This window comes from Talpa europaea (assembly GCF_964194135.1).
Source record: "Talpa europaea genome assembly, chromosome: 9".
In the NCBI taxonomy this organism is placed as follows: domain Eukaryota; kingdom Metazoa; phylum Chordata; class Mammalia; order Eulipotyphla; family Talpidae; genus Talpa; species Talpa europaea.
The window spans coordinates 95,026,249-95,170,427 of NC_140076.1; the positions used below are offsets into that span (position 1 = coordinate 95,026,249).

The following is a 144,179-nucleotide window of genomic DNA, read 5'->3' on the forward strand; positions in this document are numbered from 1 at the left end:
GAAACCATTTAAATATTAATGGATCATGTAAATATTTTGATTTTCATATATTAACTCACCTTCTGATAAAGTGGTGCTGTACTTCTCAGATTTGTCCCAGAACTGCCTTCTTGAAGGCTCAAGACCTTTCCCTCTTATTTTTTTTATTTTTTAAAAGATTTATTTATCTATATATACATAGAAGAACTGGAGTGTAGGCAAGAGGTAGGGGGGTGAGAGGATTCATCAGAGATAGAGTGGGGAGCAGAACAGGCAGATCAACTGAACTATACTGCTGAGGGGAGTAGCAGGCCAGACAGGAGAGGTCTGCTGCACCATGTGGGTAGCTCCCTGGCCGGGGATCAAACTCATGCTGCAGTGGCTGTGTCTAGCTTCATAAGTTGTGTCTTAACCCCTTGCACCACCAGGGAGGCACTGAACTGTCTTTTTAAACGCACTTTAAAAAGCCAGCTGGATGTGAAATGTTAAGTTGGTTTCTATAGGGTGTTAACCCCACATCTTCCAGATTGCACACAATTGCAAGACCACTCAGGCTCAGGAAACAACAATAATGGGGATTATTAAACAAACAGGGGAAGCAACTCAGGCCATTGTGGTTATAGTGCTGAGACTTAACCCCTAAGCCACCAGGGAGACCCCCTTCCCTCCTATTTGTAATAAGATGGGCTATATCTAAAGAACAAGACTCTATCCTTTATAGAGTTCATACTGATTAGTTTTTTTTTTTTTTTTTTTTTTTAAGGATAGGTTTATTAGGAAAAGGAGAAGGAAAAAAGAAAGGTACCTGCATAGACACAGATGGGCAGTCTTAGGAGGAGAGCTGCCCGTGATGATCAGTCTTTATTTCTGGAAGTATATAATGGTTCTGTTAGGGGGAAAAGGATGTCCCAAAGCAAATTCCATATAGGCTTTGTGGACTCCACCCCCACCCCAGGTCAAAGCCAAAGACACTGGGAACTCCAAATCCCATCACCACCAAAGGGAAGGTGGCTGGGACCTGAGGGTGGGGTTAAGCAGCCAGGTGGATACAAAAGGCAGACACGTGGGCTTTGAGGATCCCCCATTTTTGGCTCTCTGCCAGCTCGCAGCTTCCGGCCAGCTCAGAGAGTGACTTTGGGTTTCCAGGTCGTCGGATCGGGTAGGACGCATTAAAGACTTTATTTCCCTATTTTCTCCCTGAGTTGTACATTTTCCTTATTTCTTTTTCTCTTGTAAATAAACCTTTTATTAACCCTTTTGTGTGTGTCTGTAGTAGAGTATTCATAAGTCCCTTTAAAGCGCGCGGGTGAGGACCCACAGCCAGGAACCCGTTTAATATCGGGGTTGCTCTATAACAGTTCCAGTTTCATCCGATGAGTAAAACAAGTTTTCTAGCTTCAGTTTCACCTTAATTTGCAACTAAAGTTAATTGTAGTTAGCTTAAACCAAGGAGTGTTGACCTTTTAGTCAAACAAAAATATCATGGGTTGTATGTTCTAAAGTCAAATATATACACACTTATGAATTTTCCCAGTGTGAGTTTCCTCTTAGCAGTTTCAAGTCAGGCTCAGATCCTCATTTACACTGATATTGCCACCTGTGCTCTACTGTGAAGGCTATGACATTCATTTCTTCATCTGTAAAATGAAGATAATAATGCTATTTACTCAGGTAGTTTTGAGATTAAATGAAGTAACATAATAAATGCTTAACATAGGTTCTGGCAAATAGTTCCATTTTGGCAGGTTTGCTGTTCCTAAGTTTTGAGACTCCGGGAGCCCCCTGTGTAACAGTGTTATCTGCATAGAAAGGGGCGATTCCAAGTTCCCTGCCCCACCTAATGAAGGGTGGAGCTGAGTCAGGAGGGGAAGCTACAAAGGGCTGGGAAGAGACCACTTGGGGGAGGAACGTGGAGCAGAGAGATAAGTGAAGAAGAGGTTGTGCTTGCTTCTCTGTCTTGGACCTGGGGACATGGAAGTGCAACAGGGTGGTCCCCAGGAAAGGGGGAGGTTCCCTGCCCCACCCAAGGGAGGGTGGAGCTGAGCAGGAAGAGGAGAAGCTGAAGAGACTGAGGTAGGAAGCAGGATGGAGCCAGGAGACCTGGAGGAGGCACATGGAGCCTAGAGACACGTGAAGAAACTGCGCTTGTCTTTTGGTTGCAGACTGGGTGACACAGATGTGGGTGAGACCCATGGGGAGGTGACAATGGCAGCTTTTATCTTGATGTTGATTTTGCTCTTTTCCTTCCGGGCTTTTCTGGTTGTTTGTGACCCTTTTCTGTGGGTCCCCACTGGAGGATGCTTTGGACTTGTGGCAGGCCTTGGGGCCTTGCTCTGGGCCAATCCCATTTGGATGGACTTTTGCCCACGAGGGGATGGGTAACTTTGGGTGCTTGATTTAGAAACTAGATTCTTTGCCTTACCTGTATTGTTTCCTAGTTTTATTAAAGTTCCTTTTCATTAAAGTCTCCTATGTTTTGTGTTGATGCGGCGGATGGCAGAACCCATTTAGAATAGGCAGGTTTGCGGGGTTTTGGGCTGCCCCTCTCCCTGTCCTATAACAGAAGGAAACACTTGGAAGAGATGTGGGTGAGACACCCAATGGGAGGTTGACGATGGCAGCCTTTATCTTTACTTTACTTTGATTTTGCTCTTTCCTTCCAGATTAGCCTGGCCTCTTCTGCCCCTTTCCCATGGTTCCAATCAGAAGGTGCTTTAGACTCGAGCAGTGGCCCTGTTTTGGGCCAACCCAGTTTGGCTGGGCATTTACCCACAAGGAGATAATCTTTTTTTATTGAAGTTCTTATGCACTAAGAGTATATTTTGTCTTTATGCAATGGATGGCAGAACCCATTTGGTTTGTGGGTCCCAAAATGCCCTGCTGTCTGCTGCTCACACCTTCTTTTCCCTATAGGTCACTCCCCAAGTCAGGTCTAAGTTGCTGAGATGAGCCCAGTGAGCAATAGGTAGGGGCTCAGACATTTTAGGTCCTGTGGTTTTTGGTGGGTGTGAAGTTTCTACGATGTAGCTCCCTTTGACACAGGCAAAAGGGGCCCTTGTTGGGGACTATTGATCTGATCCTGCACTTTATAAAACCCTGTATCACAAAAGCACATAAAAAAATTATTAGTGAATGCATGATTATGTCTGCCTCTGTCGATTTTGGACTTGGCATTCAGCTCTGACCAGAAATCCTATGCATCTGCCCTCGTAATCAACACCTTCCAGGCCCCAGGGAAATGCTATTCACTTTTCTTGTGCGGTATCCTCAGAACAAAAGGCAATTGTATGTGAATGTCAGAAAGGTTTTGGGTTTGTGCTGCTATTGGCATTTGAAATGGTCACTGTGTTTTAGTACAGAACATTTGAGAAATGGAAATTCTTTTAGGTGAGAGGGAAAAATTACTTGTTAAATCACTTCTTGAAGAATACAGGTTTATGTCTGAGTAGAACCAACCATACTTTCTTGTTTATCTTCAAGTTCCAGCCCCTAGTTTCAGAGGTATTCATTATATTAAAAGTTAGATCTGATTTCAACAAGACATGAGCTGATGTAGAAAAGGTGCACAATAGAAGGTGCTCAAATAAAGAGCAAATCAAGGACCTCCCTGGTGGTGCAGGGGTTAAAGTCTCAGTGGTCTCAGCGCTATCAAACTATCTCTAGCCACATCTGCAGGTAGATACCAGGGCAGGGAGCTAACCCACAGGGAGAAGCAGAATTCTCCTTTCTCTCTCAGCAGTATATTTCAGTAGTTCTGCCTGTTCTGCTCCCCAGTCTGTCTCTGATGAATCCTCTCATTCCCCCCACACACACCTCTGGCCTACACCCCAGTTCTGGTATACATAAATAAATAAAATAAATTTTTTTAAGAGCAAATCAGAGGTTTTGGCAGAAAAAAAAAGAATTTTGAATTTGTGCTAAGTATTTTATATATAATATTGTTTGCTTTTAATGTCAGTGTGTTCAAAATCCAATCAGATCTACACTTTAAAAAGATTAAAATTTTAGGGCCTCCCCGGTGACGCAGCGGTTGAGCGCTGGGTTGCGAAGCTGCCCGCGGCCTCTGCGGCGCCGGTTCGATCCCCCGCTGCTCCCCGGCCACCAGAGGAGGATCCCACATGGCGCGCAGACCTCTCCTGCCGCCCGCTGCTCCCCTCAGCAGTGTACTTCGGTCCTTCTGCCTGCTCTGCTCCCCGCTCTGGCTCTGTGAATTCTCTCACCCTCCCGCGCTTCTGACTGTACCCAGTGCATGTATAAACAAAACAAACAAATAAATAAATAAAACATGCCTCTATAAAAAAAAAAAGATTAAAATTTTATACAAATTTCTTTTTCTATATTGAATGTAACTGTATGAGAAATATTCCACAAAATATGACATTCTAATTAAATATAAGGAAATTAGAACTAGAAAACAAAAGCATTTACATGAATGTGAGAAAGAAAATACAAATAAACCTAAAACTAATTTACATAGATATTATTTTCTGACTCTGATTGATCAGTGCATAATGTAATTGAAAAGACATCTGACCCAATTAAACAACACACTGCTATTTATTTTCATGCCCCAGCATTGAAATATTGGAAGAAGAATAACAAAATCTGTGTGGTTGTGGATACTATTATGAGATGGTGAACATCTCAAAAATGATAATGATTTGGGCCTCCCCGGTGGTGCAGTTGTTGAACGCTGGGTTGCGAAGCTGCCCGCAGCCTCTGCAGTGCCAGTTCGATCCCCGGCTGCTCCCGGGCCACAGGAGGAGGGTCCCACATGGCACGCAGACCTCTCCTGTCGCCCACTGCTCCCCTCAGCAGTGTACTTCGGTCCTTCTGCCTGTTCTGCTCCGCGCTCTGGCTCTGGTGAATTCTCTCACCCTCCCGTGCTTCTGACTGTACCCAGTGCTTGTATAAATAAATAAATAAATAAATCTTTAAAAAAAAAGTTAAAAAAAAGATAATAATTTATATGTCAATATCAAAACATCTACTAATAGTTTCTATGAAAACAATAATTTATCATCTATGATACCATTACTTAGTTTGAATGTGATATGTAAAAATTATGGTTCTTTTTCAAATCTGTTTTGCTTTATGAATTTTTTTCAAAATTTGTCTTTCTTGCTTCAGTAGAGCAAAATTTCTAATTGAAATTAATACAAATTGTTTAAGAACTACAGTGAGGGGTCTTCCTGGGGGCACAAGGGGTTAAGTCCCAGCACTATGAAACTATCCACAGCCACTGCAGCATGAGTTAGATTCCCCCACCAGGGAGCTATCCACATGGCACATGTAGCTTTTACTTGAGTATGTGGGTATACACTGAAGGGTAACAAAGGGTACTGAACTACTTTATGGTTGATTCTCTTCATTGACATTTGTCCATTGGAAACATTTTATTTTTATTTTTTTTAAAGATTTATTTATTTATTTATACATGCACTGGGTACAGTCAGAAGCGCGGGAGGGTGAGAGAATTCACCAGAGCCAGGGCGGGGAGCAGAGCAGGCAGAAGGACCGAAGTACACTGCTGAGGGGAGCAGCGGGCGGCAGGAGAGGTCTGCGTGCCATGTGGGACCCTCCTCTGGTGGCCGGGGAGCAGCCGGGGATCGAACCGGCGCTGCAGAGGCTGCGGGCAGCTTCGCAACCCAGCGCTCAACCGCTGCACCACTGGGGAGGCCCCATTGGAAACATTTTAAACTTTTACTATTCTTCCCTAGGAAAAAATAATTAGCATTCAGTGAAAGATAAACTTTGTTTCTTAAGAAGAGATATAAAAATCTATGGTTTTTATCGAACTGAAAGTTAGCAAAATATTAAGGACAACCAATTATGACTGTATTGTTATCATCACAATTATGACTGTATTGTTATCAATTATGACTATTGATATCATACCATTTATGTTCTACAGATAGTAATAACCAACTTGCATAAACTTCTTTGGCTCACTGTAGTTCTTTTTTTTTTTTTTTTAAGATTTATTTATTTATGCATAGAACTGGGGTATAGGCCAGAGGTGGGGGGAAAGGTGAGAGGATTCACCAGAGACAGAGTGGGGAGCAGAGCAGGCAGATCTACTGAAATACACTGCTGAAAGGAGCAGCAAGTGAGTCAGGAAAGGTCTGCTGTGCCATGTGGGTAGCTCCCTGGTGGGGCTTGAACTCATGCTGCCATGGCTGGCAATAGCTTGATAGTGCTGAGACTTCAACCCCTGTGCCACCAGGGAGGCCCTCTAATAATTTTTAAAGTAAATATTTTTCATTCTAACAGGAATTTTTTAAATTTTGAAATAATTTCAAAATCACACATTAGTTTTTAAGATCAGTACAAAGGATTTACTAACATTTTAACATATTTGTCTTACCATTTTCTCTCTCTTTACACACATATGTGTATGTATATGCACACATATTTTCTTCTTTCCCTAGTGATCAGTAAATTCCATTATTGGGCAAAATAGTAATTGTTTTCTACTCTCCTGAGCCCTAAGATTGAGGTCAAATTTGAAATAAGGTTCCCAATCTCCAAGCCAGTGAGTTTGCTTTAGTAGAGGTGGGGCATATCTGCATTTTAACTAGTACCCAAATAATTCCCATAGGACAACCTAAAGCCCACCTTTTAAATACTGTATCAGGGAATTCTTCCTCTTGAGGTGTTTTTGTTTGGTTGAGTGGTTCCTCTCAGTCTCCCTGTAAGAACAGGAAAAAGGAACAGCTCATTTTTCAGTTACAGTTTGTTTTAAAAGAATGACATAAAAAGGACTCACAGAAAGAAAGTAAACTGACTGAATCAGAGAAATGGAGGGAGGAAAAAGGAACGAGACGTTCAGGGATCAGGGAAGACGATGGAGACAAAAGGGGAGTAGGTAAAAGCAAGCAGTTAAATTGTTCTTTTACCATTTAACAAATAGCGAGCACTGTGCAGGTGCTGGAGATTGAAAGATGAATTTGACAGCAGGGCTTGCCACAGGGAATCTACAATCTAATGAGCTGATGAAGCAGGTACAAAAATGGGGTGGGGGGGCTCCCTGATGGCCTAGGGGTTAAGTGTCAGAGCTATCATTGCTAAGGCCTGAGTCCCATCCCTGTCCAGGGAGCTACCACATGGCGCAGCAGCCCTCTCCTGTCTCACCTCCTGCTCCCTCAGCAGTGTATCTCAGTAGATCAGCCTGTTCTGTTCCCCACTCTGTCTCTCTGGGGGATCCTCTCAAATACACCCCCTAACCCCCACACCTCTTGCCTACACCCTAGTTCTTCTACACAAAACAACACAAAGATGCTGTGGGAAGGCAGAAGAGGGGCTTCCAACCCAAGTTTGGAGATCCAAGGTAAGACTTCCTGGGGCGACTCCAGTTGTTAAGTCTTGGAAGGGACAGAAGGGTTCCAGAGCAAATTTATGCTTACAAAAATAATGTGTTAATTATGAAGCAAATATAATCTTCCCTGCTACTGACCATCCACTCCTATGGAATATTTATTTATTTTCATGTATATTTTTAAAGATTTATTTATTTACACACACAAGACCTGGGGTACAGGCCAGAGATGCGGGGGGTGGGTTGAGGTGGGGTGGGTGAGAGGATTCACCAGAGACAGAGCGGGGAGCAGAACAGGCAGACTGGCCAAAATACACCGCTGAGGGGACCAGGAGGCGAGTCAGGAGAGGTCTGCTGCACCATGTGGGTCGCTCCCTGGCTGGCCGGGGATCGAACTCGTGGTGCAGAGGTTGCGAATTGCTTCATAGTGCGTTGTTTAACCCCTGCGCCACCACCTACGGAATCTTTAGCCAGGAGTGTTGAGTCCCCGCCGCACCGGGGTTTGTGGTGGCCAGGCTTACGCCCGCATCGGTCCTCCCGCCAGTAGGGGGCGACAAGCCACACGCAGCGCTGCCGCGCGCTCCCTCTTGCACACGTCGCGCGCGTGCTTGTCGCTGCTACATACTGCGCGTGCGCTCGAGCTGCGGCCTTTTCCCCCCCTGCCGAAGCGCTGCCGGGCCTTCGCTGCTTTGGTAAATCGCGGACAACTGGTGTCTGCGCCGCAAAATGGTGAGTGATTGTCTGGAGTTCGGGGTTACGGACCCACGGGGGCTCCCTTTCTTTGCCCGAACGCCCGTCTGGGGCCCGTCTCGCGCGGCGCAGGGGTCGGATGGCATTAGATTGCAGCCCCTGCCATGATCGGGCTGCCGCTCCCAGCGTGGCCTTAATGGCTGCCGCCCGGCGCCTAGCCTTGAGGGGGAGGGGCTGAGAAGGAGCAAGAGTTGGGGTGGCGGATTGGGAAGAGGGGCGAGGCTAGTGGACACGTTAAGGGGATGGAGTCGTTTTGAGGGGGCACCGTCTTGAGGGCGCACGGGCAGAGGAGGGTGCATGCAGCCGATCACAGACAGAAGGGCTGCGGCTCCTGGGCCTCAGCTCCATTGCTTCCAGGGTTTTCTCGGAGTCCCGGTGCCGGCGAGATTTTTAGAAAACGTGTTGTTGGGGCGAAAGTTGCTTATAAGTCAAAAGAGCTCGTAGGCCTAGGAAAGTGGTGTTTCTGGGCGCCGAGAGCAAACTCCTGCATGCAGTTTGGCACGCGCCTCCTCTGTCTTTCAAGGCTGTGGTTGGTACCAGTTTCTGATGATTATGGGGGTGGCGTGTGCTTTGGTTGGTGGGGGACAGCACTTTTTATTTTTAAATCTGGAGGAATTGCTGACTGTGCCTTTGACCAGTTGAGATTCGTGGCACATTATTTAGGCTTTGGAAACACGCGCGTGGAAAATGAGGGAAATAAGTGGTTAGTTTCTTAAGTACATTGTGAACAGACTGACAAGATCGCTGTCGTAGGCCGGCGGTGCTTTGGCAAACCGGTTCGAAAGGGGGAATGTGCAGAGGGTAGTGATCGAGCAAAAAGTTGAAAGCAGTGTGCTTTTTCATCTGGTGAATGTAAATGCCCAGCATTTTGTTTTTAGCTTCTTAAAAAAACAGGGATTCGCTGTTGTGTTTTGTAAAATCTCAGTCGTGACAGATGGAAAGTAGAAAAACATGATTCAGACGGTTTGAAAAACCCTGGACTACAAAAAGTGACAGTTGTCTGCATTAAGTGTTATTACACCTCAAATGTCCAAAGTGTCACAAATGAAATTCCAGTAACGTTTTTTTTTTTCTTAAAGGGGTTTGTAAAAGTTGTCAAGAATAAGGCCTACTTCAAGAGATACCAAGTGAAATTTAGAAGAAGGCGAGGTATGATCAGTTTTTCATTTTGACAGTATTAAAGGCATCGGGCATTTCAGTGGAATAGGCTTTTCTTTAAAAAAAACTTTTTTTATCTCCCCCACAGAGGGCAAAACTGATTACTATGCTCGAAAACGCTTGGTAATCCAGGATAAAAATAAGTACAACACACCCAAATACAGGATGATAGTTCGGGTAACCAACAGAGATATCATTTGTCAGGTAAGTGGTATCCTTGGGAAAAGCAAACCCCAGCCCCTTAATGTACTGTGCTAGGGAAGTTGTTCTTGGGAGACAAAAAAAAAAAGTGTGCATTAGAAAGTCCATCCAGTCTGATGCCTGGCATTCCATAAACTTTGAAATAGTTCTTTTCCTTTTAGTAGGTCTGAATTTGGAGCCTGGGAAAATGGTACTTTAAAAAGTATTTGGCAGGCCGATCCAGTTTCATCCCATACATTTCTGGTTGGGGTAAGGGTTGGGGTAGATCTGGAAATTAGATTTTTAGATTTTCATAACTAGGGAAAATTTTCAGAGTCTGGAGATTTGCTGAACTTTATAGAAGGCAGGCATACCTGTTTGCTTTACAAAGTAGATATTTATGAAGGAAAAAATCTTCATTACGTGTAGATACCTAAATATTGGGTATATGAAGCAATGTTGGATTTGGTGCATAATGCTTAGATCAAAAGATGTTTTTGGCTTTTCAGAGAACCTTTTTAATTCACCAGCTGACTCAACTAAGAGTCTTCAGTATTTAGAGGGCGCTATAGTATAATTTTTTCCAAAGGTGTTTTAATACTCCCTGACTGATGATTTTTAACCTTATGACATTAGTCAGACATTTATAAACAAAGAATAAACCTACCTGCTATAGTTGACTGAGCCATAAACTGTAGTTGAGTGGGTTTACAAAGACAAAATTTAAATGATGGAGAATCTATATCTAACTTTAAAGTTCTTTGGAAAAGAAGGCTCTTATGACACAAAACCTAAACCGTGAAAGCACACTTTGCTAAACTTTTTTTTTCTTTCTTTCTTAGATTGCTTATGCCCGTATAGAAGGAGATATGATAGTTTGTGCAGCTTATGCTCATGAACTCCCCAAGTATGGTGTGAAGGTTGGCCTGACAAATTATGCTGCAGCATATTGTACTGGCCTGCTGCTGGCCCGCAGGGTATGTACCCCTTACTAGGGCATCATCAGGGGAGGTGGTTTTTAAATACAAAGTTTGATTGAAGTGGCAGTGCATTTTCTTATAATAGGGAGAGGTAGTGATTTTCCTATTTTTTCTGCTCTGTTTGTTGGTTATATCTAGACCAGTAGAATTTTCTGCAGTGGTGAATACCTGTTAATCGGTACTATTTGATATGGTAGCCGCTTACGACTTTAGAGCACTTAAATGTGGCTAGTGCTTCTAATGAGCTTGAACTTGAAATTTGAATAGCTACATTATTGGGCAGCAAAGACTGGCAACTAAGAAATGTAGATCTTTTGACTGTTGAGCAACATACATTAAAAATGCAGAATGTCAGAGTCTCAGAATATATTTTAATAAGATACCTGATTTATAGTGTACATTAAATTTCAGAAAGTTTTAAATTAGTGGGGAGGCAGGCATTCATGTTTGCCTCTGGGTGGCAGCTTTTATAGTATGCCGAAAGATGAAAATAATTTTGCCATATTTTTGTTTTCTCAGTTACTGACATTGTTTTGCAATGTAATTTTTTTTTAAAGGATTTATTTATTTATACAACACTGGGTACAGTCAGAAGCACGGGAAGGTGAGAGAATTCACTAGAGCCAGAGCAGGGAACAGAACAGGCAGACTGACGCAATACTCTGCTGAGGGGAGCAGCGGGCATGGCAGGAGAGGTCTGTCGCGCCATGTGGGACCCTCGCTGGTGGCCAGGGATCGAACTGAACCAGCGCTGCAGAGGCTGCAGGTAGCTTCGCAGCCTGGCGCTGAACCGCTGCGCCACCAGGGGAGGCCCTGCAATGTAATTTTTTTTTTTTTTAAGATTTATTTATGCATACAAGAACTGGGGTACAGGCCAGAGGTACGGGGTGGGGCGGGTGAGAGGACTCACCAGAGACAGAGTGGTGAACAGAACAGGCAGACTGATTGCAATACTCTGCTGAGGGGAGCAGCGGGCGAGTCAGGAGAGGTCTGCTGTGCCATGTGGGTAGCTCCCTGGCCAGCCAGGGATCGTACTATTGCTACAGAGGCCACGGACAGCTTCACAATGTTGTGTTCAACCCTTTGCGCCACCAGGGAGACCCTGCACTGTAATTGTTAAGCGTGCATTTGAGTATGTGTGGGAGACAATATATTGCTATTGCATATGAACAACTAATTAGTGCAGTGGCACCACCACTAGATAATGTGTATTGGCTGAGGAGTGATCCATACTAACACAATGTTTTTGGAGAGTGAAGTCACAGAAGATGTTCTCCTCAGCCTAGCCTAGGATGCTATTCCTATGATTTTACTCAAACAGAACTACATGTGATAACAGTTAATATCAGTTTAATTATTGAAGCCAAATATGACTGAAGATATGTGGAGATTATCTCCCTTGACTAAATATAAGAATCAGATCTAAGTATTATGTATCTTAATTGATTGCTACATCAGTTATGGACATGTAACAAAGATTCTGAAGCTATAAAAGTTGTTACAGCTGTAGGTGGAGTGTCTGAAGTTGCTTTTTGTAGCATTTAAAAATGTAGATTAGGGCCTCCTTGGCTACCGGCAGCCCCAGGGAGCAACCCACATGACGAAGCAGACCTCTCCTGTCTAGCCCGCTGCTCCCCTCAGCAGTGTGTTTCAGTCAATGCACTGTTCTGTTCCCCACTCTGTCTCTGGTGGATCCTCTCACCCCCCACACCTCTGGCCTGTACCCCAGTTCTTGTATGCATAAATAAATAAATCTTTAATAAAAATAAAAAGTAAAAATGTGGATTAAAAGTGATTTGGGAAAAAACAATAAATGAATTGGAAGAAAAATTTTCCCATGTCAGATCATTGAAGTCAGGACTTGAGATAGTGTTAAGAGTTGCTTGAATATATTCAGATAGGTATTTAGACTGACTTCTTTATTGATAGCTTCTCAATAGGTTCGGCATGGACAAGATCTATGAAGGCCAAGTAGAGGTGACTGGAGATGAATACAATGTGGAAAGCATTGATGGTCAGCCAGGTGCCTTTACTTGCTATTTGGATGCTGGACTTGCCAGAACTACTACAGGGAATAAAGTTTTTGGGGCCCTGAAGGGAGCTGTGGATGGAGGCTTGTCTATTCCTCACAGGTAATATAGTATCCAAGGGGTCATTGCCTGGATTCCAATACTTCTGCTATTAACTGGTTTGATTGTGAAAGTTATTGAATCAGTTAATGAACTGTCACTGTGTACCTGTTATATGCTAGGTACTGTGCAAAAGGAACCTGGCAGGCCAGTGTTATAAAACACATTGATACATGAAGAGACCAGAGTTCAAAGATATATGATTTATCTAAGGTGTTTTCGTTCAGAAAGAGCATTGCTTTAGGTTTGAGAAAAAGACATGATAGATTTCTCAACTTTGACTGGAAATGAGATTAAAGGCTTTTAGAAGCTAAGTAAGTCTTTTAATTTGGTTATTCCTTTTAATACTTTTTTTGTAACTAAGATACACATTAAAGTAACTTTCTGACCATAGGGAATTTTCATGTTTTTGCTTTTTAAAATGGTAAACCTATAGAGTTGTAACCTAACTGGAACTTACTTTTGTAGGTGGTGGCGGGGGTATTTTTTTTTTGAGGACCTGAAGCTCTCTTGCAAGGCATCTATTATAGTTTCCAATAAGTCACTTGTCCCCTTGAACCCTAAGGCATCATTGAGAAAGTCTAGGAATTTGGGAGCAGTTTTGAAACTTTTGCTTAAGAAGTAACTTTACAGTAGTTGGAAAGCCTTGGTTCATTTACTGGTTTTTTGTTTTTTTTTTTAAGAGGCATGTTTTATTTATTTGTTTGTTTGTTTTGTTTATACATGCACTGGGTACAGTCAGAAGCGCGGGAGGGTGAGAGAATTCGCCAGAGCAGGGAGCAGAGCAGGCAGAAGGGCCGAAGTACACTGCTGAGGGGAGCAGCGGGCGGCAGGAGAGGTCTGCGCGCCATGTGGGACCCTCCTCTGGTGACCGGGGAGCAGCTGGGGATCGAGCCGGCGCCAGCGCTCAACCCCTGCGCCACCGGGGAGGCCCTCATTTACTGGTTTTTAAAGATGCTTGTGGCATGATTTTCTTTTCTATCCTGGAATTCAGAGATTAGCTGCTAGATGATGATGTCCTACTAACTGAGCATTCAGTAGTTGGTCCTTTGGTTGCATATGATGCAATTAATTGTTTCAAGACGGGACTGATAGCAGCTACTAAAAGAATTCCTAATGAACTAATTTCAGTCAGCACATACTAAAACATTAACAATTTTATTTTAGTACCAAACGATTCCCTGGTTATGATTCAGAAAGCAAGGAATTCCATGCTGAAGTACATCGGAAGCACATCATGGGGCAGAATGTTGCAGATTACATGCGTTACTTAATGGAGGAAGATGAAGATGCTTATAAGAAACAGTTCTCTCAGTACATAAAGAACAACATAACGCCAGACATGGTAAAAATTTTAACTAAAAATGTCGATAAGTTACAGAATCAGATTTACTACTTATTTTTGGCGGGTACATTATTATATCATTTTATTGCAGGCTAGCAATTAAAAGTTGACTATGGGCATATTCAAAGGTATAGACAGATTAAAATTAAGTTGTCCTTGTTTTAAAATGAAATTGGGGTGTTGGACCCAGCCAGAGTAGGATAAATAAAGGTCAGATAAAGTAGTGTCTGGAGTTTGAATTTTCAGGCTAGGAAAAGGGTGTTTTTATATTAGTAATGGGATGTATGTTCATTTTCATACTAGAATATTCCTTTATATTACTACTGACAAACATCCTGGTTCTCCCTGGCAAAAACAAAAAAAACTTTGTTTTCAGATTTCAGATGTGTTTCTTAATGTTCTCCTTCACACAGACTATACTTGAGCTGAACCACTCACTCATTGGCAGACTACTTGTCTAATTAGCTCATTTAGTCAACTGCTGTGGAGACCTTATTCTTTATGCATGCCTACCAAATCCCTATAGATAACTGATGTGTTTGCAATAGAAAGTGGTCTTAAACTCTAGTATTATATACATACATAGTTGTATTGCCTACTTTATGACTTTGTGGAAGGAATGAGCTGTGTTGCTTAGATCTCTTTTAGATCTTTTAAATGACTAGTTAAAGTCTTCAAATGGATTTGTTAAAGACAGAGTATTAAAAGAAGTAGAAACTATCAAAGGGGATTTAGGATATTTGAAACAAGTGTGTTGAAAATTTTGCATTGTTTTTGTTTGCTAAAAATCTTGATATAAATGCATGTAGTAATCATAATTTTTCTAGCTTGAATGAGTAGTTTTATGACCTTTTGAACAAGAGTTCTCATCAGCATACCTAACTGGTTAACTTTTCACCATTATCTAGAGAAATTTAGACTTATTTCTGGTTCCCACAAAGGCCCAGTACTGCTGCCAGATACTAATGACTCGGTAGTAGATAACAGAGATCTTTGGTATGCAGTACTGGAAGTAGCTGTGAAGACTTAGCACCCATGGAAAATGTGAATCCCATGAATGCTTATAGGCCTTGTATTCTCTTCATCTTAATATCCTTGAATGCTTTGTTTTGGCATGTATTACTGAGATGAAAGACAGTATTTTAAGTGAGCATAAAGTGTGTTTCTTACAGAAATCAATTTTTTCTAAACTTGAGTGACATATAGTTGAATTCCTTAGAAATACATGTAAATTTAAAAGTTTTGTGAAATGTCAATTTACATTGCTTGAGAGAAAAAAATTAGAATTTTGTGCAAATGATTATTTACATTTAGCAATTTAAGCAGATAACCAATATTGACCTAGTTAGTTCCTTTTGACAGTCTGGCTTATAAGCACAAAATAGAGCAAGTAGTAGAATATGGTATGTTTTACTATTGTTTAGGGCATATGAAATGAAACCAAGTACTGTTTGCTTTGCTTTGTTTCAGATGGAGGAGATGTATAAGAAAGCTCATGCTGCTATACGAGAGAATCCAGTCTATGAAAAGAAGCCCAAGAAAGAAGTTAAGAAGAAGAGGTATGTGTTTCATGGTTGTCTTTTTAAGAGAAAGAGGTTGGGAGGGTTCCCTGCCTTATTTCATTTTATTCAATCTCTGAAGAGTTGTGCAAACTCGATCACTAACTCTGCATGATGTTGCAGAAGTGAGGGGAACCAGGTTTGCTAAAGTAATTGTGGTGATAGAAATGTACTGGCCTCAGAAACTACTGAGGTGTTCCATTCTATCCTAGTACAATGTAATTACCACTTACTGAACTTTAAATAGCTTAAAGAAGAGAATTCATATTTTAATCATTGAATGGAGTAGAATTTGTCAAGTTACATCCTGTGTCTCTTTGTTTTGTAGGTGGAACCGTCCCAAGATGTCTCTTGCCCAGAAGAAAGACCGGGTAGCTCAGAAGAAGGCAAGCTTCCTCAGAGCTCAGGAGCGGGCTGCTGAGAGCTAATAAGCCAAACCATTTTTTAATGGAGATTTTTAAAGACATACAATAATAAAATTATTGATCCAGCAATGATTTCTGTGTAAAGCTTTTTGTTAATGAAACTGTAGAAAATAATCCTGAAATTTAAAAAAACAAGAGTTGACTGTTTTTTTCCTCGAAGAAACAAGTGAAGTCTTTTCCAGAAAGATTGTCTTACATATTGATTAAATTCACACCTGCTTCTTGGGCTTCTGGTCTCCCTGGAAGAAGTTAACCTTCAAGTTTTATGATGGTAACTCTCCCCAAAGTTTGGCAAGCAACAGACCAACCATCCACTAGGAAATATTTCTTCCATTTATTTATTGTAACTAGATGATTAGTGGGAAGAAAGAGTACCTTCAAAGTACACAATTGTAAAGTAAGCAAAGCGTGCTAACCCATGGCTTTAATTTTTAGAGAGCTGTCCGGTGAAGGTTAGGTAACAAACATAATTCACCTTAGGAAAAACTTTTGAGCAAAAAATATATTTTTTTTTCTCCAAAAGAGGCGTTTCATTTTACGGAGATGTTGAAAGGTACATGCCAAATCTGAATTAACATGAAAGGAGCAAATACTAACCCCTATATATCAAGTTTACAGGAGGAAAATGGGTGAATACATTTACATGCTTTTTACAGAATAGCCCTTTGGCCAATAGGAAATACTATTCAAAAATGAAGTTATTACTAAAAAATTGCATGGTCCCACTTCCCCATGTCTCCCATTTCAGATAAATGGATCTGGATGGAGTCTGGCCTTAGCATATCAATTTCAATGAACCCTTTGAATTGGGTGATCCTTTGAAGTCCATCTAGTTACAACCTCTTAAACACTGGCAATGAGTAAATTGAACACTTGGTGGATTTTGAATTTCTGAAGCCACATGACATTTGATGTCTAAATGAGTTAGAATGTATTTGTAATGCAAACCATGCTATTAACCCATCTTTTTATAGAGGAATAATTTTAATTTACCTGCTTCGCAGTCTTAATTTCTGTTAATGTGCAAACTTTACCATGCTAAGACATTAGTAAGTAGGTATAAATTTAAACAGCAGCTTCAATGCAAACACAATGTTTCCAGCAATGGTATTTTGGCTAACAAAGCTACAAAATACTCGATGTTTATGGAATGAGGCTTTTCACAGCATTATTTTAAGTCAAAACAGTTACACAGTGAAATGTACTGGGAAATGTACCAGGGCTTCTAGAAGTGCAGGAATGAAATCAAACTTTGAATTTGTTGATCTATACCTCCTGCATTCAGTCAACATTTTAAGATGATGGTTTCTTAGGTCCATGGGAAAAGGATTTGAATCAGAAGCCATTGTTTTAAACGTTCAAAACTTCTTAAGTGGTAAGTTTCCTACAATGGTCACAATGTTCAAATGAACTAAGAGTCATTAGTGTAGGAAATTTTCTTCCATAGCAATGTTTTTAGGTTATTGAGGATCAAAGAATGTTCCATTTCCATTTGATTGGCTGTAACCTTGAGAGCAATGCAAGAATAAAGCTGCTTTTCTAATTCTTCACGAATTTCACTTGGAGCACCACCCAGTAGGTAGTCTTTGAGTAACTGACAGGCTTTTGCCAAGTTTGGTTGAATCACTTCTGCAGTACACTTCATTGTACTCTGATCACAGCTAGTTCTACAATCCGTGCCATAGACACAGTCCAAGTCAGACTCACAGTGACGATCCTTTATAAGTTCTTTTAGATTTGTCTCTGGCACAATTTTTCTCATGTCCACCATTTTCAAATCATACTTATCATTATATCCTAGGTTTTTGGCACTGGTATCACACATGAGGAAGTTTCCATAGGGACCATGGAAAACATCTTCCACAAATTCTAGAAGTCCTATGGCTATTTTAGCCTTTCTGGGCCATGATGGTGTGAACAACTGATCCATGCTTCGTCTAAAGCCAGATGGAATAAAAAGCTCAATGACCCATGGAAGACTGATTCCATAAAGAGAGGTATATTCAACACTTTCCATCACATAGAGATCACCACAGAACCCCATCAATTTGGGGGTATGTTCTTTATCTTGAAGTATCACCATAAGAAGAAATTCATTTAATTGAAGAAGTGCCCATGCAGACTTTGCTTCTCCCAAGGAAACTTGACCATCTTTATCTCCATCAGCCACTGTCAAGATGAGATTAACCAGTTCAGAGAGGTTTCCTTGGTCACCCAATTTTGCCTATAAAGATAAGAATTTGGCTAATTACACAGAATGAAAATTATTTCACATGTAACATACTAATTTCCTTTATGGGGATTATTACCATGCTAAGTAATAATCCTGCTACTAAATGCCATAAAGAACTTAATATCGCTAAATATTTATAATGCTTACTAAGTGAATCAGCACTGTAATGTCCTCTAATTGCAGCAACATACTTTAAGTATATCTGGTAATAGGAAAAGTCACGCTAACTTCTGTAGTTCGCTTAGATCTGTAGACAGTTAAGACCTAAACATTTTTTACTTGCACAACTGCAGTGTAATGTACTCATTCAGAGTTATAAGGCTCAACTGAGAATTTCCCCCCATTTTGTAGTTATCACATTAACAAAATACTCTGTTCAAGTTGTATTATTCCAATTAGGAATATTAAAACCATTTCCCTGAGAAGTTGTTCTCAATAAAACAGACTGAAATGTAAACTGTCCAAAGAAAGGAAAGATTTTCAGTGAAAATATAAACAGTAAGGGCCTCCCTGGTGGCTCCAGGGTTAAAGTGTCAGCACTATCAAGCTATCGCCAGCTACTGCCATGAGTTCGATCCCTGGCCAGGAGGTTAACCCACATGGCACAGCAGACCTCTCCTGTCTCGCCCACTGCTCCCCTCAGCAGTGTATTTCAGTGGATCTGCCTGTTGTGCTCTCCATTTTTTTTTTCTGGTGAATCTTCTCACCACCTGCACCTCTGGCCTATACCCCAGTTCTTGTATGCATAAATAAATAAAAATAAATCTTTAAAAAAAAGAACATAATAGGGGCCTCCCAGGTGGTGCAAGGGATTAAGATACAACCTATGAAGCTATCTGCAGCCACTGCAGCATGAGTTCAATCCCTGGCCAGGGAGCTACCCATATGGCACAGCAGACCTCTCCTGTCTCGCCCGCTGCTCACCTCAGCAGTATATATCAGTCAATCTGCCCGTTCTATTCTCCACTCTGTCTCTGGTGAATCCTCTCACCCTCCTCTGACCTGTCCCCCAGTTCTTGTATGCATAAATAAATATTAAAAAAAGAAAATAGAACAGTAATAAAACAAGAAAGATGCTTTCTAAAATTGTAACTTCATCTTTAAACGTCTAATTAATCTTTGAGTATTTCAATTTTTTTTTTAAAGTTCATTTTTAAAAATTTTATTTACTTATTTATATAAGCACTGGGTACAGTCAGATGGGAGGGTGAGAGAATTCACCAGAGCCAGAGCGGGGAACAGAATAGGCAGAAAGACGAAGTACACTGCTGAGGGGAGCAGCGGGCAGGTGCCTTGCCTGGCAGCTGGGGATCGAACTGCAGAGGCTGCAGGCAGCTTCGCAACCCAGCACTCAACCACTGCGCTACCAGGGAGGCCCTATTTCAATTTTTTAGAAATATTTATTTATTTATGCATACAAGAACTGGGGTACAGGCCAGAGGTGTGTGTGTGGGGGGGGTGAGAGGATTCACAGGAGACAGAGTGGGGAACATAACAGACAGGTTGACTGAATTACACTGCTGAGGGGAGCAGTGGGTGAGACAGGAGAGGTCTGCTGCATCATGTGGGTAGCTCCCTGGCCAGGGATTGTACTCGTGCTGCAGTGGCTACGGATAGCTTCATAGGTTGTGGCTTAACCCCTTGCGCCACCAGGGAGGCCCTATTTCAATTTTTAAAAAATACTTTGCACTCAGAGTCTACTATTTTATTTTATTTATTTTTTAATAAACTTTTTAAAAGATTTATTTTATTTATTTATGCATAGAAGAACTGGGTGTAGGTCATAGGTATGGGGGATGAGAGGATTCACCAGAGACAGAGTGGGGAGCAGAACAGGCGGATCTACTGAAATACACTGCTGAGGGGAGCAGTGGGTGAGACAGGAGAGGTCTGCTGTGCCATGTGGGTAGCTCCCTGGCCAGGGATGGAACTCATGAGGCAATGGCTGGAGAGAGCTTGACAGTGCTGTGTCTTTACCCACTGTGCCACCAGGGAGGCCCTGTATTAATTTTAGGTCACTTAAAAAAAAAAAAGTATCAGTTATAATGCCAAACTTCAGTTGGTTCTCTGTATTTGTAGATTCCACACTTGTGGATTCAATCAACTAGGAATCGAAAATACATGTTATATAGTTAGGCCTATAATGGTTGTGTCTGTACTGACCATGTACAGACTTTTTTCCCTTATCATTATTCCCTAAGCATACAGTATGACAACTATTCATTGAGCATTTATACTGTATAAGGCATTACAAATAATCTAGGGATGATTTAAAGATGTGTGTAGGTGATATGCAAATAAACCATTTTATATAAGGCACTTGAACATCCATGGACTTTTGGTATCTGCAAGGGTTCCTCTGCTGAAAGGATGATGGTACATAGCAGCACATCTATTTAATGAATTTCCCTCTCACATCTGGACATTTTTAGCTAGTGTCAAGAATACTTAAGTAAACATCCTTTATATATTTTTGTCTTTGAATTACTCAAGATGTAGTTCCTGATAAAGGCCAAAGAATAGCAACATTTTTATGGTTTAGGATAAGAGCGTTCCAACTCTTACAGAAGAATGTGCAGCTTCACACTAGTAACGTGTGCATGGATATACTTACTTTAAAGAGGCTGTAGACCATTTCTTTGAATTTCTGTACAGTAGTTCCCCTAGTTGGCTTATCAAAGAGCACTATTTCCTTTCTTGGTTCCAGTTCAGTTCCAAAATCAAGATGAAGTGCTTGCTCCATTTGACATTTCACAACACCTGGTAGATTATCCCAAATCCCTAAATACATCTATGAGAAAAAGAACAAGTTATGTGTTAGGCAGAGGAGAAGAAAAACCTACCACTATATTTTTAGTGCTCTCCTCTAAAAAACACACAAACAACCAGCAAAACATAGAGATTAAGCTGTGAATTTTATTCTGAATTGCAAATTTCATACTTCCAGACATTTTCCCTTATCTTTTAAAATTACAAAAGAAATACATGCCTAAATACACATTTTTGACCATGATCACCAATTTTAGTGTTTCCCCAATGTTTTACTGTGGTAAAATATAAAAAACATACAATTTAAATTTACCATTTAAATCATTTTTAGTGTATACCTGAGTGGTATCACCTTTATAATGTGCCTCCATCACTGGAAACCATCTCCAGAACTCCTACTTTGTAAAACCCAAACTCTCTACCCATTACACAGTAACTCTCCATTCCTCAAAGTCTCTTGCCCATTTTTTGATTCCAGTTATTTGACTTCTGTTGTTGAGTTTTAGTTCTTCTTTATATATTCTGGATATTAAACCCTTACTTTATTATATGATATGTAAATATTTTCTCCCATTCTATAGGTGACCTTTTTACTCTACTGATATAGTATTTTTTTTAAGATTTATTTTTATTTATGCATACAAGAACTAGGGTATAGGCCATAGGAGAGGTGAGAGGATTCACCAGAGACAGAGTGGGGAGAAGAAGCTGATCTACTGAAAAACACTGCTGACAGGAGCAGCGGGTGAGACAGGAGAGGTCTGCTGCACCAGGTGGGTTAGCTCCCTGGCTGGGGATCAAACTCATGCTGCAGTGGCTAGCAATAGCTTGACAGCGCTGAGACTTCAACACCTGTGCCAGCAGGGAGGCCCTGATATGGGCTTTTGATGTACAAAATTTTAAATATCCATGAAGTACAATTAGTTTATTTTTACTTTTGTTGTCTGTGTCTTTGATGTCATATCCAAGAAATCATTTGTCAAATCCAATGTCATGAAACTTTTGCCCTACATTTTAAGTTTTATAATTTTAGTTCTTACATTTTTTTTAAGATTTATTTATTTATGCATACAAGAACTGGGGTACAGGCCATATGTGCGGGGGGTGAGATAATTCACCAGAGACAAAGTGGGGAACAGAACAGGCAGATTGACTGAAATACACTGCTGAGGGGAGCAGCAGGCGAGACAGGAGAGGTCTGCTGCACCAGGTGGGTTAGCGCCCTGGCTGGGGATTGAACTCATGCTGCCGATAGCTTCATAGTGGCTGAGACTTAAGCCCTTGCAACACCAGGGAGGCCCGAATGCTTACATTTATGTCTTTGGTTCATTTTAACTTAATTTTGAATATGGGGTTAGGGAAGAGCCAAATTCATTACATGTGGATATTCAATTTTTCTAGCACCATGTTGAAAAGACAAGTCTCTTCCCTATTGAATGATTTTAGCATCCTTGTGAAAAATCATTTGGTTATAAAAGTGATAGTTTATTTCTGGGCTCTATTCCATTTCATTGGTCTATGTGTCTGTCTTTATTCTAGCACCACTCTGCTTTGATTACTGCAACTTTGTAGTAAGTTTTGAAATAAGGAAGTGTGAGTCCTCCAGTTTTGTGGTTCTTTTTCTTTTCAAATGAAATACTAAATATGCATTTCTCTCATAGTTTTTACAAAGTGAACATTCTGTAATTCAGTCAGCTTTTACTTCCAGGTAACTTCTTCAGTAGATCTTAATTCTCTTTTAAATAACAGATTCTTACTCAGGAAGGCAGTTTGCTTTTTCATCATTCTGTGAGATAATATCCAAAGGCAAATCCCCCAGGGACAAGTATATGTACCCAAGAGTCTCATACAATCTGAGTAAGTTCATCATCAATGCTGCCATCTCTGTGCCAACAATGGCCCCACGACCAAGGGCAGCAGCGAGCCCAGCTACCAGCACCAGCAGAATGGAAGAGTTCTTTTTTGAGATCATTTCGGTTATTTGGGATCTTTTGAGATTCTGTATGATTTTAGGATGTGTTTGTCTATTTCTGCAAAAAATGTCATTGGACTTTTGTTTTGAGATTGTATTTAATCTGTAGATCACTATATTAAGTCTTCCAATTAATGGCATGGGAAGTGTTTCCATTGGCTTATTTATGTCTTTCATTTCTTTCAGCAGTATTTTGAAGTTTTCATTGTACAAGTCTCTTGCCACCTTGGTGAAGTTAATTCCTAAGGACTTTATTCTTTTAATGCTATGTAAGTGAAGCTGTTTCCTGCGGCAGGCTGCACCTCCCATGCTGTCTCTTGACAAGGTCCGGGCATTGGGGGAGACTCCCGAGAAGCGGGGAGTTCCTGTGCTCCCCCAAAGAGGGAAAGTTGTACTTCCCAGAAGAAGGAAGTTCTTACACTTCCCAAAGAAGATCTGAACTAGGGAGTCTCCATGGCAACGCCTGCTAATGCTCTCCTCTTTGTTTTTGGTCAATGCTGAAGTAAGTTAGTTATTAACTGGCATGTGAAAACCTAATTCGGACCCAGGTGACAATTGGCTTACTGTTCTTACGCGTGAACTATCACAAAAGAAGTAAAAAAATTATTTTAGGTATAGTTAGGAAAGAAATGTTTTGGCCTTGAGAACTATGGAGAACAAGCTGCCCTGAACCAGCTATGCTTGGAAACCATAGCCTAACATGGGAGGTACCTGTTTGCGGCAACAATACATTTCCTGGTGTATGAGGTCAATAATTCGCAGGCCGTGTGGAGGTTTGGAATTTCTAGTTTAGAGTTAGACTTCAGCAGAACTTACGTAGATCTGATGAATTGTTTTAAACCACTTTGAGGTAATAAAAATATTAACCAAGTTAATCTAGTGCTAGGAAATAGATTGATTTCAGTAATTGGATATAGAATAGGAACTTTACACCCATGTTTGGGAAAGTTTAAATGTTGCCAAATGTTATACTGTTTATCATGCTAGTAAATGAGCTGCACCTAGGCAACTAATTGTTCTTAGATTACCAAAAAATGGCCTACAGGTGTAAGGCCAAGGGAGTCTTTACATGATCATGAGAACATATGTATTGTCTTTGCTCTGCTTTAATGCTTATGCTGATGTAATCCCACCGCTTGCCTTAAGGTATAAAGACCCACTGAGACCCTCAGTAGGAGATACTTGCACGAACTAAGGTGTCTGTGTCTACCTCACTCCTACCTTGCTCCACTTCCCTTCAGTCCTCTGAGAGAAAACTTGGCCGACGCTGTCCTCTCCTCTCTGAGACCCCTGATACAACTTCTAGCTGGGGCTGGTCTCCAGCAGTTTCCTTCATTTCCTTTTTGGATTGTTCATTGTTAGTGTACATAAATACAACTGATTTTTTTGTGTTGACTTTGTTTCTACTTCTTTGCTGAATTCATTTATTAGCTCTAACAATTTTCTTGTGGAATCTTTTGGTTTTCCTACATATAAGATCTTTGTCATCTGCGAGGAGAGATAATTTTACGTTTTCCTTTTCCAATTTGGATGCTTTTTATTTCCTCTTCTTTTCTAAGTGATCTGGCTAAAACTTCCCTGTGTTGAGCAGAAGTAGTGAAACTGAGCATCTTTAACATGTTGTATTGTTTTCTTACAATAAAGCTAGAAAAAATGTTATTAATAAAATCATCAGTGGACTGTCACCATAAAGGTCTTCATCCTTACAGTCTTCACACGAATTAGTCTGGGGAGGAGGAAGAAGAGGAGCAGTTGAAAAAAAATCTAAGTAGACTCAAGCAGCTCAAACTCATGTTGTTCAAGGTTCAACTTATATAAAAGACCCTAAAAGAGCTGGTTCAAAAATTCTTTTAGGAATGCTTTAGTTTAAGGTAAAAATTAGTGTACACTATCAATTGGGAATGTTGATTCATAATGTCCATACCTGGTTGTTCGGTTTCGTGGATAAGCATTTTCCAAAGTAAAGAGTTTCTGTAACACAAAGACTATTACACACAGGCCCATCAATAACTCCAGTCTTGTATTTGTCACACTAAAAATCAGAAAATAAGAAAGCAGTTAAAAAAAATGTTCATGAAAAGAAACATAAGATACCATAAAGAAATGTCTGTATTCTTTAAAAGAAAGCTCTACAATTAAAAAAAAAAAAAACTCAGATAAAAAAAAAACTCAGACTTGGTGGATTCGGACAGATTTGAATTCAAGCTGTCTCTTACTAGCTAGATGACAATGAGAAATATTGTTACAACTAGGGTAAGTACAGGATTTTCAAACTGTTTTTCCCATTTAACATGGTCTGATGTGATATGTTACCATTTTCTCTAAGATTAGAGTCAATGAATTTTTAAAAATAGCTCTGGTTTTAAAATACATTAAAAAGCAAAGTTGAAAATATCAAAATATTTTAAAGTACTAAGACAAAGTTACTTCTTTATCACCCAAAAGACAAAAAAGAAAATAAGGAAAAGAAATATAAATTCCATCTTTAATAAAATATGATACCAGTGTAACCTGAAGGTACAATAAATGAGGATGGCCTGCCAAATTCAGTGCATTTTATACCAGAATCCAGATTACCTGCCCCTATCACTTCTGCAAATAGCTGACTGAGAAAGAACTCATTTAATTTAGGACTGAGTAATAACTGAGAGGAAAGAACATGTGAGCTGTATAACAAATCTACAAGAGGAAAGAAACAGAAAAAAGCAAATGTTAGATAAAGAAATTATCCAGAAAAACATTGCCATGAAGCAGACCAAGTATATTGCTATGAATCCAAAAGCCTTAATACAACAGTGTAAAATAAGACCGCCCAGCTGAAGAAACAATGATGAGATTACAGGAAATGTAACAAAATCTAGCAGAACTCAGAAAGGAAGAAGATAAAAACCCTACAAATTAAAGACACATTATAAATGGGAGGGTGGGGAAGAGAAAGAGGCAAAGACAACAACACAGTAAGACATCTGCGGTTGAGAAAAGTGAGGGAAATAATAGGGAAATTTAAAATGAATTCAAAAGAATATGAGATAAAATCATAGATATAAAAATTAAAGGATATCCAGCACATCCATATGGGAGAGAATAGAAAAAATTAGAAAAGAAAAAATATTCAAGGTAGAAAGCAAAGGAATTTCATATAAGTGAAAGCACTTTACAGATTGAAAGGACAACTTCCCAAGAAAACATATGTATCAATAGGATGACCCCTGTGAAACAGCCCATTGAATCTTGCATTGTTTTTTTCTTTTTGAAAATGAAATAGTTCATTCCCCGGCAGCTCCCCGCCACCGGAGGAGGGTCCTACACGGCACGCAGACCTCTCCTGCCGCCTGCTGCTCCCCTCAGCAGTGTACTTCGGTCCTTCTGCCTGCTCTGCTCCCCGCTCTGGCTCTGGTAAATTCTCTCACCCTCCCACACTTCTGACTGTACCCAGTGCTTGTATAAATAAATAAACAAATAAATCTTTTTTTTAAAAAAAGAATATATAAAAATGATTTAAAAAAAATGAAACAAATACAGCAAAAAGTTAAGATTTGTTGCAGAGATGGTAGGCACAAGTAAGTGTTTGACACATTATTTTCTATATGTCAACACTGTTCTTGAGTTTTTTGTGTATATTTCTTCAGTGCTCACAATCTCCCTACGAAACAGGTATTACCTTTACCTTTACCTTATTGATAAAGAAATGGAGGCAAGAGACGTTAAGAAACTTATAGAGGGCCTCCCTGGTGGCACGGTGGGTTGAGCACAGCACTGTGAAGCTGTCCACAGCCTCTGCAGCGCAGGGTCGATTCCTGGCCTGCCAGGGAGATACCCACATGGCAAAGCAGACCTCTCCTGTCGTGCCTGCTGCTCCCCACAACAGTGTATTTCAGTCATCTGCCCGTTCTGTCTCTGGTGAATCCTCTCACCCTCCCACACTTCTGGTCTGAACCCCAGTTCTTGTATGCATAAATAAATAAATATTAAAAAAAAGAAAGAAAGAAACTTACAGAGCAGGGGCCTCCCTGGTGGCCCAAGGGTAAAGTGTCAGTGCTATCAAGCTATCGCCAGCCACTGCAGCATGAGTTTGATCCTTGACCAGGAAGCTGACCCACATATAGCACAGCAGACCTCTCCTGTCTTGCCCGCTGCTCCCCACAGCAGTGTATTTCAATAGACCCACCTGTTCTGCTCCCCACTCTGTCTCTGGTGAATCCTCATGTACTCACCCCCACCTCTGGCCTATACTCAAGAACTTGTAAGCATAAATAAATTTTTTTAAATCTTAAAAATAAAATTACAGAGCAGATGAGTGTTGCTGCTGGAATCTGAACCTCAACAGTCAGCTTTCCCTCAACTGGAATCACTTGAAGAAGAAATGCAGAGCGGGTTTAAAGACAACACTGTTAGGTGCCTATCTCCAGTGTTCCAACTAGTGGGCTCTGATCACGCTCATTTCTGTGCTGGAGCAACTCAAAGCAGGATCAGCTTTGTTCCTGGGATTTTTACACAAACCTAGACAGATTACCGAGTGTATAAAAAAGCACTAACTGAATGGATAAATGAAGTTAATCCTGGGGTTTTATCCAGAAAAAGGGCAATTCTATTGATGAATATCTTCTGGGATAAGAGTTAGAATTACCCTTTCAATTGTTCTGACCTTTGGTTCCTGAATCCTTCCTCCTTCCCTCATTCCTCCCTTCCACTCTCTCTTCTTTCCTCTCTTTCTCTCTCTCTCCCCCTTCCTCCCCTCCATTTCATTTTTTCCCCAAAGGTTACATTTTAAAAGGACAGGTTTATTAGGAAAAAAGAAGAAAATAGAGGCCTGAATAGAGCTCATCAACTTAGGGCTTCCATCACAAACTAAAAGCAAATTCCCCACGTTTGTAAGTAAAGGATGGTTGGACATACACAATTTTATTTTTCAGACATGTCCACACGCACAAAATGGCAGTAAAATGATCTCATAATTAAAAAGACAAAAAACTATAAAGAATGTTTAACTTTATAATAGTTCTTGTATTAGCCCCAAACATCAAAGGTTTCTCTGGTTCTAAGATTTTATAACTAAGATTCCACTGAACAGTGGAAACTCCATCTGTTTGCACATACTCCTTAGTACCAGAAGATGGCACTCTTTAGCTAAATTTTACAAAACTCTCGCCAGGCAGGGCAAAAACCATAACAGGTGTATATAGTCTTAAATACTTTTCTAACACCCATGTTCTAAAATGTATTTCAGATGAACATCAATTTCTCTTCAATTAGGAAAAATAATAGAGTTGGGTTTTTAACCATGCCCGAAAACCATCCTTATCTTTAGTCAGTGCCCTTGTCCAGTCCCTGTTAGCTGTTCTAAATCTTCACCGTTTTCTGAACACTCACTGTATCTTCAACCTTTCAATATTTCTCTCCTGACTTCTTTTTCTTGGTCATTAACTGTGTTCCTCTCTCTTTCCTTCTGAACATGTACGTATGCACACACAGATCATCTCCACCTTTTCCTTCCCTTCTGGTAAAAACCCTGTAATTTATTTTAAAACTCTTCAGCACCAACAGTATAAGTTAACAGTGCAGGTGTCTCTATTATCTCAATCAGGAATGCACAGGTGCTCAGCTAGCGTTCTAAGGAAATAAGGAACCCCAGAGGCAATTATTCATGTCTTGATCAAGATCGATCATTTCTGAGACTGTATTAAGTAGCAAAGTAGGATTTTTAGGGGTGAAATTAGTTTGTTAAATAGCATAGTAAATTTTAGAAATGGACTATCATTGGTGAAGTTAAAAGTATTTAAGATATGTGGATTGGGGCCTCCCCTGGTGGCTCAGGCGGTTGAGCACTGCGCTGTGTGAAGCTGTCCGCAGCCTCTGCAGCACCGGTTTGATCCTGGCTGGCCGGTGAAGGTCCCAAATGGTGTGGCAGACCTCTCCTGTCTTGCCCGCTGCTCCCCTCAGCAGTATATTTCGTCAGTCTGCCTATTCTGTTCCCCGCTCTTTCTCTGGTGAATCCTCTCACCCTCCCGCAAATCTGGCCTGTATCCCAGTTCTTGTATAAATAAAAAATAAATAAATAAATCTTAAAAAAAAGATCTGTGGATTGGCTAAAATATGAAGAGAGTAAGAACCAGATGAATTTATGATCTTTATCTTTAGGAAGGCACCAGAGGCTAATTATTTTACAGTAGAGATTCTTAAACTTTAGGGAGATTTAAATCTCCAGGAAGTCTCACTAAAACACAGACTGCTAGACCTCACTCTCAGAGGTTTTCTGGCTCAGCAGGTTTTGTAGGTGCTGAAAATTTGCATTTGTAGCAAGTTTCAAGGTGAAACAGATGCTGCTGGCCTCAGAGACTACATTTTGAGTATCTCTGGTTCAGAATGTCTAGTTGCCTGGTGCTAATTACAAAGGTAACAGGACCCACCTTTGAAGTATCATTGCTTCTGCTTTGAATACATCTTTCATGCAAATTGGCGGTGCATCTAAAATGGCAGGGTTAGAACTTCAAGAATTTCCTGACTATATGAAATATTTTGTGGCTGCTTGTGAGTAAACACCCATACATACAGCTCTCATTTTCAGCAGAGCCCAGTAAACAAGGATGTATGGGAGTAGTTAATTCTCACTGATATCAAACATTTTCAGAGGCTACAATATCTTTCAAAATAGACTTTAAGGTACCTCCTTGGTGGCATAAGGGGTTAAGTCTCAACACTATCAAGCTACAGCCAGCCACTGCAACATGAGTTAAATCCCCAAGCCAGGGAGCTGGTCCACATAGCTCAGCAGACCTCTCCTATCTCGCCAGCTGCTACCCTCAGCAGTGTATTTCAGTAGATCTACATTCTGCTCCCCACTCTGTCTCTGGTGAATCCTCTCACCCCATCCCCCTCCACCTCTGGCCTACATCCCAGATCTTGTATGCATAAATAAATAAAAATAAATCTTAAAAAAAAATTGACTTTACGGAGCATGCAGGACCAAACTGGATCAGTTAATTTAAAACAACTTACCAGTCAGAAGGTGGAAGCAACTACCTTCTAACCACCTTAGAAAGCAGAAATTCTGAAATATGCTACTAAGTAAGTGAACCTTGAAGACATTACGATAAGTGAAATAAGCCATTCACAAAAAATACAAATAGCATATGACTCTACTTATATGCGGTACCTGAAGTGGACAAACTCAAGAAACTGAAAGCAGAATGGTGGGTGCCAGGGGTTGGAGTGGAGGGGAAGCAGGAAGCTGTTGTTGAGTGGGTATAGAGTTTCAGTTTTGCAAGATGAAAATGTTACAGAGACTGGTTGCACAATTATGTGAATATACTTAACACTGTTGAAGTGTACACTTAAATATGGTTAAGAGGCACTATGGAAAAGGGTGAGGAGATGCCTAAAAATATTAAAACAGAACTACCCAATGAATCAGCAATCTCACTTCTGGGTACATATCCAAGAGAAACAAAATCATCTCAAAGAGAGATCTGTACTTCCCCATTCACTGCACATCATCAACAGCAGCTGGTGTAGGCAAACAACCTAGGTGCCCAGTGACAGAAGAATGAAGAAAATGATACATGCAGGAGTATTATTCAGCCTTCAAAAGCAGATGATCCTTTCGGATCCTTGCTTCCAAGGGGACAAAGAAAGGTGAATGGTTGTGGGCCTCCCCGGTGGCGCAGCGGTTGAGCGCTGGGTTGCGAAACTGCGCGCGGCCTCTGCGGCGCCGGTTCGATCCCCGGCTGCTCCCCGGCCACCAGAGGAGGGTCCCACATGGCGTGCAGACCTCTCCTGCCGCCCGCTGCTCCCCTCAGCAGTGTACTTCGGTCCTTCTGCCTGCTCTGCTCCCCGCTCTGGCTCTGGTGAATTCTCTCACCCTCCCGCACTTCTGACTGCACCCAGTGCATGTATAAACAAAACAAACAAACAAAACCAGCAAAACAAATAAATAAAGCATGCCTCTATAAAAAAAAAAGAAAAAAAAAAAAAAAGAAAGGTGAATGGTTGTGACAAAAAAGGGCCTTAGCCACGGGCAGCCTATTCACTGTACCAACTGTGCCTGGTGAGTGCCAAGGACAAGACTGTTGGAAGTTCATCCTTACTGGTCCAGCCACTATGGAAAGCTCTGTGGAGGGTCCTCAAAACACTATAAATTGATCTGTCATATGATCTAGTGATTTCACTCCTAAGAATCTACCCAAAGAACACAAAAACACTAAATTAAAAAGGAAACCTGCACTCATATGTTTACTGCAGCACTATTTACAATAGCCAAGATATGGAAACAACCTAAGTGCCCCTGAAACAGATGCATGGATCAAGAAGATGTAGTATATACATCATGGAATACTCGGCAATTAAAAAAAGATAAACTCTTGCCACTTGTGGCAACATGGATAGAACTGGAAGGGATGCTGCTAAGCAAGATAAGTCAGAAGGAGAAAGATAAAAATCGCAGGATTTTTATGCAGGATACAGAAAAACCAAACAAAGGGTCATAACAAAGACAAATCTTACAAACTGACTGTAGATCTGAGGCTTCTGAGCAGGGGAAGAAGGAGAGGGGTCAAAAAGGGGAGTGAAGAGTCAAGGGACTGTGGTGATGTATCATGGGTGCTATCCTATGGTGGCGGGAGAAACCAAATGCTGCTCAAAAATGAACGAAGATGTAAGAAAATAAATTTAAATTAAAAGAAAAAAAGGGGGGTACCTCCCTGGTGGTGCAAGGGGTTAAGTCGCACCACTATGAAGCTATCTGCAGCCACTGCAGCAGGAGTTGGATTCCCAGCCACAGAGGTGACCCACATGGTGCAGCAGAGCTCTCCTGTCTCTCCCACTGCTCCCCTCAGCAGTGTATTTCAGTCAACCCACCTGTTCTGTTCCCTACTCTGTCTCTGGTGAATCCTCTCATCCCCTGCACCTCTGGACTGTGCCCTAGTTCTTGTATATATAAATAAGTAAATCTTAAAAAAAGGAAAAATAAGAATTTCATCCTTAGAAACCTAGTAGAGGCTGCAGCTGTCAGGGACACATGAGAAGGGAGTCTTTGGCCTGCGTGCTTCCTAAGTTATTTGTGTAACTGCAAGAATGGGAGTGCATACTGGTCCAACCACTATGGAGAACTGTGTGGAGATTTCTGGACCTACTAAACATAGAGCTTCCATATGATCCAGCAATTCCACTCCTAGGTATTTACCCAAAGGACACAGAAACATCAATTCCAAAGAGCACCTGCACCCCTATGTTTATAGCAGCACTGTTTACAATAGCTAAGCTTTGGAAACAACCCAAATGCTCCAAAATAGATGACTGGATCAAGAAGATGTGGTACATATACACCATGGAATATTATTCAGCATTCAAAAAAGATAAACACATGCAATTTGCAGCAACATGGATGGCGCTGGAAGGGATCATGCTCAGCGAAATAAGCCAGAAAGAAAAAGAAAAATACCGGATGGTCTCACTCATAGCAGGAATCTAGAAAACTTAAATAAGGGACCAGGAAAATGAATAACTATAAGAAAGTGAAAATCAAAATCAACAAAAAACTATGAACCAGAGACACTCTATGGGGGGGGTGTGGGAGGGGAGGGATTGGGGTCAAAATAAGGGGGTTGCAATTGTATGGGGAATATAAAAATAAAATTTATTTAAAAAAAATAGAGAGAAATTCTGAGATGAAATCAAATATAAAAGAACTAATGAAGAGTAAAATGTTCCTAATGTCATTTTATTGTTATATTGCAAATAAACCTGAGTTCTGAAAGAAAAAAAAAAGAATTTCTGAAGTTGTGTCACTGACAGCAAGGCAGCCAGGACCCAAATTTGTGAATTTGTGAAGGACAGAACATTCCTCACCATTCAGACCTGTGGGTGCTACCCCCACCTCCTCCCAAGACCCTGTAAAGGAGCTAAGTTTTTAAGGACTGAAGAAAAACTTACTTGTCCTGTGGGGGGAAGGGGATGGAAATCATTTAAAAAAAAAAAAAAAGAAGAAAGAAGAAAACAACCATATCATTTGCAGTAACACAGATGAAACTGGAGGGCATTATATAAAGCAAAATAAGCCAGACAGGGAAAGACAAATACTGCATTGTTCTATATACCTCTTTGTTATATAAGTTATACCACTTATTGGGATACCTTAAAAAAAAAAAAAAAAAAAAAGGAGAACTCATAGAAGCAGAACAGAAAAGTGTCTGGGGGATATCTTGTGAGGAAAGAGGGAGAGGTGGTAAAATGGTACAAACTTTCAGTTATACATTGAATAAAGTCTGAGCAGCCAATGTTTAACATAGTGGCTACAGCTGATTAAACTGTATCATTTAACTGAGATTTGCTAAGAGAATAGAATTTCTATGTTCTCACACACACATACAATGTATTAAGCACTGGGAGTGTTAACTTGATGAGGGCTCCCCTTCTACAATATTTCTCTATATTAAATCATTGTACACTTCAAAATATTTTACAGTTTTGTCCCATATGCTTAAATAAAGTTGAGAAAATGTAACAGTAAATCAAAAACGTTTAAGGTGGTAAATGTAATGGCATGTATATTTTATCACAAATAAAAAAATATTAAAACAAAACCAAATCAACTGATTTCCCAGCACAATTTCTAGAAAAAATAGCCTACACTCTCTGTGAACATTTATTTCCTCCCATCCAAGCTTATCCCAACTCATTTTGACTTTTGCCCTTAATACATTTTGCATATACTCATAACACTTAAACAATGAACTTTGAGGGGCTCCCCTGGTGGTGCAGGTGGTTGAGCACCACACTGTGAAACTGTCCATACCTCTGCAGCGCGGGTTCAATCCCGGCCAGCTGGGGAGAATCCCACGTGGTGCGGCAGACCTCTCCTGTCTCGCCTGCTGCTCCCCTGTCTCGCCCGCTGCTCCCCTCAGCAGTGCTCTCTCTGTCCTCCTGCCCGTTCTGTTCCCCACTCTGTGGTGAATCCTCTCACCCTCCTGCACATCTGGCCTGTACCCCGTTTTTTGTATACATGAATAAATAAATCTTAAAAAAACACAAAAAATACAATGAATTTTGAATTGCAAATTTCAGTTCTTATATAATTTTTTAAAAGATTTATTTATTTATGCATACAAGAACTGGGGTACAGGCCAGAGGTGCGGGAGGTGTGTGAGAGGATTCACCAGAGACAGAGTGGGGAGCAGAACAGGCAGACTGACTGAAATACATTGTTGAGGGGAACAGCGGGCAAGACAGGAGAGGTCTGCTGTGCCATGGGGGTAGCTCCCTGGCCAGCCAGGGGATCAAACTCATGCTGCAGTGGCTGCGGATAGCTTCAGAGTGCTGTGACTTAACCCCTTGCACCACCAGATAGACCCCCAGTCCTTGTATAATTTAACCTCTCTGCAAGATCAGTCATTGTTGACCACATTGCTTTAAAAAAATCTTTTCTAATGGTTCCTCTCCTCATGTTTCTCCCTACTTTTCTAGCTATTCCATATGAATCTTCTTAGTGGAGTTCTCTTTCTTTCTTACAGTCATAAATACTATTGTTTTCAAGAGTTCTGTTCTATTTCTTTGAATTCTGTGTATACTGTCATGGATGACATTCAATCCTATGGCTCTCACAAAACTTTATCACTATCCAGGTTGTTCTCCTGAGGTAAGTATCAAAGAATTTCCTGGACATCTTTTGTCTCCCTGGATAATCTATAAGTAGTCAGAGTCTCAACCTATCCTAACAGAACTCATCATTCTCCCACCTTCCTTTCCACAAGGATCATCCTCTTTTATTCCCTACCTCATTGAAAAGTATCATCTTTCATGCCTCCCTGGTGGCACAAGGGGCTGACACACAACCTATGAAGTGGTCCGCATCCACTGCAGCACAAGTTCGATCCCCGGCAAGGGAGATACCCACATGGTGCAGCAGACCTCTTCTGTCTCTCCCCATTGCAGTGTATTTCAGTTGATCTACTTGTTCTGCTCCCTACTCTGCCTCTGGTGAATCCTCTCACCCTTCACACCTCTGGCCTATACCTCAGTTGTTGTATGCATAAATAAATAAATCTTAAAAAAAAAAAAGCATCATCTTCTACTCAGGCACTTGAGAGTAAACAGTCATTTGTCCTAAAGTTTTTTCCTTTCTCATCCCTCCCACCGCCAAACAATTGGTCGCCAATACTAGTGATCAAATTATCTTAATATTTCTTGAAGCTACTTCTTCCCCTCCATCACTGTCCATGCCATGCTATAAGCCCTCACTGCTTTATGCCTAGATTAACATGACAGCCATTAAAGTAGTCTCCCTGCTTTGGTGTCTCCTATCCAATCTATCCTCTATGCTATAACTGGTGACTTTCTTCTGAAACATAAATCCCATTACTCAGTTCCCTGCTTAAAAACTCCTATTGACTCTACATTGTCCTGCAGATAAAAGACAAATCCATTAACAAGACATACATGGTCTTTTAGGATTTTCATTCTGTCCACTTGAACTCTGCAGAAAGTTCCTAATACTCCTTTGCTTTGCCATGCCGGTCTGGAAATGTAGCCTTATTCCATGTCTTTACAGCCTTGTACATGCCTCCTGCTGCCTACAGTGCTCAAGTCTTCAAAATGCAGCTCAGATATAACCTCTTCCAGAAAGCCTTCTGGGCCTTTCTCAGTTACAACTGCTCAGTAAAATATTGCACAGGACATACTCGTAATAAAAGATTATTATTTTTTGGCAATATATGGGACATACTTTGCTCACCACAAAAACCCTCACTGTCTATTTTATGTTCAAATTTAACTGGATATCCTGTTTTGTTTTGTTTTGGTTTTTTGCTAATTCTAACAATCCCACAGACAGTCTCAATTATGTGCTTCTTGTTTATTTTTCTACATCCTCCACTAGTCTATAAGCATCTATAGGGCGGGGCTTATCTTATCTCTCGATTAGCACATAACTAAAATAACATGGGGTTTTATTTCTGCCTTGTGTCTTCTAAGCTGGCATTAACCCTTATTCTCTTTATTCTCCCCAAGAATTATGTTACTGATAACAATAATAACACCAATCTGGGCTCCTTGCTTCCTAGAAAGCTTAAACAAGTTTAGACTCCCATTTATCTTATAACATATTTTAACACAAATTATCCATGGATTAGAGGAAGCATCTCAGAGAAATAACAATAATATTCTACAGTGATTTCCAATGTTGAAACTGTAAGACATATATTTAATTACTGAATTAGACTAACTCACATACAGTATATAATTTATATGAAACATATTTCTTCAAAAATTTGTTTAAAAAATTTACTACAAAAGTATGGAAGAAGAAAATACATTAATACACTAATTTACAGGAACTCAAAAAGGTCCAATGACTGAGGTTGTGGTTCAGTGGCTATTAATGCATGGTTCTGGGAGTTCTCAAATCTAAAGGTAATCAGCATCTTGTTCTTTGGGATGAAAGTGCTAAGGGTAACAGCAACAACAAATGTTGGTGAGGATCTGGAGAAAAAGGAACTCTACTACACTGCTGGTGGAAATGCAAACTTGTCCAACCACGATGGAAAGCTGTTTGCAGGTTCCACAAATTACTAAAAATGGAGCTTCCATACGATCTAGCAATTCCACTCCTAGGAATCTACCCAAGGAGCACAAAAACATTAATTCCAAAGGACACCTGCATCCCTGTTTATTGCAGCAATTTTTACAATAGGTAAGCTATGGAAACAACCAAAATGCCCAAAAATAGATGACTGGATCAAGAAGATGTGGTACATATACACAATGGAATACTACTCAGCAATCAAAAAAGAGAAGCTGACGACATTTACAGCAACATGGATGAAGCTGGAAGGGATTATGCTCAGTGAAATAAGTCAAAAGGAAAAAGAAAAATATTGGATGCTTTCATTTATAGGAGGAATGTAGAGGAAACAAGGGATCAGGGGAAAAGTTATTGTAATAAATTAAAAATCAAAATCAAAAGGCAACTATCAGGGATATTCTGCAGGAGCGGTAGAGGGAGAAGGATCAAAACGGGTGGGAAGAACACAAGGGACTATGGTGATGGGACATGGGTGAATTGGTGGTGGGAATTTCACAGGGATGACATCTGAGAAGAGAAAGCATACATGGTACAAAAATGAAGAATGATGTAAAGTATATATAAAATAAAATAAATAAAAAATAAATAAAAATTTCTTACAACTAAAAAAAAAGTGCTAAGGGAAAGTTTGGTTTGTAATTAGAGAATGATGCTTCCTCAGTGTCTTTTCAAATTCTTTCTATTCCACAAGGCCCTGCAGAGGTTCTATCTCCTCTAAGTAACCTTTCTCTATTAAAGATTCATTTCTTATTTAGTAATGCATACAAGAACTGGAATGTAGGCCAGAGGTGTAGGGGGTGAGAGGACTCACCAGAGATAAAGTGGGGAGCAGAACAGGTGAGACTGCTGAGGGGACTAGTGGGCAAGACAGGAGAGGTCTGCTGAGCCATGTGGGTCAGCTCCCTGGCCGGGGATTGAACTCATGCTGCAGTGACTGGCATGGAGACTTTAACCCCTGCGCCACCAGGGAGGCCCCGCTTTCAGTCTTTTGATAGCATATGGTAATTCTATATTTAACTTTTGAGGAAATGCCACATGGTCCTCCTGATTTTTTTTAATGCATTTCAATTCTCCTTTAAATTATGCAATACTTTATTTTTTCTTGTTTACTTGAGTATGAATAGTTATTTTTAAATCCTTTCATCTGTGGATCTGCTTCTAGTGTCCATGTTTATCTCTTGTTTTTTGGTAATGTCATCTTGTCTTTTGGCATGCCCTGTAATTTCTCACATACCTCTACAGAGGGTTTTCCTTCCCTTTAATAGATATAATAGTAGCTTATAATTAACCCAATCACCTTAGCCCAATCAGCGCCTGTGCTAAGTGGAGGCTAGGTTGCAAGCTCTGATAAAGCTCCAAGACTACAAGACATGGAAAGCTATTTCTGGCTCATCTCCATTCCAAGAGCACAGCCCTCTAGGGTTTTTAACTGAGAATCTGGGAATTCATGTTTTTTCTCCCTGGCAGATTCATAACTCTAGTCTGTATCCTGTGAGACTGCCAAAGTATCTGTTTTGCTTTCAAAGGTTTTCCAATGAAATTTTTAGCCTCTCATTCTGTAAAACCCCAGGATTTGGCAAATATCCCAATAGGATAACCAGCCATATGCTTGAGACTCCTTCAGTTGTCTACAAAAGTTTACTGGTTTTCTGTCTCAGGTAGCAGTCCTCTGTCAGTATACAGTTCTGGGTCTCAGACCGCTGCTCATACCAATTATAACAAATGCCATGAGGCAAAGAGGTTATAAAAGTTAGCTCACCTCCCTGAAGTTCTTTTCCTCTACCTTTACTCTTAGGGTTCAATGTCAATTCAACTCCATGATTTTCTGTTAATATGTTCTGCTATAAATTATATTACAGTATTTCACCTTGGAATTAGATTTTTGATATTAGTGATTGATGGAAACCCAATCTCTATAAATTATTAAAGATTCTATAATTACTGAGTGGTTACTCTAGCCAGGACAGTGTTGTTAAGAATTTGCATATCACAGGAAACAAGATATCTTGACCTTATGAACCTACAACTGAAAGGGAAGATAATGAATAATTACAGTATGATAAACATTATGACAGCAAGTGTTATGAAACACAGCACAGGGAGACCTGAAGCTTTACAGAATTCTAAGAAAAACAGAAATAAATTTAATCTGTGCTAAGTCAGGATTAAAAAAACAACAAACCAACATTATTCCTTAGGATTGTTACAGTCTATTCATTGGGCAGGGGAGGAATTTCTAATAAAAGAAGCAAGGGAATGAATTAGCAAAGAAGAATCCTATTCAAGGTTCAAAAATGTTAATCTTATGCCCATTCCAATTGGTTATTCTAGATCCTTGTGGAATTTTAAGACAGGAGTTGTCTCTGGGGCCAGGCAATGTCCTTATTACTTTACATGGTCATTAATCCTTAAAGTACTATTTTGAAAGCCCCCAAGCCCATTTTACAAATAAAGAAACATGACTAAGAAAGAGAAGAATTTGTTGATGATGGTGGAGACATAATTTGATGCTAATTTTGTCTCTATATAAAACTTATTGCTATTATCCTATGTTTCAGAAAACTGACAAAGAAGTTTTAACTTAATAAAGCTAACAAAACTCATCTGTTCACCTTCAATGAAGAAGGAAAAAGTGAGAGTTATATCATCAATTATAATAACATGTAAATAAATAAAACTATCTAAAATGTTTATTTTGCTTTTTCTAAGCTACCTTTCTCAACTATATGCCCTGGGGCGCATTAACAGGTATTCTATGGAATAAAGATTTCCATGGTCAGATGTATTTGAAAATAAAAAGTTAAAGATAAACAGCCAACTTTACAGGACTTTTTAGGGTCTTTAATATGCTAATGTGCCTTGTTCATCTTCAGAGAAAGCAAATATACCTGATTATAAAAAAACCCACCCCCACCATAACCCTCCTAGGAAGGTTATGGACGGTTATGGATGTTAGCAGGAAGATCTGTTAACATCAGCTGGTGATGTTAGAAATACTGTTTTTAAGAGATTAAGCCAAAATAAAATAGATAGCCTTCTAAATATCTCCTGCCTAATTAATATCTTGTAGCAATCCTAGGGAATAATGTTGGTTTTCTTTTTCATCCTGACTGATAGAACACATAGAATTAAATTGATTTCTATTTTTCTTAGAACTCTGTAAAGCTTCAGGTCTCCCTGTGCAGTGTTTCATAATACTTGCTAGCACAATGTTTATCATACGTTACTGTAATTACTTATTATCTTCCCTTTTGGTTATAAGTTCATAAGGTCAGGATATCTTGTTTCTTGTGATATACTCAAACACTCTTGTCATCACTATCCTCGCTAGAGTAATTATAGAATCTTTAATGATTACAGAAACTTTTTTAAAAAAAGATTTACTTATTTATGCATATAAGAACTGGGGTACATGCCAGAGTTGCAGGGAGTGAGAGGATTCACCAGAGACAGAGTGGGGAACAGAACAGGCAGACTGACTGAAATACACTGCTGAGGGGAGCAGTGGGCGAGGCAGGAGAGGTCTGCTGTGCCATGTGGGTTGCTCCCTGGCCGGCCAGGGATCCAACTCATGCCGCAGTGGCTGCGGACTGCTTCATAGTGCTGTGCTCAACTCCTTGCGCCACCAGGGAGGCCCACGATTACAGAAACTTAAATAAGTTATAGTGACTGGGTTCCCATCAATCACTATTGTCAAAAATATAAGTCTGAGGTGAAATGCTCTAATATGATTTACACAGACGATATTAGCAGGAAAAAAGGAGTTAATTTTATTTATCCTCAAGCATTTAAAACACAAATGCTATGGAACCAATATTTACTACTGGAAATCTTAGACTGATTAAGAATGATTTTCCAGAGACATACCCAACTTGTCAGGGTAGAAATTAAACAGTAAATATATTTACACACTTTTTAGATAGTTTTTGCCATTTGAGAATGACCCCATTTATTCACAAGGTATGTTCCAGAAAGGTCACCTGCAAATAATACTTACATTTTAAACATATAAAAATCCATCTGACTAAAATAAACTTCAAGTAGATATGAAAAACAAAACCCCCTCTTTCATAAAAATCTCTCTTATATTAGTCTGTATTATAGATTTAGATTTCTGAATACTGGGTTTCTCAAAGTGAGGGGCATTCCCACTAACTTAGTGATATAAAAATGCTAACAAGTTTAGTTCAAGCCAAAGGTGAATTTAACTTTTTGAAAATAACAGTACAGAAGCAGTAAATAGAATGTGTTGCTAGTAATACGGGTTTTTCTATATGTAAGAAATATAAAGTACTTACTATTATTTTCTTACAGTCCTTTCCTCTGCAGAGTTCTGTATAGGTAGAGTACTGCACATATATAATCCAGCTTCCAACAAATACTGCCAACCAGGAAAAGAAAAGATATTTCATCCGCACATAAGAGAAGCGAGCCTGTGGATAAGAGAGCACGTAACAATCATTCATTCAGCACCAAGTCAGCATTCATTGTCCTAGAACATGAGTTTTCAACCCCTTTCTTGGAAGAACTCAATATATATTCTAGGCTTTCATATGGCAATTCTCCTAGAACAAAGTGTACTTTCACTCAGTCCAAACAGCACTGGTCTTAGAAAAGGAAGCTCCTAGGTCCTGCCAAGGGAAGAGGGAACAAAATACCCTTTAAAATGTATAACCTTTCAAATACCACCAGCATCGAAAGCTAATTATTAAGCACAAGCATGTGCACCATGCTACCCGGGGCACTCTGCAAAATCAGGTAAATTCCTTCTTACCAGGAATTTACAGAGGACTGTTTCAGATAAGAATCTTAAAGTCCTTCATGGATAATCATGATAAAAGTAATTGTGTTTAAAAAAAATTGAGAACAGAGACTCTGGCATTTGTCTAGCATCTCACTCATAGTGAAGTGCAACCAGAATAATTATTAAACTTCACATTTATTCTATTACCCTATTGTATTCACCAAGGCGTTATGTTCCTTTTATTCAAGCAACCAAATACTTGACATCTAATTGATATTCTGGAAACTTGAGGAGACTGTTACAAATATTAAAGAAAAAAATTACTGGTAAAGAAGGGTTAAGATATATAAAGAATAAATTATCCCTACATGTCAGCCTGTGAAGCTGCACAATAGGCTCCTCTTTGAATTGTTCTGCTCCCAGTCCTCTGATATCTAACTGCAACTTGGGCCAATTGGTGCTTTTTTTTTTTTTACATCAACCACATACAAATAATTTAATCCCCAAAAGTGTCAGTTGGTCAAGATCTTTAATTTTTTGAGTCTGGAGGTCTTGGCCTGGTTTTGTAAGCTGTGGAATTTAGGACTATGAAGAGAATTGAGCAGAATAAATTAAAGATATGTAAACAAACAATGAAAAGCTAGTTCTGCTTTTACAATCACGAGCCAGTTTCTCACACTGGGCAACAGGAGGACACTGTGAGCGCTGTGAGCATGCAAAGAAAGCAGAAAGATGAAAGGGACGCAGAGCACCTGCAGGAGACAATGAGAGCAAAGCAAAAAGAGACCCAGGAAATACTGCATTCTCTTGGCCCTGTTTGCAGTTTAGATATCTGTTTTTGTGAGGTTAACAGATGGTGACTCTCAGTACCAAAAGGCTTCAGTATGATTAATTTGCAGCTAAATGATAGGTCTTTGAGCTTCATTATTAATATATTTTTTAAAAATGCCTCTAAGCAAGGAATCTTTTTCTACAGCTTTAAATGAATGCAGTCAAGAGAAAATTCAGACAGCATTCCAAATTAAATCCTATAAATGACAACTGGGTATATACTAAGGGGTTTGTCTGAAAGACATTTCAGATGACTTGGCCCTAATAAGAGATCTGGTTATGAGACAGAAACTGATATGTACGAGTATTATGAGTTTTATATACGATTAAATGACAATGCCTACTTAAATACAGTTGCTAGGCATACAGAAAATACTCAACAAATGTTACTGAAATTAATTTACAAGGCACTGAGCAAAAAGTCAACACTGCTGTCATTATGATGTGGTCATCACCTACTTTTTGGACTTGCCAAAAAGAGATATGAATCTGAATCTGATCAAGTCTTTAGCTCCCATCACCAGTTTACAGGAAATACCCGAGACACAGGAACATAAGTGATACTCAAGTAAGTGACACTATTAGGATACAATCATCAAACTGTGGAAACAGTGCAAAACAAAACAAAACATTTCTTCAAAAAATAAATTACAAGGGGGAAATAAAAGAAAATGGGGAAACATAACGATTCAAGATATTTAAGAAACATAAAATAATAGCAATATGTGGACCTCTTTTGATTCCTGACTTACAAGAAAAATATGTAAAAAAAAAGATATTTTTGAGACAATTGAAGACAATTTAAAGAGTGACAGAGTATCTGATGGCATTCAGGAATTATTTCATTTTTTTAGGTATGATAAAGGTCTGTGTTAATGTTTACAGATGAGTCCTAGTATTTTAGAGCTAGGCATTGAAATACCTACGGATAAAATGTATTGCTAGAGTTTGCTCCAAAATAATATGGGAAGGGAAAAGTGATGGGGTTTTAGTTGAAACAATATTGCCATGAATTAATAACTGAAATTCAATTTGGGTGTTGTGTACAAGCCTTCTTTTCTATATGTTTTTCTCTACTAACTTGAAAGTTTTTTTTTTTTTTTTTTTTTTTTTTTTTTTTTATTTTTTTTTTTTTTTTTTTATAGAGGCATGCTTTATTTATTTGTTTGCTGGTTTGTTTGTTTGTTTTTTGTTTTATACATGCACTGGGTACAGTCAGAAGCGCGGGAGGGTGAGAGAATTCACCAGAGCCAGAGCAGGGAGCAGAGCAGGCAGAAGGACTGAAGTACACTGCTGAGGGGAGCAGCGGGCGGCAGGAGAGGTCTGCACGCCATGTGGGACCCTCCTCCGGTGGCCGGGGAGCAGCCGGGAATCGAACCAGCGCCGCAGAGGCCGCGGGCAGCTTCGCAACCCAGCGCTCAACCGCTGCGCCACCGGGGAGGCCCACTAACTTGAAAGTTTTATATTGGCTATATTGTATATATTGCAATGCCAAGACATGCCCTTCCCACACATTCACTCAGCATCTATTCATTGCCTACTATGTGCCAGGTACTGCTTGGAGGAACTTGTAGCACATTTCCAGGTACAGGGACAAATTATATCTACAATAGAAAACAGCTAAAAGGATCACATAAGGACCATAGCATGCCATGATTTTACCATTGACATTCCATCATATATTAACATTTCATACTATTTTTTTTGAGACAAGTTTTATATTAGATATACTGTATATATTGCAATGCCAAGACATGCCCTCACATATTCATTCGGCAACTATTCATCGCCTACTATGTGCCAGGTACTGCCGGAGGAACTTGCAGCACATTTCCAGTTACAGGGACAAACAAATTATATCTACAATAGAAAACAGCTAAAAGGGTCACATAAGGACCATAGCATGCCATGATTTTACCATTGACGTTCCATCATATATTAACATTTCACACTATTTTTTTTTTTTTTGAAACAGGGTTTTAAAGAAAGACATCTCAATTCACTTAGTAAAAGCATCAGGGAAAAATGTACTCTATTTTCTTCTTCCTGACTTGCTCTGCAGCAGGTATAAGACACAGAATAAAGGAAAATAACGCAGATCTAGTGAGTAAGGTTTTTTCCCACCATACTGGATTTGGTCCAGTCTTACCTGTTTCTCGACACCCACTTTTAGCAGTCTAAAGCTGTTGTCTGCCCTTGAATGCGCCATCAATAATCTCTATTCAGATTTTTGTACAACTGTTCAACCCAGGTGCCATGGAGGTTCTCAAATCCATATTAAATTTAGATGTTGGCAGATAAGACATGTATATGTTTTTCCCACCCACATGCCTAATTTAATGAAATTTGAAATCATTTTGCTTTTCTTTCTCTCTCAAATAACTACATTTTTTATTTCCTCTGACATATGTTTAAACAAAAAAACACCCTTTGAACTGGCTTGCCTGCTGAGTGCTTGCCATGATACAGAATGTCAAGAATTTTGGAGAGGAAGCCAGATTAACCACATTCCCAGCAGGGCCCTGGGCATCACCTGTTGTAGACATAATGACAAAGGAGTACAACACATTTTTATTTCAGCATGCCATGGAAAATTACTGTGATTTGGGGGTAGCAACAATAGGAAAAGGACCTTCGTGTGTCCTTTAGTATCTGCAGCTCCTGCTGCTTCACATTTTAAAACAATGATTGAAGAAAAACAGCTATAAATGACATCTGTAGCTATTAACTAATTTTATTTCCCTATGTGGCACTCACTAAAATGTTTTCAGTGGTCTGTTCTGTACCAATTACCTAGATAACCTAGTCTTTGATTAAGAAATGTAGTTATTGTTTTTAATCTTTATTTATGGTGAATGATCCAAAAGACCTCCTAGCAGCTTTTTTATTTTGTAGACTTTGTGACGACCCCACACTGCTTTATTTCAAATTATGCTCCTTAAAAGCATGATAAAAATTTTAGTAAATACACTATGGCAGTGATTCTCCGTTGGAGGCAATTTTGCCCATTAGGGGACATTTGGCGATATTTAGGGACTTGTTCGTTTGTTTGTCTCATGGCTGGGGAGTGTACCCAGAATATTGTGGATAAAGGTCAGAAATGCTGCTAAACATCTTACAATGCACAGGAAAGCCCAGCATAACAAAGAATTATCTGGCTCCAAATGTCAAGAGTGCTAAGGTTGAAAAATTTTGCTTTACAGTCACATAATAAATGAAAAATTTAAAGGGGCTGAAAGCATCAAATTTGTATGATACTATCATTTTATTTTTAATTACTCTTTACGGCATAAACTAGTTTCTAATTAAAGAAATATAAGAACACCTGGGCCTCCCCAGTGGCGCAGCGGTTGAGCGCTGGGTTGCGAAGCTACCCGCAGCCTCTGCAGCGCCAGTTCGATCCCCGGCTGCTCCCCGGCCACCAGAGGAGGGTCCCACATGGCGCTCAGACCTCCCCTGCTGCCCGCTGCTCCCCTTAGCAGTGCACTTAGGTTCTTCTGCCTGCTCTGCTCCGCGCTCTGGGTCTGGTGAATTCTCTCACCCTCCTGCGCTTCTGACTGTACCCAGTGCTTAAATAAATAAATACATAGATAAATAAACAAACAAACAAATAAAAAAAAAAAAGAACACCTGCTTGCAAATAACAGAAGCAGTTCTTTGACTAAAGTAAATGACTAGCAACATCTTATTAAAAATAAAGATAAAAATAAAGAAAAATCATTAGAGAGGAAAAATATTAAAATGATGAAACAAACTTTCTATACTAATCCCACTCTAAAAAACAGTGGTTTTACAGATATAGTTTGATATACTGTTTGATCCAGTTTGATCTCACTGAAAATTTTTGTCTTAAAAAAATCTGAAAATCTTTAATCTTATTTAAATTATGTCATATTACTTTTTTTATATTAAAAATCAGGGAATCCAAACACAGGGAGCTAATCTTAAGACCAGATACCTCGCCCATGGAGCCAGAGCACACTAGCCCACTGCAGGGACAGCCCAGGCTCCAAAGCGGGGAGGGGGGGGGAGGTATGGGGTGGCGAACTCTTCTCTCCCCATCTTGTTCTGGTTGAGAAGGACCAACGATTATCTCCTACAACTTTACAATCAGCCAGGTTGGCCTAGGAGTCCCATGTCTGCTCATTGGTTTCTGTTACCTCTACTGCCCTGACAGTCAAGCTTCTAAGGGGTGCACATCAATTGCTCCCACACACCAACTACAAAACACAACATTCCTGTTAGGATGCTCTTCCAACCCCTCCCTACTCAAGTTTTACCAGATAATAGACTCGTAAAGGTTCTTTCCATCTCCACTGGCACATACATGGGTTGCCTTTAAATTCACTTAACTATTATATCCTCATTTCTACTGAAATTTGAGGTTTTTTATTACAATTTTTCTTCTTTTAAAAATAGGCATAGTTTTTTCATGATAGGTTTGCCATAGGAACACAGGTGTGGTAAAAATCACAGCTACGTCTAAGCCAAAACGGGAAAGGAAAAGATTCACATCAATGTCGTTGTCATTGGACATGGGGATTAGGGCAAGTCCACTCCACCACCAGTGGTCACCTGACCTACACAAGTGGTGGGATCGAAAGAAAAAAAAAACATTGAAAACTCGAAGGAGGAAGCTGCTGAGATATGGAAGGACTCCCACAAGTCTGCCTGGGTCTTGGATAAACTGAGACGTGAACATGAGCGTGGTATCACCATCGATACCTCCCTGTGGGAATTTGAGGCCAGCAAATATTTAATGTGACTGTCGCTGATGCTCCAAGACACAGAGACTTTATTAAAAACATGACTAGGGCCTCCCCGGTGGCGCAGCAGTTGAGCACTGGGCTGCGAAGCTGCCCGCAGCCTCTGCAGCGCCAGTTCGATATCCGGCCACTGGCGAGGGTCCCACATGGCGCGCAGACCTCTCCTGCCGCCCCCGCTGCTCCCCTCAGCAGTGATTTTCATCAGTCTGCCTGTTCTGTTTCCCATTCTGGCTCTGGTGAATTCTCTCACCCTCCAGCGCTTCTGACTGTACCCAGTGCTTGTATAAATAAATAAATTAAATCTTAAAAAATAAAAATAAAAACATGACTAGAGGCACATCTCAGGCTGACTGTGCTGACTGGATTGTGGCTGCTGGTGTTGGTGAATTTGAAGCTGGTATCTCCAAGAATGGGCAGTCCTGTGAGCAGACCCTTCTGACTTGTACACTGGGTGTGAAGCAACTAATTGCTGGCTCTCCGAGAATGGAATCCACCAAGCCACCATACAGTCAGAAGAGATATCAGGAAATGGTTAAAGAAGTCAGCACTGACATTAAGTAAATCGGATACAACCCTGACTGAGAAGCATTTGTGCCCATTTCTGGTTGGAATGGTAACAACATGATGGAGCCAAGCGCTAACATTAACATGCCTTGGTTCCAGGGATGGAAAGTCACCTATAAAGATGGCAAGATGGGGCCTCCCCGGTGGCGCAGCGGTTGAGCGCTGGGTTGTGAAGCTGCCCGCAGCCTCGGCGGCGCTGGTTCGATCCCTGGCTGCTCCCCAGCCACCAGAGGAGGGTCCCACATGGCGCGCAGACCTCTCTTGCCGCCCGCTGCTCCCCTCAGCAGTGTACTTCGGTCCTTCTGCCTGCTCTGCTCCCCGCTCTGGCTCTGGTGAATTCTCTCACCCTCCCGCGCTTCTGACTGTACCCAGTGCATGTATAAACAAAACAAACAAACAAATAAATAAATAAAACATGCCTCTATTAAAAAAATAAATAAATAAAGATGGCAAGATGGCACTGCCAGTGGAACCACGCTGCTTGAAGCTCTGGATTGCATCCTATCACCAATTTGTTTAATTGACAAGTGTGTGCACCTGTCTCTCCAGGACATCTACAAAACTGGTGGTACTGGGGCTGTCCCTGTGGGCCAAGCTGAATTGGTATTCTCAAATCTGGTCACCTTGGCTCCAGTCAGGGTTACAGCTGAAGTGAGGTCTACTGAAATGCACCAGGAATCTTTGAGTGAAGTTGTTTCTGGGGACAAAAAAAGTGAGCATCACTGTCAAGGAGTTGTCTGCCAAAGTTCATGACATGGCAATGGGTGGGGGGACAGCAAAAACTGCCACCAGTGGAAGCAGCTGGTTTCAAGGTTAGGTGATTACTCTGAATCACCCAGGCCAAATCAGAACTGGATACTGATACTCCCCTGTGTTGGACTGTCACACAGCTCACATTGCTTTGAAGCTTCGCTGAATTGAAGGAAAAGATTAATCATTGTTCTGGGAGAAAGTAGGAAGATGTCCCATTTGCTTTATCCCTAAATACTTCCTACACAGATGTTCTTACTACTGCTTTTGAGAAGAAGAAAAATATCTATCATATCTTTACTTTTACCCACAAATATTTTACTTAACATCTTTAGAGTACTTGAATACCCAGAAAACAAACTGAAAGCTATCATTTGCAAAAACTCAATCAATTACATTCATCATTCCATAGAAAAAGCTGAAAGACATGGGTTTGTCATATTTAATCAAGTTTGTCAATTACCAGTTACTCTGAAATAATAAAAAAAAAAATTCTTGCTATCTTGGCAATACTGAAGCTAGCTGATTTTTACAGCATACTCAGGAATAATCTGGCTGAAAAATTATAGTTAAAATTATTGGTACAGATCTCCAAATATAACTTTTACCCTTTTCTTTAAATAAATTCTAAATACTTACTGTAATAACACTTTGAAAAAAATATGTTAGCTGTAAAAGCAGAAATATGAAGAAACCATTTAATGGGGTAAATATTTACTGTATATGACAACACATACAGATAAACTTTATTTGGAATGCATCCTGCACCCTCAATAATGAGTGCCTTGTTGCTAGCTGGAGGGCTATTGGGAAATAATTAAGAATATCTAAATATGCCAAATTTAAACTATCCTAGTGATAATTTCACAAACATTGAAAGACAGCTATGACATTCTATCAAAGAAACATAAAAAAAAGGACTTCTATGTCATTCCAAACAAGGAAAACCTTAAGTTTTTATAGGTCAAAAATAATGAAAGGAAAATTTCTAAATATGTCTATGCTCCTCAGTTTGTCTTGAGGATGACAATGATTTTTTATGACAAAATTTTCTAGAAGAATTCCTTGTAAAGAGGTATTGAGTCTACTGGTCAGAGTTTTAGCACTGTTCATTTTTTCAAGAGGTGAATTTTCACTCTCTCAGAAATACTACATAGATTTCTAATCTAAATTATAAGGTTTTATTTACATGAGTATAGTCTCTAATTTTAGTTTGTAAGAAATAAATTCCAATAGGGAGCAGAAAATTTTCACTTTCTCTGAATGCTGGTTCAGATTTTTAATGTTTATCAGTGACACTTCAAAAATGCAAAATAGCAAACTGCATGGGGGTGATGTAATCATAAGCTTGGGGCTAGTTTCAACAGTAAATGACTAGTTCAAAGGAGGTCTAAGGATGGGGAAATGCTCATGATACAGGAAATGAAACAAAAGATTAGCTTTCAAGACAACATGTATTATGTGTTCCCAATTTTGCTTAAAAAAAGATATATTACCAACAGACTGTAGAAACTACATGGAAATAACCAAAATGTCAAAGGTGGTAGAATTATGGATGATTTTTATTTTTATTCTCTATTATACATGTTTTCTATAATGAATATGTATTACTTTTTTAATCAGAAAAAACAACATACTTTATAAATATGCTTAGCAAATCTATTTAAAATTATACCTCTAGGATGGGAAAGTCTCCTGATTGCTTTTTAAAAACTTTTTCTCTGAAATATATCATTCATATAGAATTATTTAAAATATGTAAGTATATTAACTCCATATACAAAAATTAAATTAGAAGGGATTAAAGATCTGAATACGAAAACCAAAACCACAAAATACTAGAAAGAAATCTGAGGGGATACACTACAGGAAATCTACCTTAAAAATAAATTTGGAGACTCAACTCCAAAGGCAAGAGAAACAAAAGCAAAAATAAACAAGTGGGACGAAGTCAAAATAAAAGGCTTTTGTATCTCAAAGAGAAACCATCACAGAAATAAAAAGACAACCTACACAATGGGAAAAAATTTTGTATATTACACATCTGACAAGGGGCTAACTTCCAAAATATACAAAGTACTTATTATACAATCCAACCAAAGGACAACCCAATCCAAAAATGAGCAAAAGACCTAAATAGACATTTTCTAAAGAAGACATTCAGATGCCTCACAAACAAAAATTTGTTCAACATCATTTTTTTTTTAAAGATTTATTTATTCATGCATACAAGAACCGGGGTATAGGCCAGATGCACGGGAGGGTGAGAGGATTCACCAGAGACAGAGTGGGGAACAGAACAGGCAGACTGAGTGAAATACACTGCTGAGGAGAGCGGCGGGTGAGAGATGAGCAGTCTGCTACGCCATGTGTGTATCTTCCCTGCCGGTCGGGATCGAACCCGCGCTGCAGAGGCTGTGGACAGCTTTGCAGCGCTGTGCTCAACCGCCTGCGACACCAGGGAGACACTCAACATCTTTTATGATAAAAGAAAAACAATACCACAATGAGATATCACCCCACTCCTGTGAGAATGCACCATATCAAAAAGAATGGAAACAATAAATGTTTGCGAGGACATGTAGAAAAAAGGAACACTCATCCACTGCTGGCAGGAATATAAGTTGAAGTAGCCTCTATCGAAAATGGTTGGAGGTTTCTTAGAAAATAAAAGTGGTGGGCCTCCCTGGTGGTTAAGACACAACCTATGAAGCTATCCGCAACCTCTGAAGCACGAGTTTGATCTCCAGCTGGCCAGGGAGCAACCCACAGCCACCCAGGGAGCCAGCGCAGCAGACCTCTCCTGACTCCCTCGCTGTTCCCCTCAGCAGTGTACTTCGGTTAGAAGCCTGTTCTGTTCCCCACTCTGTCTCTGGTGAATCCTCTCACCCCCCACCCTGCCCCCACACACCTCTGGCCTGTACCCCAGCTCTTGTATGCAGAAATAAATAAATCCTAAAAAAAAGAAAAGAAAAATGGAAATCCCATACAATACAGCAATACCTCTGCAAGATATTTATCCAAAAAATATGAAAACTCAAATATGAAAAGACATATACTCCTTTATTCATAGCAGCACTGTCCATAATTGCCAATCCATGGTACCAACCTAAGTGCTCATCAACAGATGAATGGATAAAGAAATTATGGAATGCATACTCATAGAATACTATACAGTTATTAAAAAAGATGAAATGGTGTGTTTTGGGATAAAGTGGCTGGACTTCGAGATGATTATGTTAAGTGAAATAAGTCAGAAAGTGAAAGGTGTCAGATAGTTTCACTCATCTGTGGAATATAAATAATCAAAAACATATACATGCAAAACAGAGCAGGAATAAATCTTGGATTTAGTGTAAGAATTTAATGGTAACCCAAGAGAAAGGGGGAAGGGAAGGAGGTGAGGGTGGCAGGTGGGGTATTGGGACAGATAGTTTGGTGGAGAATGAGTGGAACATGAGCACACAGGGAGGAGTAAAAATGTAACCCCTAAATTAAAATTTAAAAATATGTAAGTATAACTTAAATTATAATTAGAAAGCAAATACCTATGTAATTAAGAAACAGAATTTTTCTAGCGCTTTCACTAATCCCTTGAGCCTCTCTCCAATAAAGAGTTAATTAGCATGCTTTCAACTTCTATGATAATCATTTCTGTGCTTTCCTATGTAGTTTAACCCTGAGCATGTATACCTAAAATGTAAGGCTTGGTGTTCATTGCTCTTAAACTGTATAGACATAGAAGCACACACCATGTAGTCTATTGTACTTGGATTTTTCCCTTAACATTATATTGTGAGATTCATCTATAGGAATGCAAATAAACATAGTTTGTCTATTTTCTTTGCTGTCCAGAGAGTCCCACTGTCTGAATTTTTTTTGAAATAGGAATTTTAGGGGCTTCCCTGGTGGCCTAGGGGTGAAGTCCCAGCGCTACAACCTCGATGGCCCTCCCACTGCAAAGTGGCCCAGAGTTCAATCCCTGGCCATGGAGCTAACCTACATGGCACAGCAGATGCCTCCTGTCTCACCTGCTGCTCCCCTCAGCAGTGTATTTCAGTAAATCCACCTGTTCTGCTCCCCACTCTACTCTGGTGAATCCTCTCACCCCTGCACCTCTATACCCTAATTCTTCTATGCAAAAATAAATAAAATAAAAATCTTACAATAAAAAAATTCTTTTTTTAAAAAAAGAATTCTTTATTTATGCATACAAGAACTGGGGTACAGGCCAGAGGTGCAGGGGGTGAGAGGATTCACCAAAGACAGAGTGGGGAACAGAACATACAGATCAACTGAAATACATTGCTGAGGGGAGCAGTGGGCCAGTCAGGAGAGGTCTGCTGCACCATGTGGGTAGCTCCCTGGCTGGGGATCAAACTCGTGCTGCAGAGGCTGTGGATAGCTTCATAGGTTGCGTCTTAACCACCTGTGCCACCAGGGAGGCCCGAATAGTTGTTTATTTTTAAAGTAAGTTCATTGTAGAATAGCAGTATAATTGTAATCCAGGTTTACAGACTATGGCAGATGGACTCAAAGACAGATAAAGGGAAGGTTGGTTTCATCAGGCTTTTTTTTTTTTTTTTTTAAGATTTATTTATTTATTTATTTATATAAGCACTGGGTACAGTCAGAAGCGCAGGAGGGTGAGAGAATTCACCAGAGTCAGAGCGGAGAGCAGAGCAGGCACAAGGACCGAGGTACACTGCTGAGGGGAGCAGCGGGCGGCAGGAGAGGTCTGTGCACCATGTGGGACCCTCTTCCAGTGGCCGGGGAGCAGCCGGGGATCGAACCGGTGCTGCAGAGGCTGTGGGCAGCTTCGCAACCCAGCGCTCAACCGCTGCACCACCCGGGAGGCCCTCATTAGGCTTTAATGAAAGTTCATTGAGGGAACATGATAGTTCAGGGTGGTGATGGCTTCTCACTGGCTGAGTTGTGACACGTATCACGGGCAGGGCTGTGACTGGGCAAGAAGGAACTCCTCTTTGCAGAGGTGTGTAAAGATGGTACTACTCAGAATGTGAGCTCCCCTTTCTGGTGCTCCTGGTTCTATTTTTTAAGATTTATTTATTTATGCATATAAGAACTGGGGTACAGGCCAGGCATGTGGTGGGTGAGAGGATTCACCAGAGACAGAATTGGGAGCAGAACAGGCAGATCTACTGAAACACTGCTGAGGGGAATAGCGGGCGAGACAGGAGAGGTCTGCTATGCCATGCGGGTAGCTCCCTGGCTGTCTTTCCTTTAACTTATTTTCATAGTTGGGCAAGAAGTCATCTAAAAATGTCCTAGAACTACCCAGGGGTAAACGCAACGTTAGTTCTTAGTCAATGAGGAAATGACTTTTCCCACCAAAAGTTGATGACTGTAATCCTTCACGTTGCTGTTGCTTTAGGGAATACAGACAAGGCACATGTTTAAGAGGGGTGAAGTCCAAGAAAACAGATCAAAGCTGCCTCAGGATTAAAAGATGAAGCTTTTAATGAACAAGTAGAAAGCCAGCAATTGACAGCGCATATTGGAGGGAGATGTAGCTCCCATTAACATTCTCTGTGAAAGTAACATCAGCATTTGCAACAGCAGATGAAAATCACTGACTGTATTCTTCTATATTACAGAGCAGAAAGATGGGGGTTAAGGAAGCTAAGTGTTCCAATTCTCCACTGCTGTATAACAAGTTATCCCAAAATTTAGTGGCTTAAAACAGTATCTCCACTGTTCTGAAAGCTGGATACAGCAGGAGAACCACACTAGTTCATTTAGTACACCTTAGTATCTCATTCAAAATAAAAGATCTAGGGCCTCCCCGGTGGCGCAGTGGTTGAGCGCTGGGTTGCGAAGCTGCCCGCAGCCTCTGCAGTGCCCGTTGGATCCCCGGCTGCTCCCCGGCCACTGGAGGAGGGTCCCTCATGGCGCGCAGACCCCTCCTGCCGCCCGCTGCTCCCCTCAGCAGTGTACTTCGGTCCTTCTGCCTGCTCTGCTCCCCGCTCTGGCTCTGGCGAATTCTCTCACCCTCCCGCGCTTCTGACTGTACCCAGCGCTTGTATAAATAAATAAGTAAATAAATCTTTAAAAAAAAAAAACAAATAAAATATCTAAATCTCAAATTCTGAAAAATGTCTTATCTGTTAAGAATTAAGAAAGAAAAGTCAGTTAGGAGGCAATTGCACTAGGGTGTGGGCAGTGAGAAATGTTGAGAAAAAAGAAGGATTTGAAATACAGGTAGAAGGTATAATTAAGAGGATTAAATAAAAATGTGACTAATGTGGGAGAGTAATCAAGTAGGACTCCCAGGTTTCTGGTTAGAGCAATTACAAGCTTTGCGGTGCCATTTCCAAAAAACAGGGAATACCAAGGGGAAAAAATATTCAAGAAAAGATAAATGAATGAGTTCAGTTTTGCACATATTTAGACTAAAGAATCTATGAGTCATGTCGGTGATATTTAGGAAGCGGCTGAGTATATAGTAGGTTCTTGAATAACATCATTTTATTCAACATTGTTTTTGTAATGTTAATGAGAAAAAAAAATCAATTGCCAATAGGAACCACTGCCTGTGTGGAGTGTACATGTTCCCCCCATGTCTGTGGAGGTTTTCTCTGGGTCCTCCAGTATACTCCCACATCCCAGAGATATGCACATTAGGTTGACAGGTGTGTCAAAACCGCCCAGTCTGAGTGCGTGTGAGTTGTGTCAGTGCACCGTGAGACAGAAGGGTCTCCTGTCCATGCTCTGGCCACTTGTAACTCTGAACTGGAATAAATCATCCAGAAATGACTGAATGAAAACAAGTGATGATTTACTACTGGAAGTGTTTTGGGCCTTTATTTAGAAGTTTGGTGATGTTCTCAGGGACAGAAATAAGCCGTGGGAATTTAACTCTTGTTTATATTAACTAGGTTATGACAAAACTGGTATCACACTTTGTTTCACTTAAAAGCCACAGTCTCCAAGAACGTAAGACAATGTTAAGTGAGGACTTAAGAGTACAGGTCTGTGGCTGAGAAAACAGAGGTCAGAGCTGGAGGTAGAGGTGTGGGCATCAAAAGGAAGGTGCAGAGAAAGTAACAAACCATGAGAGTAGATACTTTCACTTAAGGAAAAGTTCAGAGTGAGAAAAGGGTGTAGGATGGAGCCCTGACAATCTCCACTATTTTAAGACAGAGTGGAAAAAATAGCTGATAAAGGAGAGCATAGAGTAGCAGATAGGCTAGAAGAAAATCCAAATACTGTAATGTGGAAATCATGGAAAGAGGATTTCAAGAAGCATAGAGGTCTGTGGTGTCAAATGCTGCTGAGAAGTGACAAAGTTGGGAACTGAAAAGTGCCACTGGATTTAGTGACACAGAAGTCACTGTTGATCTTGGTAAGAGAAACTTCATGAGACGCCAGATTGAAGTGGACTGAAGAGAAGCAGGTGTGCAGATAAAGACAACCAGGTAGCCATCTCTGATGAGGAGCTTGACTGTAAAGAATAGATGCAGAGTGCTAGCTGGGCTTGAGGCAGCATTTTTGTTTTTTAAAGCTAAGAGAAACTAGCACATATTTAAATGTTGATGGGCAGGCAGCATAAAGATAAGAATGAAGAGAGTAAGACATTGAAAAAATAAATGGCACAAGGTTCTGAGAAGGCTCACAGGGAGGGGGATCCAGAGTGGGGATCCCACCTCTGCTGTGCCTAAAGGGAAGAGGAAGAGAATGCATGCATGTGTGGTGTATCTGGAGGCAGGGAATTGGGGTGGTTTCTATGAGATGATTTCAAGTTTTCTGTCTTTGAGGATAAAGGGGAGAGAAACTTAAAGCAGAAAAATTACTGTGACCTAGATTAATTTTTCCATTTAATGTTAAATTACAAAACATTTCAAACACACAGAAAAAAAATCTATAGAGAAAATAATATAACAGGCAGCTCTATATGTACCACTGAAAGTAAACAGATGTTAACAATTTGCAATATTACCTCAAAACTCTTTTCTAAGAAGAAATAAAATGTTACAACCAGATCTAAAACCTCTCCCCTTTGCCTTCATCCTCAGAGGAAGTCATCATCTGGAAATTGCTATCTATCATTCCCACACGTATGTATCTATTTTTACTACATTATGTACCAAGTTATGTCTAATACAAGAACTAAAGACAAGTTTGTCCTGTGAGGCGCATAGATACAATGAGAACCCCAAACCAAAGTGAGGTGCAAAATAAAATAAATTAAAATAAAATAAAATAAATAAACAATAAAAGTCAACGGGGCTAGGGCTGGTTGTTTGACTCCACTCCCAGTCAGACCAGGGTAAAGAAGAGGGAAACCTCACAGGTTTCTCTGGAGAGATGTCTGTTCTGCTGTGAATACTCTTGAGAGGAAGGGGTAGAGGTGATCTTTCCTGGCTTCAAGACAAGAGAGAGTGGGCTCCCACAGGACAACTCACTAACTCAAAGTGTATCCCAGGAATTTGGGAAGTGGTGGGACGGGATTCTGACATCAGTCTGAAGAATCTCCAAGTGAGAATGCTCTGATGATTTGCTCATAGTGGCCGAGCAGAAGAGGTCAGATTTCCTTTTTTAAAAAGATTTATGTATTTATGCATATAAGAGCTGGGGTGTAGACCAGAGCTGTGGGGAGATGGAAATGAGAGGATTCACCAGAGACAGAGTGGGGAACAAAACAGGCAGACTGACTGAAATACACTGCTGAGGGGAGCACCGGGTGAGTCAGGAGAGGTCTGCTGCACCATGTGGGTTAGCTCCCTGGATGGGAATTGACTCATGCTGCAGCGGCTGCCAATAGCTTCACAGTGCTGAGACTTGACCCCTTGTGCCACGAGGGAGACCCCAGAAAAGGTCAGATTTCAATAAGATTTTTAGCTTTAAAAAACAAAAATACTGCCTTAAGCCCAGCTAACACTCTGCATCTATTCTTTACAGTAAGCTCCTCATCAGAGCTGACTACCAGGATTTAGGGAAGGAGGAACCAGGATGAGTCAATTACTTTAGTTGGAACTTCTAAAAAAAAAAAGTAATTAGGGCCTCCCCGGTGGCGCAGCGGTTGAGCGCTGGGTTGCAAAGCTGCCCGCGGCCTCTGCGGCGCCGGTTCGATCCCCGGCTGCTCCCCGGCCACCGGAGGAGGGTCCCACATGGCGCGCAGACCTCTCCTGCCGCCCGCTGCTCCCCTCAGCAGTGTACTTCGGTCCTTCTGCCTGCTCTGCTCCCTGCTCTGGCTCTGGTGAATTCTCTCACCCTCCGATGCTTCTGACTGTACCCAGTGCATGTATAAACAAAACAAACAAACAAACAAACAAATAAATAAATAAATAAAACATGCCTCTATAAAAAAAAAAAAGTTAAAAAAAAAAAAAAAGTAATTAATTTTACCAAAAAAACCAAGAAGTTAGTGAGAACATTCTTTTCAGAGCTTGTAAAGTGTTTTAGCATTCTTCACTCCACCAAGAGCATTCTCTTTATTCAGTTCATGGAACTAAAGCAGACGTCTTTGCTTTCTTTGTACCAAATAAATCATGGATGGTCAGCAGGCCAAATAGTTTAGGAAATGGAGCAGGACTTCTTCAACATGAATAAGAATGAAAGGCAAGCTCCTTTTTGTTCAAAGTTCTTGTTGATTCAGAGCAAGTAGATACTTAGTTTGGTCAAACATTCTTTTCCAACATGTGGGTGTTTGAAAAATTTTATCAGTACTTTGCTCTTAAATTTCTCACCTAGTGACACAGGGGTTAAAGTCTCATGTTCTGTCAAGCTATTGCCAGTCACTATGGCCTGAGTTGGATCCCTGGTTAGGCGCAGCCAACCTCTCCTGTCTCGCCTGCTGTGCATTTCAGTAGATCTGCCTGTTCTACTCCTCTCTCTCTGGCAAATCCTGTCACCCCCCGCAACTCTGGCCTATACCCCAGTTCTTGTATGCATAAATAAAAAATAAATATTTTTAAAAATCACCTAACCACATACTTTCTTCACCACAAAAGAACTTAAATGGCCCTTATGTATTCACTACAAAACTATAATTCAATATCCCAAAGTTAGGTCCTTTGATCTCATGAATCAGAATCAGCTGATATGTTTTATTTGCAGGTTGCCTGGCCTTACCCCCAGACTTACTGAATCAGAATCTGTAGCCACGAAGCCTGGAAATATGTTTTTTTTAATCTCCCCAAGTTATTCACAGTAATTTTTTTTAAAGATTTATTTATTTATGCATACAAGAACTGGGCTACAGGCCAGAAGTATGGGGTGTGTGCATGTGTGAGAGGATTCACCAGAGACAGAGTGGGAGCAGAACAGGCAGATTGACTAAAATACACTGCTGAGGGGAGCAGCGGGCAAGACAGGAGAGGTCTGCTGCTCCACGTGGATAGCTCCCTGGCTGGGGATCGAAATCGTGCTGCAGTAGTGGTGGACAGCTTCATAGGTTGCATCTTAACCCCTTGTGCCACCAGGGAGGCCCTCACAACAAATTTTAGAAGGGAAAAGATTTTAGACAAAAGCTAAGTAACAATCTCTCAGGAAACACCTGTCTAGTTTGTTAAAATAAGATTATATTGAACAACTACTGGCAATAGTGCCTGGAGTAGAAAACCTCATTCAAGATTCCTTCCATTCCAAGATTCCATTAAGTAGTTATTTAATAATAATCAATTAAAAACTAATATTAATAAAAGCAGTATGCTATAGCTCTTTAAAATTTCAGTGAATAGTTTAGTTACTTAAAATTGGATTCCCAGGGGCCTCCCTGGTGGCACAGGGGTTAAAGTTTCAGTGCTATCAAGTTATTGCCAGCCACTGCGGCATGAGTTTGATCCCCGGTGAGGGAGCTAATCCACCTGGCACAGCAGATCTCTCCTGCCTAGCCTGCTGCTCCCCTCAGCAGTATATTTCAGCAGATCCATCTGATCTGCTCCCCACTCTGTCTCTGGTGAATCCTCTCCTCCCCACCCAGCCACCTCTGGCCTACACCCCAGTTCTTGTATGCATAATAAAATAAATCTTTAAAAAAACTGGATTCCCATTCTTTTGAGAAAATTATAGAATCAGACACAGGTATAAGAAATAATACAGAGCGCCTTTGCACAGTTTCCCCAATGGTAACATTTTGCAAAATTATAGTATCTCACTCATGATATAATATATAATACATAATATATAATCATTGATACAATCTATTGATTTTATTCAGCTGTTTTAATTATACTCCTGTGTGTGTGCATGTATCTTATACAATTGTCTGTACACAGTTTTATTATGTGCAGGTTTGTGTATACACTACAGCAGAGAACACAGCAGTTCCAGTACTACAGGATCCCCATGCTGCTCTTTTATAACTACAACCACCACTATCAGCTCCCCTCCACCCCAACTGCCCCAGCTCATCCTCTGGTAGCCACCAATCAGTATTCTATCTCACGTTGGCTTTTTTTACTCAACATAATTCCCTAGAGATCCTGGCGGGTAGTTGTATAGTTTGTTTATTTTCCCATAGTATGTATGTACCACAGTTTGTTTAACCATTCACCTACTGAAAGACACCTGGGCTGATTCTAGTTTTAGGGTATTACAAATAAAGTTTTTATGAATATTCATAGGTAGTTTTGTGCAAAAATAAGTTTTCATTTCTCTGGAATAAATTCCCAAGCTGTCATATGGCAGTTACATGTTTAGTTTTAAAAGAAACTACCAAGTTATTGTCCAGAGAGGCTGTACCACTTTACACTGCCACCAGGAAAACGCATGAGGCTATACATACCCTATTGTGCTTCTGATCTTGGTCTCTAATTTTCTTCTTCATCCCTCTTTTGCTTTAACTACTTAATATTATGCAACAGAAGCCCTTGTAGACCTATCTTCACCAAATCTATTCAGGGTGGCAGGATTTCAGACCAAGAAGGAAGAAATGGCATGCCCTAAGTATATGAACACATGTATCTACTTAATATTTACAGATTCAGAGCCATGTCCAAGAAGTTCATTGAAGGGAAAGGAAGAAATTCTCATACATGTAATTCTCTCTATATAAAATAAGGAAAAATATATATCATTACCAATTAATGAGAGAAAGAAAAAAAATAGCCTAGAAACAAGACAGAAATTTCATTTTACTTATAACTAATGGATCTCAATATCTAATTTTCTCTAATAACGATGAGGACAATATCAGTAAGAATAATGATCTCTTCAATCTTTACTACCTGCCAAGAACTGCACTGAAAAACTGGAAGAGATATCAAAAGACCATCAGCAAATTCTCACACATTGATGGTGCGAGTATAAATGGACTGTCACTTTGGAAAAGTTTAGTAGGTCCTTAAAAAACATTTTTAATATACACAACACAATACCCAGAAATTCTATTCCTACATATTTACCCAAAAGAACTGAAAACACAAAAGTTGTCCACACAAAAGTTTTACATAAATGTTCACAGCAGCACTAGTCGCAAAAGCTAAAAATGGAAATAGCTTGTATCTACCAACTGATAAATGCATAAACAAAATGTGGTATATACAGAGTGGAGTATTACTCAATCACAAAAAGGAATGAAGTATTATAAGTGATACAGCATGAATGAACCTTGATATCACTACACTAAGTGAAAGAGGAGAGAAACAGAAGAGGCCCCATGATTATATTTATAGGAAGTGTCTGCAATAGGCAAATCGAGAGACAGAAAGTAGATTAGTGGCTGCCAGGGGCTAGGAGAGGAGTGCAGTGTGGTTGCCAGTGGGTACTGTTTTTTAGGAGTTCTAAAAACAGATAATTAGCGATGGTTTGCATAAATCTGTAAATATACTAAAAACTACTCCTGTGTACTTTACAAGGATGAGTTTTGTTGTACGTTAACTTCATCTCAATAAAGAAGCTATTGAAAATTATTAAATTTGATTCTTCCTTAGTAATATTAATACATAAATCAACCAACTTTTCCATTTCTCTTAAAAATTTCTAAGAATGGTATCTACAATCTCCCCCAATTCCAGTATTATATTCCCTGAGATTGTTCATTTTTTTATAAAGCTCTAAGAAAGTAGAGATTTCCTTCTTGCCTGAGGATAATTCTTTTGACTATTGAGAGAATGAGGAAAGGAATTAAGACTGAAGTTCGGCCTCCAGGTGGCGCAGCGGGTTAAGGGCAGTGCTGTGAAGCTGTCTGCAGCCTCCGCAGCACGGGTTCAATTTCCGGCTGGCCAGGGCAATTCCCAGATGGCACAGCAGACCTTTCCTGTCTCGCCCGCTGCTCCCCTCAGCAGTGCTTTTGGTCTGTCTGCCTGTTCTGCTCCCCAACTCTGTCTCTGGTGAACCACCTTCCCGTGCCTCTGGCCTGTATCCCAGCTGTTGTATAAATAAAAAAAATAAATCTTTAAAAAAAAAATTGCAAAGTTCTTTCTTTCTTCTTTTTTCTGCAAAAGTCCCAGGGTAACAATAATCTAAGTCAATAATCTGAAACTCTTTATTTTTCCAATTTTATTTACTGAAAAAACATACTATAGGGCCTCCCTGGTGGTGCAGCGGGTTGAGCGCCACAATGTGAAGCTGTCCGCAGCGCCAGTTCGATTCCCGGCCAGCCAGGGAGAATCCCACATGGCGTGGCAGACCTTTCCTGTCTCACCCGCTGCTCCTCTCAGCAGTACCTTCGGTCCGTCTGCCTGTTCTGCTCCCCTCTCTGTGTCTGGTGAATCCTCTCACCCTGCTGTAACCCCAGCTCTTGTATAAATAAAAAATAAATCTTTAAAAAAAACATATTATAGAATTTAAAATGTACCTATAATCCTACTACAATAACAATATACAGAGTTTATGCAATCCCTATCAAGACTCCAATGGCTTTCTTCAAGGAAACAGCAAATTACTGATATTTGCATGGAACCATAAAAGACATTGAATAATCAAATCAATCCTGAGAAAAAAGAAAAAGAACAGAAATCTTATACTCCTAGATTTCAAATTATAATACAAAGCAACAGAATAGTAATCAAGACAGTATGATAGGATAACAACAGACACACGGATCAATGGCATATAATTGAGAGCCTAAAAATAAACCCATAATTAAATGGACAGTTAATGACAAAGGAAGCAAGAACATACAATGGTGAAAGTCTATTCAACAAATGGAGTTGGGAAAACTGGACATCCACATACAAAAGAATTAAACTACACTACTATCTCACACTGTATATACAAATTAATTCAAAATGGATCAAAGACTTGGATGTAAGATCAGAAACTATAAAGTACAAAGAAGAAAAAACAGGCAAAACACTTCATGATGTTGGCTTCAGGGATGTCTATAGGGACTTGACTACAACAGCAAGGGAAACAAAAGCAAAAATAAATGGGACTACATCAAATTAAACAGCTTCTGTACAGTAAAACAGATTATCATTAAGAAGACATCGTACCAGGGCCTCCCCTGGTGGTGTAGCAGTTGAGCACTGGGCTGCAAAGCTGCCCGCAGCCTCTGCAGAGCCGGTTCGATCCCTGGCCACCGGCGAGGGTCCCACATGACGCACAGACCGCTCCTGCCGTGCCCACTGCTCCCCTCAGCAGTGTACTTCGTCAGTCTGCCTGTTCTTCTCCCTGCTCTGGCTCTGGTGAATTCTCTCACCCTCCTGTGCTTCTGGCTGTACCCAGTGCTTGTATAAATAAAGAAATAAATCTTTTTTTTTAAAAGATTTATTTATTTATGTATTTATGTATGTATGTATGTATGTATGTATGTATTTATTTATACAAGCACTGGGTACAGACAGAAGTGCAGGAGAGTGCGAGAATTCACCAGAGCCAGAGGGGGAGCAGAAAAGGCAGAGTGACGAAATACACTGCTGAAGGGAGCAGTGGGTGGCAGGAGAGGTCTGCGCACCATGTGGGACCCTCGCCTGGCGGCCGGGGATCGAACCGGCGCTGCAGACGCTGCGGGCAGCTTCGCAGCCCAGCGCTCAACCACTGTGCCACCGGGGAGGCCCAATAAACAAATAAATCTTTAAAAAAAAAAAAAAGACACCCTACCACGGGGAGAAAATTTTTGTACATTATATCCCAACAGGGGATTAATACTCAAGATCTACAAAGAACTCACATAACTCAACAAGAAGAGAACAGGTAACTCAATCCAAAAATTGTCCAAAGTACTAAACAGACACTTCTCCAAAAAAGATATACAGATAGTCAACAGGCACATGAAATAATGCTCATCATAACTTGTATCAGGAAATGCATATCAAAACCACAATGAAATACCAATTCATAACTGTAAGAATGGCCCATATCAAAAAGACCAAAACCAAGAAGTATTGGCAAAGATGTGGAGAAAAGAGAACTCTTACACACTTTTGGTGAGAGTGTAGACTGGTCCATATATAAATATAGAAATAGTATAGAGGTTTTCAAAACATTAAAAATAACTCTACCAAATGATCCAACAATCCCTCTTCTAATTATCTACCCCAAAATACAAAAACATTAATTTGAAGGCATATATTCACTTTTATGTTCAACCTAGCACCATTTACAACTGACAAGTTATGGAAGTAACGTAAGTACCCAACAACAGATGATGTGAAGAAGAAGATGTGGTATATACACACAATGGAATACAACTCAGCTAGTAAAAAAAGTGAAATCTTGCCATTTGTGACATAGACAAAAATGGAGAGAAATGTGCTAAGAGAAAGAAATAAGAAAGAAAAAGGCAAATACCAGGTGATTTCACTCATATGTGGAATATAAAGAAACAAAACAGGGCCTCCATGGTGGCTCAAGGGGTTAAGCACCGCACTATGAAGCAATCCGAAGCCTCTGCAGCACAAGTTCAATCCCCGGCCTGCCAGGGAGAAACCCACATGGCGCAGCAGACCTCTCCTGTCTCACCCGTTGCTCCCCTCAATAGTGTATTTTGTCAGTCTGCCTGTTCTGTTCCCCGCTCTGTCTCTCGTGAATCCTCCCAACCTCCCATGCATCTGGCCTGTACCCCGGTTCTTGTATAAAAAATAAATAAATCTTTAAAAAAAATCATATACAGTGCTATAAATCATTACATTAATAAACATACATTTGAAAAATAATTTCACTACATTAGAGCAACAGCTGTTTCATTATACATCTTTTCTTCTAGTTGTCCTCATGGAATTCATTATATACACAGCTGTAATCAGTGTATATGTAATTTTTTCCTCATTAAATTGTAAACATGCTATGTTGTTAACAGAAGTGTTTATGTCATTTCGGTACTATAATAATATTCCATCCAGCTGATGTATCTATATTTTCCTAATTTTCCTCATATGACTTTAAAGTCTTTTTTTTTTGCCTTTTTACAATTTTTGTGTGTACAGATGTTGTATATATATTTTTATAAAATTGTATAGTTTTTCCCCTCTTTGGATTTGTTTTCTTAGGCTGTCTCAGCAGCAGAGTTTCTGGGTCACAGAGTATGAACATTTTTATGGCTATGGCTTTCCAAAGTAGAATGAGTTTTTCTTTTTTTTTTTCTTTTTTTTTTAATAGAGGCATGTTTTATTTATTTGTTTGTTTGTTTCTGTTTATACATGCACTGGGTACAGTCAGAAGCGCGGGAGGGTGAGAGAATTCACCAGAGCCAGAGCAGGGAGCAGAGCAGGCAGAAGGACCGAAGTACATTGCTGAGGGAGCAGCGGGCAGCAGGAGAGGTCTGCGCGCCATGTGGGACTCTCCTCCGGTGGCCGGGGAGCAGCCGGGGATCGAACGGGCGCCGCAGAGGCAGCGGGCAGCTTCGCAACCCAGCGCTCAACCGCTGCGCCACCGGGGAGGCCCTAGAATGAGTTTTTCAACACTATTTAGCCCGGTGATGTTTACTTGTGTGTAGATATGGATAGGTAAATTTAACAGACATGAAATGGTACTAAAGTCTTTGTTATTAAATTTCATTGTTCAAAACTGAATTATCTCTACTTTTTAGTGTTAAAAATAATAAATGTTCATTGTCAAATTTAAATAGTTTATAAAGTGTAGAGCTAGAAAGTGAAAAGCACCCCCATCCTTACAAGACAGAATAAAACACATCAATCCTAAATTTGAGTTTACCTAAGGGTAAAATATGATTTAATGGTCAAAGGCTCCAGAATGGTCCACACAGAAACCCCTTGGCCTGACTAAAGTCCACACTAGTTCTATGAGAGGACAACTTATCCAAGTTTCTTATTTGCAAGCACATTCCTCAACTTTGCATTTTCATGTTCAGCTAGCTCTGATGGAAATTGTTTTTCTTAAGTCAAAAATCGAACTGTCGGGCCTCCCCGGTGGCGCAATGGTTGAGCACTGGGCTGCAAAGCTGCGCAGCCTTTGCATTGCCGGTTTGATCCCCGGCTGCTCCCTGGCCACTGGAGGAGGGTCCCACATGGCGCACAGACCTCTCCTGCCGCCCACTGCTCCCCTCAGCAGTGTACTTCGGTCCTTCTGCCTGCTCTGCTCCCCGCTCTGGCTCTGGTGAATTCTCTTACCCTCCCGCACTTCTGGCTGTACCCAGTGCTTGTATAAAAAAATAAATAAATCTTTAAAAAAAAAAAATCGAACTGTCCATAATCCCACACTTTCCTAATCATTCCTATAATCCAATGTCAAGACTGTGCTTACACACTGTCTTTACAATTTTAGTTTGCACCAGTCTGTAGATTGATCAGTAAGTGCTCTAAATTGTTTGTGTGAATATATTCTGTATCCTTAATAAGACCATAAACCCCAGGGATTATCTTCTTTCCATTCTCACCTACCCACAGAACACTAGCATGAAGTTAGCTGATCACAGAACCTTGCTTAACTCTCTAAAGCAGGAGGATGGAAATATGCCATTATATGGCTTCACATTTGGATTAGTAATACCATCAGCTTTGGTGGAGACTACCATTGTCTTAATTAAAAAGGTGATCAAACAAAAGATTTTAGCACTTAAAATATTACCTGTTACCCTAGTTTCATCTCTGACCCTATCCCATTCCCATTCCACTAAACTTTATGCTGCAGAAATACCAAAGTAGTATTTCTAGAACACATGGTGCTATTCCACACCTGCAGGCCTTCACACATGCTTTTCTCTCCTGCAGGAGCACATTACTCCCACTTGATGATATGCAAGATCCTTTTATCCTTTATAATGCACTCAGAAGTCAGCTTCCATAGGATTCCCTCATACTCACCCTAGGAATTCTATAATGTACTCTTCAGTCATTTCTATATCTGGAATAAACTTTGTTGCATGGAGTACACTGTATTAAATTAATCTCTTCACATCTTTTTATTCCATTAGACACAGTTCCAGGCTCAGGAGAATTTATCTAGACAAGTAGGACTGGAGGAAAGAATGGAGAAAGGAAGGATGGTGATCCAAGGAATTTCTGTTATGTCCTCTATGCAGGAACCATGTCTTAGTCTCCGTATTTCCAAAGGAGAGGACAATACTTCAGATATATAGTGCTCATGAAATGTTTGATAAACTGATGTGACATAATCTAAAAGGAAAAAAAAATGAAACACCTTGGCATGAAATTCTTATCAAAGGGAAAACTGCCATTAATAAAAACAATGCATTATTTGAGCCAAATCAATGGTTCAAATGGGTAGCAGCTTGAGTCTTTGGAGCCATAGTTCCAAAAATTAACTAGACAATTGGAATTCAAACATGGATAAAATATGCCTCTCTCCCTGAAAAGGTTCACAGTTGATATGGGAATCATGATCATAACAAGAGAGTTACCTGATAAAAACTATATCCAAGACATGTGAAGAATACCATGGTACAAAGTAAAGATGTATATTACCTAGCTGGAAGTGAGGGGCAGGGATTGGTTCATATGCAGTCCCCAACCCTCCTTATTCTGAGGGATATTGTCTTGGTGCCCAGAGTTCCTGCTTCTCAGCTAGGTGTAGGGTCATGCAGGGTTCCACTCACCAAGGGCAAAAGTCCTGGTATGAGGAACATAGGGGGAAACCATTTTCTGCTGAAAAGAGCAGGCAGATATTAGAATAGAGATAATAGGCATTGACCAGCAGGAACAGTGGCGCCCCCCTCCAGGCAATAATAGCCCTTGGTCACTCCACCCTACCTTATACTACCAATAATTACATCCCCCACACACGTACACTTCCTATGTACCAGCCCCACCTTTGTACTTGATGCTAATAAATGAGAGACTGCCCAAGGATCCAGGCTGCACATTACATCCCTGTGTCACCCCTCTAGGCTTCTCATTGCTCCATGTGGACTTTGAGTAATTTCTCTCATCCCATGCCGCTCCCAGTGCTGCCGCCCTGCGAGGGGACAGGTCCATCAATGGGGCCTAGTTCCTCTATGGTTTAAGTGTCCTCCTAGGAAAGTTCTCATTCTAAGGGAAAGTGGATCCTAGCACATACACTAGGTAATGGTTGATGTTGGAGAAGTAGGTGATACTGTGTCTTGAACTGTACTGGATAGAGAACCAAACAGAATGGGTCTCAGGACACAGTGTGCATCACTGGGGTGGCAGAAAATTTTACCATAGCAGCCAGAGTGCAAGAGGAAGATAAGGTGTCTGGGATGTGAGGGCAGAAAGAAAAAAATCCTGGCTACACTGGGGAAATGGCTAATGACAAAGTAGTCCAGAGAAGTGGATTTTACAGCAGACTTGAGCTATCCCTGGGGACTTTCTGAACTAGCTGGTAAAGAGTTTGGCGTAAGTCAGTTTCCCCAACTGGGAGGTTAATGAAGATCTAGAGAAATATTACTTGCTGCTGTTATGGATACACTGCATAAGAAAAGCATGAGACACTCTCCCAGTCCTTAAGGAGTTTACAATTGTGTTGAGAAAGTAACTGTGTTTTAGCTTTTAAGAACTACGGAAACACACTCATGGTGAAAAATTGTGAAAGACTTCACAGAAGAGGAGGTAATGAAAGTATAATGCAAAGATAAGACTATCTGACCAAGTCTAGAGGATACACACAGAAAATGTGTAAAAAAAAAAAAAATTAAAATGTAATAAATAGACCTTACTAGCAAGAGAGGAAAGTTTGGTGGCAGAGAATAAGAAAATTAAACAATTTGCTACATCCCACATGCACCTGAGGAGAGTAGGAATATTGCAACAGAGTAAACAGACTCAGATGGGAGTGTCTGTGGGCAAAATCTTGGGCAAAAAATCATAGGAGTATAAACACAATAGGGAGAAAGATCAGTTCCTCAGAGCTGGGCAAAATAGGTCCAAAGTAAAGGGCCTACAAGATTCTGACAGAGAAGTAGGTGGGGAAGGACTGAGAGCAGGTAAAACATAGACATCTCCAAGGAATCTCAGGCAAAAGGTGAGCAGCAAAAGGTCCCCAGCCTCTCAGGGAAGGCATGAGAATTTAATTACTTTAGTGTTTCCTATTGTGAGCAAGCAGGGAGGGAGCACATGGAACTGTCCAGAGCCTGCATGGTAGTGCTAGATTTTCTGAGACAGAGGAGTTGTAAAGTGGGTTACTAATTGCTAGAAATGGGACCTAAGTAGGTGTGGTTGTAATTAAATGTCTGATCCTGCCCATGCTGCCAAGTAACAAACCAGAGTAGTCACTAAGAAGTGCAAGCAGGTCACCTACAGAAGTGATAAAGCAAGAGACCAGGAATTTGTCCTCAGTCCCTTGGGCTCTTCAACTACATGGAAATCCACTGATCTTGAAGGTCATCAGAATGTGGTCTTACTGGTTATCATAGGTGCAGGTCACTGCCTAAAAGTATTAAGACTTCACATCTGTCTTGCTGTCTGCTTTTAAAATTAAAAATTTTTGAAATAAAATTTTAATGTTTCAAATATTTCTTTTTTATATTGTTTTAGCTAATTCTATAGTTTAAATTATATTTGTATTCTCTAGTTTAACTGGTAAATGAAAAGGTAATTATTTTTGGCCCGCTCTTGTTTCACTAATTTGTATGTCTTTTCATCAATTTTTCATTAGTTACAGTTTTCTTCATTGAAAACCAACACATTCTCATTTCAAAAACTGAAAAGTACAAAAGAATAGATTTAAAAATTATGGTCTCGTTTTCATTTCAATTGTCTAACATTTTGAAATATTTCCTTTCAGTTTTTTTCCTGAGGAATCATCTTTTTTAACATTGTACTGTGATCTGACTTAACTGAACTTCTGAATCTGTGGTAAACAGTGCCAGAGGGAGAGGATTTTCCACATGAGTTGTTTGTGCCCAATTACACAATTTTGTCCAGGGGGAATAACAGCTCATAAGTAAGTTGTGTGATTTTCAGCTTAATCCAAAGCCCACATGATGCACACTCTTGCAGATTTATCGGTGAGCTCAGTTCCACCGGTGGTTTACTAAAACAAGAAGTCTGTAAGAACTCCACCGTATTCTGCTTACTGGTGGGACTTCAGGAAGCCAGCCAGGCCTTGCATAACATTTATGCTGTTCTAAAGTTCTTCATTTTGATTTGCTTTTAAGTCAACTAAACGTTTTGCTTCATTGTTGCTTCTTAAGAAGCTTATGTGAATTGTCAGCATAGTTTTGAATTTAGGCATACAAGAATATCTGTATCTTAACAAATAAGACAATATATTTTAGGTACAACTATCTCTGGACTTAACCTTCTTCACCTGAAAACTGTGGCTCACCTTCTGACATTATGTCATCCACAGCCACCATCTCTCCCACAGCTTTCATCTTTTATTTTTTCTGGGTTCCAAGAAAACGTCTCAAATGTGTTTTCTACATCATTGCTTCAGTACATCTGAAGGTTAATCCTACTTTTTGCTGTCTCCAACTTGCATTTTAATTCTGCTACTGCATGCTCAGATTACCAGTATCTGTTCATCTTTACTACTGCCTTTTCACCTCAACCTATTTATTTCTTAGGATTTTAGGCTTTCGTTCCACAGAGACCAAGTTTTCTCACATCAACTAAGGATGACAGAAAAGTTTTAAGGTTTCTCATAGTTCTTATAATAAATAGATTTTAGTTGCCCTTCCTGTAAATCTTGACAATGGTGCCTTTCTCTTGCTCTGCAATCTTCGTAAGTTCCATATCCTTATGTGACCCCTCATTTGAGGAAGAGAAAAAAAATGAGATCAGGGATTTGACAACAGACAAGGTATGGATGGGACTGACCCTGGCCCCATTCTTTTTAAAAAAAAAAAAAAAGATTTATTTTATTTATGCATACAAGAATTAAGAGTACAGGCCAGAGGTGCAGGGGCCGGGGCGGGGGGCGTTGAAAGCATTCACCAGAGACAGTGTGGGGAACAGAACAGTCAGAGGGACTGAAATGCACTGCTGAGGGGAGCAGCAGGCGAGTCAGGAGAGGTCTGCTGCACCATGTGGGTAGCTCCCTGGCTGGCCGGGGATCGAACTCGTGCTGCAGAGGCTGCGGATATCTTCACAGTGCTGTGCTTAACCCCTTGTGCCACCAGGGAGACCCCCATTGGCCCCATTCTGTCAACTAGGTGCTAGTGGACTCCCTGCTCCAATCTACAGCTCTACAGCTGATGTGCACGACTTCTAATCCAACTGCCAGTAACTAACAGGATTCCATCTGATGCAGATCTGCTAAACTGAGGTAAGATCCAATCACCAGGCTTACTGATAAGTAGAAAGTATAGTATATTAAAAAAAAGCCTACAATATTTAGAGTATTATTTGAGATGCTTTTGATTATGAGTAACAGAAAATCCATCCTTACTTGGTTTCAACAGAAATAAAATTTATGGGCTCAAATAATTGGAAAGTTCTGTACTATGATGTGTTCCAGGTTTTGTGTTTGTTTTTTTAATTTCTATTATGGAAAATCTCAAACGTGTACAAAGTAAATAGAATGGCACAATGGACCTCAATGCACCCATCACACAGATTAAGATACTGCCATTCTTTCACCATCAAAGCTTCCAACCCCTTCCTACCCCTACTTGATTATTCTTTTTACAAAAGTTTTTAAGTAACATTTACATAAATTGAAATGCACCAATCTGAACTGTAAAAGTTTTAACAGTCAAATCTGTATAACACACATCCCGTTAACAATACTACCATTTCCCCACAAATTTCTCTCATGTCTTACCTAGTCAACCCATAGTCCCTCACCTCTAGCTCTAGGCAACCTCTGTTCCAAATTTTTTTCACCAAAGATTAGTTTTGTCTCTTCTACAATTTCATATACTTTTAAAGGTCTGCTTTCTTTCACACGGCAGTATGTCCCTGAGATTCATCCATGTGCACATATGAACAGTTTCCTCCCTTTTATTGGTATTATCCCACTGTATCCATAGAACCACAATTGTTTATCCTCTCACTGATGGACCTATGGGTTGTTAGTTTTGTATACAATGACTAAAGCTGCTATGAACACTTTTACACAAGTCTTTTTGTGAAATGTTTTCATCTCTCCAGTATAAATATGAAGAAGTGGAATTACTGAGTCAGAGGGTAAGTATACATTGAACTTTCTAAGAAACCGTCAATATTTTTTTCTCTTAGTGTGTGAGAATTCCAGTTGTTCCACATTCTTGCCAACATTTGATTCTTACTAATTTTAGGCCAACTTACTAATTTTAGGCATTCTAGAGCACAGGAAGTATCTCAGCGGGGTTTATATTTAGTAGAGGAAGAGCACAAGGAGAGAGGGAGAGTCAATCCGCTGCTGTTTTGCTAAAGAGTTTTATGTCCATGTTCATTAGGGATTTTTAAAAAATTCTTTGTCATATTTTTACTATGTTTTATTATCAGGATTATAGTGGTCTCATAAATTGAGAAGTACTTCTTCCATTATTTCTGAGTTTAAAAGATTGTATACTTTTATAATATCTGACAGAATTTGGCGGTGATACACTTTGGGTTGGGGAGTTTCTTTATGAAAATGTTTTTTATTATAAGTTTAATTTCTTTGATATATACAGGACAATTTAGATTTTTAACTTTATTTTGTGCCAGTCTTGGGAAACTGTATTTCTCTAGGAAATTTTTTCTATTTCAATAAGTAGTCAAATTGACTGATATAAATTGTTCTTAGAATTTCCTATTATTTTTTAAAGTTTATGGGTCTACAGTGACAGTCCCACTTCCTCTCCCAAATTGATATCTTGAGTAAAAATTGATAAAACTTTCCTAGGATTTTTTTTTTCAATTTCACAGGTCTACTAATATAACTCATTTTGGATCTGTTAATTTTTCTATTTCTATTTGACTATTTTTTTTAAAGATTTATTTTTATTTATTTATACAATCTGCTGTTTTCTGTACTTTCTTACTTCTTGGATTTCCTTTGCTAGCTTCTTGAAACTTACATAAATTTTACCCCTTCCTCTTTCCTAATTCTCCTTGTCATTTTCTTTTGATCCATGGGTTGTTCAGAAATACATTATTTAACTTTCAAATCTTTAGGAATTTTCCAGGTATCTTTTTTGTTCCTGATTTTTTAATTTAATTCCATTCTGATGAGAGAGTGTACTCTGTTAAACTTCAATCTTCTGAAACTTATTAACACTCATTTCATGGATCTGTATGTGACCAATCTTGGTAAAAGTTCCAATTACTGAAGAGATTCATATTCTATAACTGTTGAGTGTTCCATTCTATAAATATTAATTGGGACAAGGTGGTTAACACTGCTATCTTGATGTTCTATATCCATACAGATTTTGACCTTGTTCTATAAATTACTCTGAAAGGGATGTCAAAATCTCCAACTGTGATTGTGAATATGAATTTTGTTTCCTTTCATTTTGTCAGTTTTATGCTTCATATATTTTGAAGCAATATTATTAGGCACATACACATGTGTAATTACATATTCCCAATACATTGAGATTTTATCGCTGTAAAATATTGCTATTTATTTCTGATAATAGTCCCTGTTTTGAAGTCTGTTTTTGTCCATTATCAAAATATTACTTCTCACTTTCTAATTATTCAAGTCTACATGGTATATCTTTTCATATTTTCCCATCCTTTTATTTTCAACCTTTTTGTCTGCAATGTTGTGAATTTTCAGAAATATATATTTGGTATTCACCCAGTTCTAGGCTCACAGCTGCCCAAATCCTTGGAATTTCCTAAGTGTTGAGAGTGATAATGGTATTTTTTATTATGTGAATGAAGTGAAATTTGGAAGCACCTAAGAATGGGGGCTGGTTGCCTAAAGAACCATATAATTAGAGGGCCAGGACTTTCAGTGTTCCAGCCCTATACCACAAGGGAGCATAGTGGCGCTTGAAACTGAGCTCAGTTGTCACTATGTAGTGTCAAAATTGACCTGAATTAAGTTGATTTCTTGGAAACCTTGGTGGGAGGAAGCCTCTACTCACATTGGCATAGGGTCTAGGAACTCTTTCAGTGTTCTTGAATTAAAAATGTATGCCTTGTAGACATCTTCTAGCTGGGCCATGTTTTTTGTTCAGTTTGACAATCTCTGCTTTTTAATTCCAGTGTTTGGTCTAACATTTACATTTGATTTGGCTGGATTTAGATTTGACATCTGCTGTCTATTTTCTATTTGTGTCATATGTTTGTTTCTTTGTTCCTCTTCTGGGGTTAACTGAAAAAAGAAAGTTTTCATATTCTAGTATTCTGTTGGCTTTTTTTTCTTTTTTCCATTTTTTTAATTTTATGTATTTTTTACATCATTTTTCTTTTTTGCACAATGTATGCATTTTTATCTTGGTTATAGTCCCCATACAATTCCCACCCCACTGTGTTTTGATCCTACTCCCTCCTCTCCCCCTGTAGTGTGTCTCTGGTTTATTGTTGCTTGTTGATTTTGATTTTTACTTTATTATAATTAGTCTTTTTTCCTGGTCCCTTATTTAGGTTTTCTAAATAAACAACTTTATTGAAATATAATTTACATCCCATACAATTCACTCATTATTACAGTATACAACACAGGTTGTTGTTGTTTTTAAAATGCATTCACAGGATTGTAAAACCATCACCAAAATCTAATTATACATTTCATCACCTTAAAAAGAAACCTCGTATCCATTAGGTGTTCTTCATTTCCCTCTCATCCACTCAGCCCTAAGCAACTACCAATCAAGTTCCTGTTTCTACAGATTTGCCATTTCATATAAATGAAATCATACAACATGTGGTCTCTCTGTCTCTTTTCTTTTTTTATTAAAGATTTTATTTATTTATTTATACAAGCACTGGGTACAGTCAGAAATGTGGGAGGGTGAGAGAATTCACCGGAGCCAGAGCAGGAAACAGAACAGGCAAACTGACGAAATACTCTGCTAAGGGGAGCAGCGGGCGTGGCAGAAGAGATCTGTCGCGGGGACCCTCGCTGGTGGCCGGGGATCGAACTGAACCAGCGCTGCAGAGGCTGCGGCCAGCCTCGCAGCCCAGCGCTCAATCGCTGCGCCACCAGGGGAGGCCCTTCTCTGTCTTTTACTTGGCATAATGTTTTCTAGATTCATCCAGTTTTAGCTGTGTCAGTACTTCATTTCCTATTATTGCTGATATTTTATTGTATGCATATATCACATTTTATTTTGCCATTCATCAGTTGGTGGACATGTGGAACATGTTTTTGCGTGGATGTTTGTCTTCATTTCCTGTGGCTATATATACCTTGGAGTAGAACTACTGGGTCATATCTAACTATATGTCAAACTTGTTGAACAAATGCCAATCTGTACATTCCCTTTGGTAATAATGTATGAGAGTTCCTATTTCTCCACATCCTGCCAACACATTACTGTCCATCTTTTTGATTATAGTCATCACAGTGGGTGCAAATTAGTATACCATTGTGGTCCCCCTGACTTTCAAGCTGTAGCTCTACCTTTGTTTTATTGGTTGTCTTAGAGATTAAAAAGCTCGTCTTTAATATAATTTCTGAGGGTGAATATATTAATGGACATGAAATATAGCCATCTTTGGCACAATGCATGATCAATTTAAAGATAAATATTTTGAACTTGGGCCTCCCTAGTGATGCAAGGGGTTAAGTCTCGGCACTATCATGCTATTGCCGCCACTGCAGCACGAATTTGATCCCCAGCCAGGGAGTTGACCCATATGGCGCAGCAGACCTCTCCTGTCTCACCCGCTGCTCACCGCAGCAGTGTATTTCAGTATATCTGTCTATTCTACTCCCCACTCTATCTCTGGTGAATCCTCTTACCACTGCACCTCTGGCCTACACCCCAGTTCTTCTATGCATAAATAAAAATAAATCTTTAGGGCCTCCCTGGTGGTGCAGCGGATTGAGCGCAGTGCTGCAAAGCTGTCCACAGCCTCTGCAGCGTGGGTTCAATTTCCGGCCAGCCGGGGAGATTCCCACATGGCATTGCAGACCTGTCTTGTTGTACCCACTGCTCCCCTCAGCAGTGTATTTCGGATGTCTGCCTGTTTTGCTCCCCGCTCTGTCTCTGGTGAATCCTCTCACCCTCCTGCGCCTCTGGCCTGCTCCAGCTCTTGTATTTAAAAAAAATAATAATAATAAAAATAAATAAATAAATCTTTAAAAGATAAATAAATATAGGCATCTTTTAACAGTATAGTTATATTTACTCCAATCCTTCATGCTATTGGTATAAATCTACAGTATAGGGCTATAATTTTTACTTTAACTACAAACATGTTTTTTAAAGAAACTGAGAGAAAAATAAATAATAGTCTTACATTTGCCTGTATTTTCACCATTTCTATTGACAGTCACTCATTTCTCAAGATATGAGTTACCATCAAATATTTGCTTTCAACATGAAGGACTTCTTTTAACATATCTTATAGCACATGTTTGCTGGAAAGCAGCTGTAATTTTGTACTATTGCTCTTTTTTTTAATGAAGTGCTGTTTTTTGTCCTGGCTGCAACCAAGATTTACTCAGTTCGACTAAAATGTACCAGATAAGGTTTTTCTCTACATGTATTCTTCTTAAGGTTTGTTGCACTCTTGTATATGTAAGATGATAGATATATACATGCATATATAATGATAAATATTTAAATAACTACATATGTATATCACTAGGTATGCAAAGAAACAGAAAGATGTGCTCAGGCTCAAGTATAAAAGTAAACAATAACAAATTATTGCCAGATTGACCTAGATGTTCAAATTATAAGTCAGGTTCTTTAAAGTTGCCATTATAAATATGCTCAAGGACTATAAAAAGGAAAATAAGTTATGGCTGAACAGAAGAAATACCTCAGCAGAGGAAAAACTGCTTTTAAGTTAAAATTATTAAATAGCGGGGCCTCCCCGGTGGCGCAGGGGTTGAGCGCTGGGTTGCGAAGCTGCCCGCAGCCTCTGCAGCGCTGGTTCGATCCCCGGCTGTCCCAGGCCACCAGAGGAGGGTCCCACATGGCGTGCAGACCTCTCCTGCAGCCCGCTGCTCCCCTCAGCAATGTACTTCAGTCCTTCTGCCTGCTCTGCTCCCCGCTCTGGCTCTGGTGAATTCTCTCACCCTCCCGCGCTTCTGACTGTATCCAGTGCTTGTATAAATAAAAATAAATAAATCTTTAAAAAAAAATTAAATAGAGAAGTATAATAACTGCAATGAAAAATAAACTCCCTTTCATGTCTGGATTTCAATTTATCTTCATTTCTTATATCCAAAAATTTTCTTTAATTGCTTTCATGCTCAATCTTGTGTGTGTGTGTATTTAAACTGGGAAAGGAAGTTTCTATTTTATGCAGCCTTTCTATGTATTTGGAGAAGAAAGCAAGAAGAATCTTTTCACAACAGGCAAATCAATCTTAAGTTATTTTCCTTAGACTTCAGGATAAAGTAGAAACTATACCTCATTTAATTCATAGGATTCATATTATCCATTTCATAACTCATTCTCCCAGATGCAATCTTTGCTATAACTAAAGAAAGAATCTGTGATGTCCAGTTCATGACACGCCTATTCAGATGCTGTTTTGCCTGTGTGTGTGTGTTTGTGTGTGCATATATATGCACAATATATGCACACACATAATCTCAAGGTGCTCATCCCCTAACACACAAATTTTTACTAGTCAACCACTATTCACCCTAAAAATTTGAAATGAAGTATGACCTCTGAGAAGCCTTTCCTGCATCTCCTTTCCCCTCCCTAACCCAGAGTTTGATGGCCTTTTCTTTATACTTTAAATTATAACATGCTATACACACTCTAACAAAACTTCACCTCAATTGTTGATTTATTTTCATCACTGGACTCTCTGAAAGAAATATATCTTACATGATTTATTGTTTCCAGTACTTCACTCTTTGGCACATAATAGGCATTGCACAAGAATTTATCAAGCAGATTGAGAGACAGATGATTTTTCACTTTAAAAAATTAGTAAACTGGCCTCCCCAGTGGCGCAGCGGTTGAGCGCTGGGTTGCGAAGCTGCCCGCAGCCTCTGCGGCGCCGGTTCGATCCCCCGCTGCTCCCCGGCCACCGGAGGAGGGTCCCACATGGCTCGCAGACCTCTCCTGCCGCCCGCTGCTCCCCTCAGCAGTGTACTTCGGTCCTTCTGCCTGCTCTGCTCCCCGCTCTGGCTCTGGTGAATTCTCTCACCCTCCCGCACTTCTGACTGTACCCAGTGCATGTATAAACAAAAAAAACAAACAAACAAATAAATAAAACATGCCTCTAAAAAAAAAAATAATAAAATAATAAAATAAATTAAAAAAAAAATAAAAATAAAAAATTAGTAAATTGGGGCTTCCTGGTGGTGCAAGGGGTTAAGACACAACCTATGAATCTGTCCTTAGCCACTGCAACACGAGTTCAATCCCCTGCCAGAGAGAAACCCACATGGCACAGCAGACCTCTCCTGCCTCGCCTGCTGCTCCCCTAAGCAGTGTATGTCAGTCAATATGCTTGTTCTGTTCCCCACTCTGTCTCTGATAAATCCTCTCACCCCCCACACCTCTGGCCTGTACCCCAGTTCTTGTATGCATAAATAAATCAATCTTAAAAAAAATAAAAAATTAGTAAATTGTGTGATTGTACCATGATATATAAAATGTATTTCTTACTATAGGTTGTGGTTGAAAAATTTGGAAGTCATTGCTCTAGAGAATATACTAGTGATGAAAGAACAGTCATAGATATAAACTGTCTGTCACATTAACTAGAAATCTTCAGTGTTATATTTCCAAAATTTAAACCTAATATTATTCTAATTGTTAAATGGAATCTTTACAAATGAACATAAAGCTTAGAAAATTTATTCCAATTCAATTTCTAGGAGGCAAAATAATGGGATAGTTTTGAAATACATATGGAATGTAACAATTTTTCATAAAATGAAGTTTTAAAAATAATTTTATTTAATTCAAAATAAAAAAAATGACAGATTTGTGGACAAATCTGGCAAGATACTGATACTATATACATATATTAGAAGTTTTCAAGATACATAAATGCATGCATAAGTCACACAGTTCAAATTCATTTCCAGAGTCAGCATATACTGTGAAAGGTTTATCACCTTCCTCTTTTCATTTCAGTTTGGCTCACCTCTACCCTCAAAACATCTTAAAATACAGATAGTGTGGAAACAAACGAACATGAGCTATCTCTAAAAGCATTCAGAATCAAATAGCTCAGCATTCCTTTTCTATTCACTAAACCATGCACTGCACCACAAAATTAAACAGACATCTCTAAGGATACAGATTTGCCAAGAGTGTTCCTGGCAAAAATAATATCTGGCCCTTCTCCAGACTTCTATACATGGACAACAGTGGCTGTTCTACAGATGGAGATTGATTGCTGACTGGTCAGTCTGTGGTTACTTAATAGTGTCAAGATAAAGAATATTAGACACCGATCATTTTCATGCCCAAAGACTTCTGACAACAAATTTACTCTCCCTAACTACTCACATTCCACAATAATGAAAGTCAGTTACTAAAGAGACATTATAATTCTAGCCTCCTTTCCTTCTTTTACAAACAAGCAAACTGAATGCCCAGGAGGTAAGTCATTTGCCCAATATCACACACCTAGTTGGTAACAGTACAAAATGAAGGTCCCAAGGCTACCAGCAATAATCTTTCAAAGTCTCTATTGAGCAGTCCTGCCTTTCTAAATTTATATGACCATGTTATTTGTATTGGATTCTTTTTATTGAAGTCATTTCAAAAACATGAAAGTCATAGGCTCATTTTTCATCTCCATTTCCTCTCCAAGAAATGGCAATGTGCTATTTTGTGACCCTGTGCATAATAGTTTTTTAAAGGACTGTGTATAAGTCCTAGAGTCACTATACTAAAGTGAATTTAGAACTGGATTAAAAGTTATTAAAACACAAATAAGAAATTCTGTATTTTTTAATCTATTATATATATTTTTTATTTCATATATTTTTACATCATTTTTCATTTTTGCACTATGTATGCATTTTCATCTTGGTTATAGTCCCCATACAATTCCTACCCCCCTTGTTTTGATCCTACTCCATTCCCCACCCCCCATCACCCCGCCCAGTAGTGTGTCCCTGGTTTATAGTTGCTTGTTGATTTTGATTTTTACTTTATTATAATCAGTCTTTTTCCTGGTCCCTTATTTAGGTTTTCTATTACTCAGCAATCAAAAAAGATAAACTCATGTAATTTGCAGCAACATGGATGGAGCTGGAAGGGATCATGCTCAGTGAAATAAGCCAAAAAGAAAAAGAAAAATACCGGATGGTCTCACTCATAGCAAGAATTTAGAAATTCTGTATTTTTAAACTTTGGAAAAGTCTTTAAAGATTATGGTCCAATAAACTGAAGGGCAGGAGTGCACTGGAATCAGTATTCTAAGTCCAGGAATTAAATCTCAGCTCTGTTACTGACTAGCTGTCACTATGACTTGAGTCTTTTTCTTCCTTATCCATATAACAAGCAGACTGTATCAGGATCACTAAAATTAATTTCATCATTTAAAATGCAATTTCCAGAAACTTGAAAATAAGATCTTTATCTTATCCTTATTATCACATAACTTATTCAAATAATAGAGCGAAGAAATAAACACACTGTTCCTTCATTACCTAAGCAAGATAAAACACAAGAATTACCATCTCTACTATTAAAAAAAGTCATAAATTTGGCTCTTCATAGAACACTATTGTCAGAAAAGACATTACACAATTGAAGTTATGATGATTCAGAACACATCTTCCTCTCTTCATTTAATTAAGCACGTAGTTTTGAAAACCCAAGTCTAGTTTTTCTGAAGGGAGAAAATAGGAGAACATAAAAGAAGCTCAAAGTAACTTTCAGTCCAGTTTTGCCAGGACCACCATAGTGAGTGCCATGCATTCTAATATTAAGAACCTTTACTGTGCTATTGAGTGTTGTTATATATGGCCTTGGATAATTTGAGTCTTTTAATGAACAGACCATTAAAATCTTAAAAAAAAAAAAAAGCACAACACAAAACTACCATTAGTAGAAATAATGTTCACCTTTACTTTTCTGTTATAAGATAGTGGTTACCTCACAGAGACTAGAGATGCTCATTACATACAATTCACTGTTAGCTACTCTAGGGAAAATCAAAAAAGATAAACATAGTTCTAGCAGCTTCCAGCTGCCAGGAGCTTACTATTGGGTGGGAACTTGCAAACTTAATGACTTCTGAGTTAGACATTCAAAATTAAATTCTTACCTGTTTTTATGCTGACCTTAATTGCATTTAGGCCTTATGTCTGTTTGCTATAGACATCAAACACAAATTTCATTTGTTAGGTGCTAGAAAAAGGGATTAAAGTGATTAACCCAATCGATGGTATAAGAAAGACAATAGAAAAATGTGAGAATACCAAATTCTATGAGTCAAGCTCCAGCTTACTTGTCAGACCTAAAATATTTTGTTTTGATTAAACACTGAAGCTTTACACCCTTTGAGACAATAAATCATATTTGGGGCTGTCTGAATTGCTGGCCCAATTTGCAAGAACAGTCTTATAAAGATACCATAAAATTACTGGGTTACTAATTTTATCAAATTATTTATAAAACTGATCTGAATTTTAATTTTTTCCTTTCTTAAACTGGGACAATATCATCTTAAAAACTGTAATCCTAGCTACCATAAGGATCAAAATAAAATAATGTAAATGAAAGTACTTTGCAAGCTGTTCTATAGATGCAAGGCAATATTGTTACTGATCTTAATATTTAAACATTTCATAAAAAGTTCAAATCTAAATACTGTCAAATATGTATCTTTCTCCAATCACATTAACTGGTACCTAATCCATCCTGAATAATTTGCAAGTATTCACAGTTACTGCATGTTATACCGCTACACAGTTCTAGCAGATAGGACTTTAGGCTTATGGAAATCTTAATGAAAATCCCCATTAGCTTTATTGTGCCGGAGACCAAATGGCAAATCAGGAAAGAAAGCGGTCTTAAAATGTTCTTTCTGTATCCTTCTAGGCTAGGTTTGGAACTCATTCTAATAGTGAGTGATCCAATTATTACAAAAGTATTTGCTCATGATGCTTTTCCCAAAAATCTCAGCAAAGGTCACACGAATAGCCAATGGAGTGGGGAGGAGCATCTTTACTTCTAACTAAGTCATATATAAAAATTAGTTCCTGATGGACTTTAATTTTTTTTTATAGGAACACTTTTTTTTTTTTTTTGAGGCATGTTTTTATTTATTTATTTATTTGTTTGTTTGTTTTGTTTATACATGCACTGGGTACAGTCAGAAGCGCGGAGGGTGAGAGAATTCACCAGAGCCAGAGCGGGGAGCAGAGCAGGCAGAAGGACCGAGGTACACTGCTGAGGGGAGCAGCGGGCGGCAGGAGAGGTCTGCGCGCCATGCGGGACCCTCCTCCGGTGGCCGGGGAGCAGCTGGGATCGAACCGGCGCCGCAGAGGCCGCAGGCAGCCTCCCAACCCAGCGCTCAACCGCTGCGCCACCGGTGAGGCCCCCTGGACTTTAATTTTAAATGTCAAAGATAGGACAATAAAGCTTCAGAGAAAAACATAAAATAAATTCATGACCTTAGAATATTTTAAGCATTTGTGTCCTCTTCAATGGGATACAAAAACCCTGACCATTAAAGAATAAAATGATAAATCTGATTTACTTATGTATAATTTACAAAAATATAAATGATTTATTCCTAATTGATAAAATAGGAATTTCTGTTCATCAAAAGACAATAATAAAGCAAAATGACAGTCCACAGAAGTGAAATATATTAAAAATGAAAATATAACTTAGGTAGAATTCCTATGAATCAATAAAAAAAAATACAGGATACCTGATTAAAAATCTAACAAAAGACCTTAATTTGTGTGATTTCACTAAAGAAGCTATCCAAACAGCAAATAAACCTGAAAAGATGTACAATTTCATCAGTCATTAGGGAAATGCAAATTAAAATCAGAATGTAGTATCATTGTACATATATCCAAACCTGCAAGATGAAGCTGATATACTAAGTATTGGTAAGGATATGGAAGAACTTTCATAAGATCCTGGTGATATAAGCTGGTACTATCTTTTAGAAAACTGATTATAATTATTTACTGAAACTGAGCATAGGCAAACCTTTGACCCAGCAATTTCAAACTAATAGAAATGCTTACACATACTCATGCAAAGATAGGTACTAGACTGTCCATAGCTTCAATATTTGTGATAGCTAAAAACTGGAAGTAACCCAAACACCCATTAACCGTGGAATGGATAAATTTGGGCATACTACATAATACTATATAGCAATAAAAATGAATAATATATAACTGTATGCGAAAATATGGATGAATCTCACAAACACAATGCTCAGCAAAAACTGTGAAATGCAAAATATGTAAGCCCATTTATATAAAAAACAAAACAGACCAAAAAAAAAAAATCTATCCATGAGGAGTCAGGATAATGGTTACCATTACAGGACAGTGATGACAGGTAGAGAATATGAAGGGGACTTCTAGAATGCTAGTGACATTCTATTTCCTGACCTATACATACTTTTCTGTATGCATGTTATACTTCATGAATACTTGTTCTTGCTATTTCATGTTAAGGTTCTGGCCTTTCATATAAAAAATCAGCCCTCTGGCAGAAAAAACAAAGTATGCTATAAAGGCTAATAATGAAACTGATTTTTTGAAAGATTTTATTTATTTATTTTCGCATAGAACAAGAAGGATGTAGGTCAGAGGTGGGGGGGGGGTGAGAGACTTCACTAGAGGCAGATCTACTGAAATACACTGTCAAGGGGAGCAGCAGGCAAGACAGGAGAGATCTGCTGCACCATGTGAGTTAGTTCCCTGGCCGGGACAGAACTCTGACGACCACAGAGGGCTGCAGAGGTGGTAGCCCTGTGATTTAAACCTCTAGGCCACCAGAGAGGCCCTGAAATTGATTTTAAGTTAATTGCAGATTAATCTTTATCCAGCTCAGAGTTTCACAAAATTAGAGACTAATTAACAGTCTAGTGGAAGACATTTGCCCTTTTCTGATTTAGAAAAATTAAAAAGGCATTAAAAAATAATTTCATAAAAAAAAAATAACCACAAAAGCAATCAAACAAACAAAACAGAAACAAACCTTACACTCTGACAACAGAAGAATGGTGGTTACCAGAGGGAGTCTCCCTTCCTCCCCATCTGGTTGTTGGTGGGGACCAGGATGTGATATATATACCTGACGTTGGCTACTGTACACCTGAATCCTACAGTGTTGTAAACTTTTGTAACCTAGGAAAAAGAAAATTTTATGGGGAAAAAAAAAGAATTCTTTTCTTTCCTTTTCCTATATCATTGTCTTTATATGAGTTCTACACAGAACAAAATACATTATTTCATCTAATCGTCATAACTCCACGAAATCATCACTTTATTATCTTTATGTTTTCACAGTTAGTTGAGTATGTTGCCTGAAGTACATACATGGCAGAGCCAGGATCTGAATCCTGGTGTATCCAACTCCCAAGCCATGCTCTTCACCACCACTTATAACACCTCATTGTCATATGGGCTCTTCATGGCACAGGGTGATGAAGACCTTTCCTTCTGCCTAGTCACTTTATTTTTTTTTTTTTCTAAAAATTTATTTATACAAGCACTGGGTACAGTCAGAAGCGCGGGAGGGTGAGAGAACTCACCAGAGCCAGAGCGGGGAACAGAACAGGCAGAGGAACGAAGCACACTGATGAGGGGAGCAGCGGGCGGCAGGAGAGGTCTGCGCGCCACGTGGGACCCTCCTCCAGTGGCCGGGGAGCAGCCGGGGATCGAACTGGCGCCACAGAGGCTGCGTGCAGCTTTGCAACCCAGCGCTCAACCACCGGGGAGGCCCGGATGCTCATAAAGCTTTAATAAAGTTTAAGAAGGCAGAAAAAAATCTTAATTCCAGTACTACTAATCAGCTTCCTATTTTCAATCAAATACTTCTCTATTCAGAATGTATTACTACAAGACACTTTCCAAAGTTGCAGATATGGTAGCTAGAAGAAAATAAGCAAATTTACTTATTCTATTTTGGAAAGTCCTATACTTAAAAAGTAAATGTCAATTTGTGTAAAAGGTCCATTTCAGAAATAAAAATCACACTTGACTTGAGGGTGTTTCTATCATCTTACATTTATAAAGAATTTCAAATACTTAACTGCAGTTCTTTAGAGGGAAAACACACTTGCCACTATTACAGAACTACACGTTTAGTGAGAATGTTGGTGTGTTAATACAAAGTCATAAATTTAAATTATAAAATAGGGATACCTCCACTTCCACCTCCCACAAAACCTACAGGTAAAACAGCCTTCTGGTGGTGCTGTAATCCTCACCATTTCTCTATTGAGTAGACTATGTTTAAATCAAAGCTATACTCATTTACTTAAATGAGGGACATCCCCATTATCTAATGGACATATATGTACTACTTGCCTTTTGCAAGTATTTACAGAAAAGGGGTGAATTCACACATCTCTCTTTAATAAATATAGATTGTATCTATTTATATTTCCATTGTGTTACTCCATTAAGGTCCTTTCCTCAAGTAAAAATGTAGACTGCTTTCTTATACAAAAATATTAGAATAATATTTCTCACATTAGATAATATAAATATGCTCCTATTTACTTACCAAAAATGAAAAAAAATTCATGTAACTTTGTTATTACAAAGTTAAGGCTTTTTTTTTTATCGTGATACACAATAATGAAATTTTCCGTATCAATAACAACATTTAAGTATGCAAATTTTTAGAAAGTCTTATGTAATGGACATGCCAATAGCTCAATTTTAAAAAGTATTTTAATTCCTTTAAGGTAATCCTAAACATATTCCAAGATAGAATAATTAATTTGAAGGGAAAAATTGGCCATTTCACTAATCTGACTTAAACAGGTTCTGAAAATAGGCAAGAGTCCAATACAGAAAGTTATAATGTATTTTTGAAAGTCATTCAAAAATCTGTAATTTTTGATATTGTATCATTTTATGAAGAAGCTAAAGTAATAATATTTAAATTATTATTATTCAGGAGATAAGAAAACAAATTGTTATAAGGGAAGTGAGATAAAACTGTCCTATCAATTTTTTTTTAAATGTGTACATTTTCTTTTTTTTTTTTTAAAGATTTATTTTTATTCATTCATACAAGCACTGGGTACAGTCAGAAGCGCGGGAGGGTGAGAGAATTCACCAGAGCCAGAGCGGGGAGCAGAACAGGCAGAAAGACCGAAGTACACTGCCGAGGGGAGCAGCGGGCATGACAGGAGAGGTCTGCGCACCATGTGGGACCCTCCTCTGGTGGCCGGGGAGCAGCCGGGGATCGAACCGGCGCTGCAGAGGCCGCGGGCAGCTTCACAATCCAGCGCTCAACCGCTGCGCCACCGGGGAGGCCCTGTCCTATCAATTATTAACTGCATCTTACCAGTAAATGAAAAAGTAACACTAAGAAAGACAAAGGAGCTTGATACAAGTCAAACCAAATGCTTAAAATCTCATGGTAAAGCATATTATTCATCTTACAATCATCTAACATAGAAGTCCCTCTACTTTTCTTTAAATTCAAAATCATTTCAATAAAAAAACTTGGTGCATAAGACATTTATAACCTATCATTTTGTATGATTAATTTCTGTCACACATGGGTAGTAAAGCCCACATACCAGGTAATGACTTTCACATTTATTTAATAGATCTAGCTATGGGCCATCTTTATATTAATTTGATTTAATGGGATCTATTTTAAGGTAATTAATCCACAGAGATACAAATTCCTTAATAGAGCAGTATTTTTAAATATTAACCAAAACATTCATAAATCATGTTAAGCAATGCATTAGCAAGACCAAAATATCTCATTTTCTGCTTCTATTTGTAGCGTTCAAAGCTTAACTCTCTGCTTCCTGAGCTTTCCCCTTCTACTCCATGATACCCCTTTCCTTCACACTCTCGTCCTCTCCTCAACCAGATGATGACCAGGTATAATTTGCACATATCATATTATAGAACTCATTTACACTATAACTAATTTCACAAATACTTGTATATTAAATCAGCTAATGGTGGAAAGGAAGGCTTAACCCACTATTTAAGACTGAAACATCATCAAGCATATGGAAATATTTTCATTTGGAGGAAGGGGTTAGAAATAGGAAGACTGAAATCATGCACCTAAAGGTAAACCTGATGTAGTCCTTTGAGGGTGATTGCTGGGGAGTGGAGGTGAATCTCTTAACACAGACTGCTAAAACACCACCCTCACCTGACACTCCTTCCTTCCCCCCCTTTCCTGTTTATATTTTTTAAAGATTTATTTTTATTTATTTATGCTTATAAGAACTGGGGTGTAAGCCAGAGGTACAGGGAGCTGAGAGGATTCACCAGAGACAGAGTGGGGAACAAAACAGGTGGATTTACTGAAATGCCCTGCTAAGGGGAGCAGCAGGTGAGACAGGAGAGGTGTGCTGCGCGGTGTGTGAGCTCCCTGGCCGGGGAATCAAACTCAGGCAGCAGTGGCTGGCGATAGCTTGATAGCACTGAGACTATAATCCCTGTGCCACCAGGGAGGCCTATCTTAAATAAGTTTTTAACAGTAAGTGGCAAAAGAGAAATTGCTAATATATTAAAAATATTGACATTTAAAAAATAAAGCTGTTGTATCGCTTTAGATTTATCAAATGGAATTTAAACTCTAGCAATTTATTAGTCACCAATATCCATTTCAAAAAAAAAGATGAGCAATTTGGTTCAGAATGGTCAAAATTTTTTATTTCTTGTTTTCCCTCACAAATTACTTTCTTAGACTTCTAATTTGAAATACTTAGTGGATTCATAAGAAAGTGCTAAGAAAATTTCAGGGAGGTCCTGTGCACTCTTCACCCAACATTCCCCAACATTAACATTTTGCATAATTAACAACAGTGCAGCATCTAACCCAGAAAAATGACATTCATACAATCCAGAGCTCACTCATATTTCACTAGTAGATATGCAATCAGTGTGTGTGTCCCTATGCAATTTTTTAAAATAATTAATAGATTTTATTTTTATATTCCCCATACAATTGCAACCCCCCCTCCCAATGCAATTTTATCACATGTAACTTCATGTTAGCACCACCACAAACAAGATTCTTAACTGTGCCATCAATACAAGCAAGACTCCTTTATAGCTACTGTCTCCCTCTTCCTATTCCTTCTCTGTCCTCTGGCCACAATTAATCTGCTCTAAAATCCCTGTAATTATCTTTTCACGAATGTTATACAAATGGAATTATGCAGTATGCTTTGAGATTGGCTTTTTACACAGAGTAATTTCTTTGAGATTCATCCAAGTAGTTTCATGTTATCAACAGCTAACTCTTTTTTACTGCTGAGTAGTAATCTACAGTTTGAACATAACACAGTTTAACTGTTCATCCACTGAAGGATATCTGGGTTGTTTCCAACTCTGGGCAATTAAATAAAGTGGTTATAAACAACTGTGTCCAGGTTTGTATGAACATAAGAATATTAGTCATCTTCAGGTACCAAAGACTGGGTGACTGTTTTAAACAAGAGTAATTTATTTTCTCATAGTTCTGGAGGCTGCAAGTCCAAGAGCAGGGTACCAGCATGGTCAGATTCTAGCAGATCTCTTCCTGGCTGGCAGATAGCCTTCTCACTGTGCCCTCATGTAGCAGAGACAGAGTGAGTGCAAGAGTAAGCTCTCTGGTGCTTCTTCTTGTAAAAGCATTAATCCCACCATGAGGGCTCTGACTTATGACCACATCTAACCCTAATTATCTCCAAAGGCCTCAACTCCAAATACAACCACATTAGGGGTTAGGGCTTCAACATAGGAAATTGGAGAAGATTGGAGGGGGAGAGGTGGGTAGCAATTTAATCAGTAGTAATAAGTTTTTTTTCTGCAAGAAAATACCCAAGAATTTAATTATTGGGTCATATGGTAGTTATATGCCTAGTTTTTAAAGAAATTGCCAAAATGTCTTCTAGAATGACTTTCATTTCACTTTGCTACTATCAGTGGATGGATGATACAGTTTCTCAGCATCCTCACCAGCATTTGGTGTTGTCACTATTTTTTATTTTAGCCATTCTGCTATATTTTCTGGTGGTTTTAATTTGCACTTCCCTAATGGTGAGTGAGGTTGGACATCTACATATTCATGTGCTTATTTGCCATCTATAACATCCTCTTCAGTGAAATATCTTTTTCTCATGTTCTAATTGGATTCTTTCTTTTTTGAGTTTTGAGAGGTCTTTACATATTCTAGATACTACTCCTTTGTGAGATATGTGGCTTACAAATACTTTTCTCCCAATCTGTAGAGTGTCTTTTCATACTTTTAACAAGGTCTTTTGTAGAGTCAAATATTTTAATTTTGATGAGCTCAAATTTATCGACTTTTCTTTTTATGGATCACACTTTTGGTAGCAAGTCTAAGAGCTTTTCTTCTAGTCCCTAACCCCAAAAACTTTTTCCTTTTTTCCTTCTAGAAATTTCAGTTTCATGTTTTTCATTTATGTCCATGATCCACTGACTTAATTTTTGTATAAAGTTTAAGCCAAGGTTCTTTTTTCTTTTGCCTATGCACATCCAATTGTTTTGACACCATTTACTTAAAAGGCTATCCCTCCTCCATTTGAATTACTTTTATATTTGATATCAATTACTTTGATATCCTTTGTCAAAAATTAATTAGGTATATTTATGTGGCTCTATTTCTGGGTTCCCTATTCTAGTCCATTGATCTATGTTTCTATCCCAGTACCACATTATCTTGATTAACGGAGCTATAGAGTAAGCCTTAACATGAAGAAAGGTGGTTCCTTTCCACACAAATTATTTCCTTTTTTTTTTTTTTAAAGATTATTTATTTATAAAAGCACTGGGTACAGTCAGAAGCACGGGAGGGTGAGAGAATTCACCAGAGCCAGAGCAGGGAGCAGAACAGGCAGACTGATGAAGTACACTGCTGAGGGGAGCAGCAGGCACGGCAGGAGAGGTCTGCACACTATATGGGACCCACGCCGGTGGCCGGGGATTGAACCAGCGCTGCAGAGGCTGCAGGCAGCTTTGCAGCCCAGTGCTCAACTGCTGCGCTACAGGGGAGGCCCCACACAAATTATTTCTAATGTAACTAACACATTTTATGTTTGAAAGTACTTTTATTGACTATTATAGTTTTTCTCAAGAAAAATCTATAAATTAAATTTCTCTCTATTTTCTGCAATAAAAGATTCCAGATGTTAAAATAATTTCTTCTGGTCTATGTTTTTCTTTATTATTACTATTACTACACAACTAATATAAATATAAATGTATAAGTTTTTATTAAAAATCTTAAACAGAAGAAAGAAAACTTTATTGAAAGAGACAGATGGGATTTTTCTTCAATTAATTTACATTTCCATGTAGTAGTTATTATTTATTGCCACAATGAAATAGAGTTCAGCATCAATTCTATGCTTACTTTTTGTTTTATATCCCTAAGTGGTGAGAAACCTTTTCACAGAAATGATAATGTGAAAATGAGAATGGCAGTCTTGTTAGAGCAATTATTTTTCAATTCTTTGAATCTTTTTTGTTATGTGACAAAAAGAACAGTAACTTACCATCAAAAAAATACTTAATGACTTATTAGTTAATTAGTAGACAACTCAAATAGGTTTTTGTTCAGTTTTATGAGCAAGAAAACGAAACCATATGAATTGCAATAGGAACAGTTACTTAGTCATTCTTGAGATAGTATAACTTGGTCATTCACTATCTTTATAGGGCAACAATATTTTCGATTGCCCTTTGTTTTGAGCAAAGGGCAAACTGTAAGATCCAAGATGGATGGGCAGTATGTCTTTCTTATGTAACAGGAAGTGAAGGGCAACTGTGAAAGAGAAGGTGTGAAAGGAGACCCTACACCTCCATCATCAACACATTCTCAGGCAGAACAATGTCAGCAAAAGGACATGGAGGATGTAAGGATCTACAAATTGATTCTTTTCAATTATTCATGCCCAATACTCTTTGAAAAGTATACCCAATTTATTTTTTTTAATTTAATTATGTATTTTACTTTAATATTTATCATTTTTTTAATTTTTTAGACAATATTTGCTTCCCCCTACCCCCTCAGATTGAATCCCCATAGAATTTCCTTCCCCAAGGCACCCATGCACCATCACCACAGTCCCCTGTGCTCCTCTCTCCCTCTCTCTGATCCCTCTCCCACCTCCTCCCCTGCAGTATGTCTCTGATTTATAATTGTCTGTTTTTGCTTTGTTGTGTTTTGTACTGTTATTTTTTTTTTTGCATTGATGTCTTATTTGGTTCCCCTATATTCCTGTTATAAGTGAAACCATCCGAATTTTTCTTTTTCCTTCTGGCTTATTTCACTAAGCATAATTCCTTCTAGCTGCATCCATGTTGCTGCGAATGGCATGAATTTTTCTTTTCTGATTGCTGAATAATATTCCATTGTGTGTATATATATATCACATCTTCTTGATCCAGTCATCTATTTTTGGGCAATGGTTGTTTCCGGTTTTACCTATTGTAAATAGTGCTGCAATAAGCATAGGTGTACAGGTGGTCTTTTGAATCAATGTGTTTGTGTCCTTTGGGTAGATCCCTAGCAGTGGAATTGCTGGATCATATGGTAGCTCCATTTTTAGTAGACTGAGGAACCTCCAGACAGCTTTCCACAGTGGCTGGACCAGTTTGCACTCCCACCAGCAATGTAGGTGAGTTCCTTTTTCACCACAACCTCGCCAACATTTGTTGTTGCTTGCTTTTTGATATATGCCATTCTCACTGGTATAAGGTGGTATCTCAGTGTGGTTTTGATTTGCATTTCCCTGATTATAAGGGAAGTTGAACATTTTTTCATATGCCTGTTGGCCATTTGCATTTGACAAAGGAGCAAAGAATATGCAATGGAACATGGACAGTTTGTTCAATAAGTGGTGCTGGGAAAACTGGACCTCCACATGCAAAAAAATGAAACTAGACCACTACCTCTCACCATGCACAAAAATTAACTCAAAATGGATAAAAGAACTGGACATAAGACCTGAAACCATGAAATATATAGAAGAAAATATAGGTAAAACACTGTAAAACATACATCTCAGAAACATCTTTAAAGACTCATCACCCAAAGCAATGACAGTGAAGGCAAAGATAAACACCTGGGATTACTGAAACTGAAAAGCTTCTGTACAACCAAAGAGACATTAACCAAAACAGAGAGACACCCCACTGACTGGGAAAAAAATCTTTGCACTTCATTCAACTGATAAGGGACTGATCACAAAGATATACAAAGCTCAACAAAAACAAAATAAACAATCCAGTCAAGAAATGGGCAGAAAAACTCAAAAGACATTTCTCCCAAAAGTATACCCAATTTAAAGATAAAAAACAATGTGCATCTGCAACCTATAGCATAAGCACCCGCACAGATCTATGTGGAATGAGCAGTAAATGCTTTTTGATGAGGAAAAGTGTAACAGCAAAATGACAAGAAACCAAAATAGCAACACAATATATCAAAGGAAGAGCTCCATTCGAAAGCTAAGAATCAGTCTGAAGCAAATTAAGTTGTTGCTTATAGCATAATAATTAAGGCCTTTAAATTCACCAAACCATTCTGCTATCACAGACTAAAAAGGCTTGTTTATCCTTCCTCTGTCCTAGGGGAATAAATTATCTCCTGAGTCTTTCTATACCACCAAAGTGCTATTTAAAAGCTGATGAAATGTTTAAGAAATTCATTAAATTAATATAAAAATCTTTTATAGAACAGAGGAATGATCAAAACCAAAGGGTGGGTAGCACTGAGTATAGTGAAAAGGATAAACTCTCGGTTGGTAATGCCAAGTTCCAGTTTTGGCCTGACTGGCTCCTTATTGTTAGTCAAACCTCAAGTAACCGTCACTTGTATGGCAAGGTCCTCCAACAAGCCAGCCAACACAAATGTCCCAAAGCTTATTATCACGCCGCCTATTACTTGCATTGTGCACATGGCTGCCCAGCATTTTTGTTACTTGGCTATTTTTAAAAATTTATTATCTGTATATCAGTACTCCTCCCAAAAACCAACATGCAAGTTCTATGAAAGCAGAGATATATCATAGTCACTGTGATAAGGTCAATGCTTACCTGACAGAAATCAGGTACAAAGTTGATACTAATTTTCAAATTCTTGAATCTTTAATTGAGTGGTTGTTTTTCTTTCTTTACTAAAATAACTGTTGCTATAATACAAGATTCCAGGGAAAAAAAGTGCCAGTATATCTTTAGCCCTCTGAAGTTATTTATTCTAATCCTCTTGCCTTATTTTATTGAAATAATTTATTAATTAAGCATTGTTTAAATAGACACTTGCATCCATGGAGATAAACAAGGTAGGAAATATTCAGTAAATAGTTTAAAATTTACAGTACGGAGGTCCCTTTTCCTCCCCGGGTGCCTAAAGATCCATCTCCACTATGAACAACACAGTAACGATCCAGACTAGGGAGTTCACGGCCAACCAATTGCTTCAGCGCAAACAACTGGTCACAGATGTCCTTCACCCTGGGATGGCAACAGCCCCTAAGACAGAAATTTGGGGAAAACTAGCTAAAATGTACAAGACCAGCCTTGATGCCATCTCTGTATTTGGATCCAGAACCCATTTTGGAGGTGGCAAGACAACTGCTTTGATCTGATTTACGATTCCGAGGACAATGCAAAGAAAAATGACCCTCAACATAGACTTGCAAGACATGGCCTGTGTGAGGAGAAGAGACCCAAGAAGACAACTACAGGAAGGCAAAACCAGACTGGAGACAGTTGGGGGGCTGCCATGCCAGTGTGGGTGCTGGCAAAAAGCAGTGACTTAATCTGTATCTGTGCTGATTGTGCAGATTTTAAGGGAGGATTAATAAAACCTTTTATGTGCCTGGCTGTTTGAAATATGTTTGAAGTTTACAGGGAGTATTATAACATTGGTCTTCTGTTATAGCAGATTTAGACTGCTGCCCAAGTTGACATGTTTCATTAAACACTCAATAAAAACTTAGTGAGGGGCCTCCCTGGTGGCACAAGGAGTTAAGATCCAACCTATGAAGCTATCTGCAGCCACTGCAGCATGCGTTCAATCCTCAGCCAGGGAGCAACCCACACGGTGCAGCAGACCTCTCCTGTCTCACCCGCTGCTCCCCTCAGCAGTGTATTTCACAATCTGCCTGTTCTGTTCCCTACTCTGTCTCTGGTGAATCCTCTTACCCTCCCAAATCACTGGCCTGTACCCCAGTTCTTGTATGCATAAATAAACAAATCTTTAAAAAAAACTTGGTGCAAAAGAAAAAATAAAAAAAAGATAAAATTCACATTAGGACTTTCAGTTCAAGATGGTGGGTTGAGGATACATATTTATTATTTACAGTTTGCCAAATCACACTCAAATAAGGGAGAAAGGGGGAGCAAAAACCTCTAGAAAAAGGAAAGTGGATAAATTATTCAACAAATTTCTAAAATTCAAAAAAGCAGGTGGAATTGTGGTGATAGATGAGACAGGCAGAGAAAACCACAGACCAGAACACTCCACAAGGCAACCTAAAGGAGCTGGAAGTCTAACTGCTTGCTGGAATGCTAGACAGACTAGAGAGCCAATCTGCCATGGAACACCTGATGGCTCTAGGCTCTGGGCCAGCAGGTACAGGGGAGGGCTGAAGGGGAAGTAAGGCTGAAGACAGCAGGGATAATTGAAGGTCTGTATCTGGAGCTACACTGGTTGGCACCCCAGCTCCTACCCCCGCCCCCACACATATCAAAAGCAGTAACAGTTGAAAACCCAGATAGCTTAGGGAACAAACAACCTGAGAAATGCCAAGGTTTCTAATATGCACGGTGCAGTCCACCCAGAGCAAAGCCTGCCACTGCCTCCAGGGTCACCAGGCTCCCCTACAGCCAACCCACCCCACCTCAGTCAGTCACTCAGGTCATAGGTCTAGGTAAAAAACGGACCAACTTCTAATACAGTTGAGGAAATTCACACCAGTTACTCAGTCCTTATTTCTAAAATGTGAACAACCAAGGATCACTGTTGAAAACATCCAGCATCATGAAAAAAGAATAGCTAAGAAAAACATACAGAAAAATGAACCCTGAGGGGAACAAATACAACTAAGGGACATAAGAAAACATATAACCAAATAAAGAAACCTACTATAATCAAAAGAATCAAGAGGGCATTGCATCCTTATACAACAGAAATAGAAAACCATGAAAAAGGAACAAAGAACTTGGAAGAACTCTCAAACTTAAAATTCTTATAGTGATTAGAAAAGGGAAAAGAATCAACAGATGATCTAGAAAACATAATTCAGAAACTCAGAGTGAGAACATATGGATAAAAAGAAGGGAATAATAAACTGTAAAAGACATAAAGAGCCAATGTAAGGGGTATACAATAGCCTAGAAATGCATCGGGTTATAGAGGCAACTGGGGAATGGGGCAGGGAAGTTTCTGATTAAAAGGGGGATTCCACAGAATATAAAATATAACCGAGAATCTGAAAAAAGTGAGGCTATAATACCGCTCTATTATGCAAAAAGAAAATTGAAAATGCCCTAAAAATTAAAAAAGAGAAAGACTTGACGGCACAAAACAGTTACACTTCAAATTCCAAGCAAGTTTACATGTACCCTAATTATAAGGGCTTGATGGAGTATGGGAAAGAGGATATTACAGATTTAAGAATCTTGAGAACCCAAGGGTCATGACCCTGGCCCTAGAGAGAAGAAAATGTAATCCTAACACACAAATTGGCTCAGCACTAATATTTATAGAGTCATACTTTGAGGGGGTGCTAAAAATAGAGATGCCCTTCATCTTAGGCCAAAATTAACTTTGATATGTTAGGTCTCAAGACATAAACTTCAGGACCCTGAAAATTTAAAAGGAAGACTGGTCAAAATTGTTTCATTCTCCTTTTATTTTTTATGAATGTTCAGCATTCCAGAATCAGCTCAGTTCACCAGGATTTGGGGAATAGATGACATAAGAAATGTCTGCTTCTTACAGTTGACTATTACCTGTCCATCATTCCAAAAGAGAAGGTGTACTGACTCTCAGAGGAGAAACTGCCCCTGCTGATCTCCAATTATAACTGTTACTGCATCCACATCCCCCAGGTGAGGTTTCAATTATTCTTTAATAATTACAGTGAAGAACAAGCAAGCATTATTTCTATACAAAAAGAAAATTTTTATAGGAAATATACAAATATCACTGTTTTCTTTCCCGTGGACAGAAATAGCTTTAGCTTCTGGAAGGGACAACTCTTTGCATCAATTTGCTTAATAATAAGAGATCTTTGTCCTGGTCAGTTAATTTTACTTGTTTTCCTGACTGGGGGAAAATAACTATATGCTGCAGTCTCAGGTCCAACCAGGAAAGACTTTCCTTTATGGAAGAATGAACAAGTCATAATAACATGTTACTATTTATGGTTTTCAAATTTTAGATTCAACTTATATGGAGACTTGGTGGGAGTAATAGGACAATACACAAAAGTTATTAATTTTGACAATGTAAAAATGTTGCCTATAAAAAGTGGAAAAGTAGAAAGAAGGTAAACAGATCCAAGAAAGGAGCACATGTTCTCCTGACCCTTTTTAAAAGGGGGGAGGTAGACAAAGACTGTCAAAAGTGGATGGACTGAGAAACTGTCCTTTTGAATAGTAAAAAAAAAGTAGTAGATGTAAAAGTCTATTATTAAGCAACGGTCTCCAAATTCTTTTGATCATACAATCCTATCCAGAAAATGTTTTTCTTTTTTTTTTTTAGATTTATTTTTATTTATTTATGCATACAAGAACTGGGGAATAGACCTGAGGTGCGGGGGGTGAGAGGATTCACCAGAGACACAGTGGGGACCAGAACAGGAGGATCTACAGAAACACACTGCTAAGGGGAGCAGCGGGGGAGACAGGATTGGTCTGCTGTGACATATGTGGGTTAGCTTCCTGGCCAACTGATAGCTTGAGATTTAACCCCTGAGCTACCAGGGAGGACCCCCAGAAAATATTTCTGAGCACAGGTCCCTAACAGTTGTGTATTTACTTATTTGTAAGTATCTATATAAACATATGACAATGTTAATCTATTATACGTATATTGTAACTTACACAAAAACAGAAATCAAAAGCATGTAACAGTAATTTTTCAATGTGTGATAACATATGTTAGCTAGGTTTATTGTAGTGATCATTTTGTAATATATACAAATATCAAATCATTATATTGTACACTGAAACTAATATAATGTTATATTTCAATTATACCTCCATCTTAAAAAAGATTAATTTTGAATAGATTTTTCAAATGGGGGAATGTTTATTATAATTATAAGCCCCAAACAGAAAATCATCAGCTATTATGTCAAAAATGAACATTTCAAGATAAAAAAAGCAATATATAAGAAAAAATAGTTTCTTTCAGCACCCAAAATCAGCATCCTATGGACTTCCTGGGGTATAGTTTGTTTAGACACGCAACTCTAGCAATAAGAGGTGTGACCACCAGGAAATCCAAAAAGTTAGGTGGTTCAAAGAAGCTACCTTTTGAAAGTAGAGCTGGGGAAAAGGAAAAGTGGAAAGGGAACTTTCGGTTTACTTCATAAACTATTTCATAGTAGGAACCATTAAGCTAATCAGCTCCATAAAGCTTAAGGTCTCTACAAATGAACATTCTGATTCATTCAACAAACACTTAATGACCATTTACTCTGGGGTAGGCCCAAGGCAGAGAGAGAAGAAACTGACATCTCAGCAGGTTTATTAAAGATATGCATTCTTTGAAGCATTAGGGTATTTGCAGCCCAGTACCCTAAACAATCTAAATACCCTGTGTCTATTAACACTAACTAGATAAAGACAGTAATATTCATATTCTCATTCTCTCCTTCTCCCTTCTCTCTTCCTCCCCCTCTCCCTTTCTCAACACAGGGAATATTACTCAGTCATAAAAAAGAGGAAATTGTCACTTATTAAAAATGGCTGGAGTCTGAGGCGTTATGTTAAATGAACTAAGACACAGAGAAAGCCAAGTCTACGTGTACTTTGTATTACTTAAATATGAAATCTAAAGAATATTTTAAGTCAAAATCAAAGACACAAGGTAGCAAAGTACCTGCCAGTGATTTGGAAGTGGTGTGGGAAAGGGAGAGGTTGGTAAAAATTTCAGTTGTAGGGCCTCCCTAGTGGCGCAAGGAGTTAAGTCTCAGCACTATGAAGCTATCGGCAGCAAATGCAGCCTGAGTTCGATCCCAGGCCAGGGAGTTAATCCAAATGGGGCAGCAGACCTCTTCCATCTCACCCCCTACTACCATCAGCAGTATACAGTCAATCCACCTGTTCTGCTCCCCACTCTGCTCTGGTGTAGCCTCTCAACCCCTGTACCTCTGGCCTACATCTCAGATCCTGTATGCATAAATAATTTTTTAAATGTTTAAAAACTAATTTCAGCTGTAAGATGAATAAAGTCTGAGGATATAATGTAAAACATATTCATTAGAGTTGAAAACACTGAAATGCAACAATAAAGTTAATTAGGAGGTAAACTCTAGGACTTACTGAGGGACTGAACATGGAGTAAGGAAAGAGTCTAGAATGATTTGCATGTTTCTCTCCTTGCTAACTGTGGGGTATCACTAACTAAAACAGGGAAAGAGACAAATGAGAGAGGTAGGTTGTACGTGTTGAATATGAAGTATTATCTAGAGGTAGATAAGAAATAAACACCTGGAAATGGGGGGAAGGTTTGGGCTGGTGGTCTGGGTTGTAATGGATACCCAAGAAGATTGTACAAAGTGAGAAGTACTCAATAGAAGGCTGGAGTCCTGAGGAAAGCAGGTAGCAAAGGAAGATGAGACTGAGAGGAAAGAGCAGGAGTATCAGGACAAGAATGAAGGCAGGTCAGAGGAGCTAGGATGTGACAAGTGAGCAAAGAACACTAGCTGGCAAGACAGATGGTGGGGTCCTGACTGAATAGGGAAAAGAGGGAAGCCAGATGGAGTTGGAAGATTGGAAATAATGGGAGAGGTGTGGGGTTGAATGACGATGACAATGATGAAGAGATGGTGGTGGTGGTAACAGCAAAGCATAAGAGGATGCAAAAGAGGAGTATGTGCTCAGCATAAGCTATGGGAGTTCAACATCTTGGAGTGGTTAGAGAATATTTTTTGGAATATATGTAAAAATATGTGTAATATACTGTATCATTTTGCGTATCTTGAGTATATGCTCAGGATAAAGGATAAGACCAGAGTAATAAACAGACTTTACCTTCACTGGTGACAAATTTAGTTTTATTGAGTCAGGTGTGACTGAAAATGTTGTAAGGTGGCACATTAAGGGCTTCCCCTGGTGGTGCAGCAGTTGAGTGCTGGGCTGCGAAGCTGCCTACAGCATCTGCAGCACCGGTTCAATCCCCGGCCACCAGCGAGGGTCCCACATGGCGCAGCCACTACTCCTCTCAGCAGTGTGTTTCGTCAGTCTGCCTGTTCTGTTCCCCGCTCTGGCTCTGGTGAATTCTCTCACCCTCCCGCGCTTCTGACTGTACCCAGTGCTTGTATAAATAAATAAATAAATCTTAAAAAAAAAAAAAAAAAGGTGGCACATTAAAACCAAGCATTGTCTTAAGGGGCAAAGAACAACTTTATATAATTATAGTAATGGGGGCCTCCCTGGTGGTGCAAGGGGTTGAGTAGCAGCACTATGAAGCTATTGGCAGCCACTGCAGCACAAGTTCAATGTCCAGCCAAGGACCTGACCCACATGGCACAACAGACTCTCTGATCTCACCTGCTGCTCCCCTCAGCAGAATATTTCAGTCAATCCGCCTGTTCTGTTCCCCACTCTGTCGCTGGTGAATCCTCTCACCCCCACCCCCGCACCACTAGCCTGTACCCCAGTTCTTGTATTCATAAATAAATCTTTAAAAATATTATAGTAATAAAGAAATAGATTATAGTTTAAAGAACCTTTTCTTGAGTTCATAAAGTGCTATTTCTCACTCTTACTTTAGTTTGCATAAGGGTACAAAAGGTTTAAGAATAGTAAAGAGTAAAAACAAGCATTTCCCACAAGTTACTGGTAGCTATTCACATTTTCCTTAAGTAAATATTCAAGATTCCTCTCATAGTAATTACTGGAAAGATAAATACAATAACAACTCTCTTACAAAATCTTTTCTAAGGCAGCATCTTTAAAGCTAATGGGAATGAGAATTAAACAAATGAAAGATTTTAGGAAATGACAGATTTTTTTTTTAACTGTCAGATTTCAGTTATATTTTTCTATGGTAGGCAGCATTCTGAAAAAGTCTCCCAAGATTCTTACTCCCTGATTATTCAATCAAACACTAATCCAGGTAATGCTGTGAAGAGACTCTGTAGCTGGAACTAAGGTTTCTAATCAGCTGACTTCAAAGTACAGATATTATCCAGGATTATCTGGGTGGACCCAAAATACCCATGTGAGCCCTAAAAGCAAAAGATGATAACAGAAAAGTGAGATGAAGCAGAGGAAGCTACAGAAGAGATGAGGCAGATGAAAAAGTCAGAGAGGTGAGAAGTAGGTGAAGGACTCTATCCACTGTTGCTGGCTTCTGAGATGCAGTAAGGGGACTATGAACCAAGGAATACCCACAGCCTCCAGAAACAGAGAGGAACCCCCAGCAGGCAGCCAGCAAGGAAGTAGAGACCTCAGTGCAGTAACAACATGGGACTGAATTCTCACAACATGAAAGAACATGGAAGCTGATTCATTCCAGAACCCTGCAAAGAAACTCAATCCTAGGAACACCTTGATTTTCAACCTGGTGAAACCTGGAGCAGAGAACCAGCTGGGACACACTCAGGTTGGATTTCTAATCCACAGAACTGTGAGGTCAAAGTACAGATAAATAGCTAATGTTTAAATTGCTAAATTTATGGTAATTTACTATAGGGTCCCTGAAAAACTAACTCTTCTTTAACCATTTTCTTGACACTTAAGATAACTTTGGACAAAGTTCATAGATTTCAAGTCATACTTGTTATTATGAAATCAAGTCTAATTAATTTCCCCCCAGTTTTTTGTTTTGAAAATGTTTATGTCCACAGAAAATTAAAAAGAATAGTACAAAGAATACTGTTCTCCCTATTCCTATATTTATCAATTGCTATCATTGTTCTATACTTGCTTGCTATCTTACTCTCCTAAAATGTACATAAACATGATTTCTCTCCCTTTTTCTCCTCTTCTGTATCACTGCCTCTCAACTGGGAATAATTTAGCCTCCTAGAAGATTGTCTGGAAACATTTTTGATTGTCACTACTTGAGGGTGCTATCTGTACCTAGTGGACAGAAGTCAGGGATACTACCAGACATCCAATAATAAGAGCCCCACAAAACAAGGAATTATGTAGCCAAAAATGTCAACAGTGCTAAGGTTAAGAAAACTTGCTCTTTATACATGTATATATGTACATTTTCCTGAACAATTTAGAAGTAAGCTACAGATATATTTTTTACCCTAAATACTTCCATTTATATCTTCCAAAACTAAGGATACTTTCCTACATAACATGAACATTGGTATAATAATGCTACCTAACATAGAGCCCATTTTCAAGTTTCCATTATCTAAAAAAAGTCTTGTTTTTTACTTTTTTTAAAGATTTATTTTTTATTTACACGATAGCTAGGTTCAGGCCAGAGGCGTGGGAGGTGAGAGGATTCACCAGAGACAGAGTGGGGAGCAGAACAGGCAGACAGACCTAAAGCACTGCAGGAATTTCCCTGGCCGGCCAGGAACCGAACCCACACTGCAGAGGCTGTAGAGAGTTTCACAGCACTGCGCTCAACCCGCTGCACCACTGGGGAGACCCAAAGTCTTGTTTTTTAATCAAGGGTTCAGTCAAGGGTGCATGGGTTGGCATGTTGATCAGTATTTTAAATTTAAAATGAATAAGTTCTAATTTTCAAGCAATGGGGGTAGGAAGTAAAACTTGTAGACTTAGCTCTACGATCTATAAGTGTGACTCTGACACTATGTATGTCTGAAATGGATGTAGTAATTCAGAAGGTTGCTAGTGTGTTATGAATCTCTTTAAAGAATAGCCTCAAAAGGGCCTCCCCTGGTGGCACAGTGCTTGAGTGCTGGGCTGAGAAGCTGCCTGCAGCCTCTGCAGCACTAGTTCGATCCCCGGCCACCGGTGAGGGTCCCACATGGTGCGCAGACCTCTCCTGCCATGCCCTCTGCTCCCCTCAGCAGTGTATTTCGTCAGTCTGCCTATTTTGTTCCCTGCTCTGGCTCTGGTGAATTCTCTTACCATCCCACACTTCTGACTGTACCCAGTGCTTGTATAAATAAATAAATAAATCTTTTAAAAATAATAATTAAAGAAATTTTAAAAAAAAAGGAATAGCCTCAAAAAATGATTACTGTGTTCTTAGATAAAAGCAGGTTATAGGTTTATAATAACCCTGTTAAATAAACATCAATCTGAAGCAATAAAATAAGTAACTCCAAAGAACAGCCAACCAGCACAGGGAAATGCAAATCAAAACCACAATGAGGTATCACCTTATACCTATCAAGTTGATCATTATTAAAAAGAAAATAATAAGTGTTGGAGAATTGGAATTGTCAGAATGTAAAATGGTGCAGCTACTATGGAAAAACAATATAAACATTTCTCAAAAATTAAAAGTAGAATTACCTTGTGATCCAACAATCCCTGGCTAGATGGTATTTAAAAATAATTAAAAGCAGAATCTCTAGGGCCTCCCTGGTGGCGCAGCGGTTGAGCGCTGGGTTGCGAAGCTGCCTGCAGCCTCTGCAGCCGGTTCGATCCCCGGCTGCTCCCCGGCCACCGGAGGAGGGTCCCGCATGGCGAGCAGACCTCTCCTGCCGCCCGCTGCTCCCCTCAGCAGTGTACTTCGGTCCTTCTGCCTGCTCTGCTTCCTGCTCTGGCTCTGGTGAATTCTCTCACCCTCCCGCGCTTCTGACTGTACCCAGTGCATGTATAAACCAAACAAACAAATAATAAATAAATAAATAAGACATGCCTCTAGAAAATTTAAAAAATATATATATATAAAAAAATAAAAAAAAAGCAGAATCTCTAAAAGATATTAGACTCCCATGTTCACTGCAACATTATTCATAGTAGCCAAGAAGTGGAAGCAACCTCATTGCCAATCAACTAATGAATAGATAAAGAAAATGTGGTATACATGTACAGTGGAATATTATTCAGCCCGGAATAAAAAGAAAATCTGGTCATTTGCAACAACATGGATGAAACAGGAGGACATTATGCCATGTAATATAAGCCAGACACCAAAAAATAAGTACTACATGACTCTACTTATATGCAGCATCTAAAGAAGTCAAACTCATAGAAACAGAAGTAGAATGTGGCTGCCAGGGGCTGGCGGGAAGAAAGAAATGGGGAGTTGTTGTTCAATAGGTATAGAGTTTCTGTTTCGAAAGTTGAAAAAGTTCCAAAGATCTGTTGCCAACAATGTGCATATAGTTAACACTACTGTATTGCTCACTTAAAAGTGTCCAGTTAAGATGGAGATTTTGTTATGTTTTGGCTGCCTTAGAAAACAAAACTGTAACCACAATGATGATCACACACACACACACACACACACACAGATAATTATTTAATTTCATTACTCAGTCAGCCAAAAAAAAGTAATTTCTAAAGAAAAATTCATCTGCTAGTATTTTGGGTTATAAACATGTTTGCATTACCACATCCTAAACATACATACTTTGTAGATTAAAGGGTTTTAAAGGAAAATTATTCAGAAAAATTTTGAATGTCCAGAAATGGTTATGTTTAAAATGTCAGGTGTTTATCTTTTCAATATAAAAAGAAGGTTGTTAACAGAATGGTGTAGTATTATTTTTAGAATGACATGAAAACATTAAAATGTACCTAACTGCTAAAAGAAGAAGACATCCATAAGTAATTACAAAACAACGCTATAATCCATCAAGTAGAAAAACTGGGGCACTGGAAAGATGACAACAAAGACACACTTTTACTGTATGCTCCAGCTTGAAAGTGTGATGAGGATAAAATCTGCCAGTGAAATCATCCTCTTTCTGAGTTTCTAACAGGGAGAGAAAAGCAATGGAAGTTACATCAAATGGCTGCATTACAATTTTATGCTTAAATTGAAGACATTATGGGATGCCTATGTTTTCTGTATATGCACCAGTCTCAGAAAATTAACCGTAATTCTGGAGATTTCATTTCAGGCAAGGGCTTAAGCTTAGCTCTGAACAGCAGGTTTACTAAAGCAGATGAGAATGCCACCACCCAAAATCTCCCCTTCCTAACTTTTGGGGAAAAGAAATAACTACCTCTTCTAATTATTCTTAGATTTAAAATAATCCTATAGGCTGAAAATGGGCAAGAAGCCGTATTACTTACTATGGTATTTGTATACATTGTCATTGTTACCAGTTAATCTGTCTTAGTAACCCTATCTGGTGCTAAATTCCACAAAACAATCACATTAAGTCATAAAGAACCAAAACATCTACAGAAGCCATGTTTGAAAAATGGTACTTATATATACCAATAAAGAGCCAGATCTCAGAAATGTTAAACAAGTGCCCACACCGCAAGTACAACATAGCATCTATCTATTCATGATAGCCTACTGAGCACATGTTGAAACTGCTAGCAGGGTCATTTTTAAGAGGATGTCTCAAGAAACTTAAAACTGTTACAATCTGAAAGGCTTTGAAATCTTCTGAAGTATAGAAGTATCTCAGACTTCAAATTCTGTTACAGTTGCACCAGCTCTATATACAACGGGACATGTGGGCAGAATGACTGACTGTAATGAAAAACACATATAACCTAAGTATAGAGAATTACCCTAAATTGTCTTAACTTTCATTCTTCTAGAACTTAATGATAGAGAGAAGAAAGATGGTATTCTAAACTAAAGCCAACAAATTATAGGGCTGCTGTGTTATCAGTCTCACTAAGACTATGAGTAAGCCCTAAACAAAGTAGATCCTAATTTGTAGAAAACACACACTGCTAAAACTAGATAAATGCAGGTGTCATTCTGGGTTCCCACACTCCCCAGGCCACAAGCAGTATCACCATAAAGGTGAGCAGAAGAAAAGCACTACCTAAAAATGGTCTAAGTTGGGTAGCACACCCAGTTTCAGCTCTGACAGGCAGGATTCTACTCTGTTCGATGTGCAGCAATGGTTTAGCCAATTCAGCAAGTACTATTTCTCAAGTAATGTTGCAAGGACTGAACTATATGTTGTCCTGCTCTGGGAATGATGCCTTACCGTGAGTAACTATTGCTTGGGTAAAAATTTGCAAGTTATCTATTTCAGGCAAGTCACAAGCCCTCCTGGCTCAGAGAGGCCACACAAGCAGTGTACCCACACCAGTCCTCTGGAAGAAATACTCCCAATCAAAAAGCTGGCATTAGTGGGATCTGCAACAAGAGGCAGAGAGGACCAACATAGATGGTATAAACTACATTCCTTTTTTTCCCTATAGTTTTATTGCAATATAATTCACATATCATACAATTCATTCATTTAAAGCATACAATCCGATGGTATTGAATATATTCACAGAGTTGTAAAACTCACCAGTATCAATTTTAGAATAGTTCCATTATCCCAAAGGTAAACTTTGTACCCATTTTCCCCCAAACTTCCCAGCTACTGCAATACATTTTCTGTCTATAGATTTGCCTATTCTGGACATTTCACATAAACAGAACCATATAATATGTTGGTTGGTTTGTTCTTTGTAACTGGCTTCTTTCACACATTTAATGTTTTCAAGGTACATCCTTGCTATAGAGTGTATCAGTTCATTTCACTTTACTACTGAATATTCTACTACATAGTTACACCATATCGGTTCTTCATATGTAGTGGAATCTTTTACTATATGAACAGCTATTTTTTTAAAAAAAGTTTATTTATTTTTATACAAGAACCAGGGTACAGGCCAGATGCGTGGGAGGGTGAGAGGATTCACCCAAGACAGAGTGGGGAACAGAACAGGCCACCGACTGACCAAAATACTCTGCTGAGGGGAGCAGCGGGCGAGATAGGAGAGGTCTGCCCCACCACGTGGGTATCTCCGAAGCCGCCGGGGATCAAACCAGCACTACAGAGGCTGGGGACAGCTTCACAGCGCTGTGCTCAACCACCTGAGCCACCAGGGTTTAGGCTCCCATATTAACTCATACTTAACTCAAATTACTGCTGAAAAATACCATTAATTTGCACATTGCTAGTTTTCTAGAAGCCTTATCATTTACCACAGTGTATCTGGATTAATGAAAACACTGAGAATGAAGCTGCTTATAGTTAAGTTAGTTGCTTAAAATTTTTTTCCTTAGTGCCTCCCTGGTGGCGCAAGAGATTAAGCACTGCACTATGAAGCAATCCACAGCCTCTGCAGCATGAGTTCAATCCCCAGCCAGCCAGGGAGAAACCCACATGGCGAGGCAGACCTCATCTGTCTCGCCCGCTGCTCCACTCAGCAGTGTATTTCAGTCAGTCTGCCTGTTCTGCTCCCCACTCTGTCTCTGGTGAATCCTCTCACCCCCCGCATCTTTGGCCTGTACCCCAGCTCTTGTATGCATAAATAAATCTTTAAAAAATTTTTTTCCCCTTAAACTGTAGAAAGAAAAATTTGCAAGTCCTAAGACCCAAACGCCTCAGTACATAGCTATTTTTTCACACCGTCAGTGGAAGACAAACAGCAGACCTGCAAGTATATAAAGCTAGTTTCTGCGACTTCCCTTTCTTCTTGCTGGTCCCCTTCACCTCTTCCCCCATCTTTGACATCCAATTCCTTCTGTACTCTTCACTCCTTCCCTTTCCTCCAAACAAAACAACATCATTTATACCTGTTGACTAATTATTACTTCACTTTAAGTTAAAGTTACACATTTTCATGAAAATGTTACTGAAATCAGACATTTCTTTTTTTTTTTTTTAATTTATTTATTTATTTATACAAGCACTGGGCACAGTCAGAAGCGCAGGAGGGTGAGAGAATTCACCAGAGCCAGAGCGGGGAGCAGAGCAGGCAGAAGGACCGAAGGACACTGCTGAGGGGAGCAGCGGGCGGCAGGAGAGGTCTGCGCACCATGCGGGACCCTCCTCCGGTGGCCGGGGAGCAGCCGGGGATCGAACCGGTGCAGCAGAGGCTGCGGGCAGCTTCGCAACCCAGCGCTCAACCGCTGCGCCACCGGGGAGGCCCCAGACATTTCTTTTTTAAGACATTCTCCCAAATCATGAAATGAGAATTAGTTCCCCTTGAATGAAGAATTTCTAGCATAATAAGGGGAGAGTTTTCTGTCTTGTTATTTGCAAGAGACCCTCTTAAATCACAGTAAGCACACTCCATGGCAAAGTGAATTTAGTCAGTCCTCTTAGGATAATGCATATCTAGGAGGAGGGTGGGAAAAATAAATGTTATTAATTTGTTAGGTATGATAATGGTGTTGTGATTATGTCTAAAAATATCCTTATCTGTCAGAAATGCACTGAGGCATTTGGATGAAACGATGTGATATCTGAGATGTCCTTTAAAATATTTTAGTGGGAAGGATTTGGGGGTGGGGAATGAAAAAGACTGGTAATTCTTGAGAGCAGGTGACAGGTATATGAGTTCATTATTCTTTTGTTTTATGTACGTATGTATTAAAATTTCCATAGGAATACAGCTTTAAAAGACAGAGAGAAACCACTCTCTTCTTAGGCAGTCTTTTGTACCTTCCTTTTTCCTTCATAGTATTTACTGTTGTTATTACATATTTCTAAAGGTTTTTTCTATTATTATTATGCTTGTCTGCCTGACTATACTTGAAGTTCCATTAGGACCACAAAGGTATTTGCTCAGCTCCCACAGAACCCCTGCCACACCTGTTTTTGGGCATATGACAGGCATTCAACAAATGTTAGTCAGTGTAAGTCATACATGCATGTAGGTTAATACATGCTCAATTTTTAAAAAGGAGGAGGAGCCTACTGAAGGCCAGGAGCCTTTGGTTGAAGGAATTCAACATATTTACCCATATGTATTTGTCATTTAAGCTCACATGCTCTTCTGTCATAAAGTAGTAAAAAGTGTCATAAAACAAGATTTAATTTCATCTAGTTTATCCTCACTACATTCATGTGATGTGCTCAGCTAAGAAATACAATCTCCACTTATGAATAACAACGATGGAATGAAAAAGTTACAAAAGTTTTTAAAAGTGATAATGAACCAGACCCACAAATTAACAAAGTCAACTCGGTTCTCATGTCTCATGTTGCTCCTAAGGGAACAAAATTTTATTTGTAATAATAAAACAATAAAGTAAAAAGAGTACTATATTGTGCGTGTATGTGTGTGTGTTTATGTGTGTATACTCAACCTCCAGTACCTGAGAAACTAAGTAGCTGTCTAACAGTCTCATTAGAAAATATTTTATTTTGACTTTGCCAAAACAATTTCAAGGTTGAAGCACCTAGTGGCAAGGTATAAAAGGCAGATGAGGCATTTATACAATAATGAACACAAAGATATATGGTGCTTGAGTAATTTGCAGCTTATTTTAAAAAACTAGTAGAAAGAAACAATACGGTGAGGGACAACTAAACAAGAAGATTCATATAGAATAAAATCAAATACCATGACAATGTTTAAAATACCAGTTCCCTTCATTCCCAAGTTTTAAATTTATCTCAAATGTAATATTATAATCAAGTTTCTACTTAATAATTATTTTATATAGAAATAGCCCATAAAATGTCAAAGTGCTTCCAAATTCTTTTGAAAAACGTTTACCTTAATATGTTAATATAAAATGATGTGCACATACAGAAAAGCGTAACTACTAAACATTTGCCATTAACAGAAGCATAACTATTTGTAAAACTTATCTTAACTCAACCAATCTGAACGCTCTCGTGCTACAGTGCCAAAAAAATGTAACAGCCACAGAGAACATGTAGGGCCAAACAAATCAAAGTCTAAAATAAGGTCTGCCACAAAACCTAAAAATTTAAACATAAATAGCTACATCATTTCGGTAAAAAACATTTTCTATATCCCAGCAAGCTTATGTTGGGGACAGAGTCTGGAAATATTTTTGCTCACATAAAGGCATACAAAGAGGTAACTGGCCTGGGTTGTATTCTAGACTGGGTTGGTCTAGAGTCACTGAAGGCACAACTACTACTGGTGGAGCTGTTGTTACAGACACTCCAGACATTGGATGTTACCCTCCATCCTTCAACTCATGCTTCTAATTTGCAGTACACTGAGGGTAAAGATTTACCTCATTCATTGAGAGTAAAGATTTACACATAAAATTTTCAAACAAAAACGTAAGATTTACTTGCCCCATGGTGGCTTCTTAACTTTTTAAATAATTTATGAAAGCGCTGGCTGAGCATGAACTCCCATTCCAAAATAATCAACCAATACCTTTGAACCTTTTAATGTAAGCAGTAATGGAATACTGTCCTCTGAATGCAGACAGCCCCGCTGACCCACACGAGGCATTAATTTGTAGCTGTTTTTCCATCGGGGTGATGGATTTGCGCTCAGCTACTGACGGTGTCCACTAGGTCCCCCTGGTGACCAACAGTCCATGCAGGCAGTAGTAGGGTTCGAAGACACAGACTCGCAGCGGAATAGAGGGTGGAAAGGAAATCATGAAAATTAACACGCGCACAGTACACATGACATGACTGAGAATTACGTTAGCGCTGCTGGGGTATTTGATGTCGGCATCAGACACTGTCCCCTTTCCTTTGGGGGGAAAAAAAAAAAAGCAAAAAAAAAAAAGCAAAGCCCTCCATCTCGCTCGGGCTTCCGAGCCCCGGCTCCCATTTAAAGCACGGGTGTGACGGAAGGACCGAACCAGGGGCGCAGCACGAGGCGCACGCCGCTTCTGGGGCTCCGGAGAATCACCGCTGTGACAAATTGCCAGCCTTTCTAAACCACGGAGAGATGACACACCGCCTTCGCGGCCACCGACTGACGCCCCAGGACGGGGAGCCGCGGGCAGCCGACCTGTGGGGCCCACCGGACAGGGGGAGCGCCCCGGGGCGCGGGGAGCCGGCGGCACGTCCCAAACCCAGACCTCCGGGACCAGGACGCCCGGGGCGCAGGGCTGCACCCGGGGCGCGTCTCGGGGCTCGGGGGGCGCGCGGGGCGCGAGAGTGAGCCTGGGCGGGGCGGCGCGGGTCCCCAGCCCGGCGGGTCCGGGCAGCCTCGGGGGCGCGGGCAGCGGCGCCTCAGGGGTGGCGGCGCCCGGGCGGCCGGGGAGGGCGCGCCGCCAGGTGCCGAACGGCAGGGGGCGGCGGGGTTCGGGAGGGCGCCGAGCAGGGAAGGAGGAGGAGGAGGGAGGAGGGAGGCGGGCGAGTCCCGCGCGGCGAGGAGGGCGCGCGGCGGGGTCGCCGCCGGCCTACCTGGAGGCAGCAGGGCTTCCTTAGCCAGGCCCCCGCACAGAGACTCCTCGCCATGGTAATCACACATCGCCCCGCCGCGCCGCAGTCAGAGGCGGACCGAGCGCCGGCGCCCCGGCTCCCCGCCTTCCCTCGCTCCCCGCCCCCAGCCCGCCGGGCCCGCCCACTCCTCCGCCCCCGCCGCGGCGCGCGGCGCGCCCCCACCCCGGCCCTGCGGCGGCGACGGCGGCCCGAGGCCCGGCCTCCTGCTCCGCGCGCCGGCCGCGCGGCTGTCAGAGCCGCGGCCGCCGACTACGCCGTAAAGGGGAGTCGCGCCTCGCTTCGGCCGACACAAATCCAACTGCGCCTCGCGCTTAAAGGGGAGGCGTGCGGAGGCGGGAGGGGGCGCCGGGGAAGCCGGGGAGTCGCGCGCGGGGCGCGGAGAGGGGCGGGCCCGGGCGGCGACCCAGCGGCCGGCGTCGGCCGAGTCGCGTGCTCGGAGCGCCCGGCTCCTCAGGCTGCCGCCGTCGCGCTCCCCGCCCCGGCCCGGCCGGGCTGACGCGCCGCTTGGCGTTTCCACTTCTTCAGAACCGGCGCGTTGGGCGGGTTGCGTGGAAATTCAAGGGGGGCTTGGGGTTCTGTCTCCGGGGCGGCCCTTTCCTTCCCGCGCAAGGTGGCGGGCCCCTCACCGTTCAATTCAGCGTGCACCCCAAAACCACTTCGCCTCTAGCGGCCCTAAAGCTGTTTTTTAGAATGTGCTTTATAAGATCTCTGACTTTTGTAGTTGTATTGTTTTCAAGCGGCTGCAGAGTTTTCCTTACCCCACCCAGGAGACCTTTCAGAAGGAGAAAGTATTACCGAATCGAACTCCAGCCCTGACCACTGGAGACCTGGGACGTGGCATCGCGGCTCGAGCTACATAACGCAGGATGTGGTGTCTTTCTCTTAAAAGTCCAAATAAGGGAAAAAAGAACCACACTAGTGGGAGAACAGCTGTTGATCTGAATGACTGGCAGCGGAAGAAGGTGCTGTTTTTGCTTCTCTTTACCCCACAGACCACCTTTCCACGTGATACCAACAGCGTTTAGGTGGCCACCGAGAAGTCACTTGAACTCATTCTGGCCTGTGGCTCTGCCTTGTGGTTTCTCCAGGTGCAAACCTCTACTCACTCGTTGTAGTTTTTACACGTTCTGTTCTGGTGCTTTCAGTTTGTGAACTATTTCTTCCTCTCTGCCCCTTCTCAGCCCTACGCAGAGCTTTACGTTTTAAACCTGGGGAGTATTTTATTGTTGGTGGGTGTACCTGTTTTTGATAGATGCTCAGTTTGAGTTGAGACTTCTGTCATTTCTGAATAAGCTAACAATCGTGGATTCTACTGTTTTAATCCTTGCTTTCATTAATACAATAAATATTTATTTATTGAGCACATACATATTGTCCTAGTTGATCCGATTAAAGATGAACGAAGCAAAAATTCCGGTTCTTGCAGCTTTTGTGTTCTGGGGATGGGGACATTAGGTAATAGATTATATATGTCAAAATCAAATAGGATAGTAAAACTGATTGGGAATATAAAAAAAGAAATATCAATAGGAATAAGGAAGACTGCAGGTAGAGTAAGTTGAGAAGAACAGGAGTCATGTTACATTTGCGCTATCTATCTCTGGATTAAACAGTTGTATATATAAACTGGGGTACAGGAGATGATAATACTATTAAGACTGATAAAGCCTTGCAACTTCTAGGTGGGAAAAGCGGATGAGCTTACAAAGGAGGCTGAGAAGGAGCTGCCAAGGAAAGTAGGAGAACCAAGAGTGAGGTGCCCCAAGAGCAAACAAACAGTGCATCAAGGAAGAATGAGTGTTCATATGTGAGTGAGGACTGAGAACTGACCATTGGATTTAGCACCAAGGAGATCATTGAGGTCTTTTCAATAGAAGCAAAAAGACATTTAAAAAAAATTATTTATACATACAAGAACTGAGGTACAAGCCAGAGGTGCAGGGGAGTGAGAGATTCACCAGAGACAGAGTGGGGAGCAGAACAGGTGGACTGGCTGAAATACACTGCTGAGAGGAGCAGCAGGGGAGTCAGGAGAGGTCTGCTGCTCCCTGTGAGTCACCTTCCTGGCCAGGGATCAAACTCATGCTGCAGTGGCTGAAGATAGCTTCATAGGTTGTGTCTTAACCCCTTGCCCCGGAGGCCCCCTGAAAAGACATTTAACTGGAAGGAGTTTAAGAAAAAATGTGAGGAGAGGAATTGGAGCTGACTAATATAGATAATTCTTTCAAAAATTTCTCCTACAAAGGAGAGTCTCGAAATGGAGTAAAAAGTGGGTTGACCAAAAATTGGGAGAAATATTTGTTTTTTATGAGAATGATCTGGAAGAGAAGGCAGAGTCTCAGAAATTGGGGTTGGGGGAGAAAGGGTTTGAATTAGGTGATATAAAGAGCATTGAGTGGGTGAGTGGCCAGGAGATGAGAAGGACCTGGAATTTCTCATGGTAGGAGATAGAAACAGGAACAAGGACAAAGGTTGAACCAAATGAGTAGAAATGATTGTTCAGTTTCCATTTAGAGTCAAAGATTAAACAGTTAATATTTTTTTTAATTTGAAAAGGGGAAAATTAGCTTAGATCATTTTCACTTCAAACTTGGGTTGTTTCTCATGGGCCTCCCTGGTGGCGCAGAGGTTGAGCGCTGGGTTGCGAAGCTGCCCGCAGCCTCTGCAGCGGCCGGGGGTTGGATCCCCGGCCACCGGGCGAGAGTCCCACACGGTGCGCAGACCTCTCCTGCCACCCACTGCTCCCCTCAGCAGTGTATTTCGTCAGTCTACCTGTTCTGTTCCCCGCTCTGGCTCTGGTGAATTCTCTCACCCTCCCGCGCTTCTGACTGTACCCAGTGCTTGTATAAATAAATAAATCTTTAAAAATAAAGTAAAATAAAAACTTGGGTTGTTTCTCTCATTACCACATGTCCCAGGATCCTGATAGAGAAACCTGGGGTTAGCCCCTCAGGTCCATGCTGGGAACTCCAAAAAGATGGGTTCCATGAATCCTTGTACTATTGAACTTGTACTTTAGGCTTTAAATCCACGTGTATATGTCCCAAGATGGACCCAAACAGGTTGGTCTGTGTCAAATTTAGGTAGGAACTTTTTACCTCTTGATTTGGTCTCCTTTTCACTCCCTACAGTGGTCCTATGAATTCTTGATTTTGTACATTGAACCTACCTTAAAACACCTAAAATTGGGGCCTCCCTGGTGGCATAGGGGGTTAGGATGCAGCCTATGAAACTGTCTGCAGCCACTGCAGCACGAGTTCAAATCCCACATGACACAGCAGACATCTCCTGACTCACCCGCTGCTCCCCCCAGCAGTGTATTTCAGTCAATCTGCCTGTTCTGTTCCCTACTCTGTCTCTGTGAATCCTCTTACCACCTCCCCACACACACACAGCTCTGGCCTATACCCCAGTTCTTGTATGCATAAATAATCTTAAAAAAAATAACAACACCTAAAATTGCCTGTTTACCTGGCATCCAGTCTTATAGAACTTAAAAGTTACTGCTTTTCTAAATAAACGTTAGCTAATAAAAACAAATCTATATGGTTGCACTCAGAGGTGAAAATTTGTGTCAACATGTGTCAAATTTGTGTCAAAATTTTTAGTCAACATGTACAATGTAACTTTGGTCTCCAGAGACAAAGGAGTAACTCCAGTATTTTTTTTTAATATTTATTTATTTATGTATTTATGCATACAAGAAGTGGGGCATAGGCCAGAGATGTGGGGGGTGGGGGGGTGAGAGGATTCACCAGAGACAAGAGTGGGAAACAAAGCAGGCAGATCTACTGAAATACACTGCTGAGGGGAGCAGCGGGGGAGACAGGAGAGGTCTGCTGGGCCATGTGTGTTAGCTCCCTGCCAGGGGATCAAATTCATGTTGCAGTGGCTGGTCATAGCTTCATAGAGTTGAGACTTTAACCCCTGCACCACCAGGGAGGCCCCTAAAGAAACATTTTTTCAATTGAAAAAAAATCACCATCCATTGAACTACCTCACCTCTTCCCCTCTGGTAGCTCCAGTCTTTAACCCATTTTTAATTTATTTTTGTGTGATGAGTTAGATAGTGGTCTAACTTCTTAATTTTGCATATGACTGTCCAGTTTTCCCAACACCATGTGTTATTAAAGGTATTTTCCTTTCACCATTATATCACCCCACTTCTTTGTCAATAAGTGTCAATAGATTGTCAATAGAGGTGTGGGTTTATTTCTGTGCGCTTTTTTTTTTTAAGATTTATTTATTTATGCATATAAGAGCTGGGTTATAGGCCAGAGATGCGGTGGGGGAGGGGGTGGTGAGAAGATTCATCAGAGACAGAGTGGGGAACAGAACAGGCAGACTGACTGAAATACACTGCTGAGAGGAGCAGTAGGCTAGATAAGAGCCATCTGCCTCTCCATGTGGGTTGCTCCCTGGCTGCCCAGGATTGAACTAATGCTGCAGAGGATGTGGATTGCTTCATAGTGTGGTACTTAACCCCTTGCACCACCAGGGAGGCCCACCCATGTTTTATGTGAAATTCCCCAGAGACTACGATAGGCAAAGGAATTCTTAATTTAATACTTTTGACCTGACATCCTGACATCCATTGGATAGCATAAGATATTGGTAAGGTAAGGTATTGACTGACTTTGCACCTCAGGAAAAATTATATCTGTTGTGATTTAGTCATGAGAAATAGACTAAAATGAGGGACTAGTCTCTCTTTTATTTCCTATGAAAAAGAAAGTGGGATACTGGAATAAAAAATACTAACACCACTATTATAAATCTATTGTGTCCAAAATGTTACAAAATGATGTTAAAGAGTGTGGAATATAGGGCGGAGCTCCCTGGTAGCACAAAGGGTTAAGTCTCAGCACTATGAAGCTATCCACAGCCACTGCAGCACCCAATCCCAGGCCAGAGAGCCAGCCCTCATGGCACAGCAAACCTCTCCTGTCTGGTCCACTGCTCCCCTCAGCAGTGTATTTCAGCAGACTCCCTTGTTCTGCTCCCCACTCTCTGGTAAATCCTCTTACCCCCCCCCACCTCTGGCCTACACCCCAGCTCTTGTATGCATAAATAAATAAAATAAATATTTTTTAAAAGTGTATGGAATACAAGGAACTTAATATGAAATAGGGCAGATATTTTGTCATCTGGCTTTAATATGGAAAACTTAAAAAAAAAAAACAATGACTAAAATTTGAGGGCAAATTCTAATTTAGTGTTATACTCCAAACACCTAGCATAGCACCTAGCATGTACAAGGTAATCCATAAATATTTGTTGAAAGAATTAATTAATAAATGAGACTTCCAGGAAGGTTGAAAATTATATAAATATGGAATAGGTTTCAAGCATGTTTTTAGCTTGAAAGCTACACTCAAAATCTGAAGCAGAATCAGGAATTACAATCTATTCTATTTCTTATTCTAATGGGAATATTCCCTGAAGAAATGCTATTTTTTTCAGAATAGTTCCTCAAGAAAAGGAATAGCCTGTATTAGGATTTTGTCTGAATTAAGACAACAGAATAATTCTGGAAAATCAAAAATGCCCCTAATGAAAACGTCGCTTTAAAATATATTGAGAATTGGGCATCCCCGGGGGCGCAGTGGTTGAGCGCTGGGTTGCAAAGCTGCCCGCAGCCTCTGCAGTGCCTGTTCGATCCCCGGCTGCTCCCCGGCCACTGGGTGAGGGTCCCACAAGGCACGCAGACCTCTCCTGCCACCCACTGCTCCCCTCAGCAGTGTACTTCGGTCCTTCTGCCTGCTCTGCTCCCCGCTCTGCCTCTGGTGAATTCTCTCACCCTCCCGCACTTCTGACTGTACCCAGTGCTTGTCTAAATAAATAAATAAATCTTTAAAAAAAAAAAATTGAGAATTCACAATGATTGGAGCAAGCATGTCAAAAATGATCATATTGGGCCTCCCTGGTGGCGCAGGCAGTTGAGCACCACACTGTGAAGCTGTCCACAGCCTCTGTAGCGTGGGTTCGATTCCAGTGGGCCAACAAGAATCCCACATGGTGCAGCAGACCTCTCCTGTCTCCCCGCTGCTCCCCTCAGCAGTGTATTTTGTCAGTCTGTTCTGTTCCCTGCTCTGTCTCTGGTGAATCCTCTCACCCTCCCGCGCATCTGGCCTGTACCCCGGTTCTTGTATAAAAATAAATAAATCTTAAAAAAAAAAAAGATCATATAGGGGCCTCCCTGGTGGTGCAAGGGGTTAAGACGCAGCACTATGAAGCTATACGCAGTCACTATAGCATAAGTTCAATCCCTGGCCAGGGAGCTGACCCACATGGTGCAGCAAACCTCTCCTGTCTTGCCTGCTGCTCCCCTCAGCAGTGTATTTTGGTGGATCTGCCTGTTCTGCTCCCCACTCTGTCTCTGGTAAATCCCTTCACCCCCTGCATCTCTGACATGCGCCCCAGCTCTTGTATGCATAAAAATCTTTTTTAAAAAATCTGAAGAAAAATGATCATATAAAACCTGTCACATGGGAGTTATTGGAGAGATTAATTTATTATGATGAATTATAGTCATCAACAGGATATAAACTTGTCCTGAGACCATTTGAGGATATTTTTAGCCTCTGGTAACAGTGTCAGGTTTCCATATAGGCTATGTCATATTATCTCAGTCACATAATATTCAAACAGCATACCAGAGTGCGATTTCACTGCCCTCTTGATTTTTTATATAAGAATTTTCTGTGTTCTCTATAAAAGGGAAAATTGTATAGAGGCACAGTGCAGCAAGAGAAAATCAATAGTACTGCCAGAGCACTGTTTATTGGGTAATTTGTAGTGTTTTCTTCCTTCTGAACACAGCCCTAAATATTTCCCAATTCTCAAGCACAGGAATAACCATCCAATTCCAGGAAATAGCCAAGTCTCTCAGATGACAGCAGAGATCTTAGAGTACCCAGATGTTTCCTTGCTAATTACCCTCAGTAAAATCCAGTTAGGACCAATCAATTCAGAAAATGCGATAAGAATTCCAAACTTCTTGTGGAACATATTCCTTATCTTTTCCTGAGTTTTCTTCTTCTTTTTTTCCTCCCACTGTTTCTTGTTTCCACATAGTAATTATGATCTCTACATGAACCATTGGAGATAGACTGTCTGGTGTCCCCACTTTCTAGTAATTACTTCAGAGAAGTTACTAAAAACCTCACTTTCTGCCCATGCCTCGGTTTCATCTTAAGTAACAGGTTAATATAGCTATGTGTAGATTAAATGAGGTATTATTTTATAAAGCTCTTAGCATAATGCCCAACACAAAGCAAACACTACACACATGTAAGAGGTCTGCAAAGAACAAATTTTAAAAAATGCCATGCTGTGGGCCTCCCTGGTGGCCTGGGGGGTTAAGTCTCAGCACTATCACACCATCACCACTGTGGCCTGAGTTCCATCCCTGGCCAGGGAGCTGACCCGCATGGTGCAGCAGACCTCTCCTGTCTTGCCTGCTGCTCCCCTTAGCAGTGCATTTCAGTAGATCTGCCTTTTTTGCTCCCCACTCTATTTCTGGTGAATCCTCTCAGCCCCCTGCACCTCTGTCCTATACCCCAATTCTGCTATGCATAAATAAACAAATCTTTGTTTTTAAATGCATGCTGGAAGGCTATGTACAACTACTGTTATTGAACATATTCTTGGAAAACCAGCATCTCCCACAAACCTTTCCCCAAAGCATTAGGTAAAAACCCACAAACCTTCCCCAAAAACTTTAGTTAAAAACCCACTTTTGAGTTTTAGGGGAATGAATTTTTCCAAACCAATTTTCTTGAAAAAAAAAAAAAATTAGTCCAATTTTGAAAAAAAAATTTAGTCCAATTTTGAAAAAAAAAAAAAATTTAGTCCAATTTTGTCTTTCACTATACCTCTATCCCTTTACGCAATTTATTCACCTCCCTAAACCTTCCTTTCTGGTAACCAGTAATTTATCTAATAGTCCAGAAGTTTGTTTTTATTTCATTAAGTTCCTCCATTTTTTGTTTTCATAGATACTAAGTATGAGTGAAATCAAATGGTGTTTGTCTTTCTCTTTCTGGCTTATTTTACTAAGCATAATACCCTCTAGGTTTATCCATGTTTTTGCAAATGCCAAGATTTCGTCTTTTGTTTTTCTGTAGCTGAGTAGTATTCCATTGTGTACATATACTACATTTTCTTTATCCAACACATTAATTTTCTTAGTAAATAAAACCAGTCCTTTTCAGTACCAACTCATAAAACTTTTTTTTTTTAAAGAGGCATGTATTTATTTGTTTGTTTGTTTGTTTGTTTGTTTGTACATGCACTGGGTACAGTCAGAAGTGTGGGAGGGTGAGAGAATTCACCAGAGCCAGAGCGGGGAGCAGAGCAGGCAGAAGGACCGAAGTACACTGCTGAAGGGAGCAGCGGGCAGCAGGAGAGGTCTGCACCCATGTGGGACCCTCCTCCGGTGTATGGGGAGCAGCCGGGGATCGAACCGGCGCCGCAGAGGCCGCGGGCAGCTTTGCAACCCAGTGCTCAACCGCTGCGCCACTGGGGAGGCCCTCATAAAACTTTTGACCATTGTTATATTCATAGAGATTTTTTGAACTATGTCACCCATGTCCCTATCTTATTAAACAGTGTATAATGAATATAATATAACAATTTTTTGATGTTACATGATTATACAATACAGAATCATATGTAGCCATTGCAGGAGTAAGTGAGGTATGGTCTGCTAATATCAGAGATAAGAAGAGAATTATTCTTGAACACATCTCCTGGAACAGGATTAGATTGTGGGTATCCTGATGTGGCAACAGGTATCCAAAACCTTTCAAAATACTAGGCATTTCTCAATGAGTGGCCTGAGGACAGCAGTTGAATAGAGTCAAGTTGACAGAGAGTCAAGTTGACAGAGAGTCAAGTTGACACAAAATTAAGTAGTTCAGAGGGAGATAAAACTCTGGGATTCAGATGAGCAGGTTGGAGGTGGTAATGTGAAGTCTGTACAAAGGCTTCACGAGATGTGTAAAGGTCAGAGTTCCAAACCTAGACGTGATCAACTATACTAGGTAGGCAACTGAAAAATAAATTTTGGAGAAGATACTGGCATAGGTCAAATTATAAGAACAGGGGCACACACATAGAGAAAGTTTAGACTATTAAGGTGACACCAGTGGCACGGATGACTTGATTCTAGGTCACAGACTGTGGGGCTGGAATTGATTAAATATCTTTCTCAACTGAGGAGAGATTGGGTAATTTGCCCAAGGTCACACTGTGACACTGTACAGCTAGGATCCTACCACAGGATTTCTGGCACCTTACATATTTCTGCTGTTTTGCTTTATTCACTTTCAAATAAAACAAAGGTAATACTACTCTGGAAAGTATAGAAGTGGTGAAATATTTTTTTCTGATTCCAAGGAAAATTCCCATTGTAAATTTCTGCAGTTGCATAATTTGAAGTGGTAAGAGTGGGTTATATATTTATTTATAAGAGAAATATATTGCTGGCGTGGAACAACTTGCTATGTGTGCGCCTTAGGAATTAATTCTCTTAAATTCCTACAACCTAAAATGAAACCTCTCAAGAAGAGCCAATAGGTCCTTATGAAAACAACATAATTTGATTAGAGTTAAAACTAAACACTGGTTCAAATTTGGGACACTAAAAGTAAGTCTCTATTGTAAGTATTTGTAAATGTTGAATACTCGCCCGTTTAAAAAAATCTGAATTCAATATTTAAAATTTAGTAATATGCTACAAACAGTTCAAATGAATATGAAAAAATAGAATATCATTAAGAATCAATGATCTATCAGAGTTCTTACTTGAAACTTTCAGGTGATTACTATTTTATTACCTGTATTACTAACAATGAACAACTTTCTATTTAAATCAGGTGTTTTTAACCTTACTCAATTATTGCCTTCCTGAGATTCTGATCTAAAGAAGACTAAAGGCCTCCCTGGCAGTGCAGGGGTTAAAGACACAGCGCTATCAACTAGTTCGGTCACAGCCAGGGAGCGACCCACACAGCCAGAGCCAGAGCAGGGAGCAGAGCAGGCAGAAGGACCGAAGTACACTGCTGAGGGGAGCAGCGGGCGGCAGGAGAGGTCTGCGCGCCATGCGGGACCCTCCTCCAGTGGCCGGAGCAGCCGGGGATTGAACCAGCGCTGCAGAGGCTGGGGGCAGCTTCGCAACCCAGTGCTCAACCGCTGCGCCACCAGGGGGGCCCGAATAAATGTTTTTTAAAAAAAAAAAAGATTAAGCAGTCCTCCACTCTAATCCTGCATTTCCTCTCTCCAAAAGGGTTATTTCCTCTTGATTGTTTTACCTTAAGCTTTAAAAATGTCATTCTGGGGCCTCCCCGGTGGCGCAGCGGTTGAGCGCTGGGTTGCGAAACTGCGCTCGGCCTCTGCGGCACCGGTTCAATCCCCGGCTGCTCCCCGGCCAACGGAGGAGGGTCCCACATGGCGCGCAGACCTCTCCTGCCGCCCGCTGCTCCCCTCAGCAGTGTACTTCGGTCCTTCTGCCTGCTCTGCTCCCCGCTCTGGCTCTGGTGAATTCTCTCACCCTCCCTCCCGCACTTCTGACTGTACCCAGTGCATGTATAAACAAAACAAGCAAACAAACCAGCAAACAAATAAATAAAGCATGACTCTATTAAAAAATAATAATAATAAAAAAAATAAAAATGTCATTCTGGGATTGTTAACAATGGTAGTACTTTGCAAAAACAAAGTACTTTGAAAAATCAAAGAAAAAACATTAAAAAAATAAATCAAACAGGTAAAAGTAGTTGAAAGTGGATATCTGCTAGGCAGTGGGTCAGGAGCATAGAAAAACAAAAATTGAGAAGTATACAAGAACTAAAAGACAGGAAAAATCAGAGATCCAGAAGCCAAAGGCAGGCAGGCATAATTCATAGTGTGCAAGAATGTGGCAACCAGATAGCAACCAAGTGAGCCAGAATTCCCAAAGAAATGCTTTAGGAGAGGGCCTCCCCTGGTGGCGCAGCGGTTGAGCGCTGGACTGCGAGGCCGCCACCCGCCACCGGGCGAGGGTCCCACTAAAAAAATAAATAAATAAATAAAAGAAATGCTTTAGACCAGGAACACCAAAAACCAGACAGGTGGTTAGGGACACAGTCAGTAGAAGGATATGCAGCATAGCCTCTGTTAGAGTCTGGACAGCACAAGTCCCCAGGCAAAGTCTCCAAGGACACCTTGATTCTCATGCCAAACATTTTAGCTTGAGACTGTCAGGAGAAGTAGAGGGGTTGCGGGGAGAACATATGGGGAACATATGCTGGGGCCTTCCTGATGGCAGAGGGGTTAAAGTCTCAGTGCTATCAAGCTATCGCCAGCCTCTGCGGCCTGAGTTCAATCCTGGCCAAGAAGCTGACTCACCTGACACAGCACTCTTCTCCAGTCTCTCCTGCTCCTCCCCCTCCTGCTCCTCCCCTCAGTAGTGTATTCCAGTCAGTCTGCCTGTTCTGCTCCCCATTCTGCCTCTGGTGAATCCTCTCACCCGCTGCACCTCTGGCCTGTGCCCCAGTTCTTATATGCATAAATAAATAAAAATAATTCTTTTTTAAAAAATACACCAAGGAATATGAAATTGGGATAACCAGAGCAGGTCCTCACTATTCCTTTTGTTAACAAAAGGTCTGACTCCATGACTATTAGCGGCTAATTTTCTTTACTTTTAAGCACAGCACTCTTGCTCTCTTCCTAGGTAATGTGCAGTTTTTGAACAGTTCCCACAGATACTGCACTTGGCAAGAACCTTACAGTGTCGCAGGACAAGTTGAGAACTGAAAATAGATCCTACACATTGACTCAGCAGGAATGGAGCACTTGCTTCTTAATAATCACACCAGGTTAGAACTTGTCGTGTCTAGGACACCCTATTCTATCCCAGCTTGGGTCTGATTTTTGTTCCAAAGGTGGTTTACTTATTAAAACAGAAGTACTGACAGCTGGTACCATGTTACATTCTCCCTCTTTACAGAACACTAACAAAGTTCTACGGGTATGAAAGTCTGGTGACATTTTCCTTTTCTTGATAAAATACAGGTCTCACAAACCCACCCCCTGCCAAGGCCATCTGGGGAAACAAAATCTTTTATCTGTATAAGAAGAAGAGTTTATCTGTTTCACTTCCTTCTTTCAAGCTGGGCACCTTCTCATGTAGTTACTTTGATAAGGAAACGACTTTCTGTTTCTGCCTTACCTGACTATTGATAGCAGAAGTTGAGTGCTTTTCCTTAAAGGTTTCTTTTACATTGAGTTCATGAAATGAGAACTGGTGGATCCAGTTTTTTCTTTCATTCCTTATCTTCACATTCACTACAAGGCCCAACAGGCAATTTTGTGTCACTTTCTTGTTGAGTGCTTTTTATATCAATTTGGATCAGACGACCTGAGTTTGAATTCCAGCTCAATAATTTTTAAGTTATGTGAACTTGGTGATTGTAGGGTAAGGAAAAATGTCAGGCTCGTCTGCCCTCCCGCCATCAGGATAGATGATGGATCCTTGAGGTCCTGAATGCATGCCTGATGGCGGGCACCTGGAGTAGGGTGTGGGCATAGGTAGATGGGATTCACCTGGGCTGAGACTGGGCTTTTAAGGGCGGCGTCATGGGGACGCCAGCAGCAGCCGAAAGAGAAGCCGAGAAAGCAGCAGCAGAAGCCAAGAACCCGAGAACGAACAGAAGCTGAGAGAGAAGCAGAGAACACCGGAGAGCCCAGATAGAGTGAAGACTTGCTGGGGGCTGGGAGGCCTGCCAGCCTCCCGGCCCCCCAGCACCCCTGCCTGCCATGTACCTGGTAATCCCAATAAAAGACCTGCAAAAACCACTGAGGACTCTGACTCCTCCTTTACCCAGTCTGCTGGATCCTAGAAAACCTGCACTGTGTTTTCCTGACCCTACAGTAAATGTTACCTAATTTCTCTGGTCCCTAATTTTCTCATCCCTGAAAGATAAAAAAAAAAAAGACACTTAAGTATTTCTTGTATGGATTAAGCAAAATAATACATCTGAAGATAGCTTGCATGTTGTAAATTTTCTGTGGACTTTAATAAAAACTTCAAGCAAATGCCTTCACAGCTGAAGGGGGTGCAGAAGGAGCTGTCTCCTCTTCTTCATCACAGGACTATTGCAGGGTAAGGTAAAAAGTATCAGGCTTTTCTGCCCTCCCGCCATCAGGATAGATGATGGAACCCTGTGATCCCGAATGCATGCCTGATGGCGGGCACCTGGAGTAGGGTGTGGGCATAGGTAGATGGGATTCACCTGGGCTGAGACTGGGCTTGTAAGGGCGGCGTCACAGGGCCACCAGCAGAAGCCGAGAGAAGAGAAGCAGGAGAAGCAGAGAAGCAGAAGCAGGATCACGAGAGAGCCCAGACAGAGTGAAGACTTGCTGGGGGTTGGGAGGCCTGCCAGCCTCTTGGCCCCCCAGTGCCCCTGCCTGCGGTATGTATACCTGGTAATCCCAATAAAAGCCTGCAAAAGCTACCGAGGTCTCCAGGACTCTCTTTTCCTTTACCCCGGTCTGCTGCATTAGAAAACCTGCACTGTGCCATTCCTGCCCTTACAACTATTTACATCCAAGACTGTTTTCTCAAGGTGCATAATTGGATTTATTAAAAAAAAAATTACCAAAACTCCCCAAGGGCCTTCTTTCTATAGATGGCTTTCCTTTTAAGTAAATGGAAATTTCCAATTTCCCCCCTGGTCCCTAGGGGAAATTTAGCTTAAATCCCCTTGTAATTTTAATGGTAGCTCTACAGCATCACCATGCACTTAAGGATCAGAGTTTTACACCTGGGCAAACAGGCTTAGAAAAGTTAGACTATTTTTCATAGCTCCCAGGGTTAGTCAGAATTTCAAATGGTCCAGTGGTTTAGTAGCTTTCCACTTGTTTACTGCTCTGCCCTCAGCTAGTGGGCTGGCCCTGGGAAGTCTGCATTTAGCCACAGGGCTCTCCTTTCAGTTCCTCAATTGCACTGTACTCCCTCCTGCCACATGGGTTTTGCACATGCTGTTCCACTTCCCAAAACACTTTGTTCCCCTCCTTATCTTCCTAAACTCCTAGTTATCCTGCAGATCTCAGTTGAAGGAAGCCTTAGCTGATACCCAAGGGCAGAGACCACGAGAACGCCTGAGAGCCCAGAAGGAATGAAGATTCACTGGGGGCTGGGAGGCCCGCCTGCCTCTCAGCCCCCTCCTTGGCACCCCTGCCTGCTGTGTACCTGGTAAATCCACATTAAAAGCCTGCAAAAGACACTGAGGGCTCCAGGACTCCTCCTCGACCCTGTCTACTCAGATCATAGAGATCCTGCACTGTCCCCTCCTGCCACTACAATATCTTTCTTCACTTCTACATTAGAAACTCTCTAAGGGGACTTACCGTGGCTGTTTTTTCTTTACCATCACATCCACAGAACCTAACTGCTTGTCTGGTACATAGTAAACTAGCCACAAATATTTGAGTAAATGAAAAATTAACCAGGTCTAGATTTCAAGTCTTATGATTTTTTTCACTCCCCAAACAAAGCATCTTAGTCTAAATTGTGTTGATGTCATAGGATCTGTGACTCTAATGGTCACTCTAGAGTTGTGAAAATAGAGTTTGATGTTAATATTAGGGACACTCATATTTTTTTATTTTATTTTAAAGATTTATTTATGCATACAAGAACTGGGGTACAGGCCAGAGGTGTGGGAGGTAAATGGATTTGTAACAGGGTGGTCCCCAGGAAAGGGGGAGGTTCCCTGCCCCACCCAAGGGAGGGTGGAGCTGAGAAGGAAGAGGAGAAGCTGAAGAAGAGACTGAGGAAGAAAGGAGCAAGATGGAGCCAGAAGGAGACCTGGAGGAGGCACATGGAGCCTAGAGACACGTGAAGAAACTGTGCTTGTCTTTTGGTCGTGGACTGGGTGACACAGATGTGGGTGAGACCCGTGGGGAGGTGACCATGGCAGCTTTTATCTTGATGTTGATTTTGCTCTTTTCCTTCCGGGCTTGTCCGGTTGTTTGTGACCCTTTTCTGTGGGTCCCCACTGGAAGATGCTTTAGACTTGTAGCAGGCTTTGGGGCCTTGTTCTGGGCCGATCCCATATGGATGGAGTTTTACCCACGAGGGGACGGGTAACTTTGGGTGCTTCATTTAGAAACTAGACTCTTTGCCTTACCTGTATTGTTTCCTAGTTTTATTAAAGTTCCTTCCCATTAAAGTCTCCTATGTTTTGTGTTGATGCGGCGGATGGCAGAACCCATTTAGAATAGGCAGGTTTGCGGGGTTTGGGCTGCCCCTCTCCCTGTCCTATAACAGATTCACCAGAGGCAGAGCAGGGAACAGAACAGGCAGATTGACTGATATACACAGCTGAGGGGAACAGCGGGTGAGACAGGAGAGGTCTGCTGCACCATGTGGGTCACCTCCCTGGCTGTGGATCGAACTTGTGCTGCAGTGGCTGTGGATAGCTTCATAGTGCTGCGTCTCAACCCCTTGTGCCACCAGGGAGCCCCCTTGTATTTTTTATGTTAGACCCAAAAGCAAGTTAATTTAATTTAATTTTTATTTTATCGAAGTAATATTGCATTATAACATAAATTTCAGGCATGCAAAAGCAAGAATCAATGTGTATATGCTACATTAAGTTCACCACTGAAAGTCCAATTCTATCCATCATATGTTGTCTCTTTTCCCATTTATTCATCTTCATCCCCCTTCCCTTCTGGTAACCGCTAATTGGTCTTACAGTCCAAAAGTTTATTTTGCTTTATTCCATGCATCTGTTCTTTCTTTTCTCTATATACCACACATGAATGAAGTCATATGGTGTTTGTATTTCTCTACCTCCCTTATTTCACTAAGTGTAATTTCCTCTGGGTTCATTCATGTTGTTGCAAATGGTAGGATTTCATCTTTTTTTTTTATAGCTGAATGCTATTCCTTTGTGTATGTATACCACATCTCTAGATATTTGTCAGTTGATGGACACTCAGTTTGTTTCCAGTTCCTGTCTATTGTAAGTAGTGCTGCAATACATGTGGGGGTGCATATATATCTTGTCAAATTAGTGTTTTTATGTTATTCAGGTAAATACCTAGAAGTGGTATAACTGGATCATATGGAATTTTTCTTTTTAATTTTTTGAGGAATCTTCATGCTGCTTTTCATAACAGCTGTATCAATTACATCCTACCAACAGTGTATAGGGTTCGCTTTTTTCCACATCCTGTCCAACACTTGTTTTTTCTTGTCTTTTGGATAATAGCCCTTCTTAAAGGTATGAAGTGATATTTCATTGTGGCTTTGATTTGCATCTCTAACAATAAGAGACAATGAACATCTTTTCACATGTCTATTTGTCACCTGTATGTCTTCTTTGGAGAAATATCTATTTGGACCCTCAGCCATTTTTTATTTTTATTTTTTTAAAGATTTATTTATGCATACAAGAACTGGGGTACAGACCAGAGGTGTCAGGGGTGAGAGGATTCACCAGAAACAGAATAGGGAGCAGAACAGACAGAGTGATTGAAAACACTGCTGAGGGGAACAGCGAGGGAGCCAGGAGAGGTCTGCTGAGCCATGTGGGTAGTTCCCTGGCTGGGGATCAAACTTGTGCTGCAGAGGCTGTGGATAGTTTCATAGTGCTGTGCTTAACACTTTGCACCACCAGGGAGGCCCCCCTTAGCCATTTTTTAAATTGGCTTTTTCATTGTTCAAATTTATGAGTTCTTTGTATATTTTGAATAGTAACTTGCACATATTAGTTCACCCTGCAAAAGCTTTTTATTTTTATTTTTTTAAATAAATTTTATTTTTATATTCCCCATACAATTGCAACCCCCTTATTTTGACCCCAATCCCTCCCCTCCCCACCCCCTACTCCTCCTAGAGTGTCTCTGGTTCATAGTTGTTTGTTGATTTTGATTTTCACTTTCTTATAGTTATTCATTTTCCTGGTCCCTTATTTAAGTTTTCTAGATTCCTGATATGAGTGAGACCATCCGGTATTTTTTTTTTCTTCCTGGCTTATTTCGCTGAGCATGATCCCTTCCAGCGCCATCCATGTTGCTGCAAATTGCATGTGTTTATCTTTTTTGAATGCTGAGTTATATTCCATGGTGTATATGTACCACATCTTCTTGATCCAGTCATCTTTTTTTGGGCATTTGGGTTGTTTCCAAAGCTTAGCTATTGTAAACAGTGCTGCTATAAACATAGGGGTGCAGGTGCTCTTTGGAATTGATGTTTCTGTGTCCTTTGGGTAAATACCTAGGAGTGGAATTGCTGGATCATATGGAAGCTCTATGTTTAGTAAGTAGGTCCAGAAATCTCCACACAGCTCTCCATAGTGGTTGGACCAGTTTGCACTCCCACCAACAGTGCAGGAGAGTTCCTTTTTCTCCACATCCTCACCAACATTTGCTGTTGCTAGTTTTTTTAATATGTGCCATTCTCACTGGTGTAAGATGGTATCTCATGGTAGTTTTGATTTGCATTTCCCTGATGACAAGTGATGTTGAACATTTTTTCATATGCCTGTTGGCCATTTGCATTTCCTCTTCAGAGAAGTTTCTTTTTAGCTCTTCTGCCCTTTTTTTGACTGGATTATTTTCTTTGTTGTTGTTGAGTTTCATCAGCTCTTTGTAGATTTTTGTGATCAGTCCTTAACCCCTAGGCCACCAGAGAGGCCCAAAATCCTAAATTGAAGAGACTTTCCTTGCTCCATTGTAAGCTTGTGACCCCATTTTCATAATAGTTATCCATATATGTGTGGTTTAATTTCTGGGCTTTCAATTCTTTCCATTGACCTCTGTGTTTGTCTTTTTTTTTTAAAGATTTATTTTATTTATTTATGCATACAAGAATTGGGGTGCAGGCCAGAGGTGCAAGGGATGAAAGGATTCACCAGAGACAGAGTGGGGAGCAGAACAAGCAGACCTACTGAAATACACTGCTGAGGGGAACAGTGGGCGAGACAGGAGAGGTCTGTTGTTCTGTGTGGGTCAGCTCCCTGGCTGAGGATGGAACTCAGTCCGCAATGGCTGACAATAGCTTGACAGTGCTGAGGCTGAACCCCTGCACCACTAAAGAGGGCCTGTGTCTGTTTTTATTTCACTATCAAGTTGTTTTATTCTTACTTTGTAATACAGTTTTTAGTTGGGGAGCATGATACCTCCATTTTTGTTCTAAATTTTGTGGAATGCTTTTTCTATGTTGAGATGATCATTTGGCTTTTTTTCAGTGGTTAATATGGTATCATGCATTACATGATAGATTTTCATATGTTAAACCAATGGTACAGTCTTAGATAACCCTGTTTGATTATGATCTATCTTCTTTTTTAAATATTATTAAATTTGACTTGCTAAAAATAGTTTTTAGCACCAAAGTAGAATTTTAGCACTATTTTCATGGGCGCATACTTTTCTTATAATATCTTTGTCTGTTTTTTGGTGTCAGGATAATATTGATCTTATAAAATAAAATGGGGGAAACTCACAACTTTTCAGTTTCCTGAGTGTGTTTATGCAGATTTAGTATTGTTTGTTTCCCCTGTATTAGTCAGATTTTACCAGTGAAACAATCTGGGTCTGGAATTATCTTCCTTTAAAAAATTTAATTACAGAGTCTCCCTGGTGGCGCAAGCAATTGAGCACAGAGCTGTGAAGCTGTCTGCAGCCTCTGCAGCGCGGGTTCCATCCCAGCCGGCCAGCGAGATCCCCACATGGTGCTGCAGACCTCTCCTGACTTGCTTGCTTCTCCCCTCAGCAGTGTATTTCAGTCAGTCTGCCTGTTTTGTTCCCCACTCTGTCTCTGGTGAATCCTCTCACCCTCCCGCACATCTGGCCTGTACCCCAGTTCTTGTATGCATGAATAAATAAAATCTTTAAAAAAATTAATTACAGCAGAAGTTTTAAAGGCAGACTTGCAATACTCATTTCCATGTTTATAGTCTTGGAAGCTTGGCAACACTACATTCTCCTACAAATGGTCCTTGAAACTTGTGGAGTTTGTAAGAAGGTTTTTTGATTACAAATTTTATTCTTTAATAAATGTACTCAGATTACTTATTTCTTCTTGAGTACATTTTAGTAGTTTTGTGTATTTTAATAAATTTGTCCATTTCATCTGTGCTGTCAAATTTATAGGTGTAAAAAAATTTTTTTTTTAAAGATTTATTTCTTTATTTATTTATACAAGCACTGGGTACAGTCAAAAGCATGGGAGGGTGAGAGAATTCACCAGAGCCAGAGCGGGGAGCAGAGCAGGCAGAAGGACCGAAGTACACTGCTGAGGGGAGCAGCGGGCGGCAGGAGAGGTCTGTCACCCCATGTGGGACCCTCCCTGGTGGCGGGGGATCAAACCAGCGCCGCGGAGGCTGCGGGCAGGTTTGCAACCCAGCGCTCAACTGCTGCGCCACCGTGGAGGCCCTATAGGTGTAAAATTATAATACTGTGGGGACTCCCTGGTGGGGCAGCTGGTTGAGCGCAGTGCTGTGAAGCTGTCTGCAGCCTCTGCAGCACCAGTTCTATTCCCAGCCAGCCAAGGAGATTCCCACATGGCATGACAGACCTCTCCTGTCTTGCCTGCTGCTCCCCTCAGCAGTGTGCTTTGGTCCTTCTACCTGTTCTGCTCCCTGCTCTGTCTCCGGTGAATTCTCTCACCCTCACACGCCTCTGGTCTGTACCCCAGTGCTTGCATAAATAAATAAATCTTAAAAAAATATATAAATAAAATTATAATACTATTTTTAAATTTTGCTTAATAGCTGTAAAAGCCTTAGTGATGGCACCACTGTCGTTCTTGGTAGCAGTGATTTGTATTTTCTCTCTTACTGAAAATCTTACTATAGATTTATTAATTTATAAATTTTATTAGTCTTCTCAGAAAGCTGGGTTTTAGTTTCATTGATTTTTCTCTATTGTTTTATCTTACATTTATTTATATCTTTATTATTGCCTTTTTTTTTACATTTATTTATATCTTTATTATTGCCTTTTTTTTTTACTATAGGTTTAATTTGCTCTTTTTCCCCCTAGTTTCTTAAAGTAGTCTCTAAGATATTTTTCTGTTTGTTTTTTATTGTTTTGTTTCTGGAAGGAGAGTAAATCTAATTCTTGTATCCTATTATACTTGGAAATAGAAGTTAGATATAGTTTGCAGTAATCAGCTCTTCATCAAATTTCTACTGACCACTGAACTCGGATCTTTCCTTCCAAATGAAAAATCTTACAGATTTTTTAAGCTTGGAGATTTCAAATGTGCAATTTGATATCATTACTACTGAATTAGCATCAAATTTCTGTAAACTGTTTTTTTTAAACTTGTTTTTTGATTGTTTCTTTGAGTAATATTAGAATAAAGTTAATGGTTTTAAGTGAAAAAATCTGTATTTCTGAGACTTCAGGTAAATAATAGCATGTTTAGCAATTTAAAAGAAGAAATTATGTTTTTTTTTTATTTTAAGGATTAATGACGCCCCAAAGTTTATCCACATTTGCTCCAGGGGAGTAAGCGATATCTTCCACAACTCAGGGGGAAAATGAGGGATGGTATCTAGGGTTCTGAACTCTGCAACACTGAAGTAGTCTCTGGAGACAGAGCAAACTGAGAAGAGGGATCTTGCAAAATCTGGAAGTCTTTCTAAAGGTGGACTCTGGGGTGGTTTTAAAGTATGTCACAAATTCTTTGATACTCTCACTTTAGTAATCTTCTCTTCCCTTAAGTGTGGGTTATGGAGACACAATGAATCATTTCTAACAAATTGAATACTATTACATAATTGAGCCAACAATCCCAAGACTAGGTCATAAAGGCATTGCAATGGTAGCTTCTGCCTAGGTTACTCTTTCTCAGATTACTCATTCTGGGGGAGATCAGCGGCCATGTTGGGAGGAAAAGGTCACACAGTGAGGAACTCAGCTGACAGCTATGTGAGTGAGTCATCCTGGAAACGGAGCCTCAGCTGCATTCAAGGCTTCAGATTTTCAAATGTTGGCCTCCCTGGTGGCATTGATGTTAAGTCTCAGTGCTATCGTGCTATCACCATTGCAGCTTGAGTTTGATCCCTAGACAGGAAGCTAACCCACATGTATTGCAGCAGACCTCTCCTCTCTCACTTGCTGCTCCCCTCAGCAGTGTATTTCAGTAGATACACCAGTTCTGCTCCTCATTCTGTCTCTGGTGAATACACTCACCCCTGTACCTCTGATCCATAACCCAGTTCTTTACAAATGTTCCAGCTACCATCTTGCCCATAGTATCATAATGTAACAGGGTGGTCCCCAGGAAAGGGGGAGGTTCCAGGTTCCCTGCCCCACCCAAATGGAGGGTGGAGCTGAGCAGGGAGAGAAGAGGCTGCAGAGCAGACTGAGGAAGGAAGCAGGATGGAGCCAGAAGGAGACCTGGAGGAAGCGCATGGAGCCTAGAGACATGTGAAGAAACTGTGCTTGCCTTTTGGTCGTGGACGGGGTGACACGGATGTGGGTGAGACCCGTGGGGAGGTGACTATGGCAGCTTTTATCTTGATTTTGATTTTGCTCTTTTCCTTCTGGGCTTGTCTGGTTGTTTCTGACCCTTTTCTGTGGGTCCCCACTGGAAGATGCTTTAGCCTTGTGGCAGGCTTTGGGGCCTTGCTCTGGGCCAATCCCATTTGGATGAACTTTTACCCACGAGGGGACGGGTAACTTTGGGTGCTTGATATAGAAACTAGATCTTTGCCTTTCCTGTATTGTTTCATAATTATATTAAAGTTCCTTCTCATTAAAATCTCATATGTTTTGTGTTAATGCGGCGGATGGCAGAACCCTATATAAAATAGGCAGGTTTGCGGAGTTTGGGCTGCCCCTCTCCCTGCCCTGTAACAATAACAGTTGCTGAGCCAGAGCCATTCTGCTAAGCTGCTCCTGATTCTGACCTTTGGAAACTATGTGAGACATTGGATGTTGCTTTAGTTGCCAATTTGTGGTGATAATGAGCAAGAGATAAATAATACATAATACAGATTTGCTGCAAGATAAATAATAATAGGTTTCTAGAACACAGAAGTTATCATGCTTTGATGCTGGGTACGGTTTGGTAATATGCAACTGAAAGTATGACCCTATACGTCTAAATCACATACAGTGTTATAAACCAATGTTCCCTCATTTTATTTTATTAAAGATTTATGCATGCATATAAGAACTGTGGTACAGGCCAGAGGTGGGGTGGGGGTGGGTGAGAGGATTCACCAGAGACAGAGTGGGAAACAGAACAGGCAGACTGACTGAAATTCACTGCTGAGGGGAGCAGTGGGCGAGACAGAAGAGGTCTCCTGCTGCAGTGGCTGCGGATAGCTTCATAGTGCTGAGACCTAACACCTTGTGCCAACAGGGAGGCTCCTTTTTATTTTTAAACACAGGTGTCAGGGTAAATTTCATTGTCAGATTCTGTAAGAAGCTCTCAGAATAGTGATAGGAAAACCATGACAGTTTCAGAGGTTCCAGGTACAGTCAGCGACAAATATTTCAGCAATGCAGATTTCTGTGGTAAGTGGTTGCAGGGAAATGGTTCTTTGGTTCTAGAGGTTTTTTATGGTGATAAAAACAAAAACAAAACCACACAGATTTTAGAAAGTTCACTAGTAAAGGCAAAGATTTTCATACTCAGAGGTTAGAGAACTATTTTCTGAAGCAACAAGAAGTAGAATCCTCTTTACTTTTCCTTCTTTAATTTAACACTAACACATCCAGAAGCCATAAGAAATACAGAAAAAACAGGCAAAAAGAAGACAAAAATCACCACATAGAAATAATGGCTATTAGCATTTTTTAAAAGATTTATTTATTTATGCATACAAGAGCTGGGGTACAGGCCAAGGTTGTGTGTAGGGGGGGTGAGAGGATTCACCAGAGACAGAGTGGGGAGCAGAACAAGTGGATTGACTGAAATACACTGCTGAGGGGAGCAGCTGGCGAGTCAAGAGAGGTCTGCTGAGCCATGTGGGTAGCTTCCCAGCCGGGGATTAAACTCGTGCTGCAGCGGCTGTGGACAGCTTCATAGGTTGCATCTTATCCCCTTGCATCACCAGGGAGGCCCTAGCATTTTTTGATATGTTACTCTGACAAGTCAATAAATACAGATAGACAAGCTGAAAAAGAGATTTAGTTGGTACTTGAGTTGCCCCTTTAAAAGGTTATTTTGATATCTCTGAGCTTGGCTACATCTGGTAGGTTTGGTATATGATATGACTTGTGGAACCCATAGTTGTAGATTTATTTTTGCACACTTGCTCTAAAGCAGGTTCCCTGGTCAAATATTATGCAGCATGGGGTTCTATGACTGTGGATCAAGCATTTTATATCCCCTGTGTAGTTCTCGCTGAGGCTATGTGGGTAGGAACCCTAGAATACTTATTATCCTTGTGAAAGTGAACCACTAACACTTTCAAAATGGGAGAGTTCTAATGTTCAGGATACTTTTCTGGAAGAATAATCTTTTTTTTAAAGATTTATTTATTTATGCATACAAGAACTGGAGTACAGGCTAGAGTTCCGGGGAGGGGGTGGGGGTGGCTGCGGTGTGAGAGGATTCCCCAGAGACAGAGTAGGGAACAGAACGGGCAGATTGATTGAAATAAACTGCTGAGGGGAGCAGCGGGTGAGACACAGGAGATCTTCTGCACCATGTGGGTTGCTCTCTGGGCAGCCAGGGATCAAACTCATGCTGCAGTGGCTGTGGATAGCCTCATAGATTGTGTCTTAACCCCTTGTGCCACTAGAGAAGCCTCCTGGAAGAACAGTCTTATACTGGGACCATTGTGCTGATTTTTGATGCTGACAAATTGGAGATTCAGAGGCAGTATCACTAGATTTGCCTTGGTAAATGTGAGTCCATCTGTTGGGTCCACAAAGAGCATCCATCTCTGCCACATATTCATATCACTTATATGGCCATCATGTCAGCTCTGGAATTACTGATGACAAAGTCTGATTAATATCAGTTGGCTGAATTCAAAAAAGATAAACACATGCAATTTGCAGCAACATGGATGGCGCTGGAAGGGATCATGCTCAGCAAAATAAGCCAGAAAGAAAAAGAAAAATACTGATGGTCTCACTCATAGCAGGAATCTAGAAAACTTAAATAAGGGACCAGGAAAAAGAATAACTATAAGAAAGAAAATATCAAAATCAACAAACAACCATGAACCAGAGACACACTATGGGGACGGGGGTGGGAAGGGGAGGGATTGGGGTCATAATAAGGGGATTGCAATTGTATGGGGAATATAAAAATAAAATTTTAAAAATTATATCAGTTGGCTGAGACATTAAGGCTACTTGGTTTTTTAGTATCCGATGGATGTTTTCTGGAGGATGTTAACATGTTAACATGTGATAGAAAAATCTTCTCACTTCATGCCTACTTCCACATTTCCATAAACATTCCGCTAAACAGACTTCTTGTCTTTGGTCTTTCAGCTTCCAGCCCTTCAACCAGATAATCAAGCCATTACCCATGGCCCATGAATCCATAGGCATTCTTGTCTAGGGCCATTTCTCCGTTTACAGAAGCAGATGATCAGATAGAATCTGTTCCTAACTCCGTCCTTTGGGGAAAATTTTCTACTACATTGTCTTCTAAGACCACCTTTGCTATAGCCTGAGTTCAAGTCCCAGCACGGGAGCTAACCCACATATGGTGCAGCAAACCTCTCCTGTCTCATCCACTGCTCCCCCTAGCAGTGTATTTCAGTGAATCCACCTGTTCTGCTCCCCACTCTGTCTCTGGTGAATCCTCTCACCTCCCGCACCTCTGGCCTACACTTCAGTTCTTCTGCACACACACACGACCATCTTTGAATGTGGCTGTAATGTAGTCATCCTTTTTCAGCCTGTAAGTACTTACTGAGTTGACCCACCTGTAACCAATCTTGGAATTTTCCCTTCATTTTGTCCAAGCTCCTTCAAAGCCAATGATCTTTCATGCCACCCAGTACGGCAAGCAGCAATAATCTTGAGTGGAATATGTAGCCCTCAGAACCCAAAAAGGCTACTAAGCTCTGTGCTTCTTTCTACATGTTGAGGGTAAAAGATGGCCCTATTTGTCTTTCACTTTGGAGCAGTTATTCTGACAAGCCTGTGACCACTGGACTGACTCCAAAAAGTCGAACTGAAATGGCAGGTTTCCAAATATGCAAGGCCTTTTTCTCCCTATAAATGCGGGTATCTTACCAAAGCACCCCAGCCACATTTACCTGGCCCCTGGACACCCAATATGAAGTGAATTATCCATCTTAACTGATAGGTTATCTGAGTCACCAAACCATAAATACATTATTAAGAGGAAGTGACACCTAAGTTCAGGTTTAAGTAGCCCCTGAAGCCCAAGTAGATTGCACAAGCAGGTGTCTCACTTGCAGTGTGCTTACCTCTTTTACCCTAATCTACACCCATATCCTATGGGACACTCCCTGTGATCAATCAGCAAAGGAAGAAGAAATTCAAGCCTATATAACAGATAACTGCCTACGATATGATGTTACCAGTCAAAATTGAACTTCTATGGCAATCCAACTTAGTTGTCTGAAAAGGCAGTGGTTGATGGAAATCTTCCCAATCACCTGACTTTGATCAGTCCACATCATGTTCCATTTTGCCAAGAAAGAGATATGGACCAGAACGTAGATCTATATAAATTCAAGGGCAGAGGCTAAGAGTTTGGTCACATGTTCAGAAGTTAAGAAGGAAAAAGAATATCAGGGTTTAGAGAAGATGTTTGTGAATGAGTATCTTGGAATGATGCCAGAATGTGAGGAAATTTGTGTCCCTTGTGAATCAAATATCCATTGCAGTAAAAGATTCTCCAAATAATCCAGTGGACAAGGTTACCCAACATGTGATTTCTTTTCCCAAACACTTCAGAACTTGTATAATAGGCACTGAGAAAGAGTAATGGTGTCAGGGATAGAGGTTATTCATGTATTTAATATGGAGTTCCCTTCAACAAATGATTTGACTACTACCAGACCCATCTTCTGCTCTGGGGACAGAGGAGACAAAAGGACATTTACAGCCTCCATGTAGAGTTAGTGTTTACTTACCTCTCTATTACCATCTTCCTCCCCCACCACCCCACCTCAGGTTTGCACTTAGTTTGCCGCTGCCTCCTGCAGGCTTCATTCCTGCCTCTGTGCTCTGCCTCTGCTCTAAGAAATACAGTGGGGATGGAAAGTTGAAAAGAGGTAGTCCTGTTAGGATGTGCCTCTGAAACTTCACAAACATTGATCCTAATCCTTAGCAGCAGAAATTAAAGAGGTTAGTCTTTAAGTCACAGGACACTCACTCCTTGTCATTCTGTTCATTTATGTCATGGAAGGGATTGACCATGCTGATGTACCAGTAGTTGCTGGTATTGGCTTATCCCATTGAAGCTGGTACAGCTGTTCCCTTCTTCTAGTGATTACCTGGGTCTTTTGTCCTCTAAGAAATATACTTCCAAGGGCCTCCCTGGTGGCGCAAGGTGTTAAGCACTGCACTATGAAGCAAACCAAAGCCTCTGCAGCACGAGTTTGATCCCCGGCCCACCAAGGAGCAACCCACATGGTGAAGCAGACCTCTCCTGTCTCGCCTGCTGCTCCTCTCAGCAGTGTATTTCAGTCAATCTGCCTGTTCTGTTCCCTACTCTGTCTCTGGTGGATCCTGTCACCCCCCGCATCTCTGACCTGTACCCCAGATCTTGTGTGTAAAAATGAATGGATCTTTAAAAAAAAAAAAGAAAAAAAGAAATGTACTTCTAAGCTAAACCACACAAATAAGATTTCTGCGTGCTGGCAGAAATGTGTCGTGTGTTTCAAGGATAAAACTGCTCCAAACTCTTCTGGGGTCATGACGGGAATTTTTTTTAAATGACGGGAATTTTTTTTAATGAATGCAAAAAAAAAAAGAAGAAGAAATTCAAATTGCTGAATGTCATTTTTACCTTGAGCCCCCTAGTCTTACCTAATTTGAGCCCCCTACTCAGTACTCAACTCAGTGGGAAAACAGTGCCATCTGGCGGCAGGTTGTTTACATTGTTTTCTTCTATTACTATTACTAAGGAATAGCAATTTGGTAATTTGTCCTCATTGGAGCAGAAATTTAGTCTGGATGATCTGCCTTTCTTAGGCATCATCTGCATGCCAGAAATATTATCCATGTAGTTACTTAATGCCTCATTTACCAGCATGCCACACGACATTGCTTTCGATCAGGAACTTATTTTGCTGTTAAAAAAAATTAAGGCTGTATTTTTGGGGTTCACTGATCTTCACATTGCATCTTCTGAAATTCTAAGCAGAGTAGTGTCATTCAAGGTAATCAAAATTAATGAAGGAGGGCCTCCCTGATGGCTCAAGGGGTTTAGCACAGCACTATGAAGCAATCTGCAGCCTCTGCAGCAAGATTTTGAGCTCCTATCAGCCAGGGAGATACCCACATGGCTCAGCAGACCTCTCCAGACTCACCCGCTGCTCCCCTCAGCAGTGTATTTCAGTCAGTCTGCCTGTTCTGTTCCCCACTCTGTCTCTGGCGAATCCTTTATCCCCCCACACCTCTGGCCTGTACCCCAGCTCTTGTATGCATAAATAAATAAATCTTTAAAAAAATTAGTGGAGTAATGAATACAGGCCCAGCTCCTGGAAAACGGGATAACAGGAATGAGATGGGAAATCAGGACCTTGGCTTTTGGTTGGGGTGTAGGGGAGAGGTCTTTTCTTCCTTGCCAGCTTCAGGTTGGAAAAGCCATGAGACCCAGCAAGAAGGGATGCAGAAGGGGACTCCCTGGTGGTGCAGCGGGTTGAGCACAACGCTGTGAAGCTGTCCACAGCCTATGCAGTGTGGGTTCGATCCTGGCTGGCCAGCGAGATACCCACATGGTGCAGCAGACCCGTCGCGCCTGCTGCTCCCCTCAGCAGTGTATTTTGGTCGTCTGCCTGTTCTGCTCCCCACTCTGTCTCTAGTGAATCCTCTCACCCTCCTGCACCTCTGGCCTGTACCCCAGCTCTTGTATAAAATAAAAATAAATCTTTAAAAAAAAAAGAAGGGATGCAAAGGGGGATCTAGTTTCTTTTTACCAGGACTTTTAGGGGGTTCATGTTCAGAGCAGTAGCATTGTAGTATTTAGGATGGTTCTTAGCCTGGCAGCACCTAAGCCCGTTTTTATTTATTTATGTTTTTTTTTTTAAAAGAGGCATGTATTTTATTTATTTATTTATTTGTTTGTTTGTTTGTTTATACATGCACTGGGTACAGTCAGAAGCCCGGGAGGGTGAGAAAATTCACCAGAGCCAGAGCGGGGAGCAGAGCAGGCAGAAGGACCGAAGTACACTGCTGAGGGGAGCAGCGGGCGGCAGGAGAGGTCTGCGTGCCATGTGGGACCCTCCTCCCGTGGCCGGGGAGCAGCCGGGGATCGAACCTGCGCTGCAGAGGCCGCGGGGAGCTTCCCAACCCAGCACTCAACTGCTGCGCCACCGGGGAGGCCCCTAAGCCCGTTTTTATTTTTTTTTTTTAAAGATTTATTTATACAAGCACTGGGTACAGTCAGAAGCGCGGGAGGGTGAGAGAATTCACCAGAGCTGGAGCGGGGAGCAGAGCAGGCAGAAGGACCGAAGGACACTGCTGAGGGGAGCAGCGGGCGGCAGGAGAGGTCTGCGCGCCATGCGGGACCCTCCTCCGGTGGCCGGGGAGCAGCCGGGGATCGAACCGGCGCCGCAGAGGCCGCGGGCAGCTTCGCAACCCAGCGCTCAACCGCTGCGCCACCGGGAGGCCCCCCTAAGCCCGTTTTTAAACCATGGTGGGTCCATGAGAAATGATGATTCAACTTATGAAACCTATATGCTCATATAAACAGACCTTGATTTTTCTATATGAATATATTTGTATATGAATATATTCATATATATATATATAAATAAAGAAGACTGGTAGGGAGCAAGGGACTTATGGTTATAGATCTCTCTAGATCTCTCATCTCAACTGTCTTTCAGAAACTATATACCTCCACTCCCTGCTTCAATATTAATATTGGTTAATAAAGAAGTAAAAATATGGAGCAAACAAACAGTAAAATAATCTTCAGTTGTTACTGACACAACAATGCAATCTTCCCTGCTTTTGGTCTTTGGTACCACGGCAAACCAAATACTTTGGTGAGTGGTGCCCAAATCCAGGATTTGGTCATAGGCCAATCCTCATGGCACAGGTTCAAATTGGGCAGACCTGCATACTCCACCATCATCTGGAACAGGTCAGTTCTGACTCTTTCCACACCCTTGTGGTATTCTGGGTGGTTAGGCTGGCTGCCTAGAAAATTATACTGTGGGTTAAAATCCGCTCAGATGGAATGGAAGTCTGAGGCAAACAAAGTCCATGTGCTCTGTGAGACAATCAGAAACGGTCAGATTTTGTGTCATTTCTTCACCCTGCTATTTCAGTAGCTGGATAGATCCCTGTGTTTTTTCAATTTATCTGTCGCATCTTATGACCAGAGGTGGGACAGGGATAAGGGTTGGAAAGTGCCCCTGTAGAAGGGAGGAGGTACATATTGGCCTCATTATTTCAAGGCTCAACCCTCTGGAAGGATCCGGATGAGTACAAGGCTATAGGAAGATTAGCCTGGTGACTTGTGGATTCTGTGCCTGGAATAAAATCTCTGCATAGTAGAGCTAGATGGAAGTCAGGTGTGAAGGTGTCTGCTTAACAGCACATCCTTCCCTTCCCTGGTGCCTGTCATCCAGCAGATTTTTCTATACATCATGGGATTATCTCCACCATTTGAATCATTGCATGTTTTTCCTGAGTGGAGACTCATTTATGATGATCACTGTTTTTTTTTTAAATGTCAGTCCCTTAATTATTTTAATTATTATTAAATCTTTGCTTGGGTTTCTCTTTACTTCCTGGGTTATATTTTATGAAATAGCTTTTCTTAACCAGACGCATTCTGATTAAGTATCCATGATATTTCTGTCATAATGTTTACTGCATGTAAAAAAAAAAAAAGTCATTTCTTTAGAGACATTTCATGCCAGACTTTTTTTTGGCCTTTTAAGAATTTTTCCGGTTTTTATGAAAGGGGATTTTCAATGGATTAATTTCATCAGACAGTTTTAATTCTGTTTACTATTTATAACCAGAAGAATTGGTTACTATTCAGTTTTCCTTTTTCTACCCAAATCCCTTTCTAAAAATTAGGCCATGATGATTTGCCAAGCAAAAAAAGAAAAGTTCTACTGCAAAAAGTATCACTACTGAGATTTGAATGAAATTTTCCAAAGAGTGTTGAATAATGCATTCATACTGCAGAACCATTTCTTTTCTTACAGTTCTTAATCTTGAGATTCAGACATTAGGAGACTTGTCTGTTGCTAGGAACTTAGTTATTAGAATACTCATAAGCCTAGAGAATCCCATTTTTCTTCTTGGTGAGATATAGTACAGGACTATCAATACCCACAAATCCATAACTGCTTCTTTGACATTTTCTCCTACTGGATGGGTTCTAAAAGAAAGGAGAATGAAAGGATCTATCTGCCAGATACTGTGCTATTTGTTTTTCATATGAAGACTCAAATAATCCTTACAATGACCCCATTAGCCACACTTGACAAATGAGAAAATTGATGCTCAGAGTAATTAGTAACTAACCAAACTCACAGAGTTGCTAGGTTGGCAATGTGGGATCCAAATTCAGATCTACCAGACTTGAAGGCCTGGATTAGTTTATTAGATTTATCACTCAGAAAAAGACAAGGATCCCGTATTGCTGGATGAGTTTGCAATAAACATTATATCCAAATGTCCACAAAAATTAGAGACTAATGCAAGGCAAGGAATTATAAATTATACATCAGGCCAATAGAAGTAGGGTGTTGTAGATTTCAGAGGTCAGATTAGAAAAATTGAGCAGGCTCTTGGAGTATGGAGATGAATTTGTAACAGGCTGGAGAGGAGTGTGTAGGCAGAGAATCAGGCATTATCAGGATGAACCTGGAAGGCATGATGCTAAATGAAATAAGCCAGACAGAGAAAAACAAATGCTGTGTGATCTCACTTATATGTGAAATATGGAAAAAAAAAAAAAGTTGAACTCAGGGTCTAGAACTGCCAGGAGCTGGAGGTTGGTGGGGGTGGGAGGCTGGCAATGGGGAGATGTTGGTCAAAGGAAACAAATTTTCGATTATTTAGCATAAACAAGTCTAGAGATCTAATGTACAGGCATACTGACTATACTTAACACTGTATTGAATATTGGACACATGTACAATGTAGATTTTAATTATGCTCATCACACTAATAATGGTAACTAAGTGGGGAGATATGTTAATTAGCTGGACTATAGTCATTACTTCACTATGCATATGTACTTCAAATTATCATATATATTTCAATACATACAATTTTCATTAAAAACACAAATTCTAAGTGTCTCTCTGGTGACACAGGAGTTAAAGTCTCAGCACTATCAAACTATCACCAGCCACTGCAGCATGAGTTCTATCCCCAGTCAGGGAGCTATCCACATGGTACAGCAGACATCTTCTGTTTTGCCTGCTGCTCCCCTCAGCAGTGTATTTCAGTAGACTACCTGTTCTGTAACCATCTCTGTCTCTGGTGAATCCTCTCACCCTCCACACCTCTGGCCTACACCCCAGTTCTTGAATGCATAATAAATAAAAATAAATCTTTTAAAAAATAAAAAGTTTAAAATAACATCTGCTTTGAAAATAACTCAAAATTGGGGCTTCCCCGGTGGCGCAGCGGTTCAGCGCTGGGTTGCGAAGTTGCCCGCGGCCTCTGCGGCACCGGTTCGATCCCCGGCTGCTCCCCGGCCACCGGAGGAGGGTCCCACATGGCACGCAGACCTCTCCTGCCGCCCGCTGCTCCCCTCAGCAGTGTACTTCGGTCCTTCTGCCTGCTCTGCTCCCCGCTCTGGCTCTGGTGAATTCTCTCACCCTCCCGCGCTTCTGACTGTACCCAGTGCATGTACAAACAAACAAACAAATAAATAAATAAATAAAAATACATGCCTCTAAAAAAAAAAAAAAAAGAAAATAACTCAAAATTAATTCTTAAAAAGAAAATGTAGGTTATGTTTAATAACCTATATTAAATAAAAAAATTTTTAGTTAAGTGCAAAACTCCCAACAATGGCATTAATATTAGCATAGTATGAATACATTAAGCTGTGCTTCTCAAGAATTTCACAATCATTGAGGTCACTTCTCTGTTCTTTCCAAAACCTCTTCATTCTCCTCTCCATCTGAGTGGGGAGCAGAATAGTTGGATCTACTGAAATACACCACTGAGGGGAGGCAGTGGGTGAGACAGAAGAGGTCTGCTGCGCCATGTGGGTTAGCTCCATGACCGGGGATGGAACTCATGCTGCAGTGGCTGCTGATAGCTTCATAGTGCTGAGACTTAACCCCTTGCACCACTGTAGAGGCTCCTTACTCTTAATTTTTTTAACTAAAAGGAAAAATAAAAATTGCCTTTCTCTTCTAAACCTTTTGATTGAGGTTCCTTTTTTTTTTTTTCATCATTACTGAACATTGATAGGTAAAGTGTTGGGTAAACCAAGCATTTCCAAGTTCTTCGGACAACCTTTGCTTCCTTTCCCAGTTGTTCGCCTCCTTTTCAAGAAGAGGACTTTTACCAGCATGGTTTGGATGACAGGGACAGAGCTGAAGGAGACAGGGAAGACGGGACAGCATTTTACTTTCTTCAATTGCGCTTCACAACCTGCCATTGGCCCATCTATATTCCTAATCTCAGCCTGAAGTTTTGTCCTTAGACAATATCTGATATTCAACTTTCAGAGCAGAGGAAAAAAAAAACACCTCATTTCTTTAAACTTGGAGACAAATATTCTACTTAAGAAAACAGATCGACATTTATACTGACTTGAAAATGCTGTGATATTTTTGAAAATTGCTGGGCTCAAATAGCTTTCTGGCATTAGGAAACCAAAGAACCTGCCAGATGACATTTTTACTCAAGGGAGAGAGGAGGTACAGAAGAGAAGGAAATTTGTATTCACAGCTGAATGTCTGGCTTAGATGTTAAACCTCTCTGGCTAAGAATGTGTTTTCTTGCTCCTGTTTTTGGTGTAATGCCAAGGGAACTGTCAGACCACAAATAATCACTCTTAAATTGCAGGGGAAACCAGCACCATAAAGAAAAATACTAGGAGGCTGTTCCAGGATCTTAGCATTTTAAAGGGCAAAGAAATAAGATACCTGGCTAACCTGTATTACTAGGATGGAAATGTGCTGACCAGCTGGATTGTAAGCAGGAATGACAACTTTTCTGGGATTTGTCATGGATTCTAAAAAGACAATGTGGTTAGATAAACAAATTTGCTGTAACTTGGCTAACAAGAAAAACAAAGGCAAGGCAGAAAGCCTAGGTATCAGATTCATGATAGGGCGAAATAAGTGTGTAATCGCATCAGGATTCCTGATTGTGATGCATTTAAACTCTAAGGAGCTGTCTGCGTTGAAGAAACAATCTACCCTTCTGCTGAATGCAAACCGAGGTCCTTTAAACCTGTCTGTAAAATTCTTCAAGTCTCAAACTGTATTTTAGAAGAGCTTACTACAAGATTGGCAAAAGCCACCCATCCCAAAAGGTTATTATCATCAGAATTTACAGTTCAATATCCTGAGTAATAGATAAGGACATAGAGACTTTCTCCAACAGCTGAGAAAATTTTCTTTCTTCCTTTTCTGTTTCCCAGTTAAAATGTTTGCAATCCTATTTCAATGCAGGTTAAGAGGTAAGAATTTAAATTGTTAATATGCTTGGCTGAGTTCCATTCATGAAATTCTGTTTGCCCTTCCAGGTCCATTTTTTACCTTTCACCCTTTTCCTACACCTGGAGGCTGATACGAATACACCAAAGTTTCCATGCCCTCAGGCTCCTGATTGGAAGTAACCAACAGGAATCCCAAGCCGTGGCTCAGTAACAGAGAGGAAAGTGAATCAGGGAGAATCTTTATTCCCCTGGTTACTTCCTAAAGAATTCCTTGACCAAAGATCATATGTTCTTCCCTGTGTATTTCTTGATCAAAGATTATTAATATTTTTTAAAGATTTATTTATTTATTTATACAAGCACTGGGTACAATCAGAAGTGCGGGAGGGTGAGAGAATTCACCAGAGCCAGG

General features: G+C 40.3%; 2 protein-coding genes and 1 pseudogene across 5 annotated transcripts; 2 read left to right on the plus strand and 1 right to left on the minus strand.

The window, feature by feature from the left end:
• Positions 1-9,355: 9,355 nt before the first annotated feature.
• Positions 9,356-15,885, plus strand: RPL5 (ribosomal protein L5). The gene is made up of 6 exons (XM_084241803.1): positions 9,356-9,409; positions 10,228-10,362; positions 12,295-12,497; positions 13,662-13,839; positions 15,310-15,398; positions 15,727-15,885. Exons 1-6 carry the CDS (start codon positions 9,371-9,373, stop codon positions 15,824-15,826), a joined length of 744 nt encoding a protein of 247 aa, XP_084097929.1. The 5' UTR covers positions 9,356-9,370; the 3' UTR covers positions 15,827-15,885.
• A 1,235-nt stretch (positions 15,886-17,120) lies between these two features.
• On the minus strand, positions 17,121-109,998 carry DIPK1A (divergent protein kinase domain 1A; the record flags this gene model as incomplete). Of its 3 annotated transcripts, XM_084243253.1 has the most annotated exons (5): positions 17,121-18,047; positions 20,671-20,847; positions 24,722-24,829; positions 40,669-40,803; positions 109,945-109,998. In XM_084243253.1, 5 exons carry the CDS (start codon positions 109,996-109,998, stop codon positions 17,235-17,237), a joined length of 1,287 nt encoding a protein of 428 aa, XP_084099379.1. In that variant the 3' UTR covers positions 17,121-17,234. The 3 variants fall into 3 exon arrangements, with proteins under 3 accessions (XP_084099379.1, XP_084099380.1, XP_084099381.1); XM_084243254.1 differs by lacking the exon at positions 40,669-40,803; XM_084243255.1 differs by lacking the exon at positions 20,671-20,847.
• Positions 43,741-48,330, plus strand: LOC311177771 (elongation factor 1-alpha 1-like; annotated as a pseudogene). The gene is made up of 4 exons: positions 43,741-43,749; positions 46,447-46,769; positions 47,057-47,418; positions 47,722-48,330. The product of its transcript is annotated as an elongation factor 1-alpha 1-like (transcript).
• Positions 109,999-144,179: the final 34,181 nt, after the last annotated feature.

Coding starts and splice junctions, on each gene's coding strand:
- RPL5 (XM_084241803.1), top strand. CDS start 9,371: ATGATAGTTCGGGTAACCAACAGAGATATCATTTGTCAG. Junction 9,410..10,227: donor ACAGAGATATCATTTGTCAG/GTAAGTGGTATC, acceptor TTTCTTTCTTAG/ATTGCTTATGCCCGTATAGA. Junction 10,363..12,294: donor GCCTGCTGCTGGCCCGCAGG/GTATGTACCCCT, acceptor CTTTATTGATAG/CTTCTCAATAGGTTCGGCAT.